Source organism: Tiliqua scincoides, chromosome 6 (assembly GCF_035046505.1).
Source record: "Tiliqua scincoides isolate rTilSci1 chromosome 6, rTilSci1.hap2, whole genome shotgun sequence".
In the NCBI taxonomy this organism is placed as follows: domain Eukaryota; kingdom Metazoa; phylum Chordata; class Lepidosauria; order Squamata; family Scincidae; genus Tiliqua; species Tiliqua scincoides.
The window spans coordinates 82,788,718-82,910,613 of NC_089826.1; the positions used below are offsets into that span (position 1 = coordinate 82,788,718).

General features: G+C 44.2%; 1 protein-coding gene across 1 annotated transcript; it reads left to right on the top strand.

The window, feature by feature from the left end:
• The first annotated feature begins 46,944 nt into the window (after positions 1-46,944).
• On the top strand, positions 46,945-121,679 carry SLC2A9 (solute carrier family 2 member 9). Its single transcript, XM_066632935.1, has 13 exons — positions 46,945-47,129; positions 64,097-64,652; positions 71,572-71,670; positions 74,409-74,569; positions 77,709-77,833; positions 80,362-80,507; positions 86,099-86,231; positions 91,197-91,384; positions 94,668-94,778; positions 100,701-100,802; positions 104,123-104,198; positions 118,785-118,912; positions 121,422-121,679. Exons 1-13 carry the CDS (start codon positions 46,945-46,947, stop codon positions 121,677-121,679), a joined length of 2,268 nt encoding a protein of 755 aa, XP_066489032.1.
• Positions 121,680-121,896: the final 217 nt, after the last annotated feature.

Genomic DNA, 121,896 nt, shown 5'->3' on the forward strand with positions numbered 1-121,896 from the left:
ACAGATCAGGAGAGAGCTCTTGGGGTGGTGGTGGACAGGTCGATGAAAGTGTCGACCCAATGTGCGGCGGCAGTGAAGAAGGCCAATTCTATGCTTGGGATCATTAGGAAGGGTATTGAGAACAAAACGGCTAATATTATAATGCCGTTGTACAAATCGATGGTAAGGCCACACCTGGAGTATTGTGTCCAGTTCTGGTCGCCGCATCTCAAAAAAGACATAGTGGAAATAGAAAAGGTGCAAAAGAGAGCGACTAAGCTGATTACGGGGCTGGGGCACCTTCCTTATGAGGAAAGGCTACGGCGTTTGGGCCTCTTCAGCCTAGAAAAGAGACGCTTGAGGGGGGACATGATTGAGACATACAAAATTATGCAGGGGATGGACAGAGTGGATAGGGAGATGCTCTTTACACTCTCACATAATACCAGAACCAGGGGACATCCACTAAAATTGAGTGTTGGGCGGGTTAGGACAGACAAAAGAAAATATTTCTTTACTCAGCGCGTGGTCAGTCTGTGGAACTCCTTGCCACAGGATGTGGTGCTGGCGTCTAGCCTAGACGCCTTTAAAAGGGGATTGGACGAGTTTCTGGAGGAAAAATCCATTATGGGGTACAAGCCATGATGTGTATGCGCAACCTCCTGATTTTAGGAATGGGTTAAGTCAGAATGCCAGATGTAGGGGAGAGCACCAGGACGAGGTCTCTTGTTATCTGGTGTGCTCCCTGGGGCATTTGGTGGGCCGCTGTGAGATACAGGAAGCTGGACTAGATGGGCCTATGGCCTGATCCAGTGGGGCTGTTCTTATGTTCTTATGTTCTTAACATTGATCTTGGGGGTTTGTGGAGGATGGTGTAAGATTGGAGGAGGGTTAAATCCTGGTTGACTTGGGAATCTCCCCTGGTCCTTCCCTACCCCAAGGGTGATGTTTGTGACAATTAACACAGTGGGACTTTGTTCCACTATGGGAGAGAGGCCCACAGGATTGGGCTGTTGAAACTATTGTAATGTCTGTCTTTAGCATAAATTTCCTTTATGCACGTGCAACATGTTTCTCATGGGTGCCAGTTACATTTTTCTGTCATTGATTTTAGCTAGGATTATCATGGAAATTTAAATGAAAGCAAAGTTCAAAGCAAATTTGAGGGTTCCTTCAATATCTGTAGTTTTATTTTTTTTTTAAGGAAGCCAAAAGAATTTTCTTGCTAGCAAAAGGTCTTGGTGTGGAATACAGAACACCCCTAATTTAGAGTAGGCAGAAGGGAGATATATACACTTTGCCCTTGGTGATGTTATTACACACCTTGTATTCTTGTACTGTATGCATTCTACACCCTAATTACATTGTACACAATATTGTATTGGGAACGCAGTTTTCTTGAAAGAGATTGGTTTATGAATGAAGAATCAAATCAATCATTGGTAATAATTATATCAACAGGAAAACTACCTAAGTAGAGGTGTTTGAAAATGGTGTAATTTATTTTACTTAGAAGTCTGTTTTCAGTAAGGCTCAAGGCCCAATCCTATCCAACTTTCCAATACTGATGCACTTGCAGTGAAGCCCTGAAGTAAGGGGACAGATGTTCCTTTACCTTGAGGAGGCTTCCATGACTACCCCCCCAGCATAGGATGTGATGCACATCCCATTGGTATGGCTGCTTGCTTCAAACACCATTTATATGGTGTTTGAAAGTTGGATAGGATTGGGCCCTTACAGCACAATCCTGGAATGAACTTAGGCCACTGAAAGTTCTTTGCCCCAAACCAAGTGTAGCACCTCTGGTTAGAGCTGGCTGGGCCAGTGCAAGGATGCAAGCTGGCTCATGGAGGCCACATCCAGCCTCAGTGCCAGCCTGAGCAGGTATGCTTGCGCCAGCCTGGGAAGGGTGGAAGAGGGAGTTTTAGGGGCATTCCGGAGCAGGGAAGAGGGTGGGCAGCAGATGGGCCAGTGGGTGGACCAGGCCCAGGCTGGGAGGGGCCAGATCCTAACCCCCCTCCATTACACTGCGCTGCTCCGATCTATGCCAGCAATTTTGCTGGTGCAGATCCAAGTAGCCCCATTGCAGTGGCTGGGGCATTACTTGGGGTAAGGGGACATAAATCCCCTTACTCTGAGTTGCACTCCTTCTGCCTCCTAACCTGCACTGACCGGCTGGCCTGCCTATTCCAATGCAGGTTAGGATTGGGCTGCCCAACTGTAATACTATCTTACTCGCTGGAGACACACTTCTAGCCAAAGCGTACAAATTACACAAGTTTTATTTGACTTTCAAAATGAAGGAAATAGGTAATAAAATAATTGGTCCTAAGAATGAATCTTGACTAAGTCAGATCCAATTCCCACTTCCTTATACATGCAAGCTAAAAATCCCCAGAGACCAAAGAAAAGTGGTTTTCAGACTAGGAGATCTGTTTCCAGGAAAAAATGAAGGTGAGAGTAGATGTCATTGCTGTTTAGAACTGGTTGTCTTAGGTCACTAGCACATGGACAGATCGAGCTAATAGCCTGCATTGGCTTTGGAGAAAGAGAATGTGGTTGTGTTGCATTGCCCAACCAGCCAAGTCACCTGGAATGACTGTCATCTAACACCCCTACTAGAGTAGTATAAAAGAGCATGAGACATCTTGGGAAGAGTAGCAAAAGGATTTGAGGCAGAGGAATAAGGGGAGCCGAGGAATAAGAAGCCATTAAGGAAACGGTAAATATTGGCCAGCATTTGTTCTTTCACACTCTTTGTTATTACTTTGTACTTGTTACTGAAAAAATTTCATCATTACGATGGGTGAGATTTGTGTAAATCTATGTACTTTATTGTTCCTTGAGGGGAGAGATCAACATTGGACCCTCCTGCGGAATGCCACTGAGGGCATTCAGTGTCAGGGATAGAGGGCAGGTTTGATTTTTGCCACAACAGCACTTTCTCCCATGTGGGAGAAAATAAAGGGATGCACTTGGCAAGCCTATTTGCATGTGGGGAAACTAAACATACTCCTTACCCCCTGCCAATTCCTTGAGAAGCAAGTCTGCTCTTTTCTTCCTTGCCCCATCTCTTTATTTGCAAGGAGTCCATGTTGTCTTCTTACAGAGTGTGTGTGTCCTTCTAGTGCAAACTCATTCTCTCTCATGTGCGTGCGCACACACACACACAGTGTATGAGAGGCGATGTATCTGAAGTTTCCCTAGTCTATATTCCCTAGTCAGTGGGACAGACACAAGACACATCAGTTGGGTCATGTGGCCTGAATTCCACTGTCCAATTAATCAAATGAGCTGATGTAGATTTGGACAAGTTATTTACTTCCTCATTACTTCATGTGCCTCATGGGGAATAAGTTAAATAGTATGTGAAGTCATTTTAGAGCTATGGTGTGAAAATGCTACCTAACCCTTTTTGTGACTGTTTATATCCAGTAATTTTGAATGCAGCAGGGTATCTGTACCTACTAACTTTTATCTTGGTTTCCCATTTTGGCAAACTTTCATGCTGTATTTACCAAGCTTTCAATCTGTATGTTTTTGCTCTTGTTGCTATTTTTTTTCAAATGAATGTTAAATTTGGATTTTTCAAGTCTATCTACCAACTTGATGACAGCCATAGATCAGTTCAAAGAACAAGAAGGCAATGCATGTATAGTTCTTTCTTCATCTTTTGTTAAAAGAGGTGATTTTCAAAGCTCATGAGAACTGTGGATAAAATGCATTTTCAGGTCAATGTTACCTTTTTTGATAAAGTCCTCGAGGTGAAGTTGTCATCCTCAACCTTTAGGTGGCCTCCATCAAAATCAGAATATCAGAGTATAAATTCTCAAAATTCCACTATGAAAAACAAGCTATATAAATCTTCCCCATAAAAATGTAAGCCTTTTTTTCACAGCCATAAACCATAAGAATTGCATATATCCAGTTTAAAAAATCATTATGTGCATACATGCAAGTGCCTCAGGACTGTGTTTGGCTCAAAGGCATCCCAGACCTTGGCTCTGTCATGAATTGCAACTGACAGCCTTATAACCTATCTCAGTTCCATGGAACCCACACCAACTTGCAATAGGCATGGTCGTTCTGCAGTAGGGCTGCAGGATAATGAATGTGGAACATCATTCCACAGGATAGACATGAACACTGCAATTATCACAAAACTGTATTCACCAAAATGAACAAGATGGCACATACAAAACCATATCCTGTGCAAGGTAGAAGCACGTTCACCATAAAATATGTACAATGTGAACATGAAGATCAATTCTAGTCCAAAACATGCATTTCTAAAAAATTCATTTGTGGGTTCTCAGGTCACATTCAAGAAGTCTAAAATGTTTCCTGATGATTCACCCCAACTATGTGGGGCTTTCTCAAGGGAATTAAACTATACTGACACCCAAAAAACTCAGAATAAAGCTGTACTACTGCTGCATTATCTCATAAACCAAAGAAAAACTACAGCAAGTGTTCCAGCTAAAAACTTAGGGCATTCTAAATGCACCCACCTCCAGCAGAGCTTACTACCATCTAAATGTAAGGACAAAAAAATCAGGATTTATATAGTCAGGCTTCTTCAATCAAATAACTGCTGGGCTACTCCCAGCCCTAATTACCACATCACCACATTCAACACATGGTTGTTTCTTCCTGATTTTCTTAAAGGCACCTATTTCTTCATTCTGTTCCTTATTAAATCTTAAGATCTTAGTTTTTGCTAAGAACAGGTGTCCATACGCTGCTGGAGGTGGGTGCCTTTACCTATGCTTAGTGCTCCTTGAACTTTTGGCTGGGATGCTGTCGTTTTTTTGGTTTATGAGGCAGTAGAGTGGGATACTTTGTTTTGCATTTTTTGGGTGTCAGTATAATTCTTTTTATTTCATTGAGAAAGCCCCACAGAGTTGGGGCGAAACTTCGGGAAATGTTTTAGACTTCTTGAAAGCAGCCTGAGAACCCACAAATGAATCTCTCTTTCAGTGACAATTCTGGCCACAGAAGCCTTAGTTTGTACATGCTTTTCTGTTTCTACCACTTTTACTACAACTGATTTTCATTAAAACAACCACCAATGAACTAACCAGGGACGTGAGATGGGTGGGGAGGCTGTCATGTGAGGTGCCCAAGCACCCACAACCCATGCATGGAGCTTGGGCACCTCACACAATGGTAGCACTTTTCAAAGGACTCCGGCGGGAAGGCACTGCCTCCCCTGCCTCCCCACCCACTACTTGTCCCTGGAACTAACTAAGCCATAAATGTCCCCAAAGATACTTTGGTCACCTTACCCCCATACATTCTTACCTTTTCCTTTTCAAAACAGCACACATACCTAGTAGGTATGGAGCTGGAGCAGCTCACTGTGAAGAAAGGGGACAGAAGGAAAGTGATGACACCTGATCCTATTCCTATAACCCATAACCTGATGCAAGCTCCTTTCCATGTCTTATAATGAGGCCAGCCCTGATTCTGTAGCATGGGCCTTAATGGACTTCCTTCAGGCAACTGCTTGACCTTGTTGGACTTCCCTGAGGTAACTGCTTGGCCATCATGGAAATGAGATGCTGGACTACAGTGACCTCTGATCTGATCCAGCAGGGCTTGTCTTATGATCATCTCCTGGCTCCGTTCTTGTCAGTGATGGGAACAAGGGAGACACTGAGAGGACAATAATGTTCTTTGTCCTTAGCACAGGTCTCCTGATGTTCCAGCTGGTATCCAAGAACAATAAAGTTCATGGTACAAATAGATTCTTTGTATGCCATCAGTATATACACTTTGACATGATTACCTCAAGTGACACTGTCTGGATTTGTCCATAAACCAGTCCACATGAACTTTATAGAACCAATTAAGGCTGGCATTACTGTCCTTTATTTGATCATCTTTCATCAAATCTCGTTTAGCCCTTCCCTGCCTTGGCATCTCAAGGAGCCCCTCCCTAGACAATTGTGCTGCCAAAACACTTTCCTTCTCCCCTCCCAACCTTGTCAATCTCCCCACTTCTCTGAGGGGCAAGCTAGATGTTTTGGATGGACTGGATGCTAGACAAAAACCTGGGTAATGGAGCCTTGACAGCTCTTTGAAATGAAACAGTTTCAAGAGGCTGAAATGTTGAGCAGAGAAACGACTAGGCTCTTTCACTTTTCTCCTGCTGACCATTTCATTTCCTTAAAGCACATGTTGTGTATTTAACTTGTTATATGCCTCTTGAATCAAGAAGCAGCTTATACTGTGTAAGATACAATGTCCCTTTTCCTTTGTGATTTAGTGGTACACTAAAATCCTGGAGAACATTATGACTCACCCTGTACATAAGCCGGAATCATACATGGAACTCCTTGCCACAGGATGTGGTGATGGCGTCTGGCCTGGACGCCTTTTGGACAAGTTTCTGGAGGAAAAATCCATTACGGGTTACAAGCCATGATGTGTACATGCAACCTCTTTATTTTAGAAATGGGCTATGTCAGTTGCAGGGAAGGGCACCAGGATGCAGGTCTCTTGTTTGGTGTGCTCCCTTGGGCATTTGGTGAGCCACTGTGAGATGGGCCTATGGGCTGCTCCAGTGGGGCTGTTCTTTTGTTCTTATCCATGTCCTCCTCCAACCAAAGTCAAAGAAATGATGGAGCAATTCCCATATACATGCACAGCCAAGTAACAGGGGCCCTCTCTCCACCCTTTCTCTGCCCCAGAATGCCTTTCCCCCATGCCCTCCCCTCCATCTTCCCCAAGCCACTGCACCTCTCAGGGCACAATCCTAACCAGGTCTACTGAGAAGTAAGTCCTAGTTTGTTCAATGGGACTTACTCTCAGGAAAGTGTGGTTAGGATTGTGTTTACCTCCTCACTGTTGGTGCCTGGGGCTCCTGCAGCAGCCTTGATGGGACAGCATGTGCTGGGGGACTGCAGCCCCAGTGATAAGGCAGCACAGGATCAGGCTGCCCACAAAACTATCATCACTCCACTTACCCAGCTGGTTTCAAAGATGAAGAATTTTATGACAAATGTTTGCCCCTAATCACCTATCTTTGTTCTTTTTCAATTTTATTATCCTTTCTGATGTCAGCTGGGCACCTTATCCAGGGACTAGGAAAAACTATGAATTTGCCTACTTTGACATTCTCAATTTTCTGGGGTGAATCCAACCACAGTTCTTGGTTTTGCTCGTGATTTTACTGGCAGGTACTAAAGTATTCCTCTGCCATGCTTATGGATTCTGGTATCACTTCTGGGGGAAAAAAAATACAATAACCTCCAGCACAATGCCAAGAATAATATGGAACTGCAGAAGGTCACATTTTGATCTGCCAGAGAAAATTGTTCCTGCTGTGGAGCAGTCTCCTGAAATGGGACTAAAACAATGTCTAGAGCAGGTCCTTAGATAAGTAACACGTATAGGTGTTTGCAAATGGTCTTTACTCAGATGTAAAATTGTGTTCTGAAAGACTTGGGCTCTAATCCTATCTTACTCACCAGAAACAAAACACCTCTAGTAACACATTAGCAAATCATGCACAAAATTAAGATTTTTAAGATGTACTCTTGTTCTTACAGCCCAACCCTAGCCTGTGCTGGAATAGGCAAGCCGGCTGGCCTGGGCTGTATTCAGTGCAGAGTTGGGGTTGAACCTGGCGCAGCTTGGACTAAGGGGACTTCTGTCCCCTTACCCTGTGTAATGCCCCATCCACCTCAATGGGGCTACTGCACCAGTTAAATGTAAGCTAAAAGTAAAGCCAGATGGCTCGGGAAGGGGGTTAGGATCTTGCCAAGTGCTGGAGGCTGGTCCCGCCCCCCTCCTCGTTCCGGTCTGCCCACTGGCCCTCTGGCCCTCCCCTGAAATGCCACTGAAAGGCCCCCCCATCCTCCCCAAACACAGTCCCCCCCCGCCGGCTGACCGCTGGTAGCGTGAAGTTAGCAGCACAGGTTCGGATCTGGCATGGGAAGGCCATCATGTGTCCTTGAGCTGGCTTCCTGACTCCCACAGTGGTGTGAATGTGTTTTAAAGCATGTTCACAACACCTGGATACCAGTGCTGGTTTAAGCGCAACTCTGTGCTCTTACATTCTAAATTCACAGAGCAGATAAAAGCTCTCCAAAGCAGTACCGGCAGAATCTTGTTCTAAGGACTATGATGGAATGACTGCGCTAGTACTGAAAAATATTCCTCTGTATTTTGTTGAAGTCTACTGAACAAGAGATTCAGATTCAGATCTGAGTGGAGTAGGATTCTTATGAACTTTTATGTGACCTTTCGTGCAGTGATGTAGTGGTAAAATTTGAAGTGCAAAAGCTTGTCATGACACTTCCCAGAGCCACACCCAACAACTACATGGAGTGTTTTCCTCTACCATTTATCTACATCTACTTTGAAACTCCTTATGTCACATTTACAGTGCAGTCCTATCCTAGCCACGCTAAAATGGGTGCACTGTGTCTAGCAGGGACAGAACGAGAAACGTCAGCAGGGAAAAGGGATTTAAATCCCCTTACCCCTCCATAAGCTGCCTCCTCTGCAATGGGTCTCCTTGGACATGCACCAACAATTTTTATGGATCAAATCCAAAGAGAGAAATGGGGCTGGGAATCTTCAAGAAAGGGGGTAGGATCTGGCATGCACAGTCACCACCAGATCCATTCCTCCCGAAGCCTCCTTGTCCCCACATTCCACCCAGTTTTGCCCCCCCCCCCCACTCCTCCAGCCTGTTGGAGCACCTTTTCATAACTGCTTTGCAGCAGTCACCTCCAACAGAATGCTGTTCTGCTGATGGCTGGGCCCAATAGGATTAGGCTGTTAAAAATGTAGCTTATTTAATCCCAAACTCTTAAAATAGCTTGCAGTGGTAGAAAACAAATGTATAAATAGTGGAAAATGATGGGGCATCATTAGAGTGCAAGCTTATACATGTTATTAAGAAATAGGTCCCAGGGCTCCTGAAAAATTTGCATAGGATTTGCCTTAATGTATCATGAACTACATACACTCTCTCAAATAGCCTTGGTGAAAGATAATGGCCTAGGCCAGAATTTCCCAACTTGGGGATCACGACCTCCCAAATACTGCATTTGATAAATCCTTTCCTCTTAAGGGGGTGGAAAACTGACAGAGTCCACAGGTGACCGCACATGTCACTTCCAGGTTCTCCCTGCTTCTGACACTGCCAACTATAGGGAGGTAGGAAAGGGGTTTTAATGGGGCTTCTTATTTACCTGGTTTGTCTAGGAATTTAAGAGCAATAGCGGCAGTGGTGGAAAGAACCCAGAAGTGATAGGCACCATCGCCTGTCCTTCATCAGGTCCCAACCTTGTCTTAAAGAGACAGGAGGTTTGGAACCACTGGCCTAGACCCCTAGGCACATTGTTCAGATTGCCTGCTGTTGAGCCAGATGCTTCTCCACTAAGGTCCACTGAAAAAAAGAGTCCCAAAGGCAGCCCCTGAGAGTTCCTGCCGGATGACATCTCTATTTCCTATGCAAGAGTCTTGTTGTTCTACTCCATCTACACCCCCTCCCACAATATGCCTGCCTCTGTGGAGTTTTAGGATTGTGCCTTGCAGTTAATTTATTGTCATTGTTAACACACCATGGATGCAGCTGCACGGTGAGTGGAAGCTGTAAACAAAACCATTTTCAGGTGCATGGACTCAGTTACATTGAATGCTAAGTGGAGGTGACCCATAGAACTGAGATTTTTCACCAAATGTTTCAGAATGCTAGTTCTGAGATTTGAGAACTTAAGGTTTTCTCTGCTCAATCAGTGCATTGATGTTTAGGTTTAAGGGTGTTTTCTATTTGACAAGTACTTTGGGAACTGCTTGAATGTAGTTGAGATTTTTCCTCTGTTATGATCGTTCCATTTGTCTTTATTACCTTTGTGTGTACACCTTGAAAAGATGCCCATGATATTCTCAGGAGCTGTGTCTCCCCCCCCCTTCCTAAGTCCAAATATGGTCAGAGAGAGATTGCGGAATTGTTTGTTTGTTCTTTCCAAACCATAAAAGGTCAGAATGAGTTTTGAGAATGATGGTTTTCAGAAGCCACGTGTTGACTGTCAAACCACGCATTAAGCAGAGTTCTGGGGCTGCCTACCTGTCGTCTTAAGAAAGGAGGGTGAACAAAGCAAAAACTGGTAGAATGCCCATGCTGTCTATCTGTTTGTACATGTGCAAGTTCATGGGTCCACATGTGTAATCCTTTCCTTGCTGGTTAGTATTTTACCATTTCAAAATATCTTCCCAAAGCTGCTTTCCTTTCAGTGAGGAAAAGATAAGGGATGGATTACACAGGCCTGCAAAATTGAGGGTCAGAAAAACTTTTTTTCCAGAACTTATGACAGTTTAATATGAATTTGGGGTGCTGATTCAAAAAATGGCAACAGTTCTGCCCTACCACATCCAGTTTCAGAGATACTGCATAGCCACTTTTGCGAACGGCACAAGCAGCTTCCTCGTGAGGAAGCCATGGTGTTGGCAAAATATGGACCAATGCCATCCACTAATAGATTTTCTCCCATGGAGTTTCCAGAGTATGAACAGTCCATAGTAGCGATGAACAAGTGGTTTTCTGCTGATATGACACTTGCACTTTCCTTGTCCATCATGATTGTTTGGAACACTTGTAGAAAGTCTTTAGGGCCTGGTAAAATGTAGCATTCATCTTCACTACTTCATGCAGTGACGATGACAGGGGAAAATTAAGCCTACAATCTGTACAGTAGCAATTTCCTGAGAGTACCCATTGAAAAGTCTGGGATGAGTGCCAATGTTACTGTCAAATGTTCAGACCGGATCATTCCAGCCAGATGGTGTTCTATCTAAAACAGTAGATATGTATATTTTTACAGTGATGTAAAACTGTAACCTGGGGGGGGGGCAGAGAGAAGAACTAAGATACTGGAATTTCTGAGGGCCTAACAACACCTGATGCCAAGAGCAGAGCCCTTCTATAAGAAGCAATGTCACATCAACTCCACAGAGCTACCTTGCATCCCAAGGTGATTCAGTTCTTACCTTATTATCTCCCAGCTTCTCCATTTATGCCTGTCTCTCTGCCTCACTCCAGATCTGTTTCAAGGTGCTTTTGCAGTTCTTCTATTACACATCAATCCCTTCCATCAAGTTTGAAGTGAGTACGTGCCATCTTCTCAATTCTGATGGCTTCCCCCACCTTCGAGTGCAGTGGTCTCCAGTCTTGTTCATGTCATGACCCCAAATAAATAAAGTGTGAGACGAGGGACATACTGTTCATTCCACTCCCACCCCCTCCTGGAATCCAATCCACCCACTCTCAACCCAGATTGTTTACTAGCCTGCCCACCCGCCCTCCCTCCCTCCTTTTCCACAGGTGTGCACATACAAGTGAGTACAGTGGTGGCAACATTCCAAGGATTCGGGTAGCGCAGGGGGAACGGGACAGGCCACTACCGGATAAAGAGGACATGTGGAAGTCACATGTCCTCTGACTATAGGAGATCCTCTGAGTGCAACCCCCTAATTCCTTGCACATTATGCTGCATTCAGCAGATCTCCGACCCAATCCTACCTAAGTTCCCCTGCAATGATATAGCAGTGCCAGTGTGGCTTCTGTTGCATTCCACAGGGGAACTTCAGCTGTTGGAGGTCTTCTCCTTGCCCTAGAGCAGGGGTGTCCAAAGTTTTTGGCAGGAGGGCCACATCGTCTCTCTGACACTGCGTCGGGGGCCGGGGGGGGGAAAAAGAATTAATTTACATTTAAAATGTGAATAAATTTACATAAGTTTACACAAATGAATATATTAAAGACGAACTTATGTGAATGAATGAAAGTCTTGCAATAGCTCAAGGCCTATAAAAGGCCTACCACAAAGCACGGCTGGCCTTTCCTTTGCTGCTGCTACTGCATCACAGACGTGAAACAGCAAGCAGTGGAGGAAGCCCTCATCCCACAGCTCATGCGAGAGGTCAAACAGTCACCCTCACTCTGATGCATCAGGCCAGTGTAGGCTCTAGTGTAAGCTCCAGTGTAGGCTCCAAATCTCTGGAGGGCCAGAGGCTCATTGGAGACTGCGGGCTCCCTGAGGGCTGCATTGAGAGGCCTTGAGGGCCGCAAGTGGCCCCAGGGCTGGGGTTTGGGCACCCCTGCCCTAGAGTAAGCTCCAGCAGCCAGAATGGGTCAATTTGAACCTGCACCAGCTATATACCACAAATCTATGGTAATCCATGTAAGTGGGTTAAGCCTGGAAACGGGGATAGGATACATGTGCTAGTGCTGCAAATCTCAGGCCTGATGCACCCACTCCCCACCTGCAAAACCACCCTCCTCCTTCTCCATCACCCCCCTCCCAGCCCTCTCCCCACACTTCCTCCACCCTTGCCCCAGACTGATCTACTCCAGAGGGCATAGCTCTGTACAGCACCACTAGCAGGAAGGCTTTGGGCTTCCCACTGGTGCTCCTAGAAGGCATGCTGTTGCAAAGTGTTTTATGGCACTTCTGCAAAAACACATGACAGTGGCCCATGCGCAGCACAAGAAGACCATAGGATTGGGCCATGCGTGTAAACATAAGTTCAGTGGTGGCAATGGACAGGCCCAAGAGGTCTGGCTGGCGCACCACATGAGTCTACTTTCTAGAATCTGTGGGATTCTACAGGATATTGGCAGGGGTACCTCAGAAGACACGTTGATGTGGAATGCCTGAGGGTTTCCTGAAAGTAATGTGAACAATTGCTAGTATAAAATGCCTTCTGATTGACAAGGGGAACAAAGCCTTTAGGTAAATAGCATAGGAAGGTGGAATATGAGAGTACTGGCTGTTATCCAGGGGGAAAAACAATAAATATGCCAAAAGCCTTTCGAAAGTCAGAAAAAAAGGGACCAGCCAGGATATATCTATTTCCCTGCCTCATATTCTATTAGCAATCCCCATGTGATCAGAATTAGAAGCATCTGAGCTTCTTGAGCTGTATTTTCTCCAGAAGAATGACTTGGTTTATGTTTGAGCTCCAGGCCTCATAAGGTAAGTAGGTGATCTTTTTTTTAAACACGAATGTAGAAAAAAAACTTTGTCATGACCAGTCGATTTATTGTATTGACGTCTGAATTAATCTGATCGTTTTAAATTAAATTGTGTAAGCCATCCAGAAAATGTTTATATTGAAGGACAGCATATAAGTTCAATGAATACATATAACCAAAATAGAGGAAGACTGATACTCTGTCAGAAACATTTCTGTAGATCATTGAAGCGGTGGGACGTGTGCACTTAGACTGGAGGGTCTTTAAGTCATTTTTCAGAGAAGTATTTTGGAAAAAAACCTCTTCAGCTTGAATGGAGAACGTCACCAATAGGATTAAATATTTCTTTCCCAGCAAATGTTCTCAGGATTGTTACACTTCATAGCTTCCTACGTGTAAAAGTCTTTTCAGACTGTATTGTCTCTGTTATAACTGACAAGTATTTCTAAATTTTTGCTTTAAAAAAAAAACAGACATCGAGAGAATAAATGATAAATTTGCTGCAAGAAAAAGTGAACGGTATTTTACAGTCCTCTTCAATCTGTGGGTCACAACCCCCAGGTTGGGGGGGGGGGTCGCTGGAGCACTATGCAAGTGGTTGGTCCATGTCAGCTGGTCCAGGTCAGCTGGTTTGGAGATGCCATGGCAGGTGGCTGGTCCAGAAGTGCCATGGTGAATGGCTAGTCTGTAAAGCTGGTCCCATTCTTGTCTCAAGACTCATGGAAGGGAGGGGAGGGGTTGGGATGTGCGTACATTGGTTTCTGGAGGGATGCTCTGGTGGCACAAGGACATCGCTGCCAGGATAACACCACCAAGCAGCTGCCCTGAAGGTGTATTTTTGCACTCATCCTATTGGTGTTCCCCCATTGTATTTCTAATTTATTTCCTATTGTAATTTTGTATTTTCTATTTTTTATTCTGTTGTATATTGTATTTTTTAATTTTTTATTTTTTTAAATCTATAAATTGTAAACCACCTTGGGCATCTGCTTTTAGCAAAGGAAAGGCAGGGTAGAAATCTTTTAAATAATACATAACCTTTATTGCCTGAGGCCAACTGAGCGCAAAGGGTACAGTCCAAATCAACTCTGTTAAGTTTTGATTAACAGGGCAAATAGCAGGTTCAGTAGAATGATTTTCATTGGGGATAGGGTTAACCCTTCTCAGCCCATTGTCATGGTCCCTGTCTGGATCAGGCCTTTCTCCACAGCTGCTATTTGCAAGAACTCTGTAGAGAGGGATATTCTTCGGAGAGGCTCTTCTGGTATTTCCAACTGGGCCTCTCCGTGGATTTAATGATCCACAGATTTTGGTATCCATGGCAGGTCCAGTGAAAGATCCCATTTGGATACTGGGGCTTCAGTGTATTATACTATGCTCGACAATCAGAGTTAGAATGAACCCGCCAAACACAGGCATCCTGCCTGCTTAGCTCAGAATCCACACAATATTCTATGCAGAAGTCAGTAAAACCCAGTCATTTACTTTGCTTTTTGTTCTCAAAATGCTTAGCATAAAACTATTTCCAGCAGCAAGCATTTCTCTTCCCTTGAACCAGTAACAGGATGGAATGCAATAAATATGCTTTTTTATCTATATGCTTGCGGGAGGGGAGGTTGGGGGAATGACATACTCAGTAATAGAATTAGATATAATAAAGTTAGCATCATGCAGGGCTCGTGCAGCCTGCAATAATTTATTTAACAAGATTAAAAGCAATTTATAATCTGGACTGGCTTCTTCCATAATTTAAGCAAGGAGACTCGGGGTAACAGAAAAACATGTTCTAAGTTCTGTGTTCTCTTTCACTGTGATTGTAAGATGGACATCGTCCCTATTTTAATGCGTTGCTCCCTTTGCACCATAGGGTCAAGTTTATGTTGAGTGGCAGATGTACTCCTTCTATTAAGGACTGCAGATTGCTACCCATATAGCAAATTCTTAGGCAAATTCTATTGCGCTGGGCAAAGGACTGAGGAGACCCATGTAGGGTTCCATGGTCTGGCAGGGGGGATAGGATACAACTAGCCGGCATTGGATTGGGCTGTTAATTAGGGTTGCATTTAATGCAGGGGGGGGGAGCTAGATTCAGGACAGGAGGAGCCACTGGTGCCTTTTCTCCTGTGAGAAACAGGAGTGTTTAACAAGCAGGAGCCTGGTTGCCTTATTTGGCAATCCTGCCCTTCAGAAACCATGAAATCAAACTAGGAGTTTAATAAGTGGGGTGCAGGTCTGTCCTTGACAGAATGACAGTTCCCAGGAGGGAATGACCGCATTTAAAATCTATGCAAGGAATATTCCCACAGTTTGTCTGAGCTTCTCATGCAGAGTAAACCCCCGTCACATGGTTGGTCTTCACCCTGCTGCCAAATGTTCTTTCTGACGGATCGGGACGGCATGAAGACAGGCAGGGCCAAGCCAAATGTGGAGCATGGAATGGTTTGCGTGGAAGGGTAGCCTCCGCCGTCTGAGGTGCAGCTTCGAACTGTATCTTTGGCCCCTGATCACGAGACTCAGCTCTACTTCCTTGCATGTTTTCATATTAAAAAATGACTCGTGTTTGGATTCAGATGGAGCCTGTTTGAGCCGTCAAAGCCTTGTTAACATCTTACGTCTGATAAGCAGCCAGCCACTTATTTCGGCAACTCATGCCAAGACCCTCCCTTCCGCGCAATGAACGTGAAAACAGTAAGTGAAAACTTTTTTCAGATCATGGAAGAGAAGCCAGAGCCTTACATTTTATATGAGTCTGCCACAGTGACATTTCACTGTTCATGCAAGGAGGCAGTTTGTATGAGCAGGTTTTTGTTTGGTTGTTTGTTTGTTGGGGGGGATGGGGTTTGCTGGTGAGCAACTGGCACATCAGATGTCAGAAGGACAAAGTTATAACTTATGGGCAAGTCCATGAGTCTTTCCAATTTGTTTATTTAGTGGAAAGGAGCTGTGAAAGGCTAAAATGAGTGGAAACCCAGCCCAGCATGTGTTTGGGGGCAGGAAGGGGGTGGAGATTGCTTGATCCTACCTATGCAAAATACTCTTTCCCAGAGGAATAACTAGGGCGGAGCCTGAAGGACACCCGCCCCGGGCACTAGATCAAGCGGGTGGGCGCATGACTGGCCCTCAGACTCCATCCTAATTTCGGAGTAGATGCTGGCAGCTTTGCGCCCCCCCCCATTTGTTCTCCTTAAAAGGGGAGCCTCCACAGGATAAGGAATGGGGGAGCGGGCATTGGGCAAGGGGAGCACAAATCCACCAGCACCTCCACCTTTGGGGAGAACCCAGAAGTGACATCATGTGACGTGTCATGTGACAACATGACAATGTGATGTCATTGCCCCAGGTGCTGGGGCTTCTAGTTATGCCTCTGCAATGGTGCTCCAGAACGGATTGCCATTATTAAGTGAGGGTCCATTGTATTCACATTAATAATTCATCCTAAACCTAAATGGAACATAAGAACATAAGAACAGCCCCACTGGATCAGGCCATAGGCCCATCTAGTCCAGCTTCCTGTATCTCACAGCGGCCCACCAAATGCCCCAGGGAGCACACCAGATAACAAGAGACCTCATCCTGGTGCCCTCCCTTGCATCTGGCATTCTGACATAACCCATTCTGACATAACCCATTTCTAAAATCAGGAGGTAGCGCATACACATCATGGCTTGTACCCAATAATGGATTTTTCCTCCAGAAACTTGTCCAATCCCCTTTTAAAGGCGTCCAGGCTAGACGCCATCACCACATCCTGTGGCAAGGAGTTCCACAGACCGACCACACGCTGAGTAAAGAAATATTTTCTTTTGTCTAGTATAATATTGATTGTACACATGCATGTACACACTCTGAATTTGTGAATGGTGCCTTTCCTCCAAGCGTTCAGGAATCGCAGTGGGGGTGATCTACTTCTCTGGGGGTGGGCGCACACACACACACCATCATTATTTACAATCATGCTACTGTAGCACTGACTATATTTTTATCAACACAACTTGAGGATCAGAAATATGAAGGAGCTATAAAGGCTTTAATATTTACCAAGGACACAGCAAATTGTTTTATTAGGATAATATTCTTATAACTACTCCTTCTACAGCTTCTATAACTTCTCTTCTTTAATGGCTAATGCCTCATTTTTATTGAATAGGCAAAGAAAATGCAGACATTCCCAATGGTATTTGGCCCATGTGGTGGTGTGAAGGTGGGATGAAATTTTGCTAAAAAGGCACTCGTGTAAATGTTGGAGCTGAGCTTGTATAAGCAGGACCAGATCCGGACAAGCTTTAAGGATAGGAACACTCTTTAATGCAGAGGGGAAAATAAGGAGATGACCTTCAGATCCTATCTAGTATATGATTCTGTAATTAGCCCGTATCCATTGGAGCTATATAATTTGGGCTCTGCCTATAGGCTTGCTTTGAATTGTTATCCCTGGAGTGACCCTTAACTTTAAATCTTTCAAGTTTACTTAAAAGTAAGTACTTTCAAGTAAGGTACTTTAAATCTCCGTCTTTGTCTTGTGATCCATGGAAAATGAGTGCTGAAAAAGGCACCAGGCTGCAACCCAGTTTGCGCAAGAGGTTCTGTTTGTAAACAGTATTAATTTGCCTGGGAAAATATTTGTAATTGTGTAATTATCAGTTACTATTACCCTGTAACTGCTGAATAATTTCTCTGGTACCAATTATGGCTCATTCTCTCACACACATACATGCTTGCTTGATGGGTCACTGCATGTTGCCTTGCTGGGCTGCCATGATGACTATTTGAGCTGCCTTTCTTGAACAGCGTCATATTTTGTTTTCTATGATATCAGGTGATCTGCCTCTGGTTGTGGTGTCCCCCCCCCCACAAAGATGCTGAGCTTTGTTCTAGCCATTACATGATGTGCCGGACATCAAGTAATGAACCTGAAGGTTCATTTTCCCTAAATAGTGCTAAAACAGGTATACATACGCATTGTCAGACCTTGCCTTGGCTCCAAGGCAGGCTGCGGGAGAGGGGCAGGGGTAGTTGGGTAGACAGATATGGGTCAAAGGATTGAGAAGTAGCAGACCAATTGGAATCAAATGGAAGGCAAAGTGGAGCATTTGGTGGGCCACTGTGAGATACGGGAAGCTGGACTAGATGGGCCTATGGCCTGATCCAGCAGGGGTGTTCATATGTTCTTATGATAAAGTGCAAAAGGGTAAGAAGCAGAAGTTGCGCACAGGCTGGAAACAAACTCCAGATCAGGTAGACAAAGAACAGAAAATTCAGGGGCAGCCATTGTGGTGGTGCTGCACTGCAGCAGAGAAGAGGACAACTCCCTCTACTTGGGAACTTCTATGGTGCTGCAAAGAGTATGGCATCTGAGCTCTGCTGCCTTAGTCCTGAGTTCAAGGTTCCTGGAACCTTCCATGTGCACACATTTGGGTGCATGGAATTGCTTACATGCGCAAGGTGATCACTGATGGTTTTAAACACCAATCGGTAACTCCCACTTGAAGCTTGGTAGTGGTCAGGCTGAGTTGTCCCAGAGTCACCCTCATTCCATTTTTCACATTCTGGATTTGGCAAATCCAGAAGGCAAAGCGCAAAACTTATGACACATTCCATGTGGCAATCCTGTCTCTTACTGGCAAGCCAATTATACTTTGTCACAGCCTGAGTTCTGAGAAGGAAGGCAGAAGGATGGAACAATTTATGCAAATTCTTCTGGAGGAGATGCTTTGCCTCCACAAGCTCCTCTTCCACAAGCACTCCAAGACCCAGAGGCAGGAGACTTGGGGGAGCGCATTGCCAACATGTTGGAGACTTAGAGTAAGCAAGGCTACTACCAAGTGGGGAAACAAGTGCCACACCTAGCATGGATCATTCGCTACCTTACAGGAGGTGCTTTTGCTGCAATGATCTGGGACACCCAAAAGGCAAGGTCCCTGGAACAACCAGGAGACTGGATTATGCAGACAGGAGCTGAGTCAGTGGGTGAAACCCAGTGGGTCTCTCTCTATATTAATTTAGAGAAACACTTTTTTTTCTAGATTGCTGAAGATACCAAAGGCTTGCCAGGAGATACATAGTAAGCAGAAATCTACTTATCTAAGCTTCTCTTTAGCAGATAATTGTACAGAGTGGGAGAAGAGGGAGACCATTAACTGCCAAAGGAGATAAGTAGCAATTTGGCTATAATCCCCTTGAACTTCTTCTACTTTTCTCTGGGTAATGCCTTCAGAATGCTAAGTAGTCAGTGATGAATGTAACATGTAGCTAGGCTCTGAGAGAGGGCACAACCAACCTGCAATTCTTTTAGATGCTAAACATGAACATTTTGAAGCTTCCATATATTGAGTCGGCAGACCATTCGTCATCCATCCCACTGCTCTCTGGGTAGTAGTGGTCCTCCCCGTTCCTGTTACACCCCCAGCACTGCTCACTGTAATCAATTATTATTAGAGTGAGTAGAAAAAGTTACCATGAAGCCTGGCACTAGTGAGAGCTATTTGAGCACAATTTGCTAAGAACCTGAGCAGGTCTGGGACACAATCTCCTGGTACCTGAATGGGCACACCAGATGCTTCCCCCTTTTACCTAGTGGTGCTCTAGTCCAGTGAACTTCAACTTTTATCATTCCTCTAAGTTGCTGTGACTCCACAACTGAGGTTTTGCAACCCCATTGAGGTCCCAATTTCAAGGTTGAAGAACATTGCTGTAGAACATCAAGTGTTCCCGATATCATATCGGGGGGGGGGGGGAGTCAAAACCCCACTTTTCAAAATAAACTGTGGGTCTACTTTAGCTGTGGGATTGTATACTGAGGGACATCTAAGCCACTGAAATTTCCTGCTCCTGGAAAACAGGTGGGCTTCATGTCCAAGGACCTGATTGAAAGCCCAGTGCTTTGTTTACCTGTCTTTTGGGGAAGAAGATGTCAAAAGGTCAATGCTATAGGGCAAACATGGCTACTATGTTCATCTGACTCAGTAGCCTCTTTAGGATCCACAGGAATTATAGCACTGAAGAAGGCCCATAACAATGAAAATTCTGCAAAAAATGCAGAATATCAGGGATTTTCACTGAACTTGAAAGAATTTATGTGTTCTTTCATATGTGGATCCTTGGAATCTGAAGGAGATCTGTTCCAGGACTCCCCACCCCAAGAGATACTGAAATCCATGGAAAATTAAATCTGCAGGAAGTCTGCTGCAGCACCACAATAGCTTACCTGGGGGGCAACCTCTGGAGGTTGTGCGTGGCCTCCTGGCTTCCTCAGAAGGCCTCCTGTCGCATCCTGCAGGTCCTCTGAGGCCTTCCAGCCACGGGCTCAGCCTCCACGGATGCTCAAATCCATGAATGTTGCACATTCAGGGTCCACTGGACAAACTATGTATGCATAGATTTTTGTGTATGCAGCTGGGGCCCTGTCTATTCCAAAATTATGTTTGAATACCTCACTCTGCCCAACACAAATCCCAGAAATGTGGTTATGAGAGAAGTATAAGTCGACAGTGATCACTCAAAGCACTTCAGAGAAGAAAAAATAAGAGGCACAGCTGTTGCAGACCTATTCATTATCAAGGCTCTACGTACCTGAAACTATTGTGTGTAGTTGCTTCACATATTTCCTGTTGACTATACACCTTCTCAAAACCGAGCACAATGTATGCTCTAATAATCTTTAGATAATGCAGTGCAGTTAAGTCAATTGGTGAAAAGAGGTAGTAATTATTTTATTAAGCTCCATTCCTGAAACTGACTGGCCAGTGTAAACCATCAGCCTCTGGCTGAGAAGTGCAGCATTGGGTATGATTGTTACACGACAAAAGTCAATCATGACAGGCATGATCTAGAGAGGTATTTGCATCCTGAAGTGCAAGAACCACTACCACTTCGTACTGCAGAGAAGGAAATCATTTTGAATGCTCCTCTACACAAAGCTTCCTTGCAAGTAACTAAGTAGCACCACAGTTCTATCTGCATGCTAGTTTTCTCACTGCAGGGAGCTTTTCAGGTAAGAGAGGTATCAAGCGTACATTCCTCCAACCTGAAGCCTAAAGTAGTACAGTCCATTCTACAACTCTGCCCCCTCATTCTGCTGTGTGTGTAGATCAGACCCACAGAGTGTGTATGATAGTTAGTATAAAGGCATTAAAAGGAGTGGCTGATAAATGTACTCGTGTTTTCAATGGTTTTGAATGCAGATCTACCAGAACTATGGAGGAGGATGTTATTCTTGTGTGACAAAAGAATGTCCTTACATCTATGCAGTTCATACATACGCAGTGGTGGTTAGCTAAAAATAGCTAGAAATTTAGTAGTGGTACCAAGCATTCCAAAAGAACTTCCTGTGGACAGCCCCGAAGTGGCTACCCTGGATGTTGCTTGTACGCATATTTGAAGGTGTTCTTGGGTTGAGTAGATATATGGGCAGAAGGTCTCAAGAGCTTAGCAGGCAGGATATGGGAAAGTGGCAGTCCGTGGTTGCATTGGTTAACTGCCTCTGTGAGTTTCTCATATTCTGATAAGTTGTCCAGGAAGAGGACCAAAGGGAGAGCATCATGTAACAGATTCTCCCCTGATGCTGTATAGCCAATATGACTGTGGGTCCTCAAACTGTATGATCTCAATTTTTGGTGGGACATGAAATGGACAAGCTGGTAGATGACAAGAAAAATGTAGTGAGCCCTACAGCGACTGAAATGGAGCAGCACATGCATGTTTACTTACGAGTAGGCAACTATGCCTACATCCACTTTGAGGGGTAGGCCAAAGGGAATGCAGTGCTGCCGGAATGGTCCTGATCCAATGAATGCAGTCCTCAACAAACTCTCGAGAAGGAAGCCCCTCCCCTCAACGAGCTGACGAGGAAAACATATTAAGCCCCATGGAAAGCGAACTTGAAGCACATGTACATGTTTACCTGTGAGTAGGCAACTGTGCTTCAGTTCTTATCGAAAACCAGGTAAAGGGGAATGCAATAGCATCAGTATGGTCCCAAACTGAGGAATATGGAGCTCAACAAACACTGTAGAAGGTAGGTCCCCCCACCTTCTGTTTTAAAAGGATAAAAACAGAAGCTTGAACAGCTGGTAAAGTAAAACTTTTTTTTTAGTCTCATAAAAATAGGTGGTGTGTCAGAACCACCTTTCAGAGCGCGATACCATAGTCTTTCGAGACTGAAGGTTGCCAATAATAAATAATAATAAAAATAGGTGGGTTCTGATAAAATGTTTTAAAAAGTGGCTCCTTTTAAAAAGTGTTTTAAAAAGTGCTAAAAGGTCTGGGAACCACTAATGCAAATTGCTGACCCGCTTGAATTCCAGCATGTGAGAGCCGTTGATCTAATACTGAACTTATAACTCATGTCCTAAACCTGTAACTATATCTATAGGCTTTGCCTGTGAAATTGACATCATGGCGTGATCTGCTTTACCATAGGGGACAGGGATGAAAAACAAAGGCCCGCCAACTGGAGCACAACATGCCACTTTCCCTATAGGCAGTGTTTCTCAAACTGTGGGTCCGGACCTACCAGGTGGGTTGCAAGCCAATTTCAGGTGGACCCCCATTCATTTCAATATTTTATTTTTAATATATTAGATTTGATGCTACCATGGTATGTGACTGCATTTGGGGAAGTTACAGATCTGTACTTTTAACAGGCTACTATGTATATGATTTTAACAATGATAGTAAATGGGACTTACTCCTGAGTAAGTGTGGGTAGGATTGCAGCCTAGGATTGCTAAAAAAATTTCCTGCTTGATGATCTCACTTCTGGTTATGACATAAGTTCTGGTGGGTCCTGACAGACTCTCATTCTAAAAAGTGGGTCCTGGTGCTAAAAGTTTGAGAACCAATGCGCTATAGAAAAACAAAGGTTAAGGGTCTGAGAGAAGTAGTAGTGAATCAATAGCCAGTACATTTTCCCCTTAGGAAGAAAGTAAAGACTGCTGGTGAAACAAAGTCAGATACTTTTTATATCAGATAAAATGTAACCTATTACAACCCAAACTCTCCATGATTTGTCCCACTTCCTGTTTCCCCTACACAGGTATGGGGGGATTAATAGACATGTCAGTAATACAAAAGTGTAGAACCCTGTTAAGTCTGTATTCTGAGATCAGACATGGAGAGAGCCATTACCTAAGCTTGCAATATTTTGAAGCATCTGTGTTACTCAGAAAATGGAATTAATGACATCAGCCTCTGCACTCGTGTGGGAACTGTAATAATTAACTGCTTCTCACAACACTTTTATGAAATAAGTGACATTCCTCAGGTTTTATTGTTATTACATTCCTGGAGAAAAATAAGGAAGCATTTCCTTTTCCCCCCGACCTTTCCAGAGAATTGGATGGAAGTAAATAAAATGTCCATCACCATGAATTACACAAGGGATGGATAGATGGATAAAGGGATGCTCTTTTCCCTCTCACACAACACCAGAACCAGGGGACATCCCCTAAAATTGAGTGTTGGGTTAGTTAGGACAGACAAAAGAAAATATTTATTTACCCAGCATGTAATTAATCTGTGGAAGTCCTTGCCACAGGCTGTGATGACAGCACCTGGCTGAGATGCCATTAAAAGGGGATTGGACAAATTGATGTAGGAAAAGTCCATCACAGGCTAAAATCATGAGAAGTAGGCTACCTCAGAATGCCAGATGCAAGGGAGGGCACCAGGATGCAGGTCTCCTGTTGCCTTGTGTACTCCATGAGGCATCTGATGGGCCACTGTGAGATACAGGAAGCTGGATGGGCCCTTGGCCTCATCCAGCAGGGTGGTTCTTATGTTTTATATTCAAAAAAAGTCAAAACTTTAAAACTAAAAAGCTTTTTGGAAGTACTTCAAATGTAAGAAAAGCTTGGAAAACTGAGAGGAAACTTAATCCACCCCCTTCTTTAGTGTTTTGTCACATCTTCCAAACCTGGGAGTGAGGAAGACACTTTCTGTCCAGATTGGACCTGCAACTGTCTTTTTATTGGTCAGCAATACAGCTTAACTTCCTCAGTCCATGAGAGAGATCTGCACATGGAAGTTGTCTTTTGTGTACATAGCCAAAGTGTATTACATCCAGTTGTTTATATCCCTGTCCCACAGTGATGTTTACATGGGGTCCTGTTGGACCTGCTGGATATGTTTCTTTGTTTAAATTGAGGTTGCATACTTCCACTTGGCATATCCAGTAGTTAAGTGCAGCTCTCAGCTAGAGCTGGTTAGGGACCAGCATTTGGAAAGATTGTTACTCCTGTCATGGACCTGAGCTGCTCATGTGTTTGCCGGGAACAAATGGTTAAGGAATCTTCTGCATAGATACACCAACATTGCTCTGTTGTGAAGCTTAACTTTTTCTCTGAAGTTTATCTCTGTGTAAGGTGCTCTGGTCTCCATTCAAGTGCAGACGGAGCTGAGTATAAGATGTAACTTACAGACAATTCACAAACCAGTTCGACAGCTTCTCTTTCCATCCATGCTAGCCCTTCACCCACTATACAGTGGGTGAATTGAATATGCATGTGCTGAAGCAATAATAGGCTACCACAAGCTCTCAGGTACCCAGCTCTGTTCCAGTGCAACCATTCCTTGAAGGTACATTATGTGCAAAAAATGGCATTCTCTGCCCCATAAGACCTTTCATGGTAAATGGAGATGGCAACTTAGTAAAGGGAATGGAATGAGAATCGAGGAAGCATGTACCATGGAAGTAAATAACAAACTAGTCACACTTTATGGAGTGCGCTGGAGTGTTCAGTCTTGGGGAATGGAGTGCCAGTTTATGCTCATAATTCATAAAATACGGACATAGTCACCATGTCCATATTTTGTCCATGCCAGAAAAAAAGGGAAAACTCAGATGATTGGATTGTAAAAACCAAAAACATAATGGTCATGAGATCATTAGATGGACTTCGGCTAGACCCCGCCCTACATATGATGACTACCAAGTTGATAGCAGCCTACCAGTTGGAGATAGCAGAATAAACTGGACCATATTTAATGATAAAGTACTATTTTCAAGCACCCTTCTCTTGCTCTCGCTCTTTCAGATTGAGACAGTAAGTACTTCTAAGAGCAAAACTAGATGATTTATTGGTTTTTTAGTGGTATAACTAAGCAATCTGGCACCACGGGACACAAAAACTTTTAACACCCCCCTGGGTGTTAACATCCCCAGGGGGCAAATGTCTAGGAACTCCCCCACCAGAGCATCTGGGAGGTGGTCCAAGGTGTGAGGAGGGCACATTTTTTCACTTCAGAGCCAGAGCGCAGTGGTGGAACAAAAAGGCCTCCCCATAATGACTGAACCCTACAGTATACATACAGTATATCCTGTCCCAAGCAACTTGCACCAGGATGCTATTCTCTCTGGAGCCTCCCAACATGCCCCCCTTGTCTCTTAGGACTTGTGCCAGCTATAGAGCTGCCATGAGTCCAACAAGACCCATACAGAAGGGTAAAATAGCCTCCTGTTCCCTTCACCATAGTATGCAATGCAGCCTGTTTTGGAGCGGCCTCATGTTATGGCATGAAAAAGGATAGGATTGGGCTGTGAACCTCTTTGTGTGACTTGCACGTGTGAATGGGTCATTACAGATACCACAGCGTCAATGTCATTTTCATATTGCTACAAACAGAATGCTTACTAACAAAGGCCTGGTCAACACCTAGAGCAGTGTTCTTCAACCTTGGGCTCGTGACCCCACTGGGGTCACAAACCCTCAGCTGTGGGGTCGTGGAATGGAATAGGTTGAAGACCACTGGACTAGAGCACCACCAGCTAAAGGGAGAGGCATCTGGTGTACCCCTTCAGGTACCAGGAGTTTGTGTCCCGTTCCTGTTTGGGTTCTTAGCAGGTGTGCTAAAATAGCTTTCACCAGTGCTAGGCTTCATGGTAAGTTTTCTGTTCTCTCTATTAAGAATATTTTGGTTACAGTGAACAGTATTGGTGTAAGGAGTGGGGACAGGGAGTGGGTGGATAAAGTCCTGGGAGGGGGGATGGATCAATAGTGGCTCATCTGTCTGTCTGTCTGTCTGTCTGTCTGTCTGTCTATTTATTTGGGTCACTGCCCAAAAAGACCAATAACATTGAGAAAAATGAGGTGGGGAACAGACATGTATTGGGGCACAAGTGTCCGGGGCTCAAAAAGAGCAGATGCAAATGTCGTATACCAGGACACATTTGACCGGGACACAGTTGTCTAGGATGCAGTGGTCCTGTATCTAGGTTTATCGCCCTCAGTTTCTCCTTATGAGCTCTTAGCTTAAACAACTGGAACAGAAAGTACATGGAAAAAGTTCCATAAAGATATTAAGGGTGTTACCCTTGAATGAACCTCAGCCTAAGGTCTCCCTAGGCCTTCAGTCCTTATGGTAAAAGCTTATGGTGAAAGTCCTGACATTTACAGGTCTTACAGGTCAGTTTTCTTTAGTGAATTCCCAACTAGCTATTTTATTTCTTGCATTTGCACAACGAACAGCACACGCAGACTGACCACTAAGTGAAAACGTGGAAAGCAAATTGAAAAGCAGTTCAGCGTCCTTTTCTTTCTGCTTTCCCTTTAAACTGCATTCTTAACTTTATTGTGGTCAGAAGAACGCATCGCATGCCAGACTTCTCAAAGCAATACCACGTACAGGACCATGCATGACTCATATGCTTTCATCAGCCTAGTAAACCTAAATATATCCATAAAAACCAAATAAAACAAAGAACCCCATTCTTGTCTACAAAAACAACTTCCCCCTTCTTGCTTCACCCCTGATTTAATCTTTTGCAGTATCACTGTTTGCCTAATTGAGGCCGTTACCTCTTGCAATGCAATTAAATGCCACGTATGTTTCCTTGATCAAAAATGCTTTTGTCGCCATCTTTGATCAGCTTCCTTTAAACGCATGCCCACATTTACCTTGTTTACTTGAATGTTCTATGTGCTCCCTTGGTTTTTGGAGAGGGGCCCATAGGGTCCCCTTCTTCCCCATAGGGGCCAGGCACTGGGTGGGTCCTTCCATTGTAAGACTGCATGTGCGTTCGATACGCATTCACAGACCTCCCAATAAGGCCAAAGACCTAAGAAAAAAAGAGATGGGCACAGTGTGGAGAAGCACATGCCCAGACAGTCCGTTTACTCTGTAAACCTTACAGAGACAGAATTGCAAACTTGAATTCTTTTTTAGGGCCACTGTGGGCTGGGTGGATATATCTTTTTGGAACTATGGGCCAGATGATTTTAAGTCACAGGCCATAGGTTGCTTACCTTTGGTGTATAGGAACCGGTAGCATAGCTGGGGGGTGTTCCTGAGGACGGATGACGCAATGACGCCCCTGTGTCATTGTCACCTCCTCCTTTGCACATGTGTGGCCCTGGCCCTGGAAACGGCTCAATTTGGAGCCATACAGGACCAAGGGCGGGTGAGAGGGCTGATTTTGTATTGTTTACCATGTGCCTCTGGTAAGTAGTGGTAGTTGGCAACCTTCAGTCTCGAAAGACTATGGTATCACACTCTGAATGGTGGTTCTGGCACAGCGTCTAGTGTGGCTGAAAAGGCCAATTCAGGAGTGACAATCCCTTCCACACTGGGAGTCTGTCCCTGGTCTGTCTCCCTGGCTATGGGCCTTCCTTCTTTGGCTATGGGACGGCCTCTGGTAAATGCCATCACTTACAGCCACTGGTGACACCCCCAGTGGAGACAGCAGAAATCTGCCACTGCTATGAAGGAGCAATGTACCACCCCAGCCCCGGCTTAGCTGCACCACGGAGGAGATGCCAAGGGAGCTACCAGGGTTGGCCCAAGACCACCAGAGATCTGGGGATGCATACCAAATGCTGCCCACCTTACGTGGCAGCACACTGGCTGCTTCTACCACTCCCCTATTCCTCCTACACCCCAGATCTGCAAAGGAAAAGGGGAACAGAGTGGAAGAGGAAGGCAGCTCTCACCCATGATTCTCCTCTCTTATCTGCATTTCTTCTTCTGCCTAGGTCCTTATTTCATCCAGGGAGCAGGAAGACTAGGACAGGCAGGTGGAAAGAAGGGAGCAGCCACTAAAACTGAGTGTTGGGAGACTTAGAAGAGACAAAAGAAAATATTTGTTTACCCAGCATGTAATTAATATGTGGAATTCCTTGCCACAGGATGTGGTGATGGCATATGGCCTAGATGCCTTTAAAAGAGGATTGGACAAATTTCTGGAGGAGAAATCCATCACGGGTTACAAGCCATGATGGGGAAATGCAACCCCCTGGTTCTAGAAGTAAGCTATCTCTGAATGTCATATGCAGAGGATGCAGATATTCAGTTGTGTGCTCCATGAGGCATCTGGTGGGCCACTGTGAGATTCAGGAAGCTGGACTCAACGGTCTGATCCAGTTGGGCTTATGTTCATATGGAAGTGGTTTGTGGGTGCCTAATACAACTGCTTTAGTTGGTCTCATGGTTAGGCCAGCCCTGGAAGTTGCATTTCAGCATCTATGCTATCATTATCCCCTTCCCCCCCCAAAAAATACACCCCAACCAGAAAGACGTTTTAATTTCATCATATTCTTGGGCTTGGATTCTATTCCTGTCTTCTAGTGTAAGCTTGATGTAATTCCTGTAGATCTGTCTGTCGTCAAGGTGAATTCAACTGAGGAGACCTTAAAGAGCTTTCACAACTATTGCATCACAGACCAGCAGGTGTTTCAGTGCTCACCTGCACGTAGATCCCTTCATTCCTCTGCCACACAGCTGATGACTGCCAGATAATGTGTCCTGATTTACACCTGCAGCCCAAGGAGTTGGTGAAGTGCTGAGGCAATAAGAAGCACTGTAGCTCTCCATCCCAACTCCTGGCACTTTTTTGAATCTTCCTCCAGGTTAAAAACTCCTTGTAAATATAAGAAAATAAACACAGCCATCTAAGGGCTGCGACAGAAACTTGCTCCCTGCAGCAATGGGTTGTTTTTTATTTTTAAATGATGAGTAGTGACTCTGACTGAAGCTATTCCTAGATATTTTTCCCCCCTAGTATGACGTGATGTCATTTTGCCAAGGAGGCTCTGTTTAAAATCTTCAGGATTGCTTGAAGTCACCTGGAGACTGATGCCGATTCCTGGAGATTGGCGGGCCCAGCGTGGACAGCATTCCAATCGCCCTCCTGGCACACGGTGTCTGCTGTATCTTGTGGAACCTCCAGAGGCCTCTTTGGGGAAAGAGAGCATTAGTTTCCTTGCTCCAGGATAAACCCATGGAAGCCCACAGGGTTTACCCAGTCCTGTGCCAGCCATATCACTGGAGCAAGTCCACATGGAACCATAAAGGTAGATCAAGTCCAGGAAGGGAATGAGGATTTGGCAGTTGCTGCTGTCGCCAACTGGCCCTCTTTCCAGACTCAATTCACACTCCTCCCCGTCCCTGTTGCCTCTCCTTCCTGCCTACCCCATTCCACCCCTTCCCTGCCTCCTTCCTACCCCCTAGCATGGCCTTACTTAGGGCAGTGGGCCTCCCCAGTCTGTGGGCCCTTCGAACATGCCACTTCTGACAGCAGCCCGGTCACACTCTCTGGTATGTCACACAGCTGGAAAGATATTATACCACTGGGATATGTGTTCTAGCGGCATAACTAGAGCTGTGGATGTAAATCTTACTGACTTAAATGGATTTTACATTCATATATAGACTACTACAGTGATTCCCAAAAACCTGAGCTGTGACCCCCCAGGGAGCTGTGGAAACCAACCAGGGGAGCCGTGGAATCCTCATGAAAAACCCGACACCCTATACAATGCATAGGATTGTAGCCCTAATGGGGAGCCACAGCCAATGGGCTAGCGGGTCACAGGAGCCATCAGTCCAAAAAGTCTGGGAACTACTAGACTAGCCCAATACTGAGCAATAGAGGCCCAATGCAGACAGATGTGGTGTGATTTCTTTTTTTTCTTCCACACATTCTAATGGGTGCTAAATACTGTAAGCCTTATCAAGTATTAAGGTTTACCCACATTTACCCATGAGTGCAATTTAAACAAGATGTAATTGTGGACACTGCCAACAGTTACAAAGCATGGTTTGGGAGCATGCCAGAAAGCTCTGGCACAGCTGCTTACAAACTGTCTTCCTCCCATAGACCCTGGGAACAGTAAGGATCAGGTTGGGTAATACTTTAAACAGAAAATAGAACCAGGATAGAAGATAACAAATGGGTACAAACTACAAGAGAGGAGATGCCGGTCAGACATTAGGAAGAAATTCTTGATAAGGGCGGTGGAACAGATTGCCAAGGGAGATGGTGGATTAATAATAATAATAATAATAATAATAATAATAATAATAATAATAATAATAATAATAATACAGGTATTTATATACGGCCTTTCTTGGTCATCAGTTTTCTCTTCCGACTTTAATTCAAGGCGGTTTACATAGGCAGGCTGTTTAAATCCCCGTAGGGATTTTTACAATTGGACGAAGGTTCTGTCTTTCAAGAACCACAACATTTCAGATGGATCTTTTATGATCTGGTATCACATTCTGGCCTCCAGTTTCCTCCCACGCAGGCTGACAAGCAGCTCCTTCATATCTCACTTGAAGGGCGGCCAAGGAGCAGGTGGAATAACTCGGCTCGGCTTGTCAGCTGCTTCAAGGTCTCACCATTCACGGTGCCAGTGGCCTCGAACTGGCGACCTTCAGATGTTATCTTCAGGCAAACTGAGGCTCTACCCTCTAGACCAGACCTCCTGCCCTCCTGCCCAGATTCTCCCTCACTGGAGATTGTCAAGCAGAAGCTCGACAGGAACCTGCTGGAAATGTTGTAGGGGGATTTCCTGCTACAGGCAGGGGTTCAACTAGATGACCTTCGGGGTCCCTTTCACCTCCTATGATGCACTCATGGCATCCTGACCCCTCTCCTTGCATTTAGGTAAATTCAGCCAAGTTTCCTTTAGTAGTTCATGGAGGAGAAGCCCAAGTTGCACCTCTACACGCATTGATAAAGTTACAGGTCCAACCTTGTTATACACAGATTTTTTATACATGGACTTGACTCAACACGAATGGCCCCTACAAATGAGAAGGAATGTGCTGATCCCTGGAGAAGGGGAAAAAATGCATCCCTTTAAAATCACAGTTTTAAAAACTGCTTTTTACTGTTGTAGGGAGACAGTCATGTAAGGGATTACAGGTATAACCTAATTAGCCACAGATTTTTCAAAAGGGGGGGGGCAATCCACAGATTTTTCTGTCTCAACACTGATGAGAAGGTCCCTTTAAATTAAAGGAAAACAGTCATTTAACAATAGCCTTGTTGATGTGAGAGAGGGCAGCCATCATTCTCTCTCCAGGCTACACTCCTCCCTTTCCCCTGAGCATGGGAAAGAAGGCTAAATGGCCGTGATTATCACCTCCTCCATTCTCTCCCCCTCACTGCAGCTCCTGGTAAAGGGAAGGATTGCTTCCTCCTAGTGAAGCCTAAGCACCTGGATTGAGACCGATTGCCTCTGTGTGCATTTCAAAAGGTCAGCAAGGCTGTTTTTAAATCACTGGAGCAAAGGGGCTTTGTTTTTGAAATGGATTTGCTTTAGTGCGTTTTTTGCCATTCACTTGAGTTCTGGGAACGAATGATGAGACTCAGCCTGTACTTCAAAAGTAGGTCTAGCAGTGCCTGTAAGGGGAACATTTGTACAAACCTCCACACACACACACACACACACACACACAAAATTAGGAAGTAGGGGGTGCAAGGGGAAAGGCCCGGACATGCACACGCTATGAGAATGGCCATCTTTTATTAGATGATGTCATTTTGGAGTATAAAGTACAAACACAAAGTTACTTTTAGATCTCAATTTTTTGCCATTGTTGTGTTACCTGGCAATCTGTTCCATATGTACACTGGGAAGCCAAGAGTGTCCTGCAAACAGGTTGATCTTTTGAATAGAAAATTGTTATCTTTTTATTTGAGATCACCCCTGCATGTTTTACGTATGTTCAGGGTGTTCCTGATCTTGGAGCCACAGTACACTGTATGCCTCAAATTCTCAGTGGTCAAGTCTCCTTGAGATTATTTCCTGTTCCCATGATGCTTGAGGTATCTCACAGATACAGTATGCCAGTTTCTCTCTGCAGAAACTCAGCACAATTTATGAACTTGGCCTATCTCAGGATGAACAGGAACATTCACTGTAATAAAACCATAAAAAAATTAGCAGAAGAGTAATGCAGATATTGAAAAGAAAGTGATCCTACCTGAAGGCAAAGCCAAGCATTTCGCCAGTCGGCTCCAAGTTCTCAGTAAACCGTTCCATGGACTTCACAAAATTCCATCTCATCCAGAAATGATGTCAGTGAAAGGCAATGAAGAGAGATTAAACTCATGTGATTCAGATATATTAGGAAACATTGGTCATTTCCTCATCTGACCTTCTCTCCTACAGGGCAATCCTAGGCAGGTTTACTCAGAAGTAAGGTCCATTTCATTCAATAGAACTTGCTCCCATGGAGAACTGTGGCCTTAGGTATTGAACACAGTGGAACTTACTTCAAGTAAACATATACAGGTATGTGTCGCTTAACGATGGGGCAACATTCTCCCAACCGCATTGTTAAGCAGTTGTGTCATCATTGATCCTTACCTTTGTGTTGTGTTGCTGTTGTCATTAGGAGGCCCCAAAGGCCTCATCTGGGTCTTGCTGGACCTCCATGGGCTTGAGAATGGCTCACAGAAGCATCCTGAAGCTACTTCGGAAGAAAACAGGGAGTAACTTTCCAAAAACCAGAAGCTTCTGTGGGTCATTTGGAGGCCCAAGGAGGCCTGGAGTGACCCAGAGGAGGCCTCTAGAGCCTCCTAATGATAACACCAACACAAAGGTAAGGAGTTTAAACTACTGTACAGTAAACCAATGATGGACCATTGTACTTGTGGTCCGTCATTGGTTGGAACATTGCGAAGCTTTTATAGGATTATTCTGCTGGTATTTGTGTTACTGAAGACACTTTTTCTCTTGATGGACTTTGGATAACATGGAAATGAGATTATGCGTTGGGGCAAAGCATGAACTGTAATATAGTTTATCGTATAGACTTCTCTTTCATAGAAATGTTCTTGGGTTTTGATTGAAGGCCAAAGTACAAGTTATAAGGGAGATTCATGATTACATTGCTCAAACTTTTTAAAAAAAACAACAAAATTTGGTTTTAATTGGGCAGTGAATTTTGCGCGCTCTGTGTGTGTGTGTGTGTGTGTGTGTGTGTGTGTATAAGTATATTTAACTTATATTAAAACTCAATTTATTGAGTTTCAGTGAAGAGGAAATGTGTTTTGGTTTGATGCAATCAACACATTTGGCTTAGATGCCAGTGTTAATGCAACTGCCCAAGATCCATGAGTAAATTACTACCTACTACTGCACTGATTTATAGCTTCATACATATCCCACTGACAGAATGCCTCTGTTTAAAAATTCTTCAGGAAGCCAATTTAGATGAAGCATGAGATACAGAAGAACACTCCTCCAAAGGTCCTGTTTTGTTTTTTATTAAAAAGCAGTCATGGGAGTCTTCCAGCTTTAGTGGAGGAATAATCTTCTGTGGAGGTGAAGGCTTTTTAACCCTCTACCTTCCTGCCATTTTCCCTTTTTAAAGTCATCCTCTTTCCCCAGCTTCTTTCCAATTTGTGTGCTTCTATTCTGAATCACAACCTCTGATGATACATTTCAGTTACACTACAATTCAGAACTTTGCACATCTCCACGTATAATCTAGTTTGTGCCTAAGTAAAATCAGACTCATGGAATGCCTGTCTTGTTGTGGTGTTCATATAATCTAAAATCATTGATTTTGGGCAACAGAACTGATATGCTCTGAACTAAGATGGAATCTCAACACCATCATTTCTTTTGTATTTCTCTCACAGACAGACAGACGGGGGGGGGGGCGAGAGAGGGCGAGAGAGAGAGAGAGAGAGAATAAATAATTGGGATTAAAGGTGGACCTTTAGTTGGGAAAAGTTGAAAATCAAATGCATTTTTGATGTGATCTCTACAGCTCCCTAGTGGAAGCAGCGATTCACTGCTCTTTCCTGGTTGCACAGTTAATTGCTGCTACAGTGGTTTGCAGACTAGGACAGAATCAGATAAGGGGAGTTTAATTTCAAAATTGCCACATCGTTTTGTATCAAATTATCAGTAAACAGTCCATGTAGAGTCCTGATCCTCACACAATTTGGCAATTAAAAATGTCACATTTGATTTGTAACGCTCACTAGTTCCAGAAATCCTCTGCGTGCAAGGGAAAGGTTTGATCAATTGATCCAGCTCTCCCATTTTTCAGCCAAAGCAGTTAACCATGAAAATGCACACAATGATAGAATCATAATAGGGCTGTGGAGGTATGTGTGGCAGAACTGATGATAAAGTCCAAATGAAAGAGCCTTCCTGAAAGAGAAGAGGCAAGAGAAGCTACATAGGAACTACGCTGTACTTCAAATTAAATTACTCCATTATCAGAAGAACCATTACAGAAAACAACTGAACCAATCAGCTGAACAGAATAGCTGATATCAATAGCACTCTAGATAAGAGATGAGAAAACAGGCTTCCAGCATTTAGAGTACAGCACATAGTTCAAGGACAGAGCTGCCGGAGTTATAAGACCTTGTTAGATACCTGACTTAACGGCATTCAAATTTCACCTTCAGGCAGTTGCTAGGTCCTCCAAGAGGAATTTGATCAGGGGGTACAAAGTTTCTTTTGGGCCCCTTCCCAAAAAGGGAAGAGCAACAGAGAGCAGGAGGAGAATGACAGCAGTGGGCATGATAGGGAAGGGAAGGGAGCGAAACAGGTCTACCAGGCTACCAGGTCTACCAGGCTTCCTGATGACTGGCACAGGTCTTCGTGCCTGCATGGCACTGATAAGTCTCTGAAAAATCTTTTAAATATAGAAAATCATTGCAGAAAATTAGCATCATCACATTTAGGCTCACTTTAGAATGGAAAGTGTACTTTGTTGGCATCCTTCAGTCTCGGAAGACTATGGTGTCACGCTCTGAATGGTGGTTCTGGAACAGAGTGTCCTCTCCAGTGCGCAAAGCCTGGGTAAAGTAGGTATGGAGGATAGGCTGTTACCCATGCAGCAAATCCCCCCTCTCCACGTCGCTGAAATGGTCCAATGGAAAGGCAGAGGCCAATACGGTTGGTTCCAGCGGCGTCGCAGGAGTTGCCAGAACGTGACTGTGTTCAGCCATGAACTGCCTCAGGGACTCCTGCTCCGGATTTTGCCTCGAGGTTGACTCCTGAAGCCTTTTCCATAACTGGATGTAGCCACAAAGCAGTGGAGGTTTGGGATCAGAGTTTTCCTTCTCTCAGATGAGCTGCCTTCCCAGGCTGACGAGTCCCATCTACCCGGTGGCTGTTTAGTCGCCTCTTACAACAAGTACAGCCAAACCGAGGGCCTATTCTTATCCCCAGCCCCCAGGGGAGTGTACTATTTGCGCCAAAACTTACTTCTGCAGTGGTTGTAGCTCTGCAGCGATGTCCTTTGCTCCTATATAACCCTTCATGATTAGCAGATCCACAAGCCAAAGCAGGCCAGTTTATAGATCTAACCCATTTTTGTCCAGCCCACAGTTGTACACATTTGATTCCTGTTGCATATTTGCAACGTTGGGCAGAAATGGGGAGTGTCATGTATGCATTCCTTGGCCCAGCAAATACGGCTGGTGGTAGCAGCAGCTGTTGCATGCCTGCAGTAGCATCCTGCATGAATCGCAAGTCTGGGTGAGATAGGAAAATATAAGAGCCCAGGAAATTTTCGTGTCTCCTCCTTTGGCTTCTGGGCCCCCTTTTTTGACCCTGGGCCTCGTACAGATTAGTTCCTGCACCCACCCCGGACCCCCGGCATCTGCTTTTCTCAGACATTTTGTCTTCAACTTTAATCTGATTCAGGACTCCCCCCAGAGTGAGGCTTCAGGAATGTTTTCCACACTTAAGTGCAAATCTGTGAAGTCAATGTTATTCCAGGTGGCATACAATAAAAGAATAAAAGCTGCAATCAAATGAGAATAATAGATAAGCAAGACAAATAGATAAATGTTTAGACCAAGGAGAACATTTTCCCAGTAACATCATGCCTTATTGCTTTCCAGTTTTCTCTGTATGTGCTTCAGAGATTACATAAAATGCTTCAGAGAAGTAGAATTAAAATTAACACAACATTCATTTTTAAGCATTAAAAACATTCCTTGTCCAATAGGAGGTCCTCAGATATAAGAAAAATAAAACTGAGAACATTTAGAGAAACACAAGAAGTCCAACATCAATACAAGTTGGATGATCTAATTGAAAAATTCATCCGAGATCACTTTCTAATCCCTGTCCCATCTTTTTTGGTGTCACTCCACACTATGTAGCAAGAAACCTGGGGTTGCCACTCAGTGTGCACTTGCTGTAGCTGAATCTGGCAATCCAGAAGTGGAACTGAGTGATATAATTTTCAAAAGAAATGTTCAACTAATTCACACATTACATTTTTATGTATACTTTAAAAATATCAGATTTATGCCTTAAAAAAATATTGGAACATATGGGGACCCACCTACAATTGGCTTGTGACTCACCTAGGGGGTCTTGACCCACAGTTTGAGAAACAATGTAGAGCATTTGAAATAATTGCAGGTAATCTTTCACTTTGCACCACTTCAAAACAAACTTAACATTCAGAAAAATCCCTCCATGAACCTTTAGCCACACCCTCTCCAAATCCAAGGTCATAAATTCAGAAGTCAAACACATCCACACAAAGGATACCAAAAAAACTACATCCATCATTGACATGATTACAGATTCATTAATTATAAAGTATTAAAAAAGGGGTTAATAAGCCAAACCAGTAGGGGTCAAGGGTACAAGCCTATGTATGTCTACTCAGAAAGAGGTCGCATTGTGTTCAATGGGGCTTACTCCCAGGAAAGTGTGCATAGGACTGCAGCCTAAGTCCGTATGTGCCCCAGAGGAGCCACCCACTCCAGCATTGGTCCAAATGTGGTCCTCAGAATGCCACAACTATATCCCATTATTAACAATCATAGAACCATGGAGTTGGAAGGAGTCTAAAAGGTCATCTAGTCCAACCCCCCTGCCTTTAGCAGGAAATCCTCCTAAAGCATCTGATGCTGATGTGCCTCTGTTTGAAGATCTGTAGTGAGGAAGAATCAACCATCTCCCTCAGCAATCTGTTCCACTGCTGAACTTCTTCCTGATGTCCAACCAGAATCTTCTCCCTTGCGGTTTGTACTCATGGGATCTAGTTCTACTCTCGAGGCAGGTGAGAACAAACGTGTTCCCTCTTCTACACAACTATATAGCTTTGCTATCCTCTCACCAAAATGTGTTTGTTTTTCATCATTTATGCAAGATAGAAATATCTTCCAACCTTTCATAATTACAATTTGAATTCCATTGCAAGGAGGTAATTTCCCCCTAAATCTGCTGAAATGAACAAAGTATCCCCCTTCCCAATGAACATGAGCAACCAGTGAATCCACTTTGATGAATCATGACCTTAAACATTTTGGAATGGTTGATACTGAGATTGCTTTCTAACAGAACTTAAGCAACTTTAGCTGCAACCGAAAATCTGTTAATGGTCATGTAATAGACATGATTACCAGATCCAAAGGGGGCTGAGTGCCTATAACTTTAACCATTGTATAGAAGAGGGAATTTTAGCAGCTGCAGCTCAACATGGAAGGGTTTAAAACTGCAGCTGCCAAAATTTCCTCTTCTATACAATGGATAAAGCAGTGGTTCTCACATTTAGCACCCGGACCCACTGTTTTGGAATGAGAACCTGTCAGGATCCACCAGAAGTGATGTCATGACCTGAAGTGACATCATCAAGCAGGAAAAATTTTAACTATCCTAGGCTGCAATCCTACCCACACTTACCCTGGAGTAAATCCCATTTACTATCATTGTTCAAAGAATATACAGAGTAGCTTTTTAAAAGCTGTCACATTTCCCCATATGCAGTCACATATCATGGCTGCATCAAGTCTAATATATTAAAAATAAATTATTGAAATGAATGGGGACCCACCTGAAATTGGCTTGCAACCCACCTAGTGGGTCCTGACTCACAGTTTGAGAAACACTGGGTATAGGCACTCTGTCCCCCTTTGTATCAGGTAACCCTAGTAATAGACCCTTTTGAAAATTAGCTTCTGAAATTGACAGGATGTAACTTCACCCCCATTATTTAAGAATAAACCTCTACCTTCTCCTACTATGTAATGCCAAGAAACATAAACATAAGACCTGCCCAATCCATAAAAGAGATGTACGTGATCACCATGAAATTTCCAGCATTTAAAAGTGTTTGCCTTTAGAATTTTATTTAACTTGCAGAGTTCCTGTTCTGCTGAAACTTTCTCTTAAAGACAATGGGAAAACAAGTGAAATCTAATGAGATTTCACATACCTCTTGCCCATAAATGTTTTTAAAGTTATGATCCTTACATGGGAGTAAGTCTCATTGAAATCAGCTATACTTACTTCTGAGTAGATGTGCCTAGTTGTGCACTGCTGGCTTTCTAAGTTATAATGGTTTTGTTTTTTTTAAATAACTCAGTGTTGTTCTTTTTTCTCATCCTATAAATCCTTCCCATTGCATAAGAGTTCTTAACTGGCCTTTGCTTTTTGTAAAACAAAAACATTCACACCTTTCCCTATTTCCCTAATGTCCGCTGCATTTTCTCAATATTTATTCACTTCTCACCTGGAAAAACCACACTTTGTCCAAGGCAGCATGGTGGCCCTCCTCTTTCTAGTTGGGGCAGGTCCTTCAAACACTTGAATGAGAAATCAATGATTGCTTTGAACCACCATAAACTTTCATCATGGGCAAGTATAGCCCAAACTGATCTGGAGCACCAGGTGGCCCCAAATTCCATTGTTCATCCCTCCAAATTTCACTGCCTATCCCTTTCTTGCCAGTACCTATGCCAGCACAGACACCAGAACACAGACCCTACACAGCATGTTCACCTTTGTTCACTAGCACTCATCCCAAGTGAGCACACAACATCCTAATTGCCATCCCTCTACTCTACCACCTACTGTTGCTAGATCTTCTGGGAGTGAAACATCCTCTCTGTCAGTATCCTCCCCTCCTGGCTGTTGCTGAAGTGGTAGGGAAGGAAAAGATGTAAGAAACCCCCCCCCCCCATTCATTCTCCAAGAAGAGAGCATGAGAAGTGAGCAGAGTAGCCAGGCATAAGGGGACGTGACAGGTGGGAATGGAGTGCAGAATCAGCCCCTGGTTTAGGGTAGCATATACTAGGTGGTATCACCTGATTTTTAGCATCACATAATCTGCTTTCCAGGTTGGCAGAAGAAAGGTGGAAAGAGACAGATTTCTTTATTTTTCTACTGCAGGGACTACATCTACTTGATGAAGGTAATTTTGGTTGAGCAAATGGTCAGCAGGAAATTAGTTACGTACCTGTACTGAGGTCTTGGTCCCCAAGAGGACATTAGCTGACCTCCAAAGTATCTATGAGCTTCCTCTATTCAAATTAGGTGCCATTATATTTTTTATGGAAGCTGAGAAGCCTCATGTAAAACCCCCCAAAATAATTAAACAACTCCATTTGGATTAGGGCACCTCCTCCAAAACCTTTTGTAGCCCAAGCCCAGCAGGGGTAAGAAGGGCAGACATAAAACCAACTTTCAAGCACAAGCACAATTAGATTTTTTAAAAAAGGAAATTTAAGGTACAATAGGAGATTGGGCCAAAATAAACACGTGTAATCCTGCAAAACATCTCTACAGAATTTATGACCTATAGGAAGCATTTTCTGTGTGTGGGGATTTCCTCATTTATTGATGATGCTGATTCACAAAATATTGGCTGATCTCAGTTAGAGAATGAGTTGAGGTTAATGATTCACCTTTCATGAAAGCCTATATAAGAGAAAAGTTGCAAGTGGGAATAAGTGGGTTTAATGATTGGTCATTTTTTAATCACTTCAACTTCTCCTTCCGTCTCTGTGTGTGCTTTATATGAGTGCTCTTTAGACTGTGACAATTGCAAATATTCACTAAAGGCAGAGACCTCAGAGGGGTGTAAGTATCATGCAAGTTTCAGATCTCTCTTTAGGGGCTTTGTGCTCTTGCTTAATGCAAATCAGTGATCTATTAGGATGAAAATATCTTTTGTCAATAATTTTCTTTCCAATTCCTTTCTGTGCTTATTAATGGAGATCACGTGTAGTTATCATACCTTTTCTTGTCACTACCTCTTTTTTCAGTATAATCACACTAAATTATGTACAGTGAATCTTATAGAACATGCAAGTCTGTGAGTCTTAGCATGCAAACCTGTTTAGTAACTGGAAGCTAACTATATGGCTATATAGTTTATACTTTTATAACTACTGCTATCCGTAATGTTAAGGAACGGAGTTTGCCATTCTTCTACCACAGACACTGAACCTTTGTTTTGCTCAGCATAAAAGCTGAAGGCTACAGCTGCAATCCTGCACGTATGCTTTCCTGAGAGTAAGCCCTACTGAACACAATGGGACTCGCTTCTGAGGAGGCACACATATGTTTGCAATGTAAATTACAGTCCTAGATGGCAAATTTTTTTTTGGCTGCACCTGTCTCTTATAAAATATGTTCACTTCTGTTAGAATAAATAGCATTACTTGTGCCAGCTGTTTCCAAGGAAATGTACATTCTGAAACTGCATGTTAGCTTTATGTAGCTGAAAAAGTACTTATTATGCTTACTAAAGGAATTCTGATGCCTGGAAATTTAAATCAGATATAGAGCACTGCTCATATATTAATTTCAGCATACTGCCAAGACCAAGTTGTTTCTGCTACAAACTTGGAAGTTTAAGAACCATCATTCTTTCTTCATTTGAAACTATCTTTGGAAAGGGAAAAAAAAATGTGTGGACAATACTCCTTTAATTGTCCAGTAATTGCAAATATAATAAAATAAAAAATTGAGTGCAGTCCAGCCAAAGGTCAGCTGTTGCAAGTCATATAGCTTTCTGTTGCATAGAGCTAAGTACATACCTAAGGATGGATAGCAACAGTTTAAGTTTAGTGAAATGTGCCTTTTCTGGCATTTGGTCAGCAAATGTGTGTTCAAACACATTTCCACCACATTTAACCCATTTGTGCCGGCCCACAGGTGTACACATTTGGTCCCTGTTGCGTATATGCAAAGTTGGGCAGAAATGGCTTAAAGTGGCATCTCTGACATCCTAACTCTCCCAGTGGAATCAATGAATTTGACTGTGGCTGGATTGCAATTGGGATTTGCGCGTACAACACTCTTGCAAAGACTTTTAAAGACCCAGGATTTTTCCTAGAGTCAACCATTGCTAGGCAGAAATGTAGCAAGAATAAGATGCAAGAAAAGAGATGGTCAAAGTCAAGTACTTTTAAGGCTGCAATACTATACACATTTACCTGGGAGTAAGTTCCATTAAACTTGATGGGACTTGCTTCTGAGTAGGCATGCTTAGGATTGAACTGTAAGTATCTTTTGTAGAGCAGGAGAGATTTAAACATGTGCTTTACTGTGGTGTTACTGCACTGGGTGACACCAGCCCTAGTGATGCCACAGCCTCAAATTGACAAGCAAAAATGTGCCTACTTAAGCATTGCAGGTAGTCTGAGTAATAGGCAAGGCTGAGTAAGAAATGTAGAAGGCATTGACTTATGGTTTGGGACAACATATTCATATATCTCAGTGTTTCTGGTAAAGCCCTGCTTCAGGACTTAAACAGATGTTAGGGGGCAGCCCCAGATCTGAGACAAACAGTTAAAAAGGTGTAGGACAAGACAGTGATTAGGAGAAGAGGTGTGGTAGTTGGCTGAAAAGGTGCATAAGAGTACAATCCAGAGTTGGTGCTGGGCTGGTGCAAGTCCCCATGCTGCCCCAAAAGTCCTGTGAACATGCCATAAAGCACATTCATGACTACCCTGGAGCTGGTTGGGCTGACATAGAGGCCCGCACTGGCTTCTGGATGCTGAATCCATGTGCAGAGTGGGTAAGTTTGTGCCAGCCGAGGAAGGCCAGCGTGGGGGGTGGGACAGGTAGTGAGAGAGCGGAAGAGGGGGGCAGAACGGGCATTTTTGGGAAGGGAAAGGCGGGATGCTGGGTGGATCTGGCCTGGGAAGGGATTGGGATCGGCCGTGGCACTGCAGGCTGAATTCTCACCCCCTTCCCAGCCAGCCTGGCATTACACCGGGCTGTTCAGGTTTGCACTAGTGATCTGCTGGTGCAGATCTGAGTAGCCCCATAAGGGTGACTGGGGCATGACACTGGCTAAGGGGGAAAATAACCCCTTATTCTAAGTTGCACTCCAGCCTGCACCTACCTTGTGCTGGATACAGTGCAGGCCACTCAGCTTGCCTGTTCAGCACAAGTTAGGATTGGGCTGCCCATCTTTCTGCTATGCCAGCTTGCTCCCTGCATCCTTTTCCCAGTTATTTTCCTTTATCAGCAACAACCATGTTTCCGAGAACTCAGGCTGCAGAAAGGAGGCAAGGGGAAGGAAAATGCGGCAGGAAAATAATGGACAGGGAAAGGGTTACACATCCTCTTTTTGGCTGCTTCTTCCCTCGGTATTGTGCCTCCCGCAACACTCATTGTTGAGCAGCAACCTGGATTCCAATGCCATGTCTGTTGCCCAACATCTATTATGGTAGCCAGCTGTGAGCTTTTTATTTGCTGCCCAAGGCACTGGGATCAATACATTCCTTGATGACATAAGATTTCTGATGCTGACTAAGGGCACAATCCTATCCCACTTTTCAGCACCATTGTAAGGGCAGTGCAGCTCCGTGGTAAGGGAACAAACATCCCTTACTTTAAGGGGGCCTCCGTGAGTGCCACCCGACTGCAGGATGCAGCACATGTCCCATTGGCACAGCTGTGCTAGTGCTGAAAAGTTGGTTAGGATTTGGGCCTAAAGTAACCAACATTTTAGGGCACAGTCCTAACCAGGTCTACTCAGAAGTAAGTCCTATTTTGTTCAATGGGGCTTACCTTTAGGAAAGTGTGGTTAGGATTGCAGCCTTAGACACCTAAGGCACAACAGAGTGAGAGTTGTATAGCAATACTTTGCACATTTGTCCGGTTAGAGAACAGAACATGGACGAAAGTCAGAAATGGATGAATGTCAAAGCAGAACCTTATTTAGTGTGCAAATTTATTTTGGCTAGAAAAAAATGTAAATAGCGAACTATATAACACATGCAAATGTGTGCAAAACCTAAATAAAAAAAGAATAAACATACAAGCATTGTGAAAGGTTGGATGAAATCAGATGAAAGAGGAAAGCACATAAATGAAATCTGAAATGTGGTTATGATTTAAAAACGGCTGAAAGAGCAAAGCGGTGAATGGTGAAATTCAAGGGATTGCTTTATGTACTTCCATCGCAATGATTTCACAACTAGCTAAAACCCATTAACAGCCAACATTGCTTAAAAGTTGTAATACTTCAATTTAACTGAACTGTGTGAGAAGCTGGTGCTCCAGGAACATCCTGTGTTCCTGGATTCAACCTGGATTCCAGACTGAAGTAGTTGAGATTGAGTTGATCCAAATGATTCTGACCAAACAGAATCTGACACAACCAAGGATCTACACGATCACCTTTTCTGGATTCCAATGCAGGAGCCTCCCAGCACCTGGAAGAAGAGTTGTGGACAACATTGAGCAGATACAGGCTGCAGTCCTAACCACACTTTTCTTAGAGTTAGCCCCATTGAACTAAACAGGACTTACTTCTGAATAGACCTTGTTAGGATTCCCCACAGTCTTTCTTTGCCATCATCACCACCACACAGTTGGCCTCCAAATGATTGGATTTTTTCCCCTATTATTATTTCCTAATTTTTTCCCCATTTTTTTTTTCCTTTTTGTCTCCTTTTGTCATCCGCATTCAATCCATCATTCCCACTGCTTCTTCACTACAGCTCCTCAAAATGTTGGAGACAGTCTGGTTTTAGAGAGGATTTATTTATTTTTAATTAAAAGATTTGTATCCTGCCTTTCCAAAGTCCAAGACAGCTTACAAAAATTCATAACACACCAATAATAATAATAGCATAGTTGGCAACCTTCAGTCTCGAAAGACTATGGTATCGCACTCTGAAAGGTGGTTCTGGAACAGCGTCTAGTGTGACTGAAAAGGCCGATTCGGGAGTGACAATCCCTTCCACACCGGGAGCAAGTGCAGTCTGTCCCTGGTCTGTCTCCCTGGCTATGGGCCTTCCTTCTTTGCCTCTTAGCCTCAGACTGTTGGCCAAGTGTCTCTTCAAACTGGGAAAGGCCATGTTGCACAGCCTGCCTCTGAGCGGGCCGCTCAGAGGCCAGGGTTTCCCACTTGTTGAGGTCCACTCCTAAGGCCTTCAGATCCCTCTTGCAGATGACCTTGTATTGCAGCTGTGGTCTACCTGTAGGGTAGGTGCTTTCCTGGTGCAAGGTGCTTTCCTTGCACCAGTTCTCCATAGAGGAGATCCTTTGGGATCCGGCCATCATCCATTCTCACAACATGACCGAGCCAACGCAGGCGTCTCTGTTTCAGTAGTGCATACATGCTAGGGATTCCAGCACGTTCCAGGACTGTGTTGTTTGGAACTTTGTCCTGCCAGGTGATGCCGAGAATACGTCGGAGGCAGCGCATGTGGAAAGCATTCAGTTTCCTCTCCTGTTGTGAGTGAAGAGTCCATGACTCGCTGCAGTACAGAAGTGTACTCAGGACGAAAGCTCTGTAGACCTGGATCTTGGTATGTTCCGTCAGCTTCTTGTTGGACCAGACTCTCTTTGTGAGTCTGGAAAATGTGGTAGCTGCTTTACCGATGCGTTTGTTTAGCTCAGTATCGAGAGAAAGAGTGTCGGAGTTGAGCCAAGGTACACAAAGTCATGGACAACCTCCAGTTCATGTGCAGAGATTGTAATGCAGGGAGGTGAGTCCGCATCCTGAACCATGACCTGTGTTTTCTTCACAGGTCAATAATAATAATAATAACCATGACCTGTTTTCTTCACAGGTCAATAATAATAATAATAACCATGACCTGTGTTTTCTTCACAGGTCAATAATAATAATAATAATAACCATGACCTGTGTTTTCTTCGCAGGTCAATAATAATAATAATAACCATGACCTGTGTTTTCTTCGCAGGTCAATAATAATAATAATAACCATGACCTGTGTTTTCTTCACAGGTCAATAATAATAATAATAACCATGACCTGTGTTTTCTTCACAGGTCAATAATAATAATAATAACCATGACCTGTGTTTTCTTCACAGGTCAATAATAATAATAATAACCATGACCTGTGTTTTCTTCACAGGTCAATAATAATAATAATAACCATGACCTGTGTTTTCTTCACAGGTCAATAATAATAATAATAATAATAATAATAATAATAATAATAATAATCTGGTGCCATACCCTGGGGCATTTGGTGGGCCGCTGTGAGATACAGGAAGCTGGACTAGATGGGCCTTGGGCCTGATCCAGTGGGGTGGTTCTTATTTTCTTCTCCCATAGTAGCATAGAGCAGATTATAATTAAAGCAGCAATACAAACTACTAAAAAAAAAAGCACCCAAAATAAAACAGAACAGCAGCATTTAAAACTGCAATAAAACCATACAAAATCTTTAAAATATAGAAAAACATGCATAAAATTAGCATCATCATATTTAGGCTCACACTAGAATGGAGAGTGCACCAAAACATCCTTCTGTAGTCTTGCAGCTGTGTCCTGAGCTCCTATACGTTTCTTCATGCTAAGTAGATCCAGAAGCCAAAGAGCTACTGTAGCAGGCCAGTTGCTTTCCAGAATTGACACTGTGTTCAGGAGTGTCATGTACACATTCCTCAGCCCAGCATGTATGGTTTGCCAGTAGCTGCAGCCAGATGTCCCATAGTAGTGCCTCCAGCATCCCGTGTGGGCTTTGAGTCCAGGTGAGATTGGAAAATGTAAGATCCCAGGAAATTTCTGGGCCCTCTTTTTGACCCTGGGCCTGGGTACAAATTACCCCCTTTACCCCCCTCTCCTAGGCCCTGGTTGGGGGCTGCTGTGGTTGGTTGCCTTGCCATGGATAGTCCATTATCTTGTAGCATTAAGGTTTACTGTGGCTCCCAGCCTCTGCAAGATGGGAGCAGGTTAGGATGGTTGCACCCGGAGAATGTTGGAACTGAATGGATTCTGTGGGTTTTCCCGCCTCCTTGTTTGATGAGCCTGGTCAACTTCAGGAAAGGGGATATGACCCAGGCACCTGATATTCTCACTCCCAAGTGCTCTCTCCCGGTGACTGAAGCTCAAGCTCCCCAGTCTCTTGGAGAGCAGTGGCTGATGACGCAGGTAGGGAAGTGGTTCCCAAACTTTTTTGACTGGTGGCTACCTTCACCTCCTGGGGCACTGACTGTGGCTCCCTGTTAGGGCTACAATCTGATACCTTATACAGGGCCGCAGGTTTTTCACAAGGATTCTGCAGCTCCTCTGGCTGGTTTCTGTGGCTCACTGTTTGGGAACCACTGAGTGGGGGAGATGCTAGAATGACACTAGAAGCTCTGACTAAATCCAGGCTAGATTCCATTTTAAGACCTACTCATCATGGTGGTGGACAGACATCTTTTTCCTTTTCCATACGATGAGGGGCCTGTTGTATCTTGACCTCCATACTGATGGGAAAGATGCATCAGTAGCCTATAGTGACCAATTTGCTGGACATTTTGCTGATAAACAGCCCAATCCTGAGCTGCCCAGCAAGCAGGGCTGCTGCAGCGCTGACAATGGCTGCTGCCGCATCCAGTGCGCAACCCAGGCAATGCTGCTGGCTTCTCAGTAGAAAGGGACTAGTCCCCTTTCCCAGGTAAGGTGGTTAGCCCGCAAAGGGTCACCACAGAATCAAGAGCAAAGCTCCACCAGTTCCACCTCACTCCCACCCCATACCTTCCCCCCAGCATGCCTCCTCTCTGTCCACCCTCCACCCCAGAACTTCTCCTGCCCATCTCCCCCCACACCCCCACCTACCTCTCCACTGCCTGGCAGTCCGCAGGACCTCAGAGCAGCAGTGGTCCACCAGCACTGAGGGCCACAGATGTGCCTTACGGCATGTTTGTGAAGGTGCACACCAGCAGTAAGCCAGGGTGCGTACTGTATAGGATTGGGCCCAAAGTCTCTTCCACCTGCTCTGACTTGATCTTCACTTAAGCTGCTTGCACATTTTTTAATGGGTATCCCTTAGTTTAGCCATTTTCAGTTTTTTCCATCTCATGGCACACTGATAAGGTGCTACAATTGTCAAAGTACATCATCAGTTTTTAAGGATATATTTTATCATTTTAAAAAGCCTTAAGATATTGAAATGACAAACAAAATGCATCGGTGCAAGCGAACGCACAATAATATCCAAAAAAACAATTGACTGAAGAATGACACTGGTTCTCTCTCCCCTCGATCTCCCGAAATGGCCCTACTACTCAATGACCCTTCCCCCAAACTCCTGCAGCGCACTTGTGAACCATTCACGGCATACTAATGTGCCATGTCACAGTGGTTGAAAATAGCTATTCTAGCTTATTCACCCTTAGGATGTGGATAGGGAATTTGGAGCTCTCAGGCCAAACATATGCCTGATTAAGAGTCCAAATCTATGGTAAGGCCACACCTGGAGTATTGTGTCCAGTTCTGTTCGCCGCATCTCAAAAAAGACATAGTGGAAATAGAAAAGGTGCAAAAGAGAGCGACTAAGATGTTTACTGGGCTGGGGCACCTTCCTTATGAGGAAAGGCTGTAGCGTTTGGGCCTCATCAGCCTGGTAAAGAGACACCTGAGGGGGGGACATGATTGAGACATACAAAATTATGCAGGGGATGGACAGAGTGGATAGGAAGATGCTCTTTACACTCTCACATAATACCAGAACCAGGGGACATCCACTAAAATTGAGTGTTGGGCGGGTTAGGACAGACAAAAGAAAATATTTCTTTACTCAGCGTGTGGTCGGTCTGTGGAACTCCTTGCCACAGGATGTGGTGCTGGCGTCTAGCCTAGACGCCTTTAAAAGGGGATTGGACAAGTTTCTGGAGGAAAAATCCATTACGGGGTACAAGCCATGATGTGTATGTGCAACCTCCTGATTTTAGAAATGGGTTATGTCAGAATGCCAGATGTAAGGGAGGGCACCAGGATGAGGTCTCTTGTTATCTGGTGTGCTCCCTGGGGCGTTTGGTGGGCCGCTGTGAGATACAGGAAGCTGGACTAGATGGGCCTCTGGCCTGATCCAGTGGGGCTGTTCTTATGTTCTTAACTACAATTCCCAGGAAGCCTTGCAGGTCTCTTGTTATCTGGTGTGCTCCCTGGGGCCTTTGGTGGGCCGCTGTGAGATACAGGGAGCTGGACTAGATGGGCCTATGGCCTGATCCAGTGGGGCTGTTCTTATGTTCTTATGAGTCCAATCCTGAGTTCTGCACACCGGCTTAGCCCCAGTGCACACTGTCGGAAAGGTACTATATGGCACATTTGTGGAGCTTAGTGCTGGCTCAGCGCCAGAGCTAGCCCCACTGGGCTAGCGCTGGTGGAAAGCAGGTGCTCCACTGCTCAGCAGTCACCTGAACTGCCAGGTAGCAGAGAGATAAATGGGGGCATGGAGGGAGGTGAAGAGGAAGCGTTCCGGTGTGGGGGGAGGTGGGGGGGAGAGTGAGGAGAGGGCAGGGAAGAGGCATGCTGGGGCTGGGAGCAGGGCGGGAGGAGGGGAGGATTGGTGGAGCTCACCTTTGGCTGAACCCAAGTTATCTAACAGAGACTGATGAATCTGTACAGATGCATAGAACCGGATAATTTAAAAAAAAAAACAACACACAGCAGCCAAATGTAATCAAGGAAGAGTGACAGAGCAATATTTGGCACTCCCTGAGGCAGCTGAGAACAGATCTGTTCCTTCTTCCATATGGCAGCCCTTCGGAACAGCACTCTTCCAAATACCTTCAGGGCTGTCATATGGAAGAAGGAACCATTTTCTTCTCAACTTCCTCCAAGAGCAGAGCTAGATCAAATGGATACAAACTGCAAGAGGGAAGATTCTGGTTGGACTTCGGGAAGAAATTCTTGATGGTAAGGGCAATTCGGCTGTGGAACAGATTGCCAAGGGAGGTGATGGGTTCTGTCTCACTGGAGATCTTCAAAGAGAGACTCAACACCTGCTGGAGATGCTCAAGGAGGATTTTCTGCTACAGCAGGACTACAGGATCTTGTGGGTCCCTTCCAACTCTATGATTCTATGATGGGCCGGGGCCCATCATACCTTAGGGACCACCTTCTTTTTTTAAAGATCAGGTGGAGAGGTTTGCTTTGGGTGCCTCCTCCCCAAGAGGTCTCAGCAATGGTGGCCTGGATCAGGGCCTTATTTCTCGAGGTGTTGCCTTTCTCCACTGATGTTCATCATTCTGTGCCTTTACTTGCTTTTGGATGTCATGAGGTACTAGTACTGTACTGTCAAGTTTTTGATTTGTGAGGATTTAAACTGGAGAGTTTTAACTGCACATTTTAAACCCTGGTTGTTTTACAGGTGTGATTTTATTTAAAAAATGTTTTCATGAAGTTGGTTCTGTTTATTGTGTACTGCCTTGTGCACTGATAGCAAAAGAGAGACAGTAGAGAACATTTAAAAATTAATAGTAGTTTATAGCAACAAGAATACTATACTATAGTATATATAGGATGGCCCTCAACATCAGTTGAGGATCTGTTCCTGGTCCCCCCCCTCACAGAGTCTAGGAGAGGGGGGTAAAGGGGGTAATTTGTACCTGGGCCCAGGGTCAGAAAGGGGGCCCAGAAGCCAAAGGAGGGGGCCCAGAAATTTCCTGGGATCTTCCATTTTCCAATCTCACCCAGGCTCACTGCCCATGCGGGATGCTGGGGGCATAACCATGGGCACTTGGTGGCAGTGCTTTTTTTGTTTAAAAAAAAAAAGTGCAGGAACTCACAACTTGTTAATCTTTTATTTATTTATTTATTTATTTATTTATTTATTTATTTATTTATTTATTTATTTATTTTTAAACCTTTTTTTACTGGAGAAATAAAATATTTTTTATGTGCTTCCCCCCCTAAAGATGAACTTACTTCTGAGTAGACATGCATAGGATTGGGCTGTCAATCTCCACATCCCCTTCCCCCTAGCTATTTTTTCTACACATGTGGAAAAATACTGTACAGGTGCACTTGTAGCGTGTAGTATGTAGTGTGGCACTACTTCGAGGAGAGGAAGCAGTGAATGGATTCTGAAAAATGGCTTACATGAGTTCCATGTAGTAAAATTACTCTAAGCAACTTCGGGAGTAAGAACAAAAAAGGAATTCTTACACGAGAGGGGTCCTGAGGTGCACATAGAAACAGCTACGTTTGCAAACAAGCGATTAAATATGGTTTAATTCAGGTATCAGAATACTCTGTGTCTTTGGGAAGGCGCTTGGCATGCAATTGTATGTTCTCTGCTGCCCTGAGCAGCTGCTGTGCATTGCTGGAGAGGAGCTGCAAACGCTGGCTGGTGGAGGGCATGCTTGTGGGGGAAGGATGAGGAGGATCTCCGGCAAGGCTGGACAGCACGTTGTACACACGTAGAATTCCTTTTCACCTGCCCTTAGCATGTGAAAACGGGTGCAGATATATATCTCTGCCAGGATTAAGAGCCCAATCCTAGGTATGTCTACTCTGAAGTAAGTCTTGTTCTAGTCAATGGAGCTTACTCCCAGGAAAGTGCCTAGGATTGCAGCCTAAGAGCCCAATGCTATGCATGTCTACTCAGAAGTCCACTTTAGTGAATGGGGCTTACTGTGGATAGGATGGCAGCCTCAGGGCCCAATCCTGTGCCTGTCTACTCAGAAGTCAGTCCCATTAGAATCAATGGGGCTTTCTCCCAGGAAAGTGTGGAGAGGACTGCAGCCTCAGAGCCAAAGCCTATGGCTGTCTCCTCAGAAGTCAGTCCCACTAGAGGCAGTGGGGCTTCCTCCCAGGAAGGTGTGGAGAGGACTGCAGCCTCAGAGCCCTTCCTCTGCCTGTCTACTCAGGCTGCAAGGCTATGCAACCTTTCCCAGGAGCAAGCCCCATTGAGCACAATGAGACTTACTTCTGAGTAGACATGCCTAGGCTCGTGCTGCAGATTGGCATGGGGCTGCACCAGCCAGCTTCCTTCCCCTCCGCCAAGCCAGTACCTGGGCGTTCTGTGGGTGCCGCAGCCCGTCTCCCTGGCTGGCTGGCTGGCTGGCTGTCCATCCTCCTCATCGGCGTCAGTGCGTGTCCCCCCGCGCCCTCCACCGGCTTGGAAGCTGCGCGGGGAAGCAGACTGCGGGTGGAGGGGAGGTGGGCTGGGCTTAGGCGAGAGCTTGGGGATGGGGGCAGGAGGGGGTCATTGTGCGGTCAGGCAGGGGCCAGGCGCCCGCCCACCCTGCACCCCCCAGCACCCACCCAGAGAATGCCTCTGTTTTGCTCCCCCCCCAATGCCTCCAAAGGGGAGGAGCCCCTGCCAAAAGGTGCCGGAACTGCGTCCCCCCGCGTTCCATTAGAAAAAAAGCCCTGCTTTGTGGTGACTACTGCCACAAGCCATACACACCAGGCCCAAGAATGCATACATTCCTTAACAGTGTCACATCTGGGAGGACCTGCTACACATCTGTGTAGTGTCACATCTGACCTGCTACAGTCACTCTCTGGCTTGTGGATTCACTTCCCATGAAGGAGTGCGGAGAATTACAGGAGTGTACAGGAGCTCAGGGACACAGCTATGGGACTGCAGCTGCTGCAGAATTTAGTTTTGGTGTACACAGGACACTCTCCATTCTAGTGTGAACAATGCTACTAATCTCCTGCAATGATTTTCTATATTTGACAATTTTTTTAGAGAGACTTAGGATTGTGTTTGGTTTTCTGTTTTACTGTATCTAGCTGCCAGCGCCAGTCAGGCAGGTAGATCTGAGCTCTGCATTGGAAAGACTGGTAGACCTGGGCTCCAAAGACTATTCTGGCTGTTGCTACTTTCCTCCTGCCTGTTTTGCCCCCATTCTGCCCATCCCCAATGCCACCCCCATCCAGTCTGTTTCATGCCCTCCCTCTTTGGGAAGGGGCCCAAAAGAAACTTTGTACCCTCTGATAAAATTCCGCTCAGAGGCCCTGCCCCCACGGACACCGAGATCCAAAGGGGGCCCTCAGAATGCCTCCAGATATGGCTGAAAGTGCCTTCTGGTTGTGTCTGGAGATGTTCTGAGGTGCAGAGAGGTTGCATGCAACATTCCGGGCGTAACCAGAAGGCACCTAAGTCATGTGCAGGAGGTTTGATGAGGCCCTCCAGATGCGGGTCAGGACTGCAAAGTCAAACCTGCAGGTCCTGAATCTGCAGATAAAGAGGACCAGCCTGTACTATGAATATTTATGCACTGTTGCTGTCAGTGGTTTTTCATTGCTTTTTAATTTGATGCAGTGCAATTATTTATTTATTGTACTTTAAAAAAAAAATTATAAGCCACCTTCAGCAGCTCCCACTGGGATGGGAAAATATAGTGTAGCTTTTTTTCTTTTTTTTTTTTAAAGTAAAACAAAATATTAGAACATTGTTTCTGACATACTAACAGCACACACCTAGGCATACCTGCTCAGAAGTATGTTCCATTGAGTTTAACCAAACGTACTCCCAGATAGGTACAAGATTGCAACCTAAATTTACCACTTAAAGAGGTGTCATGCAGAGTTAATTGCTCAGGTTCCTCCCAGCACAAACTAAGATGCCTCATGGCCACATTGGCATGCAGTAAGGCTTCTTATCAATACATTCAAGAACTCCCCTTGCAAAGGTCAAGGGAGATGGGAAAGAGGAATCCTCCTTGCTGCCAAGAGGAGGGATATCTAGGGCTTCTCCTTTGGAATGAGGTTGGTTTTATATGCTGATTAGTACAGTGTTTGTAATTTTGGGTAGCTTGAATTGGTTTTTCCGTGGAGACACCATACCTGTACCCAAGTCTTGCTCTTTGATCTGTGGAATATATTTCAGATGTTAATTATTAGTGTAAGAAGAAACTATAATTAATGTCTGCTCGCTCTCAATAGATATGTAAAGACAAGGCTGGATATCTCAAGTGTGTGGGAAAAGTGGCCCTCCCTTTCTTTGGGATGACAATGAGTCCTAAGCAGCATGTTATAAGGCATCCTCATTCACTGTGATGGCTTTTGGAGACAAGGATGGAACAGATCTGAGGACCTCTATTGGGTAACAATGTTAACATCTGGGCTTTACCCTAACTGCAGCACTGTAATTAAGTCCAGCAACCTAAATTCTTCTTCTGGTTCAGCTGTATGAAGGGTTCCTCACTTCCAGGAATAGGGCAAAAGGATCATCTTTGCAATGGCTGGACAGCCATTGTGCTTAATTAAAGACAACACAGGTGGAGTTATTCTTGTGCACAATTTAAATGCAATACCTCTTTGCTAACTTTGTCCTTTGTATGCAGGTACTCACACACGTACAAGTGCAATTGTCCTTATTTGGGGGCCTTGTGTAAACTTTCCATTCACCCTTCCTGTCTTCAAGGTTCTGTCTGCCCTTATTTTCCTCAGCCCTTCCTTCTTCCTTCCCTCCACCTACTGTATCCATCTGCCCACCACATGGATTTTAATCTTCCTTCTGCCTAGTTTCTCTGTCTCTTGAACCTTCTTCTAAGTCTAGTTCTCCTGCTTGATTTCAAAAATGCATGATCCTTGATGCATCTTTTTCCCATCCAAACCAACTTTTGAAATCTTTTTCCCAGCCAAACCAAGCAGCTCACAGAAACTGCACAGCTTGTCAAAACTCTAATCGTTACCAATAACATACAAATATTTTAAATAAAATCAGGTTTCAAAAGTTGATCACAAGCAATTAGAACGTTACTGAGCATGCTATGACATCACCGCGACTCAGCCAATGGGGAGAGTGCGTCTCACAGACAAGCAATAGGCATCTGTCACAGGGCAGTGTTAGCCCATTAGTTGTATACATTCCAACAAAATAAATGTGATTTATTATTGCATGATATGTTAACAGCTTGGGGTCTAAATAGCATTGGTACCCCATATCTTTCCTATACTTTGGATACATTTTAGAAAAGCAGTGCAATGAGATTCTAAGCAACAATATCCTCATATTTGGATGTTCTTTAGTGGACAAGGACAGGATTTGCAAGATTTGTTGGACAATAGGAACAGATGGGAATCTATGGGGAAGGACAAGGAGACCTGCCAGACACTTTAATCAGAAAGCATCTGCTTTTCTGCGTTAGTCGAACAGGAAGAGAGATTGAGATAAAGAACTCATTTTTTGCACCCCTATAGTTTATTTAAAATCTATATTATACTTTTCTTCTTAAAAACTAAGATGCTCGAGGAGGCTCATAAACAAGAACATAAGATACAGCTCCAGGTTCAGTCTCCAACTATAGAATTTAGTTAGTTTCCCAAAGTTGTGGAAGATCCTGCAGAGTCACTGTGAGTCAGAGCTGGCTGTACAGTTTGGATGGTCCAATGGTCTGATATCAGCAAATTTACATGGTAACTTTACAAATGTGTTAATTTTGAGACAATTCATTGCAAATCACTCTTTCTATCCTCAACAGATCAGAAAATGGATAATACTAAAGTGGAAACAGATCCGAAAATGGGCAATACTAAAGTGGAGACAGAAGCGAAAAGTAACGGAGAGGTTCAAAATAACCCTGCTGCAAAGAAGAAAGTGGTACGTGATGTGTTTTTTTTTCATTTTAAAAACTTCAAACAAACAGTACATTTGGGGGCAAAGGGTTGCGCTTTTGATAATGGTCATTCGTTTTTAAGGTCACAGCCATCAAATATTTTGCAATAGATCAATGATTTTTGGGGAGGGGGGGTCGTTCTCATTTTATCAAAGGACTTCCACACTTTCACTGCTGTGGGCTAGACTGCTTGTGTCTGCAGATTGGGAGTGTGGTCCATAACTACTGCATGGATGTCTGACCCACTCACAAATGCAGCTGAGTTCTGAGAAACACAAGAGCAGGGATACCAAATCTCCTAGGGGGTCATGCAACAGCACCCGGGGCTGCTATGAATGGCAGTCCAACAGCTCCCAGCCAGGGACTATAAATCAGCCATGCCCCATTCATTCCACACTTAAATAAAACTGGCTAGGAATTTTTTTGAAAAGATTCATTTTCCTGGGCTGAGAGTTGAAAAGTGTAATATCAGCATAGTACAAAGGAGTTGGAAGACTGTGCCCTTTGACAAATCTTACCGCTGGACATCACGGCACTACTTAACTCATCACAATTGCAATAATCGCTGTGTAACATACCTGAAGCCTCAAAGCAAGGGTTCCCGCAGCGGAAACCAGTCAGTTTGTGCTATTGCAGTGGCTGAACAAAAGAGGGAGCTGCTGCCCTGCTTTGTGGTGCATGAGGGCACCAACAGGGCTGGTGAACGGAGGTTGGCATTGCAGCCACAGATTCGAAAAGCTTTTGTGACACAGGCTGGTAAGGTCCTATTGAGCTGCTTACTTGGTCCAGGACTGGGGGCGGGGGTAAAGGAGGTCATTTGTACCCGGGCCCAGGGTCAGAAAGGGGGCCCAGGAGCCAAAGGAGGGGGCCCAGAAAGTTCCTGGGCTCTTGCATTTCCCCATCTCACCTGAACTTGCAGCCTGCGCGAAGGGCACAACCACTTGCATGCTTTGGCAACTACTACTGCAAGCCGTGCACACCGGGCCCAGGAATGCATCCATGACCCTCCTTAACACTGGGTCAAATCTGGGAGGAAACTGGCCTGCTACAGGAGCTCTTTGGCTTGTGGATCCGATAACCATGAAGGAGTGTACAGGAGCTCAGGGACCCACCTGCGGGGCTACAGCTGCTGCAGAAGTTCATTCTGGTGCACACAGCACACTGTCCATTCTACTGTGAACTCAAATATGAAGATGCTAATTTTCTGCAATGGATTTTCTATATTTTAAAGATTTTAGAGAGACTCAGGAGTGTGTTTGGTTTTCCATGTGGTTGGTTGGTAACCTTCAGTCTCGAAAGACTATGGTATAAGCCTACAGCACCCAGTATTCCCAGGCGGTCTCGCATCCAAGTACTAACCAGGCCTGACCCTGCTTAGCTTCCGAGATCAGATGAGATCAGGCATCTTTCCATACTACTTTATCTAGCTGCCAATGGCACGTGGTTGGGTAGACCTGGGCTCCGCATCAAAAAGCCTGGTAGACCTGGGCTCCAAAGTCTATTCTGGCTGTCAGCATCCTCCCCCTGACCTATTTTGCCCCCCACACACACACATTTTGCCTGCCACCATTGCCCCCCTCCCCCTTTGGGAAGGGGCCCAAAAGAAACTTTGCACCCCCTCATAAAATTCCTCTCAGAGGCCCTGGCCAGGCTGCTTGGTCTGAGAACTTGTTGCTCAGGCGCCAGGCACAGGCCAAATTGCTCTTGGGCTACCCCATCCCCACTGACCTGATTAACTGCTTACTTGCCTCCAGTCCTGGGAGGCTGCAATGGTCAATTGCTATAAGGCAGTCCTGTGCATGTTTACTCAGAAGTAAGTCCCATTATGGTCAGTGGGGCTTATTCCCAGGAAAGTGTGCAGAGGATTGCAGTCCCAGTCTTATATGGGAAACATGGAAGTGGTGTCTCAAACACCAGATTTCCCACTAATAAAATCTTGGAAATTTAGAAACAGTATACTGTGACAGAAACCTGTTTTCCCAGGGTTCCTCCCCCTAAGTCTCCTTAAGTGTTATTTTTTTCTTTTCTTTTTTTAACTGAATTTCTCACAATATAATTTTAAACTACAAGGCATATCAAGAAAATGTACACACTCTTTATAGGTGTCAAATTTATTATGCTATAATTCAGACATATATTATTTCACGCATACACTGCATATGTACACAGAAGCAGTTGCTTGACCCAGTGAATTGATTATTTAGTTGACCAAGTGCTCAAAATGTTTACACCACTGACATTGTAGACCAGGGGTGCCCAAACCCCGGCCCTGGGGCCACATGCGGCCCTCAAGGCTTCCCAATGCCCTCAGGGAGCCCCCAGTCTCCAGTGAGCCTCTGGCCCTCCAGAGATTTGCTGGAGCCCGCACTGGCCCGATGCAACTGCTCTCAGCGTGAGGGCAACTGTTTGACCTCTTGTTTGAGCTGTGGGATGAGGGCTCCCTCCACTGCTTGCTGTTTCATGTCTGTGATGCAGTAGCGGCAGCAAAGGAAAGGCCAGCCTTGCTTTGTGCAAGGCCTTTTATAGGCCTTGACCTATTGCAAGACCTTCATTCATTCATATAAATTCATCTTTAATATATTCATTTATGTAAACTTATGCAAATTTATTCAAGTTTAAAATGTAAATTAATTCTTTTTTTTCCCTGGCCCCCAACACAGTGTCAGAGAGATGATGTGGCCCTCCAGCCAAAAACTTTGGACACCCCTGTCGTAGATTAAGGGATGAGCAGACATCCACCAACATATGCGCTGGGATGGTTCCATCCATCTCTTCAATTGCTTCCCTTAGATGTTCTCAGGCTTTCTGTTTGAATTAGAGCCCATTAAAATACGTATACATTAAAATACTTGTACGGCCCCCTGTATATAGGCTTGGCGTGAGATCTGTAACTCATCATACTAAAAGCAATGCTTGATCCTGAAATTGCATACAAACAGTTCTTTCAAATATGGTATGCTCAATGAGATAATTTGCAAGTAAGCATTTTCAGAAAATACTGAACCAATTGTTTCTACAGTCTATTCTGCAGATAAATGTAAGGTAAGCTCTGCCCCACCAATCAAGAACACATGCCTTATTCTGAAAGCAGTCTTTCTATTTCTCAATGTGGCCAGATATTTATTTATTATACGTATACCCCATTTTTAAACTCAAGACTCTCGTTGTAAGCTGCTTTTGGAGCCAATCTACTCTAAGGTACAGTACAGCAGAGAAACATTGAGGCATTTATAGCAGTCCTTTCTGGTATGTGGCAACTGATAACGTAGTCCAAGTTCCAGGCTCTACCTTTCAGAGACAGGCACAGAAAAAGCTTAGATGGACATAGGGATTGACTGATAATAAAGATGCCAGTACACATTTGCTCTGATGAGCACGTGAGATAGCCATATGAAGGCATGCACCATGCAGGAATGCAAAGTAATGCAATGCAAATTCCAATTAATGGATACAATTGCCAAAATAATTTATGGTCTCATAAATAAGATTACATCTCAGTGTGCCAAAAATAAAATCAAGCTGATTTGATGAAAAAAAAAAAAAATATGAAGGAGAAGACATGGGATTCAAAACTTTTCAGAGCAAGGGTTCAAGCCAGGTCTTGCCGCACAGAATGGGCACCTGGCATCCATGGGAATTCCATTCCTGGACCCCTTGAAGATGCCAAAATCCATGGATAATCAAATCCACTTCTAAAAGGTTTAAAAAGCATTTCCTACCTTTAGTGCCGCAAAATGTACCAGCTTCAGGGCAGTCTCTGGTGCTCCTGGAAGCTGGTTCTGGGTTCTGCTGAGGCCCCCTCCCTTGGCCCTGGAGCACTCTAGGATGAATCGTGGAAGTGTTCCCGAATGCTTCTGCAATGCATTCTGGGGCGATCCTAGGCCAAGGGAGGGGGTCATGGACTGGCATGGCCCAGAACCAGCTTACAGGAGCACCAGAGACTGCTCTGCGGCCGGGTCCCTTAGCATTCACAGATACCGGTACCACGGATGCCAAGGAACCATGGTATTAAAAAAACATAACTTGGAAAGAAATGCAAAACTCCCTAGAATTAAAAAAAAAAAAGTAGTACCTTTTTTTCCCCAAAAAACATTCTCCACTTTCCTTGTAGTTGCCAGTCCCAATCAAACTGAAACTGTGGGTGTTCCCCCAGCACCATTCAAAAAGAAATCCAAAAAAAATCTTTTGGAACCACTTAGGCTCTCAATATGAAATGTCTGGGCAAGAAGAGTAGTAGTGTAACTGAGAGGGAACATATGCAGGATACAAGCAATGGCTGCCAAGAGACAGGATGGTTTCTTAGATTGTTCTAGAATCAAAACATGTAAAAAAAAGGACAGTCTCCAGCATCAAATTCATAACATAAATGCTATTGCTGTTGGCATTTTCTACATTCTAATGTTTCATTTTGCTGGAAATGGTAACTAAGGAAATGAATGCAGTACCTTACTACAGGTATATGGAAGCGGTTAAGAAAGTATCTACTGCAGATGTACCCTATGAGTATATCTGTGCGCACCACATCATTTCATTAGCGTTTCTTATGTAAACCGTTCATCATTGCAATTGGCTAATTTAGAACAGAGAACTAAAAAGGCAAGAATCTCTTCTCTTTGCACATCACATGCCTCAACACCATCAGTTATGTAACTCTCCAGGGCGTGTCGAAAGGGTTTGTCCCGAGGGCAGGAAAGCTTTTGATGAAGTTAACAAGTCCAACTTTTTTTCATGCACTCTCTGAAGTGGTAAATCAGATTTTTAATAGGCTTCTATTAAGGGGGGAAAAAAGTGAGGGGGGAAAAAAGTTTCCAATCTTCACCAGGGTGAAATTAATAATGAGATGAAACTTGGTGATTAACAGCCTAGTCCTATCCTTCCCCCACTCTGCTGGTGCAGCTGTACCAAAAATGGGTATATTGTATCCAGCAGGGCGGGGGGAGGGATCAGGACAGAGGTGAAAGAGGTTTAAATCCCCTTACACCTTTCTAAGCTTCCCACTCCCCAAAGTGGATTTTCTCAGACCTGCACTAGTGATTTCACTAGAGCACTTTGAGGAAAGGGGGATAGGATCTGGTATACACCACTGCTGCCAAATCCACCCCCTCCCACAGCCTCCCTGCCCCCATTCCTCCCCTCTCCTTGCCCCAGTTCCATCCTCCCCTACCCCTTCTGCCTCTCCTGCTGAGTTATCTGTTTTGGCAGGCAGCTCAGGAGAGCTGATGGTGCATGCAGGAAGGCTCCAATCTCCTTGCCAGCATCTTGAGAGCTGTACTGCTGGAAAGTGCTTTACAGTTCTTTTTCAGCAATAGCGGTCACTGTTAACAGCCAGCTCTGATTGGAGTGAGCCTTCTGAGAAGTCTTATTTTGGAGGCTTTCCCTCAAATTCTTGATGGATGTGGCCAAGGTTGAGAAAATGTTGGTGGTGCCCTCTAAGGATCAGAAGAAGATAGAAGTGGTCTGATCAACTGAAAGTGTTACGTTTTCTATTGTTTGACTTTCACAAAATGAACCTGGGATGGTCAGCATCTACACGGGGATGACAACATAAACCACATTTTGGACAATCACTGGAACATAAACTACCCCATGCTTCAATAATCCTGATTGGTGAATGCCAGGTCCAATAGGAAAGGCTTGCATTGCCAGGGCGGATTCTACTGGCATAGGTTGCGCCATGATTCTGCACCAAGGATGGTTCTCTCTGTCTCTTGGCACTGACTAGGAGCGTGGGTAGCGGTCGAGAGGGACAGTACAATTGACTGACTGCAACAATTGTGATCTTGTAGAGGAGAGAAGATGTTGTCTGCAGTATGGAGAATCCAAGCTTTTCAGAAAAATCCTCAATCCAAAGTAATGTCCTCATTAGAACCAGTCAAAAAGTAACATGGCATCAAACTGCAAGCTTTTAAATCTTACAGCCTCCTTCATCTGGCTAGATGGTAAACAAAAGAAGAGGGGGGGATAGTTGGGATATAGGTTATAACTGTGGGTAACCCAAACATCTGCAATTCATAAAATCAGGATCCTTCTTTTGCTTATTATTTAGCCTATCGATTTTCAGTGTTTTTCTTCCCATGGCATACTGACCTCTATGGTCTTTGCCTCTTGGGATGTCACATCTGGCTTCTGGGAGACTCTTCTGGGTTCTGCAACTCTGTTTCTAGGACATCCATCCATAGTTAACAGCTCTGCTGGTGGAGGAAGAGGCACAGACACTTCATTCTTACAGACAATTGCCCTAGAAACCTGGGTCCTAGAGCCACAGGACCCAGAAGAGTTTGTCCAGTGATTACCAAACACTGTGCTTCAAATTGCACAGGTGTGGACCTTTTGCTGCACACCAGTTGACAATCTCTGATCTAGTCTGATGAAGGAGCCTCTAGTCTCTGGCTTTTTCATGACAGCTGGTGATATTGGGTGAGACGACTCTGGGGACGATGTGAAAACCATCCTGATCCATCAGCTTAAATTAAATAGGTCTGCAACCCCTGCAGCAACAACTACCTTCCTCAGACAGTGATCTTCCCGTGCCATTGTTGTAACAAGGTCCCACACCCACAAAACACCATCTTCCCTGCTCATAAAGATAATCAGATCTAACACAGGACCTGCGCCACATACTGGATCAGTTTGACATTGAGACCAGTTGTGCCTGGTGGGTTCTGGACCTGAGACCAATTGAGGCAGTCACTTTGGGCAGCAGATGGGTGAGGGGCACCCAGCCCTATCGGCCCTTCAGCCTCCACTCATATCACTCTCTCAGATCTTTTGCTTCTATAGTTATTCTCCTTCTAACATACTTTCCAGTCCCATCAACAGAAAACAGCTTCTTGGTATTTTATTTTTCAAAGTGGCCACAAACATGCAGTTGGACAATTGAATTACATAATGTGAAGATGGTGTAAAAGCTGGAATGGAAAAAGATGGAATGGATGCTTAATGAATGAAAGGGATGTCAGAAAACAACAGAATGTGCTGCAGGCACATGTTTTAAATCTGAAACCATTCCAGAATTACTTTTATGGTTCCAATATGACTTTTTATTAACCCCTTCACCGCCAGAACCCATTCAGAACTGGTCAGAACAGACTTTTTTTTTTTTTTTAAATAAAGAGACACATAAAACACAGAAAAACATGAAAGCAATATTTTGGAAATGGCCTCCTGCAACACTACAATTTTACAACCCTTTGCTTGCCTGAATGTGCTTTTAATAAATAGCAACCCAAACCTATTGAAATTCCTAGTGCCAGTGCAACAGGGCCAGTGTGGCTTGCGCTGTATTCGGTGGGGGGGGGGATTTTGTAGTCTGGAGGTCTCCTCAAGGTAAGGGGATGGTTGTTCCCTTGGCCCCAGGAAAGCCCCAGCTGCAACAATGGGTCTACTCAGACCTGCGCCTTCTAAATCCCCAGCGGAAGTCTGGGATGATCCATGATGGCGGATCTGGCCTGGGAAGAAGAATAGGATACAGCATGCATTGCTGCCCCCCCAGCCCTATCTTAAAGCAGCTGCTTTGAGAGGGAGAGTCATCATTCCTTGATTTGTTTTGCCACCACTGTAAAGACTTTTCTGTGTTGAAAGATTTTTTTTTCCTTTTTGGGGGGCAAACTAGGGTTGGGAAATATACCTGGAAAGTTGGCATTCTAGGCTCTTTCTCAGAATCTGTGTATGACTTTATGGAATCATTGTGGCTTGCTCCCTTGTTCTTGTAGTACGTCGTAGAATGGGGAGCAACCTACACTACAAATAGGTGGGAAATCAGGAATTTTCACCACAATTCCCATCCAGTCCAATTGAACTTAAAATGATGAACCTGAAATGAACCTGAAATGGTTGGCATTCTTCATTCAGAAGTTGACTTTTCAAGATGTTTTTTTCTGGACTAATTTTTTTTTTTTTTTGCTTGAACTGAAACAGGGATGTGGAATTTGGAACATTTTTGTGACTTCCTGCATCACTCCCACTTAATCTGATGGGACTTACAATTTTGGCTGGGAAATAACTGAAAAGCTGACATTCTCAGTCTTTTTTTTTCTGGAATTCCGTTGATTACCTGGAATGGGTACCAGAACTTAAAAAGAGGGGAAATTTTGTGGCTTACTACATATCACCTAATGAATGAAACAGCACTTGTGAATTTGGTTGGCCCACCAAAACACAGAAGAAGCAGGTATTTCACCCCCTCTTTTTTTCTGGACTCTTGCTTACTGCCCAGGACAAGCACCAGAATGTGAAATTTGGGGACATTTTGTAAGTTGCTGTGTATTGCATTCCCATCTTACCCAATGGGACTTATGATTTGGGGTAGTCTGTCTTGCTGAAAAGTTGGCACTCTGGCATCCCCCCCCCCCCTGAAAATCATTTCTAGCCTGAAAGAGGGAACTAGAGAAGGCTTTTAAACTATTTCCATCACTTGTGTGTTTGATCACTCATTCCCATTTATTTCTCCACTTTTTGGCTGGGAAAGGGTTAACCTCATGCTACTGCGCAGATACCATTTCCCAAATATTGTTCTCATGTGTTTCTAATACTGTCCCCCTCACTGTTTCTTCTACAATCATGAGTTGCAAAATGTCAGTGCCGACCTCATAAGTTTTAGCTAAGAAAGGGGTTGATGAAAAAGCCTCACATTGGAATGGTTTCAGGTTCCAGGCAGCTGTTCTCATGTGTCTGAAGCTTCATTTATCCATAAGAACATAAGAGGAGCCCTGCTGGATCAGGCCAAAGGCCCATCAAGTCCAGCTTCCTGTATCTCACAGTGGCCCACAAGGGAGCACACAAGAGACCTGCATCCTGGTGCCACCCTTGCATTTGGCATTCAGATAGAGCCCACTTTTAGGACTAGAAGGTTGCATTTACCATCACGGCTTGTAATCAGTGATGGACTTTTCCTCCAAAAATTTGTCCAATCCCTTTTTAAAGGGCAACTAGGCCAGATGCCTTCACCACATGCTGTGGCAGGGAGTTCCACAGACCAGTTACACACTGGGTAAACTAGAAATCTGTGTCCTAACTCTCCCAACACTCCATTCCAGTGGGTGCCTGCTGGTGCTGTGTGAGAGGCAAGAGTATCCCCCTCATCCATCACCACATCCTGTGGCAAGGAGTTCCACGGGCTGATGATACGCTGGGGCAAGAAATCTTTTCTTTTGTCCGTCCTGACTAGCCCAACACTCAGTCCAGGGTCCATTCCATGCGGTGCCGGTCCGGCTTTTCCCCCTGGCCCCGTATACTATGTACACAAACTGGCGATGGGACCGCGTGGAAGAACAATGAGGCTCTTTCAGCCACTCGCGAGCGCTCCCATCGGCTCTGGCTCCGGGATCCTTGCCTGGGGGCAGGAGCCGTGTGGCTCTGCAGCCCGAGGGCGAGTCAGCGCGCCTCCCAGGCTCCCCCCAGCAGCGCTCCGGAGCGACACAGACCTGGCCGAGCCACAGCCTGCCCCCCCACCGCTGGCAAGAGGTGTGCCGGGCGCCCACGCTCTCCGGGGGGCGAGCCCCGTCCTGCCTGGCTCCTAGGCGCAAGCAGGTAGATTCTGGAGTGACTCCGAATTGGCTGATCCGCTTCCACTCCGGAGGGAGGGCAGGAGCCAGCATCTCAACCCTTCCCTCCCCCAAGCCTGGGCTTTGGCTCCCTGCCCCGGGGCTCTCCCCGGGGCGGTGCACTTTGCAACCGCGCTTGATCCACCTTTACAACGCCCCGCCTGCCTGCCTTGCCTGCTGGAGAGAGCAGAGCCGCGGACGCGCCAGCCACTCCAGCGCCCCAGCCCATGTGCGCAGGAGGCAGAGCCCGGCTAGCCCCAGGCAGAGGAGAAGGAGGAGGAAGAGGCCCCAAACTCCTCCCAGCATGGCCAATCTGGTGCCCCTGATTCAAATTGACCGCAAAAAAGGAAGACGCGTGAGTACTGCGCGTTCCCACGACTGGCACAGACACGTGAGGGGGGGGTCGATCTCCTCGTGGTTTCTCGCAGCGCTTTCTGGGGTGCAGATCTGGCCCTGGGGAGGAAGTCGTACAGGCAGGCTGGGGCTGCTGGCCCAGGAGTAAGCCTGCAGGAGGAGTAAGGGAGAGAGGGCAGAAAGCTCCAGAGGGGGTGAGGGTGGAAAGAAGACCTCTACCTTCTGATCTGTTGACACAGCTTGGGTTAAACAGGTGGCCGCGCAGGTCACAGGTAGGGGGAGAATGTCTACTCGGAAGCCAATCAAAGTAGAGTCAATGGGGCTCACTCCCAGAAAAGTGCACATAGGATTGTAGCCTAAGTACTTGCCAGAGTTCTAGAAACATTCCCTGATCGTTGATGATGGAGGAAATGCTCTCTGCACCTGCTCAGAAACAGTGTCATCAAGCCCTAATTCAGATCTCTCAGGGTTCAGCCCTGGCCCTGCAGTGCCAGAGGTGTGATCCTACCTGCTTGGTACACATGAGGCCCTGGAGACTGAAAGTTCCCATTCAGGACCCCATTCAGAGGGGGAAGATGATTCACAAAAGCCCAGTGGGGCTGGCACAGGAGAAAGTTCTGCTGGATGATGGCCCAAGCATATAGGAATTCTTCCCTTGAATTTTCCATTTAAACAATACAGTTTGCAGTGTGATAAGTTGCCTGGGACTCCGTCCCACTTCAGGAAGCTTTTGCAGAACAGCTGTTCAACTGCCAAGCTAAAAATACTGCCCGGCACAGAGTATTACCCAAGGATAAGAACTGAAAAAAGACCAGGGTTATTATTAGCCGGACTGGAGCAGAGGCGAAGGGGAGAAAAAGTGTAAACAGTGCTCTGAGAAAGTTGGCTGCTCTATTTTTCCCCCTGAGTTATAACCTCTATTATCTGCATCATCCGCAAACTCTTTGACCTTGTTCAACCCCCTTAGGAATGGTTACACGTAAACCCCACAGTTACACAACTTAGTCCTGTGCGTGGCCACACAAAAGTCAATTCAACAAGACATATTCCCAAGTGGGTGTGCATAGGCTTGGAGCCTTAAATCATATTAAGCCCTTGTTTACATTGTCTTTCCCCTCCACCTGCCAGCTTCAATTGTAAATTCTTCAGGATGGAGAACAGAGCTACATCTTCTGCTTGGTGACTCTAAAGTGGCCTGAATGATGATGGCTCTCTTATAAACTAATTATAAAATCATCATCATCATCACCCTCGTCGTGATCAAGAGCAGTATCATCAAGGCTTTCCCAATCCTAAGCACACTTACGTACTGGGAGCTCTTTAGGGGCAGGGAACTATTTGATTTATTTTACCATGTAAACAGCTTTGTGAACCACTCTGGTTGAAAAGCAGTATGCACAGGTCCTCACTTAAAAGAGTTTCCTTATAAGTCCTTTTGTTTTAATGTTGCTGAGGAAAAATATCAGTTCCCGCTTGTCTATGTGTAGTGACATGTTCTCTCCATGTCTGCATGGGTTTTCTTTGTCCCAGAAAGCTCACGTTTATTTCAGTGGTCAACATTAGAAGTATTTGGTGTCTTTATTTAGAAGTTTGGTGATTTTTAGTGACCAGAAATATGCTGTTGGAACTTAACTCTTGTTAAGCATATCAGTGAGCCTACAGCAACGGTTTTAAATAATAATAAATAAATAAAACTTTATTTTTATCCCGCCCTTCTCCCTAACGGGACCCAGGGCGGCTAACAACATATTTAAAAAAAACAGATTTTAAAAACATTAATACATAGCAGATAAAAACATTTAAAAACACACTACAGAGGCCATAAAAACAGTAGTCAGATTAAAAGACAGAGTAAAAGAGCAGATCACTGAGGAATCAAGCCTGTAAAACTAAAAGATGTATAAAAAAGTTAAGGCGGCCAGAAATCAGAAGGCTTGTTTAAACAACAGTGTTTTCAGGCCTCGCCGAAAACTCTCAAGAGAGGGAGCGAATGATGAAATGGCAGGGCAGGCGTCTAGAGCGACGGTGGCAGAAAACTCATGATGAATCTGATCGGACACGGAGTAGAGCTCATTATAGAGCCTACTCCGTGGCGGTGGTAGCAGCGAAGAGATCGTTCTTCTCTGCTACCATTGCGTCTGCTGATAGCCGTCCGGCAGAGCTATTCCGTGTGGTGCGGGGCCTCCTTCATCAGGCCCCTTCGGTAGTCCAGGAGGAATACACGGTCAGCCGCTGTGACGTGTTTGCCCAACTCTTTGCAGATAAAATCGATCGTATTCGTCGCGACTTGGATGCCACATTGACAATGTCTGATGATGTCCCCTTGGCAACTGCTTGTCCAGTATTGTGGGATTCTTTTCAGCTTGTGCAGCCTGAGGATTTTTAACCTTTTTTCTGCCACAACCCCCAAAAAACAAATAAATAATGAGACTGGCGGCTCTCTGCCAATCTTGCCGCTATCCCTACATGGAATCAACCAATCCCCCGTCCCTACCTACCCCATTTCTCCCACCTCTTGTCTCTTCACAACAACCCAGGCCTGAGCAGAGCTGGCCTTACGGGATGTGGGGCAAAACGGTGAGAAGAGGCTATGCAGGGTTTTCTCAAGAACTCAGTTTTGGTAGGGCAGTACCATTACTGAATTTGATCCAAGCTCTTTCTTGCACAGGCTTGGAAAGGTTGCCGCAAGCCTCCACGTGAGGTCATGACTCACAAGCTGAAGAACCCTGGCCTGCAGCAAAATTGGTTTCTCTATAAGTAAAAGTATTTCCCATGAATGTTTGTGGCAATGAATGCAAAGAAATACTCCCACTTACGCCCAGGTAAAGGTGGATAGGATTGAAGCTGGGCAGCCCAATCCTATGGTCCGGTGCCACTGAGAGGTAAAGCGGTGCTGAAATGGTTGCCTCTATATGCTGTGAGGCCGAACCAGCTGCCAGAGCTTCCTCAGGGTGAAGGAACATTGGTTCCCTTACTCTATGTTGCTGGCAGCAATGAGTCTCCTTGGACGAAGGAGGCCCATGTCGGGCAGAGCAGTTTGAGAGGGGGATATAGGATTTGGCGGCAGTCTCTGCTGCTGTCCCCACTCCCCTCCCATCTCTGATTCCCCCCAGGGGCCCACCCTCCCTCCACCCAGAGGCACCTGGTACACCACTATGAGGTTCAGGAAGCTGGGATAGGTGGGCTCTCGGCCTGATCTAGTGGGGCTTGTATGTTCGTAACACAGCGATTTTCAACTGGTGTACCATGGCACATTGATGTGCCATGAAAAGTCTACAGGTGTGTTGCAGGAGTTAGGAGCACAAAGGTTGAGAATGGCTAAGAAACGTTCCTGGTTTCTAGGGGAGCTGTCTGTAGTAATGACTTGTCTGTCCCTCTTCCTCTGCTGGCAGAGCGAAGGAGTATTCCACCGGCAGAGCTGAATACTACAAACAGGTACTACTGTCTGTAGTATTTATTACTACATACAGTCACCCTGGAAACAGAACCGCAGAACCCAGAAGAGTCTCCTGGGAAGCGACATCACAAGAGGTGAAGACCATAGAAGTCAGTGTGCCACGAGATGAAAAACATTAAAAATCGCTGCTCTAGCCACATTGGGGTCTGATTTCACCACGTTTACCGTGGTGAATTTCAGAAAGGATGTCTCAGATAATGAGTTTCTGCAGAGTAAGGGGCTTTGGATTATTTTGACCCTGATACACTCTGTCGTGAATGTGCAAATCTAGATGGATCTGAAGCAAAGATGGATTCATTGGTTATCGAAAGCGTGCCAGAGAAAAGGTCAAGACAGCTATGCACAGAGAGCTAATGTAGCACAGTTGCTAAGAAACTAAGCTGGGAACTAGGAAGTCCCAGACACAGCTCTTGTTCATGCCACAGAAACACTTGTAGCCTGATCCAGGTTCTCACAGGTGCTCCTAGCTCTTCTGCAATATGGAGAGGATAGCAGTCTGCCTTCTAGGTTGCTGCCATGTGGATATGCCGGCGAAGTGCTTTGAACATGCCAGGTCACTGCATTCAGGCTATTAGCACAATTAAAGTTTGGACTTTAGGCTTCGTAGATGTACGTTACCTTGAATTTGTGGTGACTTGCAGTCAGATAAGATATCCGTGGACTTTTTAGAACTCTTTGCCCTGCATTGACTGTTGTCGTTTTCATGAGAGCCATCGCTGTGACCGGTGGCGTAGCTAGAGGGGGTGCAAAGTACTTTTTGCAGGGAGCCTCACTGTGGCATGCAAGCGGCCCCTCCCCTTCGAAGCCATTCCGTGTGGTGGGAGCAAAACAAGGTGTTGGCCTCCATTTTGATGCCACTGCCCAGAATGGCTCTGAAGGGGAGGGGCCACATGCACACTGCAGTGAGACTCCCTGCAGAACTTAGTGCTTTGCACCCCACTCTAGCTATGCCACAAGCTGTGACAATAGGCTTTCCCTACGTACTTGAAATCTACAACCACAGTCATGTACTGGGGAACAGTGAAGGTTAATGTTTCCCAGCCAACGTTAAAATAACTCTAAGTACAATTAGAGAAAGAAATTATCATAGCTTGAGAGGTTTGTTGGAAGTGTGTGTGCAGGGCCGGCCCATGCATGAAGCCAACTTAAGCATGTGCCTTAGGCAACAGATTAGTGGGGGAATTCATCTCTGTCCATCTACTTGCCTTTACTGGCCTTTCTTCTTCTCCCACTCTCTGGATTGGAAAAGGAGGAGGTGGATGAAGAGGAAGAGAAAATGTGACTGGGAGGAGAGTGCCAAGCTAGAACCTCTGGAGAATAGGAGGAGGAGAGGCTAGCATAGCACACCTGCATAGCTAAGGGGGGGACTGAGTGATGCTGTGCTCCTGGGTGTCACAGTTTTGGGGTCTAGCAATGCTGCCCCCATGGCAATCTGTATACATCTGAATGAGTTCATAGGGTGCTGTGAGGCCCAGGCAGGCTGTGCATCTGGGCCTCAGAAAGCCTTCTAATACCTCCAGAAGTCCTTAGAAGGTCCCAGTTTTTCTTCCCGCTTTAGAACACCCTCTGGACGCAATCAGAGCAGAGCTCTAGCCACGAATTGAGGGTTACAGGTCAGGGGGTGACCCAGATCAGGGGACAGTCCTGGAAGATGTGCCCCGAGGTGGCCCTCCTTCCAGCTATGTCACTAGCATAGCATCAGGTAAGGGGGACCGCATGTGGCATGCTGCCTCTGGTGTCAGGAGGTCAAATGCCAGCTCTGTAAGTGTGTGTCAGTAGACAGACAGACAGACAGACAGACAGACAGACAGACAGACAGACAAAATTAAAAAATGATATTCAGTACCAAAAGTTGAAGCCCTCTTTCTTCTCCCTCTGAACACAAAACAGGAGAAGGAAGGGGGGGGTGGAAGCCCATATCTCAGCATGACTTGTTCATTAACATCTAATCTATAGTTGGATGATTGCCTAACCCAGGCAATAGACTGAATTGCACATAGTTAACATTATAAAGAATTTAATGTACCTACATGTACCTGGAATATCTCCAAGGCTTGGAATACCCAGCACGACCTGCTCTTTCCAGTAAGAGTTTTGGCAGTTACCTTCAGGGTAGAACCTGTCTTTTCCAAAGCCCATTATTCAACTTAAAGACACATCACCATGCCTGAAATGAAGCAGGTTCCAAATTCCTGGCTTTAGGTTACATTAGTTATGCAATGTGATTTTGTGTATTTCACTCCCTGATCTGTTTCTCTCTTAGCACTGTGCATTGTCTGAAGAAGTTTCTTAGAGGTGTTTTGAAAGTGTTATAGAGATAAAAATAATCAGTGAACATAAGAACATAACATAAGAACATAAGATCAGCCCCACTGGATCAGGCCATAGGCCCATCTAGTCCAGCTTCCTGTATCTCACAGCGGCCCACCAAATGCCCCAGGGAGCACACCAGATAACAAGAGACCTCATCCTGGTGCCCTCCCTTGCATCTGACATAGCCCATTTCTAAAATCAGGAGGTTGCACATACACACCATGGCTTGTACCCCATAATGGATTTTTCCTCCAGAAACTTGTCCAATCCCCTTTTAAAGGCGTCCAGGCCAGTCGCCATCACCACATCCTGTGGCAAGGAGTTCCACAGACCAACCACAAGCTGAGTAAAGAAATATTTTATTTTGTCTGTCCTAACCCTCCCAACACTCAATTTTAGTGGATGTTCTGGTGTTGTGTGAGAGTGTAAAGAGCATCTCCCTATCCACTCTGTCCATCCCCTGCATAATTTTGTACGTCTCAATCATGTCCCCCCTCAGGCGCCTCTTTTCTAGGCTGAAGAGGCCCAAACGCCGTAGCCTTTCCTCATAAGGAAGGTGCCCCAACCCCGTAATCATCTTAGTCGCTCTCTTTTGCACCTTTTCCATTTAATTCCTGCTGTCTTAACATTAGATTTATATTCAGGATGACACTTTCCCACACCTCATCAAAATAACCTATGTCAAGGGCCCTATTTCAGGTCACCACTCCTCAAATCTGACCGAGTCAAACCGTCAAGCTTCAGCAAATACACATGCCGCTGCATTCTGCACTAGCTGCAACCAGTGGCATAGCTGGGGGGGTGCAAAGCATTAAGTTGGGCAGGTGCCTGAGTGCACTGTGCCTCCTACTCCCCTTCAGAGACATTCTGGGAGGTGGGAGCAAAATGGAGGCATTTGCCAAAGGGGAGGGGGAGGTGCCTGCAAAACTTAGTGCTTTGTACCCCCTCTATCGACACCTCTGTTTGCAACTTCCAGTCTGTTTTCAAGGGCAGCCCCACACAGAGCGTGTTACAACAGCCTAATCTCGATGTCATCAGGGTCACAGCCCTCACCTGGGTATCCAAAAGCAGCTGTGAATTGCAGCCCTTAGTCTGCTTTTCTCCCTTTTGATTGAAAGTATCTCCATTTCTTTCTCTTTTTTCATCACAGGACTGGTCTGCTAGTCTGATTGTTGCTTCTTTAGCTGGAGCTTTCGGGTCTTCCTTCCTGTACGGTTACAACCTCTCCGTAGTGAACGCTCCTAGCTTGGTAAGTAGTGAACAGTTTGAAATCCAAGTCGAGCTTGGCTCAAACCAGTGGAAGCTCTCTTGTTGTGTTAATGATCATTATTAATTGCTTACTTTGTCAGTGTGATATGGTACACAAAGTCTTCTTTTGGAAGTTGTCGATGTTTCCATAATTGTTAGGCACGTCCGGACAGGGTGTTTAGTCTGGAACTCTGAGCATGCACTCTTTACACCGAAGCAGCCCAAGACCTGAAGCCGCAAATCAAATGTTATGTCTGTTTACATGGCAGTGTGCCTGCTTCTGTTCCTCACATTTCCGGGATTGGACAAGAATTATTCTGACTTGAATCACTCCTCCCCCCAGCGCCTGTTGAAGCATGTAATAGATTTATGAGCATAGGATTATACTGTTATTTGCACTAGAGATGTATTTATCTCATACCCCCCCCTCACACACACACACAAAGGGGTATGAGATAAATACATCTCTAGTGCAACTAATCCTATACTCGCTTTCCTGAGAGTAAATCCCATTGGACACAGTGGAACTTGCTTCTAAGTAAATCCTCGTAGGCTTACGCTATGATTTCATTGCTTCGCAACTTCTTTATGTGTAATATCAACCAGCTATGTGCTGGGGCAGGAGGATTCTATTTGAGTAATCACTGCGGGGGCATAGACCTAAAGCCCCCTCTCTATACACTGCAATGTGCCTGGTCCAGACAGGGAAACTCCTTGGTTTTTTAGATGAAAATTAATCAGTATATATCATTGCATGGTAGCAGTTGAAGCTCATGACAGACTTTTTGCAGAATCAGTGCACTAGGTCAGGCACACAGAGCTGTTTCTGAACTCACACATAATGTAACTGTGGAATGCTGGAATTAGTCACGGTGGAGCAGTGTTTATCACACACCTTTGACCCCCATTACTTGCACTTTGCTCGCTAGTGAAATCCATTACATGCTTCAACAGATGATGCAATAAACGATGCCTGTATATGTGATTGGAAGAAGGTAGCAAGAGAAGAACTCTCCTTTCATTCAAGTTTTCTCTCTGTTTGCTCTTGCAAATTAACCATACATTGGTTGTCTTTAGTATACGCACATGTGGTGAGAAGACGTTTCCCACAAATCCCATTTGCTCAGATTTCCAGTTTCTTTTTTTTTCATTTATTTGGTACATTCGTAACTCAGCTTTCCAATCAATTATCGAAAAGAAAATATTCCTTTACCCAGTGTGTACTTAGTCTGTGGAACTCCTTGCCACAGGATGTGATGATGGCATCTGGCCTGGATGTCTTTAAAAGGGGATTGGTCAAATTTCAGGAGGAAAAATCCATCACAGGTTACAAGCCATGATGGGTATGTGCAAACTCTTAGTTTAAAAGTAGACTGCCTCAGAATGCCAGGTGCAAGGGAGGACACCAGGAAGCACGTTTCTTGTTGTCTTGTGTGGTCCCTGAGGCATATGGTGAGCCACTGTGAGATACAGGAAGCTGGACAAGATAGACCTTTGGCCTGATCCAGCAGGGCTCTTCCTCTGTTCTATGAAAGCAGCTCACATTAAAAAATCTAAAACCATAAAACCCATAAACGGCAAACCACAGTGACACACTGATATTCTGCTACTTGACAAAGAAATGTTAAACGTGGTCTGATCATCAAATTAATGAAATAAGATGTCAGCAATATTCAGGAATGCGTTGGTGTGTTACATAAAAAACCTGGCAATAGAAAACGGCTGTATGGTTTACAACCTTGGTTTATTGCCAGTGTGGTTCATTATTAAACGTAACTCACTGTACTGTTTTGAACATCCTGTCAATTATGTTAGATAACTTTAAGCTTCACAAAGAGCAGCTGCTGATTGAAGGATTGAAGAGCTTAGTCTCAGGCCTCGTTCAGATGTAATTTAAAACCAGAGTATAATACTTTGTATGAATACGTCTCGGGGCGTGTGTGTGAGTTCATATACTTCTCCCTCTCTCCTCTTTCTTATCAGTGAGAGAAGAAGAGGGAAAGCTTCATATTTAAGAACAAATTGCAATTTCTTGTTATGCATGTCCTGGAGGAACTGAGGTTTGTTAGCTAACAACAGTCAGAACAAACCAGGATATCACACCATATTTTGATAGCCTGGTTTGTTCTGAAAAGTCATTGCTGTTTGGTTGGTAGAATCATAAATATTCATAATATGCAATAATAATAATCACAATACATTACCTGTGTGATATTGATAATGCTTGAAGTTCAATATATTTGCCCCATGGCTCTTACTAACGTACATGTGTTGGATAGAGAGTAATGGATTGTGTGACGCATACAAATTAACCTGCTCAAATATCATAACTGGAGCTGTGTGCCAAGACCCTCAATGATCAGCTGCTCAGAAGGAGGACTGGATTCATTTTCCCAGCTTTTGTTTTCTTGCCTAAATGCTGATTTGTGAAAATTTAGCTTTTAAAAAAGGGGATTTGCTTGTACAGTTTCTCCACGAGTCCTTCATTGAGCCAGAATGTACATGCGTCAACTTTAATGCAATTGTTTTTATTAAATTCAGATTTCATTTTAAGCTAGAGTAGTTTTCTGAAAGGGTCATTAATATATAATGGAAACATAATGGAAATTTTGAAAAAAGTAAGGTGATATCTCATTTAATATAAAAAATTGAAACATTAATTTTTAGGTGGATATAATTAATATTTATCCATATTGATCTGTATGTTTTTATGACTTTAAAATGTTCTGCTATTTGTAGTTTATCAAGTCATTCTTCAATGAAACTTGGACAAGAAGATACAACCAGTCAATTGCAGAAGAATCTGCCACCTTGCTCTGGACTATATCAGTTTCTATTTTTGCCATTGGTGGGCTTGTGGGCGCTTTAATTGTTACTCCAGCTGTGAAGTATTTTGGCCGGTAAGCTTCATATAAAGATCTCTATTACTTCTGTTTGTCAGCCTCCTTCTGATTTATCATATGGTAATCACTTCCGTATTACAAACTTGACTAAAATGAATGTCATTGGAATCATTCATTTATTTATTTAGCTGTGTAAACTACTTTATGAACTACTCTTTGTTGAAAAGTGGTATATAAATATTCTTATAATTCTATGGGCCTTCCATAGCTGCAGATTTGGAGCCCATGGGTTTCATCATCTGCAGGATCCGAGCCCACACCAGGACCCCACTGAGATCCTCCCAGACACGACCGGAACCTCGTTCTTGAACCTTGTTCTTGTTCTTGAACCGCGTGTAACCACTTGCGACCTCAGTTGGCCTCAGAATGCCACCCAGAGGCTTTTAAAGTGAACATTCTGTTTTTGGTGGAAACCAGAAGATTGCTTTAAAAGCCTCCAGGAGTATTGCGAGGCCCACAGAGGATAGAACTTTGTTCCAGCCATGTTCAGAGGGTCCAGGTGGCCAAATCAAACATCCACAGATTTTGGTATCCATGAGGGTTCTGAGAACAGAACCCCCATGGATAAAGAGGGTCACCCTACAATAATATAATACAGCAAGTCTTCACTTAAAGCCATTTCATTTTAAGTTGTTTCATTATAAAGCTGATGAGGAAAAAAGTCAATATCTGGCCGGGGTCACTGTCTGTGTGGAGTTTGTGCATTCTTCCCATGTCTGCATGGGTTTCTCTGACCCGGAAAGCTCACATTTATTTTAATGTTTAAATTAGAAGTGTTTGGGGTCTTTATTTAGAGGTTTAGTGATGCTTTTGTGACCAGAAATATGCTGTAGGAACTTAACTCTTGTTTAGGTATATCAATGAGCCCACGGTAAAACAGGTTTCGTTATAAGTTGTTTAACTTAAAGTTGCCCGCCAAACCTTCACCATAGCTAGGTACAATATATTTCCATCTAATCTCCTATGGGGTAGATTTTCGGGGATGGAGATAAGCAGAAGATCATGTGATAAATGTACTGTTGAGACTTTAGTGCAGGGGTGCCCAAACCCCGGCTCTGGGGCCACTTGCTGCCCTCGAGGCCTCTCAATGCGGCCCTCAGGAAGCCCCCAGTCTCCAATGAGCCTCTGGCCCTCTGGAGATTTGTTGGAGCCCACACTGGCCCGACGCAACCGCTCTCAGCTTGAGGGAGACTGTTTGACCTCTCGCGTGAGCTGTGGGATGAGGGCTCCCTTTACTGCTTGTTGTTTCACGTCTGTGATGCAGTAGCAGCAGCAAAGGAAAGGCCAGCCTTGCTTTGTGCAAAGTCTTCTATAGGCATTGAGCGATTGCAAGACCTTCATTCAGTCATATAAGTTCATCTTTAATATATTCATTTATGTAAACTTATGTAAATTTATTCAAATTTTAAATATAAATTAATTCTTTTTTCCCCCCGGTCCCAACACAGTGTCTGAGAGACGATGTGGCCCTCCTGCCAAAAACTTTGGACACCCCTGCTCTAGCGCATATGATGTTTACTTGCTGCTTATATAATGATTTGCAACTATAATACTTGGATCAGATAGTTACCCAGTCAGGGTGGGAGGGGCAGAACATGGTGTGTTTCTTGTTAGCAGAAAGAGATCAAGAATGCATTTGTATGACTGCCAAGTATCTTTGTCTGATTTTTAGTAGGCGCAAACATCTCCATGATTTGTATAATATATGAGCTATGATCATTGAGAAGCTATGTAGGAGGAGCTGTGTGTGTCTTGGGCAGCTCTATGTGAATTAGAAGATGTGTGATTTTTTTTGGCTATTTTATTTGCTGTTTCTTTTCTGCTTGTTTTTAGTTGTTGTCTGTGATGCCAATAAAGGTTTCTGATCTGATCTTAAAGTTGCCATTTCCAAGATCCTTTTGTCTACTTTGACGACTTGCTGTATAATGTATTATAAGACTGCCTTATACTGAACATGAAGAAACCACTTACCTGGATTGATTGGGTCCTTTATTTTGTTTTGTTCTGCTGGCTGAGGGAGTTTCCTGCTCCCTGCTGTTTTGACTATGCTTCAAAGATCAATCGTCAGAAAAAGAAAATGGTTAGGACCTAAGCAACCATGCAATTAGTTATGCCTGCCTATGTGGCCTTTGAAAGTGTGTTTCTCCAATTGCAGTTTCTCGTGTTGAATGGCTGATTTTTTTAATGATCTTTGCATGGATGCATGGAGGATCCACAGTTCAAAGGAGGATGATTAAACATTGACACTGGGAATGCCTAAACTAGTTCTTTAGATCTCAGCACATGCCTAGGGGGACACCGGGAAAGAACAAGAGATCAGCCATTATGCATCACAAATATAGAGCCAAGCTTACAAAATAAAATGTGCCACTGAGCCTCTGGAAAAATGGGTCCTCGGGAACCTTTCCTGCTATGCTTTTACATCAGCTTGACTATGGATTTCTTTCATAGATCAACCCCAGTGTTAACAAGTAATTGAAATGTTCATGTATTAGATTAATTAAGGGCACATTTGTCCTGGCTTGCCTGTTCCAGCGCAGGATTGTGGCCATAAGTGGCTTAGCCAGAGGCAAGGGGAAACTTTTCCCCTTACCCCTGGGTAAGAACCACTGGCCCCTATGAGTTTCCTCGGACTTGCGCCACCATGTTAATAAGAAGCAGGAAACAGGAAGCGGGTTGGAGGGCTGAAAACAATGTGACACTAAACATTGTGTTGTTCTCAGCCTTCCAACTCGTTTCCTCTTAGCTCTTCCTGCTTCCTGTTACCGTTTATAGGCAGCACAGAAACTGTGATAGGAGGGCTGCAATACAGACTATAGGATACAGCACCCACAGTTAAGGGGGGGCAGTGGCATAGCTGGAGGGGGGCGGAGTACTCAGCCTGGCAGGAAGGTGGGCGAGTGGCCACTCCCTTTGAAGACATTCCCAGCAGGGGGGGGGCAAAACAGAGCCGTACGGATCCCCCCTCCAGCTACACCACGGGGGGGGGGAATGCCTGTATGTATAAACTATAACTTATTCTATCTCATTGTATGTGCTACAGAGTCAATGTAACTGTAACCATACGATTCTCAACAGCATTTAACTGGCGCTATATACATGCAGTGTATCCATCGCTCTGTTTCTCCTCTTTCAGCAAACGTACACTGCTGCTAAACAATGTGTTTGCCATTGCGGCAGCCTTGTTGATGGCGTTGTCTCGGCTGGCAGGAACCTTCGAAATTTTTATTCTGGGCCGATTCATTATGGGCATCGATGGAGGTATGGTTAGTCTGTGCTGCGTATACATGCAAAATTTACCCTGACCAATATCTGCCGTCTGAGGCCCTGAGATTTCAGTTGAGCTAGTTAGGAATAGCTGGAGATCCCAAGTTCTCAGAAGTGAACGGTATTTATTTATTTTAGAAATTTCTATCCAATGAAGGGCACTGAAGGCGGCTCACAATTAAAAACATATTAAAAACATAAAATATACATACATACATACACATACACATATATATACACATATATATACATACATACATACATACATATATATACATATATACATATATACATATATATATAAATAAGACATTAAAATACACACACACACACACACACATAAGTGTCTTTTATTTAGCAGGGGGAGAGTAACTGGCCCACCTCACCCCAGCAGTGTCTTTTCTAGTGGCTGTCTGCTGGTGTTCTTTCGCATCTTTTTAATGAGCCCTTTTGGGACAGGGAGACATTAGTTGTTTGATTTTTCTCTGTAAACCGCTTTGTGAACTTCCTGTTGAAAAGCGGTATATAAATAATAATAATAATAATAATAATAATAATAATAATAATAATAATAATAATAACAACAGTATTTATATACCGCTTTTCAACTAAGAGTTCACAAAGCGGTTTACAGAGAAAAATCAAACAACTAATGTCTGTTAAACAATTAAATACTGTTAATAATAATAATAAAAACAATAAAACACAATAAAAACCTGAATCCCAAATTAAAATACCTTCAAAAGCGCCATGCCCCCTGGTGTCAGCATAAAAGGCCTTTCATCAAGCAGGCTTGCATTTTCTTGGTACAGGAATCATTCCTGTATCCTCAATCATTCCAAGGTTGAAATAACTCACAAAATAGGGTTGGGGTGATTTGTTCTGCTTATTATTTACATTGGGGTAGAAGGCCTCATCGTCAGGAAGAATTCCAAAAGATTACGTACAGGATGTTGTGATCAGTTTGTGGAAATTCTACAAAGACTTAAAAGTGCACCTATGGGTGAGTGTTTCTGCTAGATCTAACATGTGTCTTCTGCAAGTCACGGCACCATTCAAAATACACAAGGAGTAACTGGGTGTATGCACAAGTATTCCTCTCTTTCTCTCTCTCTCAAAAAGAATATCTGGGATGCAATCCTATATGCACATACGTGAGTGTAAGCGCCTTTGAACACAGTGGGATTAACCGTGCAGTCCTATGCATGTCTGATGAGTAGTGAGTCCCACTGAATTCAATAGGACTCCCAGCTAAGTGTGTGTATGATTGCAGCCTGGATTCATGAACTGCTGATTGGCGGGACATGAGTATTTGAAAATGGAGTACAGGCATGCTATCCGGGCTTCTGCATCAGGCTGGTGAATCATTTGTGTAACAACCATTTGTGCACTCATTCTGCTAAGGATGTGCATGCTTCCGGGTTCTGTGGCTCTATTTCTAGGCTGGCGAAGCCAGAGGGCCAGACTATTTGTTACTACAGCGAGTTGCCCTGAAAACAGAGCTTCAGAACATGAAAATTTTCAGCTATTTTCAGCCAAATTCCTGCAGCACACCTATTATTATTATTATTATTATTATTATTATTATTATTATTATTATTATTATTAACAGTATTTATATACTGCTTTTCAATGAAAAGTTCACAAAGCGGTTTACAGAGAAAAATCAAATAACTAAATGGCTCCCTGTCCCAAAAGGGCTCACAATCTAAAAAGATGCAAAGGAATACCAGCAGGCAGCCACTAGAACAGACAGTGCTGGGGTGAGGTGGGCCAGTTACTCTCCCCCTGCTAAAAAAAGGAGCACCCACTTGAAAAAGTGCCTCTTACCCAATTAGCAGGGGTACCTATGGAACTTCTGCAGCACACCAGTGTGTGCTGTGGCACACTGGTTGAAAATCCCTGGGTTAGCACGTCTGTAGCTGAAGCTTGTGTTGCTGCAACTAATAATAATAATAATAATAATAAATACAGGTATTTATATACCACCTTTCTTGGTCTTTATTCAAGACTTTATTCAAGGCGGTTTACCTAGGCAGGCTTATTTAAATCTCTGTAGGGATTTTTACAAATGAAAGAAGGTTCTTTCTTTCAAGAACCACAACATTCAGGTGTTTCTCTCTGATCTGGTTTCACATTCTGGCCTCCATCCTCCCACACTCAGAGCAGATGGAATAGCTCGGCTTCAGCTTGTCAGCTGCTTCAAGGTCTCGCCATTCACGGTGCCGGTGGCCTCGAACTGGCGACCTTGTGGATGTTATCTTCAGGCAAATGGAGGCTCTACCCTCTAGACCAGACCTCCTGCCCCTTAACTACATCTTAGCAGCTCACAAATTAATATTATCTCCTGAACAGTTGGAAAATATCTTAAGTGGATAGTCTTCTAATCTGTTAGTGTACAGATTACTCTGATGCCAGCAGTCCTATTCAGTTAGATGATTCTAAAGCGTACTTGTTAGTTTTTAGACACCTAACTTTCACTTACTAAAAAGCTGGTCTTTTTTCTCCATCCATTTTCACAGGTATATCTCTGAGTGCCCTTCCAATGTATTTGAGTGAAATTTCACCCAAGCAGATCCGCGGTTCATTGGGGCAAATTACAGCCATCCTCATCTGTGTCGGTGTCTTCACTGGACAGGTTTTGGGACTACCGGAGATATTTGGGAAGGTTGGTTCTACTCCAGTTTGTCCTTCTACATTTTAAAAAGATGATCTATCAGTTCTGTTGAGTAAGATAATTACAAAGACAGTCGGTGCTAGATTAGCATACACATCTCCTTGCTGTACTGGTAAATTGAAGACACAATCCACCAAGAATATCTTCTATTTGAACTCTGCTGATCTGAATGGAAGTTGTGCAATTCCCATGTCTCATGGGCTGTATCCATGGTAGGTATGAAACTGTATACCGGGGTGGCCAGACTTGCTTAATGTAAGAACCACATACAGTAAACTTCAGATGTATGAGAGCCGCAAGGGAGATGTTTGAGAGCCGCAATATGTAAGAAGCATTTAAATTCTTAAATATATTTACTCACCATGAACATTAAACTTATATTTTAATCCAGTGACTCTCAGGTTATACCCAGTAAATAATTATGATTGGCAACCTTCAGTCTCGAAAGACTATGGTATAAGCCTACAGCACCCGGTATTCCCAAGTGGTCTCCCATCCAAGTACTAACCAGGTCTGACCCTGCTTAGCTTCCGAGATCAGAAATTTCTTATTTACCTTTTTATAATAATTGTGATGCATAAAGGAGCTCAGCCAACATCTTTCTGTGAGCCACACTTTATTGGTCAAAGAGCTGCATGTGGCCCGCAAGCTGTGGTTTGGACACCTCTGCTATATATTTTGCCCTTTTTAACACAAAGTTTCTGTTTCAATGTAGCATGTGATTGAAGGTATAGATGTTATTCATGACCCAAAGCACTTCACTGTCATGAAAGAAATAGGTACAGCAGTTCCGGAGGAAACACTGGCTTCTTAAAAATAAAAACAAAACCATACTACATTTGCTTTACCATTGATACATTCCTGATGCTGGAAGACTTCCAGTCTTTGCAGTCCCACTGCAAACAGTTGAGTTCCTATTGGGAGCTAATTGGCATGCCAAATTGCATGCCACTGGCCCAGACGAGAAAACTGGCTGAATATCGTATTGTTAAGGTTATCTGAGTCATATCCTCTAGCGTGCAGGCTTTCTGCCTGCCAGTCTGTGTATAAGGTTCATGCTTATAGCAACCAGTAAAAGCAAGACACTTTCAACCTTTGCACTAGCAGTAAGACTAAAAACAAAGTTAACCAGACGCGTGGGATGTGCAGGCACAGAAATAGGATTCCACCATACCTATGATTTCTGTATCTGCAAGGGGAGGCCTGGAATGCGTCCCCCATAGATATAGGAGGGAGCCTGTACCTGTATCCTGTATTCTCTTGCATCTGGCATTCAGAGAGCTTACTTCTAGAACCAGAAAGTTGCATTTACCCATGATGGTTTGTGCCTGTGATGGACTTTTCTTCCATAGATCTGTCCAATCCTCTTTCAAAGGCATCTAGTCCAGGTGCCATCACCACATCCTGTGGCAAAGAGTTCCACAGATTAATTGCATGCTGGGCAAAGAAATTTCTTTTCTTTTATAGTTCATAGTCCACTTCTTAATGGAATTCCTCAGAACAAGCTATAATTAAAAATTAGAAGTTCAGATCAAAGCCAGCGATGAACTTTGCATGCACCTGACTGGATTGGGTTGATTGTGTTCCCAGCAATTTATTACTGAGATAAGAGACTCTGTAATTGAGTAATTAGTAGTTCAAAGCTTATTCACATGGAATGAAAGATAAGATGACAAATTTTACCTTGGGGCCGAAGTGGTCTTTCCCTGCTATTTTGATTTTACAGATCATGATGAAAGTGTCACACATTGATGGCCCATGGGATATGTAAATGAGTGTAGTAAATGTTTAAAAAAGCATGAAAAGAAATGTCCTAATGCGAACTTGAAGCTTCTTTGTGAGTGTGTGGAGCTACATGCATTGAAGAAGGAAGAAAAAGAGTGGCCACTACTGACTGGAAAATGGAATGAGAATATTGGCCAGCGATTCCCAAAGTTCTCATAGGGACACAGTGGGATGGAAACTCCTGCCTGCCCCCGGTTACCCCTTTTACCTGTTCTCTCGAGTGCTGCTATCTTGGATCTCACAAAATCTCATGAGATTTGGGCACTACTATCTTGGATCTCATTTGAGGTATGAGATTTGGGTGCTGCCATCTTGAATCTCACAAGATTTCACAAGATCCAAGATTGCGACGCCTGACTGATCCGGGAGTAAGAGGCTGTGGTGGTGTTGTTACCCAGGTCAGTGTGGAAACCACAGATACAGATGCTGTGGATAGTACAAGTGACCCCAGGCTACCATTTATTTTAGAACACAAAACTTCTGAATGAAGTTGGCATAGTAGAGAACGTGAGACTCATTTTTAAATGGAATATGTCTTTTGATTAGTGTGATTTTATAAGTTATTTTATGAAAGTGGTTGCCTTTAAGAGAGCTGAGGATGATGCACAGAAGCCTTGTCACCCTTGGTGGGTGTACACATTTTTTCTGCCCACTGTCATCTCTGGTCAATCCTCTTTTGCACTGTAGTAGTCTTTGAACCCCTGGATAATAAGTGAACCAGGCTGCCTAGTAGTGCTGCCTCTCTCATCTCAGCTCCCACATTCTGGGAGATAAACCTCCATTATCATCTGTCTCCTGTTAACAAAACCAGGTGCTTGATATAAAAAAAATGTAGTCTCACATTGCTCTGATAACTTTATGACCACTTGGTGTCACTGTGACTCTAAGCGAATGCATCCGATACCTTGAGCGCTTACTCATTTGTTTGTAGAATTATTTTATTCAGCTGTTGGTCTTCTCTGTTCATATAATTGGAAGGAGTAAAGTGTGTGGCTGTAGCAACTGTAGGTTTAAGTTGTCCTGGGGAAATGTTTAAAGTATGTCATAGAATCATGGTGCCAAAAATCACCTTAGGAAGCCAGCTTCCTGTTGGAGGGCAGGATGATCACTCCACCGGCATCAGTGACATATTAATAAATGGAACTGCCCAGGATCGGTCAAACGTCAAATACCAGGACTTTATTGTGCAGCTCCCAGAATCCCTTCCATGCATCTCTCAAATTACCTAGTCATCTTCAGAGCTTGGATACTATGCCTCAGTTGAGAAAGAGGACTGCAGTCTCAGAATTAGGATAAACATATCCTAACAGTAGTTTATTGTTGTTTTTTTAATGATGCCCCTTGATCCTTCTTTCTCTTCCCTTCTAGCACCATATAATTGGGATCCTACAGATAACACAGGCCTACAAAATTGAGGGTCAGAAAAGTTTTTCCCACACTTTATGGTGGTTTGATATGAATTTGGGGTGCCGATTCCAAAAATGGCATCCATTTTGCCCTATCACATCTAGTTTTGGAGATATAGTATAGCCTCATTAGTGAATGGTTCAAGCCGCTTCCTCATGAGGAAGCCATGGTGTAGGCTTCCTCCTGAGGAAGCAGCTTGAACCATTCACTAAAGAGGCTATGCTGTGTCTCCAAAACTAGACATGATAGGGCAAAACGGATGCCATTTTTTGAACAGGCACCCCAAATATACCCAGGAATTGGTGTAACGTTTACGGAAGCAAAATGTGTGTTGGCCTGTGTTATAGACTGCAGTATTGAATTTCAAAGTCCTGGTTTTAAATTACAGCTTTCACAAGCAAGTGGATCCAAATCATCTGAGTCCACCAAGGTTTTCAAGGGGCATATATTCAATTTGAATATTTCTTGGAGGAATGAAACCTTGGCTCTAATATCTAGAAGAACATATTGCTTGTTCTTAATGCCATTTATTATACTTCACTTTTATGCCTTTGGAGTGTGTGAAATTATACTAATGGAGGGACAGAATTGCAGGAAAGTTTATCCTGCCTCTGTCACACATAAATAATACTGCTTAAATACAAGCATATAAATAGGTTAAAATTATAGTGTATTACTGATTTTGGTCTTGTCAGTGATTAGACTGGTAAATGTGTTGGAGATTTGGGGCTTTAATGCTTTTCAGTAGGAAAATTGGAGGGGCGGAAGGAGACTTCCTGATGCATTTTGCTAATAAGTGAAGCTTCTAATCCAAACATCAAAATAGGCTATAGAGAATTTAAACATTTGTGAAGGGAGTTTATCCTTGCACAAAAAGGCAAGCAATCCATATTTTCTCCCAAATGTTCAGTATCAATATAGCTGCAGTTCTCCTCACATCTGGGTGTAGATTTCATTAAAATTGTCAGGACACATGGACATAAAGCTGTGTTTGGAATTTCAATCTCAGCTTCTGGGTACATTTAATTCACAAAGAACATGGACATGGTTATTGACAACACAGCTTTCCTCTGCAGTAGATTGGAGAATACACAGGTAACGTGACCATCGGCAAAAGAAGATAAGGCTTTTCCCTTTAGTATTTGTGAATAAGATGAATTTTTAGCAGGTGTAGCTTCTTTCACCTCCATATAATAAATTGCATCTCCCCAAACTGATGGATCTTTTAAACCCTAATTTAAAGGATTAGAAGTCCTTTTTCTCCTTTGCATCTGGCCTTCCTAGATTTGCCTCCTCTTTAATTAGGGTGCTTTCTAGTCCAGAGGGGGTGATAACTACCTATGAATTCTTCACAATGCCTTCAGGAACACTGTTACCCACACCCCAACCCCCTGTCCTTTAATATTGGTGCATGAGTTTCAACCATCCAAAATGTCAAATTAGTGAAAGCAGCCAGCACAGCAGGGCACCACATCTTTGGAATTTCATCGGAGAAAGATAGGCCTATTAAAATGGGTGGATAAATCTGGCTTGTATTCAGAGCATTGGTCTATCACAACCAGTGGTACGGGCACCACCAGTGGTACTTGAGGTTGTGTCTAGTGGTACTTATGGAACCCCTGGGCCCCTGCCACCTAGCAGTAAGATCAGGAACGCAGCAAAACAAATAGCGATAGGAGGCTTGGCTCAGCTGGCAGAGTTCTAAAGCATGCTTTTCCACACTTGAAAAAACCCTTCCATCCACCCTAGGCCTCTTACTGGTGTTTGTCACATCACATCTGGCCTCCCAGCCCCAAAATAACTGGCAGTTATGTAATCGCCAGTTACTTCCAGTGATACTTCAAATTGGTTGACCACGTAAAGTGGTACAGCGAAGGACAAACATTGAGAAGCCCTGGTCTAGTGAATCTAGTAACAGCAACACCGTCTGACTGTGACTCTCCCAAGGTGACCTCAAGCAAAAGCTTGTCCTAGTCCTAAAATCTCAAATCTTCATTTTTATTTTTTTTTAGCTTGGAGAAGCCAGAGATGGAAAATGGAACTTTCTCCGTAGAAGGATGTAGAGTCATAGAAAGATGACCGCTAGGATGGTTTAGTCATTGGTTCAGACTTGGAAGACCCAGGTTCAAATCCCCACTAAGCCATGAAGCTACCTGGGTGACCTTGGGCCAGTCATCACTCTCAGCCTCCCCTACCTCGCAGGGTTATTTTGACTATAAAAGGAGGGAAGGAACGATATGCACCACACTTAGCTCTTTGGAGGAAGGGCAGTATAAAAATGTGAAAAAAACATTACCACTATCCTATGGTTACTCCTTGTTTATTTGTGTGTGACAATTTGCTGCATTTTTATAAAGTTTTACTAAGATGGCCTCTACTTTTGATTGCAGGAATCCCTATGGCCTTACTTGTTTGGAATTATCATTGCTCCATCAGTCCTTCAAGTCCTGGTCTTGCCTTTTCTCCCGGAGAGTCCTCGCTACCTTCTGCTTGAAAAGCATGACACAAAAGCAGCAGAAAAAGGTACAGTCATGATGAAAAATGACACTACAATGCTGCCTTTGTCTTATCCATGTGACTTCAAAACAGAACTCTGCTCAAAATGCAAATATCCCTCTACTTTGCCATCTGGATAAGAAAAACACATAATATTGAAAGTGGTGCAGTCAGTTTTTTGTGGCTTTAGTTCCCACACGGCTCCATCTCTGTCTTTTTGATTGCTGAGCTGTGGGGACAGCTTCAAGGTTCTTTGTCCCAGGGTGCCCCCAAAAGCTGAACCTTGTCTGCCAATGAAGCTACAGGTGTCCATAGATCTGGTTATCTGCAGTTCCCCGCAGATAAGCTTATGGAAAGAAAAAAAGGCAAGCATCCTGCAGCCTAGAAGGGAGACTAAGAGTGGACAGGAAGCAGGAAGTTAACATTCACTCTGAGTCTCCCTTCTAGGCTGCAGGCTGCTTGTCTTGCTATAAGCTTTCTGCTTATAGTGTTTGTTCAAGCAAGACACGTTATCGCTTTGCACAAATGTAATAGAGCTAAACAAAAGTAGTGGGACACAGGGAGGCGCATGGGTGACTGCAGAGATAGGGATCCCCTTACCTGCTGTTTCCAGTATCCACAGGGGACAGGAACGTATTCCTGCAGATAGCCGGGGACACCTGAATATCACCACTAACGATAACGCTAATAGTAAATAATATCTATCCATTGATTTTGCAAAATCTCCACCCTCGTACTGATAGGACTGTAGCCAAAATGAGATAATCCCAAAGCAGATGGAGGTCTTTGGGTATATGCTGGGCTGCAAGAAATCTCCCATGTGCTTTGCTTCCTGGCAGGGGAATAACCCCAGGTGGGACCAGGTGGGGTTTGGGCTCTACTCAAGGGCACACACCCAGGTCTGATCATGCCCACTGCTGTCGCTGCTTCCCACTCCTCCCCCCCCCCAGTAATCCAGGGTCCGTGGGGATGCTTGCTGGCTATGAGGTCTCTCTGATTTTATAGTTCCCAGGTGGTCCTATCTCTGATAGGTACTTCAGATGTTGAAGCATCCCAAAGTTATTAAATAATGACAGGGAAAAGAAGCTGTGAGATAGAGGAAGCTGGACTAGATGGGCCTATGGCATATGTTCTTATACTTAAGCGCTACCCACTGCCTCTCAGTAAGTCTTCTCATTGCACCCTGGACAGTGTGCGGTGTGCTGGCAAGAATAGATGTGAGTTCTCTATGCCGCCACCTGCAGTTAGGAAGGAGAACTGTTGCCTTTCCACTGCCTGGCTTTCCTGCTTGGGCACCCAGCTGGGAAAGCTAACCAGGAACTGGGAAATAGACACACTTTTCTTGGAATTAGCCTTACTGGGCACAATGGAACTTACTTCTGAGTAGGCATGTAGAAGATTGGGCTGTTAGATATATCCACATGGCTCAGATGAGCTGGTGCATCAATCCATAGAGAATCATAGGATGAGCTGGGGCAGTCAGTGCCATGGAGAAGCGACAACTCCATCAGGAAATGGGCACCTGGGCTCTGCAGTGGCCAGACTCTCTTGCTGACAGTGATTTAAAACGAGAAATGAAATTAGTTTTGAGCAGCCGACTTAGAGCAATTGACTTGCGAGTCATAATGTATGATGGACTGCTTTGAAAGCAGAACATAGCAGCCGTGAAATAAATCGTTTTGATAGCTTGTTACTAGACAAGTTGGACATTGGGGTTTCTGGCTGTATGATCTTTTGGAAAAAATCCTTTCACTTGTAAGCGGCAAAGGTTTGTCAAAATCTATTTCTAGGATGGAGTCCAGTCTCAGTCTAAAGATAGAAGGATCTTTTTTTTTCCTGCTGCCCTGAAGGTTTCACCACATGCCTCAACCACCTTCTACGTACTTTCAACCTTGAGCAAACTACCTTTAGAAAGACAAAAGAAACCTAAGGTCAAACTACACATTGCATTCAATGTGGCCTGATGGTTTTTTCTTTCAGCTGTAAATAGCATGTGTGGGGGCTGTGAAACATGGTGGGAATGGGGGGGGGGGCTCGATTATATTTTGCACATGTTTATACTGTCCTTCCTCCAAGGGGCTCAAGGTGATGTGTTCAGTTCCTCCCCTCCTTTTGTCCTCACAACAATCAGCTCAGTGGGAGAAAGGCAGAACTAAACCTCATAACCTTAGAAGGGTTGGATACTGCACTAAGGATAACTTCAACAGAGTAACACTGCAGACTGTGAGGGCAAGAGAGAGATGCTAAATTCAGTGAGTCTTTAGATTGGCCTGGTTCTCACCGGCATGATAAATCTGCGTCTGGGATGTACTACATAACATGGCAGGAGTGCAAATCATATCACTGAAAGTCCCTCTGTACGTACAAATTTTCTTCTGCATAGAAGAGTAGATAACTAGGAGAAAGGCTATAGCAGTGATTTTCAACCAGTGTGCCTAGAAACGTCTACAGGTGTGTAACAGGAGTGGGGCTGTTCTTATGTTCTTATGGAGCACAGTGGTTGAAAATCGCTGAAAAACTCTTCTGGGTTCTGTGGCTCTCTTTCTAGGGTAACTCTCTGTAGTGATGAATCGTCTGTCTGTCTGTCTTCCTCCACTGGCTCTGCTGGTGGAGGAAGATTGTAGACAATTAGTTACTACAGGCAATTCTGCTAAAAACAGATCCACAGAACCTGGAAGAGACTCCTGGAAGCAGGAAGTGACACCATAAAAGGTGCAGACCATAGAGAAGACCATAGAGAAAAGTTGTGCAACCCAGGCACAGGTTGCCACTTCAGTGAGAACTAAACTTAAGACGCGTTAGAAGGTATGGAGTTCTAGGTGATTGTAATGTACATATTCCATTGATTTCACTGGAACTTAAGCATGACTGACTTTTAGCTGGATCAGGCGAATCATTTTTGACTACAGGTTGGCCCACGGTATCCGTGGGGGATCCGTTCCTGGATTCCCCACGGGTACCGAAACCTGTGGATGATTGAATCCATAGGTGGAAGCCATCACCCATATCCAGAAAGTGGTCTGAGTCCCAGGCAGGCTGCGCGCTGCCTCCCTGAGCAGCAGAAGTCCTGTTTTTGCCAAAACAGGAAATGTGATCCTAAGGCCTCCAAGAGGCCTTCTGAGGCATGGGAAGACCACATACGACCTCCCCAGGCCTCAGACGACCTACTGTACACGACCGGAAGCCTCTTTCAGTTGTATCTGAGAAGTACAGGTCAGCCCTCCTGATGTGGGTCAGGACCTGCATTGGATCAGATTTGCAGGTCCTGAACCCACAGATAAGGGAGGGCTGACCTGTACTCAGTTAAAAAAGACATGCTAAATTTTAGACCTTTAGATAAATGCCTGCCTAAGAAGTCATAATAATCTAATGAAAATTGTGGGCTGCCTGCCACATCTAGAAATGGCAGAAGCTGACCTTGACTGTCATGGTATTTTATGATACCAGTGGCAAAAAATGTAGACTCTTGGACACTTTGTGGCCCTGATTAAGGATGGAAATACTTTTTCTATGCTTAAAAATGCTGTTTCTTTGCTTTGAATAAGACGCACACACAAAAAAGCCCTCCACCTTCAACACTCCTTTTTTCAGAATAAAGGCTGTTTAATGCTCCCCTGTCTAATAAGATAACAAGGGCTGCTAATTTCATAAAGGAAGTGATTCTTAGGTAGCCTGCTGAGCTAAGAATGGCTTTTGAAGTAAGCTGCCTGCGATTTTGAGAAAGGTCTCGGTATGGGAGCCTCTGCTGTAATAATATTTTTTTCTCCCGTGGCAGGGTTAATGCTGCTGAATGTTTAAAGATGTGTTCTGCAATCAAGCTGTGGGGCGCACTGTTGGAAGATTTTAATGGGGATGTTAGTGATCTGCTTTGGGTGTCCTTTCTTTGACTAATTGCACATTTAAAATATAATTTGAAATGTTGCTCGAGTCTTTAAGCCATGGATTAAAATACATTGTAGGATCTAGTCCCAATGTTTCACTTTCAGCTGTGGGAAGCATCTTCGGGGGGGTTACAGATTGTTTCTTCGCAGATTGAAGTGTTCTAAGCAGAGGCTTAGCTAATGCATTTAGTGCCCTATACATTGTTTTCCTGGGAGTAAACTTAATTGAATACAGTGGGACTTACCTCTGAGTAAACATGAATAGGCTTGCATAGTCTCATAGGAAGCTGATGTCTCCTGAGGTCTAATCTAGCTCGATATTGTCAAGACTGACAGTTGATGATCTTAAAGAGTGATAATAAATGGGACTTACTCCTGGGTAAGTATGGGCAGGATTGCAACATAGGGTTGCTAAAAATTTTCCTGCTGGATGATGTCACTTCCGGTCATGACATCACTTTGGGTGGGTCCTGACTGATTCTCATTCTGAAAAGTGGGTCCCAGTGCTAAATGTGTGAAAACCACTGATCTAAGGTTTTGGATAGGAATTTTTGTTCTGCCCTACTTGGACACACCAGAGATTGAACTTGTGATCTTCTACATGCAGGTACCTTACCACCGAGCTATCTCCAGTGTTTGGATCTTAAACTGAGACATTTCCATGTTGAAAATACATGGGCATGTTCAGACACTGGTCAGTGGGAGTGAACATGGGATGTGTAATATAGGAAGAGCGTTTATGGTTTAAGCACCGACTTATTAGCTCTGTAAATCTAAGTCTGGTTTTTCCCAAGTCTTTGCTGTAAGTTAAATGGATGCAAAACTCTTCCACCCTTCATGTTATCCAGAAAGGGAGAAATATTCATTGTTCATATTAAATATTTGATTTATTTTAGGGTGATGCACACAAGGAATCATTGGCGTTCGGGGTGACCTTGGGCCAGTCACTTTCTCTCAGCCTCACCTACCTCACAGGGTTGTTGTGAGGACAAAAGGAGGGGAGCAGCTTTGTACACCACCCTGAGCTCCTTGGAGGAAGGGCGGTGTAAAAATGTGATAAATAAATAAACAAACAAACAAATAAACAAATGTGTGAATTTTGGATTTACAGCATTCCAGACCTTCCTTGGTAAATCAGACGTCTCATATGAAGTGGAAGAAGTTATGGAAGAGAGTCGAGTGCAGAGGAACATCAAAGTAGCTTCCATCTTCCAGCTTTTGCGCGATAGCAGTAAGCGATGGCAGGTCCTGACAGTGGTTGTCACCATGGCCTGCTACCAACTCTGTGGCCTTAATGCTGTAAGTATTCATACCCAGTGTGTTGCCGGGCTGTCATGGAAAACACGTCTTAGCAGTGGCATCGCTAGGGGGGTGTGGGCCACACCAGGTGAATAGATAAATAGATTATCTACCCTCCAAGTCTGTCTACCCCCTAGGCTCACTCTCCACCTCAGAAGTTATGCCCTGGCCAGCTTGGGGCAGCATCCACATTTTGTCAGCTGGCCGGAGCCGAACGCTTTACTGTCCCCAGCACCGCTGGCAGCCCTAACAAACTCTAAGGAAAGGCTCTTCAGTCAGCGGATGCTTGTCCCAATAAATAGAAATCCACAAGAGCAGCAAGAGGTGAAGCTTACTGAAACTTGTGTTCTGACCCCAAAGGCAACTGTAGCCACTTTGAAACGGAGCTGGATATGTATGCTGAAGCTTGTAGTATAGCGAGACTTTCTTGTACAGAGCACTTGACTTGTCCGTCTCTTTGCCCAACACTCCAAATCCTTACTCAATGCCCTGTACTAGAGGCTCCCAAAGGGTGCGGGTGCAGTGGCGCACACACAGGAACTCCATGGGATGTCTCCTACCGGCTCTCTGGGGCACCACCATCTTGAATCTTATGAGATTTGGGTGCCAACATCTTGGATCACACACTATCTCATTAGATTTGAGTGCTGCCCTCCTTCTTCTCTGGCCTGCAGTTAATCTCTTACTATATGGGGTCAGTTTCACTGCAGGGAGCATGTATTATTTCCTGAAGTACAGGGTAAAGCAGGGGTGCTCAATAGGTGGATTGCGATCTACCGGTAGATCGCGAGGCAAAATGAGTAGATCGCGGAGCCCTGTCTCTCCAAACTGTTAATATGTCAGTTTCGTCTAGTGACTAGAAGAAACCGACATATTTAGCTGACACTAAACTGACACTGAAACTGACACTTTAGCTGCTCTTCAGGCATGCAGCAACAAAACTGACGAAACTGACTAGACTCCAGCAGGGGCTCCATACATTAAAGGGGGTGTCTGTCAGACGCTTCCTTCCCCCCTGGTAGATCTCCGGGCCTTGCTGGGTTTCAAAGTAGCTCTCGAGCCAAAAAAGTGTGAGCAGTAGTCCCTGTGAAGTTAATTTACCCAGTGCATGTACCGTCTTCTGTTCAAAGAAATTAGTGTAGGAAATTATAATCACTGAAATGTCCCTGAAAGAACCTAGTTGCCTTCTAAACAAACAATCTGGGCTGCTGGTGTGACCACATCTGCGGGAGGCATTATTTGAAAATTACTTGATCTGTGTCAGATGTTGGATGTAGTTGTTTCCAAAGAGAAAACCTTCAGCCTCCCCCAAATCAGTTTGTTATTGCTTGTCAGGAATGAATCCTTTATATCCTGAACTTTTTGCAATATTACTCTAAGGGTTAATTATGTGTTACTGAAAAGCCTTTCACCGCCTGCTGCGAATACAATGAAAGATACGTTTCGCCGTGTTTTAGCTAAACCCAGAAAAGACATCCCACAAAAAGTATAACTTTCTGCTTAACTGCAGGATTTCGGTGTTAATGACAGGCTTGTTCTGTTCTCAGTTGTTGATACTTTGTGAAGAAAAGACATGGAATTATCTTGTCATCTACTCGTTTCGCAGCCTTGCTTATAATTACACTTGCAAGTGATAGGAAAATGACATCTGCAGCAAAATAGCCCAGACTGTTCAAGTTCTGTGCTTGAAGAACTAGAAAATAACATAGGCAGAAAAATCTGGGACTATGGCAGTAATGTGTTTTGTTTTGTTTTTTGCTATTTTTGGAATTACAGGCGAGCCCCTTTTTGTCTGCAGGTTTGGAACAGGTGGTGGAGGACCCCACCTGTCCTCTCCGATGCAATCAGAAGCTTCTTCATGTTGTGCCCAGAGGTCAGGGAGGGCCCAGACCCTGATTCATTTATCCATGGGATTCAGCATCTACGGAGGTTCCGGAAATGGAACCCCTGTGGATGCAGAGGGCCAACTGTCAGGGATTTGAGCAGTTTTTCAGGAGATAGTCACTGGTTTGAATGATGAAGATAGTAAGGATTTATGGGATGGGAGGTGGGGAGTCATTCCAGAAAGCACTTCATTATTAAGTTTTTAATGTACCTCACTATTCTTTCTAATTTACAGGCAGCCCAAGCTTATAGTGCCCTTACACCACCAAAACTCATATTTTTACCGTTATTGCAAATGTGGCTTGCTGTCAGGAGAAGCTGGGCCACTGCCACAGTCAGGAGCAGCGGCTGGCCAACAGAGGCATTGTGCCCCCCAGCGCTGGTATGTCAGCGCAGGGGATGGGAGGGAGGCAAGGATGGGCACAACGGTGTGAGGAGTGGGTGACAAGGTCTGGAAAGAGGTGATATCAGTGGCAGTGGCGCCAGTGATATTCTATCCCACTTCCAGACATTGATCTATCTTCCTGGGTTCATGAGGACATACACCAGTAAAATCACACATGTTCCCATACCCAGAGAAGACCTCTATGGAATGTAATATCTTCTATGGAATGTAATATCCTGTTTATGATAATTTATATAATACTGTTGTGTTCAATACAACCATTTGTTCAAAATGGACAATTTAGATTTCACTCAGAATCTTTACTTATTACAGCAGCCATTTGTTTCTAACAGTACAGTCTTAAGTATGGTTAGTCCAAAGGAGGCCCTGTAGAGCTCAATGCAGCATGTGAGGGCCCAATCCTAGCCAATTTTCCAGCACTAATGCAGCCGCAATGCAGTCCCCGAGAACAAATATTTCTTTACCCCAGTGGTTCTTGAACTTTTTCAACTGGCAGCTCCTTTGACCTACCGGGCTGTTGGCCATGGCTTCCTATTAGGTCTACAATCCTATACATTGTATAGCGCGGCAGGTTTTTTGCGAGGGTTCCGCAGTTCCCTTGGCTGGTTTCTTATGCTCACCAGGGAGCCATACCTCATAGTTTTGTAACCACTGCCTTATCTGGAGGCCTCCGTGACTGCCCTCCCAGTGTAGGATGCAGCACATGCCCCACTGTCACTGCTGCTTTGGCTCTGGAAAGTTGGCTAGAATTGGGCCCTACACCTCCCTTGTAAGTCTGCTTCGGATTGTATTGCAATACAATCAGTGGGTCTTTAAATGTCTCTGTGTGTGGTCTAATTTGTGCCCCAAGAGCCAGCTACTCAATAAAATATTTTACATCCCTTTGCTAGCTCATCGCTATCACGGCACCAAGTGTACTCAGACTTAGATTGTAAGCAGATGCTGAAAAATCATTTTTTCAATATTACAACTAAAAATGATTTCTTGTTACAGATTTGGTTCTACACAAACGACATTTTCAAGGGTGCTGGTTTAAGTCCAGAAATGATCCCGTATGTTACCTTAAGCACAGGAGGTATTGAGATCTTGGCTGCTATTTCCTCTGTAAGTACTATAAGCTTTGCACACATTGTAAGACTACCGCAGATATTCGCCTATAAGTCGATCCCACAGATAAGTCGAGGGCAGGTTTTGAGCCAACAATCATGGAATTTTCTATGGCCCTCGGATAAGTCAGGGGTTAAACTTAGGGGAGTGTCTGACTATAGTTTTGTCTGATTTTACTCGAGGCCAGATCCTGAAAAATAACCCACCACTAATTGTTACCTAAGAACTGTATTCTCTAATTTATTAATAACATAGTAAAAGATCATAAGATACATTTTTATTCTTTTTAAATTCTGGTCTTCATCACCTTTTTGTAAGCACTATCAGAGTAAGTGCACTGTAAACAACATACCAGTAAAACAGTGGTTCCCAACCTGGTATTCATGTACTCCCAGGGACATTCAACATGACCTTTAGGGGTACTCGAAAAAGAATGGAATAATGGTAGAAAAAGGCAGGTCATGCTCCAAAATGCCTTGCAAGACAGGAATGCCTTGCAGGGACCAGCAAGGCAGGAAGGGAGGTAGCTAGTTGGCTGTGAAAGTCCTACCAATAGCTAGTTGTTGGTCATCAATTCATCTATGAACCAATGATTGAAAACCAGCACAGTAAAAAAGCTGGAACATAATATGGAAAGTGATCAACCACCCAGAATTTCTCAGCACACTTCTGGTGCAAAACAGTGCAAAGGCAGAGTCTTCTTCTTCAAATAGATAAAAAGAGAAAACGCTGTGATAAATACATGAAGTCTGGGCTTTCATATAGAGGAGATGAGGGCTTGTATTATTAATTACAAACATTTTGCTAATATGAAGGGTACAATTTATAGAAATGGGCTGCCAAGGGATATGCAAGTGAAAAGGGTTGGGAACCACTGCAGGAGAACCATGAATCAAATCCACCTTTAAGGTGTCTGGTGTGTTAAGCCAGAAGCTCTACGTAAAACATACAACCCATAACACATAACTAGGAGTGTGCAATTCAGTTCACAGCAGAGAGATGCAGCTGCATATATTGGCAACCCTTTTTACTCAGAAGTAGACCCACTGCTTTCCATGGGTGTTATTCTTAAGTAAGGGTGCATTGAATTGTAGCCTGCTTCAGATGGAAAGGAGGATTCCCATCCTGGTGTTTCAAAAAACAGACCTGCTTTGCAAGCATTTGCAAAGCAGAACCAGGCTGCAGCAGAAGGAAGGAGAATAAAAGGTTAACCAATTGCTTCTAAGGAGCTGTGCCTGCCTGCTGCTTGAGAAACTTGGCACCTACCTGTCTGCCCTTGAGAAAGGAAACTGTTCAGAGTTTAAAGGCTTTGCCTTCTGATGGACATGGAGATAAGGCGAAGTGAGAATTGGAGCTGGATTACTTGGCAGAAATTTCACATACTATAGGCGAGTATCTACGGTATATAAGAAGTCCAAAATCTAGGATAGAAATGTTTGGCCACTATGGAGCCCGGGGGCATGTGTGGAGAAACTGCCCCCTTCTAAGCCCTCTAGAGGACCTTAAATCGTCACTTCCATTTTTACGTGTGGATGCCTCAAAAATTCTTCTGAGGGTTGGGAAGGCCACACATGGCCTCTCTGGCCCTCAGAATGCCTCCAAGGGGAGGCACTGTTTGTGGGCAACCCTCAGGGCAGCACAGCTGGGATGATGGTGGAAAAAGCCTGCCACCCCCCCCCAGCTGTGCTGCCCAAGGTTTCTTGCATCCATGGACCCCCCTAGGTACGTCACTGAGTGTTTGGTTTTTTGTGTTTTTTTTAAATCTCTCTTCCCTTTGGGGGATATAATCTCAAGTAATAATCAGAGTAAAGGTCTATATTTTATAAACTGTACTTACTATTAGATGAGTTTTAGAATGCAATACATTCCAAATAACATCCCAAGGCTAGAATGAACTTTTTCCTGCTAGGAAAAAAGTTCACTCAAAATCACTCCCCAGGTGCTTTTCTCCCATCTGGGCAAGGGGAAAGATGGGAATCCACATTTTTTTGCATACAGGAGGGAAATCAGCTGGGGGCAGCAGGGAAAATGTTAACCCTCCACCATCCCTATCCTCCAACATGTGCTTATGTATTAAAAAAAAAACAACTCACAGTCCAAACCTAACCTGCACTGGAACAGGCAGGCCAAGAGGCCTATGCTGTATACAGCACAGGTTAGGAGATGGCTGGAGGGCAACTTGGGTAAGGGGATATTTTTCTCTTTACCTGGAGTAACATCGCAGGCTACTTTCTGGGTAGGTGGGAGGAGCCACTTTAATTGCCAGCACACTATGTTGATGAGCAAAGCTGAGCTATACCCCCTAATTATTCCCCCAAACTCCACCTCCATGGCCCTCCCCCAGTGGGTTAGCCTAGTGGTTCCCAAACTTACCTGAGTCTTAATGCCCCTACAGTCTCTTCCTCCTAGTTAAGAACATAAGAACAGCCCCACTGGATCAGGCCATAGGCCCATCTAGTCCAGCTTCCTGTATCTCACAGCGGCCCACCAAATGCCCCAGGGAGCACACCAGATAACAAGAAACCTCATCCTGGTGCCCTCCCTTGCATCTGGCATTCTGACATAGCCCATTTCTAAAATCAGGAGGTTGCACATACACATCATGGCTTGTAACCTGTAATGGATTTTTCCTCTGGAAACTTGTCCAATCCCCTTTTAAAGGCGTCCAGGCCATATGCCGTCACCACATCCTGTGGCAAGGAGTTCCACAGACCAACCACACGCTGAGTAAAGAAATATTATCTTTTGTCTGTCCTAACCATCCCAACACTCAATTTTAGTTTGTGTTCCCTGGTTCTGGTGTTATGTGAGCCAAGTTGAGCCAAGTGCTGCTATCTTGTGAGATTTGGGCACCCCCATCTTGGATCGTGCATGATTTTGCCAGATTCAAGATGGCAGTACCAGGGGGAACAGGTAGGAGGTGTGACTGGGGACATCCTATGGCAACCTTGTGAGTATGCCGCAACACGCTATGGCACTTTTTGGGAACCCCTGGGTTAGCCTCGTTTTCCTGCCTTGCCTCATACAAGGGGGAGGGGCAACAGGGACCCTCCTTGGGGAATGGGCCCTGTTGCTACCAATCAGTGATGATGTTGGTAAAACCAGACTAGATGATACAAAGCAGACATCCAAATGTTTCATTGATTGTATTCATTAGTTAGTCTTTTCCTTGCAGAAATTTCTGCTTCTTTGTTACAATCAAAGAAACATTTGGATGTCTGCTTTGTTTCATCTAGTCTGGTTTTACCAACATCATCACTGATATATGGCTCTGATAAAAGGCAAGTTCCCATAGCAGCCAAGCTGAAAATGGAATCTGAGGTCAGGAACATAATAGCAAGAAGAAATCCAAATCCCACACCAATTAACTCCCATTTTTAATACAATGAATACTTGAACACATGCTTGTGTGTTGAGAGAGAGACACATGAGAGAGAGAGAGAGAGAGAGAGACACTAGTGTCGCTTTGTGACACAAAAGCATGAGCTGTTAAATCACTGGTTCAGACTGCACCTCTGCTACAAAACTCATTGGGTAGCCATAGCAGTGGCCTTTGGGAGGACTCCAAACCCTATGGGTCACCTTGCCTTTGCCATTTAGGGAAGAACTTTGGAGCCTAAAAAGGCTTGTCCCTTTTTAAGGGGGAAATTTTTTCAAGCCCTAAAGTTATTTTTTGAGCCAGAGCTCAGAGAAGCTTAGAGCAGTTCACATCGCTAGCTGTAAAGCTGAATATGATAAAGTACACAGCACGTTTAGAATAGTTGATATGCACTATACAAATGCTTTATTTTGTGAGTAGATTTGCACAGACTTGCGCTGTTTCTCTCTGTGAAGAGCACAACTGCACAACAAGACACCGTAATAATTAATGTATTACCATTATAACAAAATAACAGCACAAGCGTGTTGTATAATGGGCAGGAAGTCTGGCTCAGTTGGTAGAGCTGCCGCCTTGTATGCCTGAAGATCTGAGGCTGCCAGTTCAAAACAACTGGAAGTACCTGAGAACTGACAACACGCTGATATACTGATGAGCTGACCCTCAGTGGCTGACCCTCAGTGGCAGAGAGGAGTTGCCGTCAAGTGGAGCGTGGGAGGCGAAGGGCCAGAGAGAGGCCAGACCAGGAAGGAATCCAGCTGGAACGAGGAGTTCTATGAAAGACTAGAACTATTCGATTGTAAAAATTCCTATGGAGGTTTAGAACAGCCTGCCTGTGTTTAAACCGCCTTGGATTAAAGTCTGAGGAGAAATCTGACAATCAAAGAAAGGCGGTATATAAACACCTGTATAAATAAATAAATAAAAGTATAACGGGGCCTTTTGGCTGATCACGGCTTAGGTTTGAAGCCTTAATTGTCGATTCTGGCCATGTCATTTTCGCCCATGATGTCATTTACAGCCATGATGTTGCTTCCAGGTTAATGACATCATCACTTCTGGTGGGTCCAAATAGATTGCCATTCTAAAAAGTGGACCAGAAAGTTTGAGAACTACTGGTGTAGATAATATATAACTGTGGGCGCAATCCTAACCCCTTACGTCAGTGCTTTCCAGCACTGACTTAAGGGCAATGCAGCTCTGAGGTAAGGGAACAAACATTCCCTTGCTTTGAGGAGGCAGGATGCAGCACATCTCCCATTGGCACCGCTATACCAGTGCTGGAAAATACTGACATAAGGGGTTAGGATTGCGCCCTGTGACTGTCTTCTGCTGAGGGTATAATACATAACTAGATATCCCCTCAGTAGAAAACAGTTCCATATGCTATATTCCTAGAAGACTATTTTTATGCTCATAGAGTGGATGGAGGACTGAGACAGAGAGAGAGAGAGAGAGAGGCTGCATAAAAAGTTCATACCAGAGAGGAAGGGAATTTGAACAGGGGACTGTCTAGCTCTTCCTTTGGTCTCTTAGGCTGCAACCCTATTTACGTTTTCCTGGGAGCAAGCCCCATCATACACAGTAGGGGTCACTTCTGAGTAGACATGCATAGCATTGCGCTGTCAGCCAAATCTATGCAACATGAGCTCTTATAACAAGTTCCTCTGATTAAATAAAAGACATGCCAAGGTTTTCTGCTCTCTGTTTAATACGACGGAGTGAAATATTTATGTGGAACGTCGTCTATTATTTTGGGCAGCTGTAAATAATTATGATGTACGGCCCCACATTTGTTTTCCCTAAAGTGACTGCCATGTTCATTTAGTTCAAATGAATACACTTCAAATGACTTCAGCTCCTGATGATTAAATGCTTGCTTAATTGGCTGAGATCAAGTGTGTAGAGCTAGTGCCAACCACAAACAAATCCGTAGTCATTTATTCAACATGTGAAGCTCTATATTCTTTTGGTTGCAAGGATGAAGATGGCAGATAATCTTTGGGTGTAATCTAGCACTGTTGGGTCCTTCTGATTCCCACAGGAGAGTTAAGCATGACTCTTTCCTATCCAGAAAGAGTGTCTGCCAGTGTACTTCTTGCATGGCAACGGGGAATTTCATTTAGAATTTTTGCACTGCTGCTAGTGTGGATTTGCATATCATTGTACTTGTCCTTAGTGTGACAGATTCCTGTTGTTAATTTGTCTCTAAATGATAGATGTGATCCCCTTTGTATGATCCCTTCAGATTGGATTATACTATTTACGACCTTGTGCTCTACTAAATGCATTACGCCTGTAGCGTATTAAAAATTCACAAGATGTTTGTTCTTTTCTATGTGCCACTTTGGAGAGTCTGATAAGAAGTATCACACTGTGGGTTGAGTAATTAATCTGTTGCATTTAGAAATCCCGGAGGATTAAGTATTCCTATTCCCTTGAATTAATCTGTTAGGATTTACAAACATTGCCAACATCAGTCCAATATGCTAGTTTTATGTGAAAATAAGCCAACATGTGTTTCCCCCCCCCCCTTTCAGGGCTTAGTGATAGAACGCGTTGGACGCAGACCGCTTCTCATCGGGGGATTCGGCTTGATGGTTCTCTTCTTCGTAATCCTTACCATTTGTATGACTTTACAGGTGTGTGACGGTTCATTTCCCTGCTTTCTTTTTTTGCATGCCAGTCTCTTCTTTTTTATCTCATTCTTGAAAGACTTTAGTGAACAAATTAGTTTTCACCCTTCGAGAATCTTTGAACTTAAAATTTCAGACTGTTTTCTTTCATTTTCCAGTTGAAATCTGTGGGGCATAAAAGGTCTTTAACTTCCACACACATTCTCACAGACCCCAAGGGCGATGCAGGCATTTCAGAAGTCACACTTTTTTGTGTCACTGGCAAAATTCAAATAAGGCGTTCGGTTTGTTTGTTTTTGTCCTTGTGATCATTACGTCTTATCGTAGGAAACTTGGCAGTGTGAAACAGCTGCCGCAGATTACTACACAGAGCAAATTGGGAAAGGACATTATGTCACTGTGTAATCTGTCCCTTTGTGATTATCACCTCAACTGATTGGTCCTTCACCAAATCTGCTGCGGTCTGTACTTTTGGAACCAAATCTATAGCCAAGATAAGCTAAAGGCACCTGTTTAGTTCTGTTGACTTCAGGGTTCCAAAGGGCCTGATGCTATCATGCTCTTCAGTGGTGTGGCAGCAAAATGTAGACCAGACTCAGGGCTTTAAAAGCCAATAGGAGTGGGACAGCTTCTTCTTGGACCAAGAGCTGGCTTTGCCCCTGGCACTTGAAGAGCAGTGGAGTAGCTAGTCGCATATAAAGCGAGTGGCTGGGGGGGGCAGCCCCAGTTTCCAGGCTGCAGGGGAGTTTTGGAGGGGCTGTTGGCATGTGGGAGAGGGTGAATGGGGCAACACACTCCCCCTCTGTGACACTGCAGGTGTTCTCTGGCATTGTTGCAGTGGCACAGCACTCACTGCTGAAAACAGTGACTGCTGCGAATTGGGCCTGAATGCAATACCAGGACCTCTGAGAGGAAATTTCTCAGGGGGTATAAAGTTTCTTTTGGACCCATTTTGGGCTACAAAGTTTATTTTGGGCCCCTTCCTTTCTCCATTGGATCACAATTTCATAGGATCACCGGACCATAATTTCTGTACATAAAATGATACAAGCTTACACAAAATGTGAGTGCCAATCTTCACACAATTTATGCAAACATTTTCTGAGATCTCAGGAAATTTTGGGGCCCCTTCCTTGGGCTCCTGGGCCCCCTTTTTGACCCTGGGCCTGGGTACAATTTATCCCCTGCATCCTCCTATCGTGGGCCTTGTGCAGTACCATCACCACCACTCAGGTCCCTAAACCATGGGTTCTCTGTTACATTTTCAACGGCCCTGATTCTGGGCTTTAGTCTGGAATCTTACCTGGGAGTCAGCCCCACTGAACACTGTGGAATTGTCTTCTGAGTAAGATTGCATTGTTAGTGGGTTTGTAAACTCTGTGTGTGTGTGAAGACCCTTTTCTTTTCTTGCTTTCTTTTTCTTTTTTCTTTCTTTGTGGTAAGACCAAAGGTACAAACATCTAAATGCCTTTGTGGTTTTGTTAATATTTGGGTTTTAAAAGTGAAGAGTCATTACTGGTGGCATAGCAGGAGAATTTCCTCTGCAACTGTTTTCAAATTGTCAAAAGAAGGTTATGATCACAGATCACAGAACCAAGCGGGCATCCTTTAGTCCCGATCTTGTTTATCTCCCGTGGGCATACGTTGTGGTTCTGTTCCTTTTGTTCTGGGGAGAGAAGCTGATGAAAGCTACAATTCTGACAGGTCAGAACAGGCTGTTTAAGGTGAACTTTCAGAGCATTTCATTACCGCTGGCAAAGTCGTGATCTCCATTCTTCACCCAAAGGTTACAGCATGCTTTCCCAGGCCCATCAGAGTGAGGGCAAGAGTTGATTTGAGCAGTGAGCAAACATGATGAATCTCAGCTCACAGTAGGAGAATTCCTAAAGGCTTTGGAAGACATAAGCTAACTTGTACTGAATCTGGGTAGCCCTTTCTACACCGAGTGGTCACCCTTGCTGTCTGAGATCCTTTGCAACTAGAGATGCTAAGCTCAAAACATGTCATTGTATGCTACTTTGAATGCCCTTTAGGGAGATAGAGTGGGGTATAAACTTGTCAATAAATACATGTGCCATACTGCTGAGCTGTGACCCTTTCCCAAATGTGGCTATTGAATTCTTCCCAAGACCCACCCCACAACTGATGGCTATTTTGCTATGCCGTATTCTTCTCATGGACCTTGCACCTTGTTAAGCAGATTTGTGCCAGGATCAATCAGTTGAAGTGTTGGCATACATGTAAATAGCAGAAGCAAAGATGTGGCTAACTTTCAATAAATAAATAAATAAATAAATAAAATAAAAAATGGGAGAGATTTCCTAAAATGTTGTATCTGAAATGATTTTTTTTTCTCCTTCACCTCGCGAGCATTTTAGAAAAATGCAGCATTCTGAGCATATATTTACTGGCACAGAAAGTCTGAATATGCTGAAAGGCTCTCAAAGCTTTATACAGTTGTGCCTCAGTATCCATGGGGGATCCTTTCCCAAACCATCCATCCACCCCCTGGGGATACTGAAACCATGGATAAGTTAGTCCACAGGTTGGTCCATAGGACCTCTGGATGCAACCAGAAATGTTCGCTGTTTCTGTCTGAAGATGTTCTGTGCACTGCCTCTGTGGGCCTCAGAAAGGCCTCTGGAGGTGCCAATAAGGTATTTCTGGTTTTCATAAAACCCAAAGTGCCTTTCTGGCACCTCTGGAGGCTTTTCTGAGGCCCACAGAGGTCATGTGTGGCCTCTCCAGGCCTCAGAAAGCTTCCCAAATTTGACCAGAAAACACCTCTAGTCACTTCTGGAAGCTAAGGTCTGGCCCTCCACTGTGGGTTTGAAACCCACAGTGAGTTAAATCTGCGGGTCCTGAATCCACGGTTAACTGACCTGTATTATCACAGTGAACAAGTTGCTGTGCAAATGATGGGGGTCATCTCTTTGTTTAAATCTGCGCATCATTTTTATGAAAATGTCATAAAAATAACTCTTCATAATCCCAGATAACAGATTATGTGTAATTGTTTGCATGTCTGTTACTCACTATCTACTATACCAGGGGTGCTCAAACTTTCAACTTTAGGGATGCTGGACCTTTAACAAGTGTATAGAAGAGAGAATTGCAGCAGGTGCAACTTGTCATCCCACAGATGACAAGCTGCACCTGCTGAAATTCTCTCTTCTATACACTTGTTAAAGGGCCAGCATCCCTAAAGTTGAAAGTTTGAGCACCCCTGTACTATACTGCTACTCACAGTATAGCTACTATACTGTTACTCACTATGTATTTACTGTCTTACTCAGCCGTAACACCACTCTGATGTATTTTTTCAGAATCAAGCAGTCTGGCTACGATACCTCAGTATAGTCTGCATTCTTGCAATAATTGCATCATTTTGCATTGGACCAGGTAATGATTTTATTTTTTCCCCCAAAGTGCCTTTCAGTTAAATGAACTGTCAATCACATACACTGCTGTGTGGTCACATCCGTTTTTCTTTCATAACTAATTGCTCTGCATGTTTCCTTATATTCCTGGTACGTGTTCATCAGGGTGGGAGGGGGAGAATTGGAAAGGAGATTTTCTATCCTTCAGAGGTAATTACTTAAAATGGGGAAAATTTTCTTCTATGCAAAGTTCTAATACAGATTTTGTGTATGTTTTTAACCAATTAAGTAGCTCCATGAGTTGTCTCCTTTGAGTGTACAGTTAAATGTCGTCAAAATTCTGTTTCAGATTTCATTGTTCATAACATTAACTTGATGTCTGTTTCATACTGAAAATGTTATACTAATCCTGTTGCCCCTGTGGCTAAATGGGTACTGGAAGGCCGTCACTGAACATTCATGAATGCTGTGAGCCTACAGTGTTCCAAAATGTTTTGCTGTAGTAGTATAACTCTTTTATGACCGTTAACAGGGACATGCTCATATTGAAACATCCAGATTTTCTTAAAAGTGCCATGTACACCCTGGTTGAAATCTAGCCCAGAGCTAGGTGCAGCTAAGTCCTTTTGACATGATTTTGAACTTGAGCATGAGAAGTTCCCCAGTGAACCATGCCCTTTAGCTGTCACCTCCTGGTTTGACTACTGCACTGAGCTCCAAGTGAAAAGTGTTGTAGTTGTACCAGCTTTCACTGGTACAAAATATTCAATCAATGGGGGTTGTTTGATGGGATCACATCAGCCCAAAACTTCACCCCGATACTTCATGAATTCCATTATTTCCAGGCTCAATTCAAGATGCTGATTATGATCTTTAAAGCTCAAACTGTCTAGGGCCTGGGTATTTTAATGTCCATCACTTCCCATATGCTCTGATCATCAGTTGAGGACTTGGTTTGGAGTGCCCTTTCCCTTAGAGGTGTGACAAAGGAGCAGGGCCTTGTTGGTTCTGTGGCATTTGTACCCTATTCAGGTCCAGTTGGCCCTAACCTTACAGGAGACTGGTTAAAACCTAGCTTCTCTGTTCAGTTTTGGTTAAAGGTGAGGGTTATAGATTTGGGATTACTAGAATGGCCTTCAGGATTTTTGTTGTAGTATTTCATGTGTTATTTTTCCCCTTCATTTAATTTATTGCCATTTTATTTTTTGTGTTAAACCGCCTTAGGTTATCTATGACAAGATAGGTGTGCTATAAAAGTTTAGCATAAATAATTTAAATGTTGATTTCCCGCTTTCTAAAAGACCATTTAGAAATACATTTGGCACTACAAGTAGATCTGGTGAAATATATTTTGCCTTTTCTTTTAAAGTAAGCCATTTCTGCCCAATGTTACATATATGCAACAGGGATCAAATGTGTACACCTGTGGGCTGGGCAGAAATGGATTAATGATCATTGGAAACTTTCGTAAGGAAATGCACCATTTTCTCTTTCTTTTGTACCCAAAAGATAGAATCTATTTTTGTTCACTTTGCTTTTTAGCCCATTACGACTCTGCCAATCAGAATTTTCTAATGCCTTTTTGCATCGATTAGTGGAGCAATCTGAGCAGAAATATGCCTGTTTTGTTTGTACGTGTGTTTATCTGACTCAAGAGACCTGGGTCAGACACCTTACTTAGAAAAGGATGACTAAGAGCACATCCTTTCTCTCCACTACAAGTCTAGATGCACATGTACACACAGAGGCCCAGGGCTCATTATCTTTCTTCCCTTTTTTTGAAGGGAAAGAATTATTTACTTACTCAATGGTTTGTTTAATTGAATTCAGCATGAAATCACACATTGATTGATATATATAATGATGGCATTATTCAAAAACAACAAGATTTAAAAAATTTTGGCCAGTAATGGTGTCACCCCCTCCTCCCCATGCACTTCACCTGGTGCAGCTTGCACCTCCCTACTCCTACAAGCCAATAGGGAGAGTGTAGAAGGAAAACTGGAATGCACCAAATGAGTGCTGCTGCAGAGTGAGAGAGAGACCACACCGCACTGATAAAATGCAGGGACATGTTTTTTTTCCAAACATTTTGAACATAGTCAAATCCACTGACGTCAAGTCCACAGATCCGAAGGACCCCCGGTACAGCGAACAGAATGTTATGTTTGGAAACAGGCATCTAGTTCCTTTTACAGCAACTGTTACCCTGCACATGCCAGACTTCTTGGTTGCCAGGCTCCAAGCTGAATGGAGCTCAGCTTGGAAGTGCAATTTGCAGCTGTGGGTTGGAAACTACTGTGTTCAGCAGGTAGGAGGAGAATTGAACTAGATAAATGCAAGACATACTATTTCAACATTGTCAGGGTGCTTGTACTGTGTATTCAAGTGTCCCACAACAAACTTCAGAACAAACAAAAGCATCAGTGATAAAACACAGTCTTAGCAAAACATTTAAGCACAATCTCCATTCTAAATGTGAAGAACGTCCAAGGGAAATCAGTATTTCACATAAACATCAGATTAAATGTATACAGGGGGCCCCATATCCACTGATCCTGTATCCAGGTTTCACTTATGCGTGGATGTGGAATCCCATTAGCTTGTTTAAAGACTTGCCCCAGGTGAAAATTCTTCCTTTAACCAGGTTGCTAAAAGCTTAGAAGCTCATAGCAACCTTCAAGCTGCTTCCGGGCAGCCTGGTTGCTCGAAAATAACTAGACTGATCTCAATAGGAAGTGCTTAACTTCTGTTTGCTGTTGATATAGGTCTCCTTATTTTCAAGCAACCAGGCTGCCAGGAGGCAGCCTGCTATGAGCTTCTAAGCTTATAGTGACCTGCTTACAGGAAGAATTTTTGCCTGGGGCAAGTCTTTAAACAAGCTAATCAGAGCAGGTTGGGGGGGGGGAAGAAGAGGATCCCCCCATGTGTCCATTTACAAGTTTAAACACCAGCAAAATTCTTCTTCCTTAAATGAGCACTATAAGCCTATACTATAGGCCTTACAGTATAAGCCTATAGGCCCTATAGGTTTATAGCACTTTGAAGGCTGGTTACCAGCAGCAAGAATGCTTAAAAAAACTCAAAGGAGTTTAAGAGGAAGCAGTAATGTTGCTTTCTGTTGACCTCCTTCAAATTTTTTGTAAGTATGCTGGTTGTTGGGAGGCAGCCTTCAAAGTGCTATAAGCCTATAAGCCAGTGTTCTCAAACTGTGGGTCAAACAGTTACAGACCTGTACTTTTCACAAGCTACTACGTATATTCTTCTAATAATGATTGTCAATGTGACTTATTTCTGGGTAAGTGTGGGTAGGATTGCAGCCTGGGTTTGTTAAAAAATTTCCTGCCCGATGTCACTTCCAGTCATGACATCACTTCCTTTCTATCAGGTGGGTCCTGATAGATTCTCATTCTAAAAAGTGGGTCCCGGTGCTAAATGTGTGAGAACCACTGTTCTAGGCTTACAGTGCTCAGTTTAAGGAAGAAGAATTTCACCCTAGTAAGTGTTTAAACTTGTAAATGGGTGCCAGGGAGGCAGTTTTTGGTGGCCATAGGGGGCCAAGAACATATCCCCTGCAGATGCTGGGGCACACCTGTATTTAGACATGTAAATTGTGATCTCTAAATATCACATTTTTAAGAAATCAGAAGATATCTATTTTCCAAGGCTAACCAAAGCACACTAACACATGACTGTATCATGAAAAGACCAGCATTGTCTTTTTAAACATTTGACCCACAGATCCCATAAGCATAAGCCTTCCTTACCATGTGGATAGGCTATAGATGTGGCACAGGTTTTTGAAGTAGCCGCAGCCATCATCATGCCCACGAAGTCAGATGCTTCTTTTACAGATTCATCCTCCTCATCCATAGCAGAAGATGATTTGTATTCCAATAGTCTTCGCTTAATACTCTCATAAATAACGAAGTGAACAACAGGATGCAGACATTCCTCTGTAAAAACCTTTAATCCCATCTGATTGATAGACTCTGCGCACGCATTCAAAAGCGCTCATCCGCTTTTCCCCACGATTCCTGGAAGAAAGGAGAAACAGACTAAACTAATTGATATTTTCTTGCCAGGCACCACAGTCTATGTTAGCTGACACAAAAGACTTTGAGAGGCAGCTGGTTAACTTAAAGCTTCCAGAAGGGCTGCATTTTGAAATATGTCCAGGGGTTATTCATAAGGATACAATGGTCACAGAAAATGCATGGAACTTTAACATGAAACCAACCCACAGAAATAATAGTTACACTGAACTAAAGTGCAGATCTGAAGCTACTATATAAATTGCTGTTGATAACAATGTCGGGCTTGCATTTGCAGACCCAAATATCTCCAAAATGCAAGATTGGGATAGCTGTTCCTATAGAGTCGCCATCCTGCCTGAATTCTTCTGTTGAACTCTTAATCATTATGGACTGGTTAAGCATAGAAAGATGAACCTGTCTTACATTACTCCTTTACACATGCTTGAAAATCACATTCTCATGTTCACAGGACCCATGAAACATCAATGTCAAGGAACACAAGACAGGCATGACCCCACTGGGCTTTGATGTGGGTTTCAAACATATGAAAAGGACTACTTAGTCTAGCTCAATACTATTTAGCCCAATTCATGGCATTCCTAAGATTTTAAATAAAAAGTGCATTTCTGTTTCTGATATCTTCAGTTCTTCTATTAGAAAGTAAGATGTATCCCATCACATTGGTCTAAAGTCTGCATTTTATATATACAGACTTTTGATAGGTCATTCTGATGAGATCGTGTTTTGCCCTAGCCATCTAGCCAAGTTATAAGTAGATGCAAATAAAGGCAACTTGAAACACTTATATTTCTGGAAAAACCAAATCTAATTATAATAATTTTACATCTTTCTCTCTCTCACTATCTCAATGAAACAATGCCTTCAGTAGCTTGGCAACTCATACATATTGTACCGAGAGATCTCATCTGATCTCTGAAGCTAAGCAGGGTCAGGCCTGGTTAGTACTTGGATGGGAGACCGCCTGGGAATTCTGGGTGCTGTAGGCTTATACCATAGTCTTTCAAGACTGAAGGTTGCCAACCACCATCTAGTTCCTGCTCAGCCATGATGCTACTGGGAGCCTCTGTGCAAGTGATTATCTCCCTACTATAAACTGCCTCAAAGGGGTATTATGAGAAGGAATTGGACCTTCTACACAGTTCCACTGGTATGGACAACAGTCTCAAAATTATTTGCAGTGCTAGGGTCTTTGCAGTCTATAGCCAACACACTGTGCTTATGCTGTGACTGTCACAGTGATGGGCACTCTGCTAGTTAATAACAGTTGTTAATAATTTTCACATCTCTTCACAGTTCTGTTCTAAAAATAAGGTGAGAAACAGAGAATGAGCCATGTTTTTTTTATATCCTCTTTGAAATGTCCAACATATATTAACTCTGGTTGCAATTTCAATATATGGAACTGTTTCTCATTAGTAAAGAGAGAGAGATATTTGAAAATGGTATCTTAATCTCTTGATCACTTTGATCTCATGATATGAGCAGGACTTTTGAATTTACTGGATGGGTAATCCTGGAAGTGATTGGTTTGGCATCTTCAAAAAGACCGAAGAACCAAGGCACAAAAGCCTGGAGAGGGAGCCTATTGGCCTATTTTGCATCAACAAAGGAGTCTTTGAGGATAAGAGTTAGGCCAGAATCTGTTCATATTTAGGGGGAACTATTCCTGCCTTTCAGCCCAGTCCAAACTGGCATGGGCTACATCACATGAAGGATTTTTGGCTGCTAGAAGTCTCCTTGGCATGTGTAGGGCAACAGTTGCTATTGCTGGCACAATTCTATGGTGGTCCATGCAGGTGGACCAGGCCCAGGAAGGGAGTCAGAATTCTCGAACCCAACACCCCTTCTGGGCCTAAACCACCTGACCTACCCTAACTCCTCCTTATTCCACCTCCATTCTCCCCATCCAGCCCCCATCCCACCCCATTCCACCCCCTGTGCCACGTTTACCTGCTCTGATAGGCCTCTGTTGCTCCACCAGCATGCATGGGAGGTGCCTTCCCACCAACACACCATCTCCTTGCACTGCCACAAAGTTCTATGTGGCACTTTTGTGGCAGCCTACACCAGTGGAACATGTGTTCTGCCAGCACAGGCCTTGGATAGGATTGGGCCATTTGTCATTGACATCTTGCTCTAACAATTCTGTTATCTGTTATTTGTTATCAGGTGTGCTCCCTGGGGCATTTGGTGGGCCGCTGTGAGATACAGGAAGCTGGACTAGATGGGCCTATGCCTGATCCAGTGGGGCTGTTCTTATGTTCTTAACAACAAGATGAAGCTCTGTGGTTCTGAGATGTTTTTTGCACTATATAAGAACTGTCATTGTTTAATGGTGCAGATGCTCACACACAGTTATTTATAAAGCACTTTGAACAAATAAAGGGCATATACAACAGTATATGAAAACCTTATATTAAGCAACACTTCACTCCTAATTCTAAAATATAAATAATAATTCATAAGAAGTTCTTTCAGTGTTTCTCAACATTTCCCATTTTTCCACTGGGAAAATTGCATCAAAAAAAATGATGCCTCAGGGGAAATAAATAGAAAGTAGTGATTTTTCCCTCTGTTTTTAAATGGGGCTTCACATTTCTAAGTAGGAGGAATGTGGGCTTAATTATATACCATTGCTAAGAAATGCCTGTTACAAACTCAAAACCCAAGAGACTAAAAAGTATGAAGTGAATGTTTGATTAGAGTAAGACAAGTGTAAAATTGTGATTTACTGGGGGAAAGGAATAGAAATTTTATTGGTATATGAAGAATATTGTTCCCCTCGTGTTAGCTTTTACTAGATAATTATTTATTTTAATATACAGGGGGCCCTCATTATCCGCAGTTATTCCTGGACTACCCCACCCCGCCCTGCAGATACCAAAATCCATGGATGTTCAAATCCACAGATTTGGGTACCCCAAACCCTCCTTTCCCAACTGGAGCTGTGCTCCGGTTGGGTCCGAAGGGTGATCTGAGGGTCAAGGAGGCCACGTGAGTTCCAAAGGTCTCAGAATGGCATAAAACATCGCTTGCAGTTTTCCCAAGAAACCGGAGATTGCGGGGTTTTTGCCCTAAATGGCCCTCAGATCACCCTCCGGACCCAAAGCACATCTCTTGTTCGGTTTGGAGGGTCCAGGTGGGCCCAAATCCCCAGGTTTGGAACCTGTGGATGATCAAAGCCATGGGTTCTGAATTTGCAGAAATCGAGGGCCCATTAACGTTTTAATGGACAAGGAAAAGGAAAAGAGAATTGAAATAATGCTAGAGTGTAACCCTAATGTCTAAGGGCACAGTCCTATCCAAATTTCCAGCATTGGTGCAGTCGCAGTGCAGACCCGAGTTAAGGGAACAATGTTCCCTTACCTTTAGAAGGCCTCTGTGACTTCTTCCCCGCCACAGAATGAAGCGCACGCCCCTTTGGCACGGCTGCCCCGGCACTGGAAAATTGCATAGGATTGGGCCCTAAGGCTGCAGTCCTATGCATACTTTTTTGAGAGTAAGCCCCACTGAAGACAATGAAACTTACTTCTGAGTAGGCAAGCATAGGATTGTGCTCATAAGACATTTTTTTAATGGTGCATGGAATAAGAATCTACTACCTAAATCAGTGCAGAAGGTTTTTGTAATACGATAGTCTTTTTTGCATCAGAAAAATAGAGTCGCTTACCCTAGCGCAGGCCACCCTTAGGTGTGGGGGCAGTTGGAAGCAGTTGGTCCAATTGATTTAAAGCTGGCCCTGTGTGCAACTTTGGTCATTTCAACACAAATTTATATGGAGTAGTATGGCAGAAAAATAGTAATTTTTGTCTTCCGTGTATATTTTTTTTTCCTTTTTCTGGTTTACATCTTAGCTTTAAAAACCTAAAATCAGAGATGTGGGGTTTTTTTGGTTGTTGTTGCTGGCTGATAAATGTGATTGCCAGGATTGCAAGCATCTTCCATTATGCTCAGCGCAATACAGAAAGATGGAATGTAATTGAAGTGAATCACTGCAGTAATTAAGTGTGGCACATAAACTTTGTGAATTCGTTTTCAAGCTGCCTAGCTAAAAGTCTCTTACAAAAGAGCTTCCCAGTGCAATTTTGAAGATCTGTGCCAAAACTTAGGTGCTTCTATTTTAAAAACATGATCCACACAGACATCTAGATAGAATGATCTTTTGTTGCTCATCTTTCAGATTATCATTTAGATGTGTAGAGAATCAGTGTCACTCACCTTTATAATCTGTACTACGGAGACTTCAATATATTGCAAATAGACTTATGCATGAATTGTGGCAATGCTCATAGCTTGCTTTGCTAATAAAAAAAATATCTACCAAAGAATGTGTTCCTTTTCAAGCTGCTGAAGGAGTGGCAATGAGAGGACAGAGCTGATTGAGGTCAGTGGTATGGTAATAAAGATCAGACTTCGGATGGGTATAAACAAAAAATATACACAATTCCTGCAATGGTTGTTGGTTGGTTGGCAACCTTCAGTCTCGAAAGACTATATGGTATAAGCCTACAGCACCCGGTATTCCCAGGCGGTCTCCCATCCAAGTATTAACCAGGTCTGACAGCTTCCAAGAGCAATGGATGTGTGATGAAATGCTCATTCCAACTTTGCAAGGCATAATCCATATAGATGGCACACTCAGTCACGCTCTGCCACACATTCTTTCATCGATGTTACCATCCTGTTGACAATTGATGCATGGTAGCGGCATCGCTAGGGGGTGCAGGGGTTGCAAGCTGCAGAGCTAGGGGGTGCAGGAGTTGCAGGCTGTACCAGGTAACGTGCATGGGGGGGTGCCAAAAAATTTTAAATTTTGGTATTTTCGAATAATACCATCATGTTATATATCAATCGATGCGTAATTTCATGCAGAATGCAATGAAACAAACTGCGTTGAAATATTTCTATTCTATCAAACTTTATAGCCAAAAAAAACCCAGTGGGTGGGGCGATGGTATACCATCACACCCATCTCCTGGGGAGTTGCCCTGTATGCTGCATTGGAGGAGATCATCATAGGGATGGCCCCCCCTAACCGGGTAATGTAAATTCTCATGTCATCACTGACGCGTGATACAGTTCTCTTTATCTCTTGGTAAGATGATGCTGATGGCAAAGCTATCACAGGGTAAGAGAGTTACACAGGCAACAACTTACTCAACTTACTCAACAACTTACTCGTTAAATGTTATAAGGAGAGAAGGAAGAGTTTAAGAACATAAGAACATAAGAACAGCCCCACTGGATCAGGCCATAGGCCCATCTAGTCCAGCTTCCTGTATCTCACAGTGGCCCACCAAATGCCCCAGGGAGCACACCAGATAACAAGAGACCTCATCCTGGTGCTCTCCCCTACATCTGGCATTCTGACTTAACCCATTCCTCAAATCAGGAGGTTGCGCATACACATCATGGCTTGTACCCCATAATGGATTTTTCCTCCAGAAACTCGTCCAATCCCCTTTTAAAGGCGTCTAGGCTAGACGCCAGCACCACATCCTGTGGCAAGGAGTTCCACAGACCAACCACACGCTGAGTAAAGAAATATTTTCTTTTGTCTGTCCTAACCCGCCCAACACTCAATTTTAGTGGATGTCCCCTGGTTCTGGTATTATGTGAGAGTGTAAAGAGCATCTCCCTATCCACTCTGTCCATCCCCTGCATAATTTTGTATGTCTCAATCATGTCCCCCCTCAAGCGTCTCTTTTCTAGGCTGAAGAGGCCCAAACGCCGTAGCCTTTCCTCATAAGGAAGGTGCCCCAGCCCCGTAATCATCTTAGTCGCTCTCTTTTGCACCTTTTCCATTTCCACTATGTCTTTTTTGAGATGCGGCGACCAGAACTGGACACAATACTCCAGGTGTGGCCTTACCATCGATTTGTACAACGGCATTATAATACTAGCCGTTTTGTTCTCAATACCCTTCCTAATGATCCCAAGCATAGAATTGGCCTTCTTCACTGCCACCGCACATTGGGTCGACACTTTCATCGACCTGTCCACCACCACCCCAAGATCTCTCTCCTGATCTGTCACAGACAGCTCAGAACCCATCAGCCTATATCTAAAGTTTTGATTTTTTGCCCCAATGTGCATGACTTTACACTTACTGACATTGAAGCGCATCTGCCATTTTGCTGCCCATTCTGCCAGTCTGGAGAGATCCTTCTGGAGCTCCTCACAATCACTTCTGGTCTTTACCACTCGGAAAAGTTTGGTGTCGTCTGCAAACTTTGCCACTTCACTGCTCAACCCTGTCTCCAGGTCATTTATGAAGAGGTTGAAAAGCACCGGTCCCAGGACAGATCCTTGGGGCACACCGCTTTTCACCTCTCTCCATTGTGAAAATTGCCCATTGACACCCACTCTCTGCTTCCTGGCCTCCAACCAGTTCTCAATCCACGAGTGGACCTGTCCTCTAATTCCCTGACTGTGGAGTTTTTTCAGTAGCCTTTGGTGAGGGACCGTGTCAAACGCCTTCTGAAAGTCCAGATATATAATGTCCACGGGTTCTCCCGCATCCACATGCCTGTTGACCTTTTCAAAGAATTCTATAAGGTTTTTGAGGCAAGACTTACCCTTACAGAAGCCGTGCTGACTCTCCCTCAGCAAGGCCTGTTCGTCTATGTGTTTTGAGATCCTATCTTTGATGAGGCATTCCATCATCTTACCCGGTATGGATGTTAGGCTGACCGGCCTATAGTTTCCCGGGTCCCCCCTCTTTCCCTTTTTAAAAATAGGCGTGACATTTGCTATCCTCCAATCTTCTGGCACTGTGGCCGTTTTGAGGGACAAGTTGCATACCTTAGTCAAGAGATCTGCAACTTCATTCTTCAATTCCTTAATAACCCTTGGGTGTATGCCATCAGGGCCCGGTGACTTATTGATCTTTAATTTATCAATGAGGTCTGAAACATCTTCTCTTTTAACCTCTATCTGACTTAACTCCTTGGTCAGGAGGGGCCGTTCGGGCAGCGGTATCTGCCCGAGGTCTTCTGCCGTGAAGACAGATGCAAAGAACTCATTTAATTTCTCTGCCATCTCTAAGTCTCCTTTTATCTCCCCTTTCCCTCCCTCACCATCCAGAGGGCCAACCGCTTCTCTGGCGGGTTTCCTGCTTCTAACATATTTGAAGAAGCTTTTATTATTCCCCTTAATGTTGCTGGCCATGCGTTCCTCATAGTCTCGCTTGGCCTCCCCTATCACCTTCTTACATTTCTTTTGCCACAGTTTATGTTCCTTTTTATTCTCTTCATTAGGGCAAGACTTCCATTTACGGAAGGAAGCTTCCTTGCCCTTCACAGCCTCTCTAACTTGGCTGGTTAGCCATGCGGGCACTCTCCTGGATTTAGTGGAACCCTTCTTTCTTTGCGGTATACACCTCTGCTGGGCCTCTATTACTGTTGTTTTAAGCAGCCTCCATGCATTCTGGAGAGACTGGACTCTTTTTACCCTCCCTTTCAACCTCCTTCTAACCAGCCTCCTCATTTGAGCGAAGTCCGCCCGTCGGAAGTCAAGGGTTTTTGTGAGAGATTTGCCTGGTATTCTTCCCCCAACGTGCACGTCAAAACGGATCGCAGCATGATCACTGTTCCCCAATGGCTCAGTAACGTTTACATCTCTAACCAGGTCCTGCGTACCGCACAAAATTAAATCCAGAGTCACCTGTCCTCTGGTGGGCTCCGTGACTAGCTGATCTAAGCCACAGTCATTCAGCACGTCAAGAAATCCGGTTTCCTTATCGTGACCAGAACACAAATTGACCCAGTCAATATGAGGATAATTGAAGTCCCCCATGATTACAACCCTGTCCCTCCTTGTCACCTCCCTGATCTGTTTCCTCATTTCAAGGTCCCCATCAGATTTCTGGTCTGGAGGACGATAGCACGCCCCCAGTATTACATCGCTGCACAAGCCTGGTAATTTAACCCACAAAGATTCTACGGTGGAGTCGGACCCACCTTCAATCTCTACTTTGCTGGATTCTATCCCTTCCTTAACATAAAGGGCCACCCCACCTCCAACACGCCCCTGCCTGTCCCTCCTGTAGAGTTTATAGCCCGGGATTGCGGTATCCCACTGATTCTCCGCATTCCACCAGGTTTCCGTTATGCCCACTATGTCAATATTTTCCCTTGTCACCAGACATTCCAGTTCTCCCACCTTTGCTCGTAGACTTCGGGCATTCGCATAAAAGCATTTATACACGGAATGCCCCAGGATGGGCTGCTTATTCGCTCCTTTGTCCCCGCATCCTCTCATTGTGCCAAACCATCTATCACATCCCATCTCCCTAACTTTCCCAATTTCTTCTCCTACCCTGCCTTTGTCTTGTTGTTCTATAACCTCCCCATCCTCATCCCATAGGGACGAGGAGTCCCGAACCGGATGCCCCTCAGCTCCTGTCGGCCTTCCCCCAGGGATCAGTTTAAAAGCTGCTCTGCCACCTTTTTAATGTTATGCGCCAGCAGTCTGGTTCCATTCTGGTTCAAATGGAGCCCGTCCCTCTTGTACAGGCCCCGCTTGTCCCAAAACGTTCCTCAGTGCCTAACGAATCTAAACCCCTCCTCCCTACACCACCGTCTCATCTCAGTTTGACACAGAGCTGCCATTTTCAGCGACTGCCCTGCACTGAGTATAATGTCTAGTTGTGTCTGAAGTGTAGGAAGTCTGTAAAGCATAAATGTTCTGAGGTGGATTATGTGTCATGAAAAGCAGTGCCATTTTTACGAGCCCAATTTTCAACGTACTGCACATTCATTATCACTTAAATGCCACTCGTTCATTGTAAAAATGAACGTCCCTCTTTTTTTTATATAAATCCAAGCCATTTCCATCCCAGGCTATTTATGTGTCATGTTATGTGCGGTTCCCTGATCCTGCTTCTTTCACCTTTGCTTTTTTTATCTGCTGTACAGTACGTGCTTTCTCAAACTGATCTGTTTTTACAGTGCTGCCAAGAAGACCATCTTGGTTTCTGTTGATTGTCCTACAGCAAAGACATGACATGGCAAATTATTATTTTATGTGTGCAGTGGCTCTGTCTCCAGACTTTCCATTTCTCTTTGCAAGGGGCAAAAGGAACTCTTTGGCGATATTCACATGGACGTACTGGAATGTAAATATGAAACAGATGCCAGCTTAACTGGTGCAGACATTGCCAACACTTTCACTTCTGAATCTATCCCTGTGGTCTTGGTACTGGCTGCATACCAGCTGGTAAAGGAAGCAGGCTTTAATCCCATAGTGTAATGGCTGAGAATGAGCCAAGAATTAGAGAAAGTCCAGGCTGAAGCATGATGGTGTCATGAACACACAGCTTCAGGCAAGCTATTCTCTTCACCTGTAATTTGCAGGCAACAACACTAGCCCAATTTACAGGGTTGGTGTCAGGATGACTAAATGTATGTGAAGTACTTAGATTCTCTATAAAGTATTATATATATGCTAACTGTTTTTATTATAGAAATCATTGAGCATCAGCCTCCTTAACTCCACATTTGATTGTAGCAAGTGAGTGGGGATGTACAGCTTAGGCTTCAAAATGTACAATTGTTGCATGACATTTTATATTTGAACCTGGTCAAATGACCTGTAAAGGGATCAATCCATGATCATCCTTCCCATAAATATTAAGAATTCTCTTAAGAGTGTCATTCAGGAGAGATTCTGGATGGTTGGGCCCTTATAAAAAAAAAGGATGAAAACTTTTTATTCTGCCAAAAAGGAAATATCAAATACATTCGCATCCTTCAGTCTTGGAGGACTCTGGTATCGCGCTCTGAAAAGTGGTTCTGGAACAGAGTGTCCTCTCCAGTGCGCAAAGCCTGGGTAAAGTAGATATGGAGGATAGACTGTTTCCCATGCAGCAAATCCCCCCTCTCCACGTCGCTGGAATGGTCCAATGGAAAGGCAGAAGCCAATATGGTTGGTTCCAGCGGCATTGCAGGAGTTGCCAGAACGTGACTGTGTTCAGCCATGAACTGCCTCAGGGACTCCGGCTCCGGATTTTGCCTCGAGGTTGACTCCTGAAGCCTTTTCCGTAACTGGATGTAGCCACAAGGCAGTGGAGGTTTGGGATCAGAGTTTTCCTTCTCTCAGATGAGCTGCCTTCCCAGGCTAACGAGTCCCATCTACCCGGTGGGTAGATCTACCCGGTCAAATATCATTATAGAAAATATTGGGCTCTGATATTTTAATTAAAGAAACTAGATGACTAGTTGTAAACCTGTAGGCAGATGAAGGTAGGCAACCCATGCCAACCTATTGCATGGAACAACCACCTCAGCTTGTCTCATGGATGAACTGACAGTGGTGTAGCCATGTGGCATTGCCTCGGCAGTGCTAAACATCTCTAGTGTGTAAAAGACCTCAACGTGCCCCTTTTACAGTACTGGAAGGAGAATGCCAGGTCCAATTTCTGCATAACCACAACTCCAGATATCTCTAGTGTAGTACCAAAAATTAGAGATGGCAAGATAAACAAAAAAAACTTGTTCTTCCTGATTAGGTATAGTGCTTCCTAAAGAGACTTGTGCCTTTCTTTGCAGGTGGAATCCCATTTGTCCTAACAGGAGAGTTCTTTCCCCAGGCTCAAAGGCCAGCTGCATTCATGATTGCTGGAATAATCAACTGGCTCTCCAACTTTGCAGTTGGACTCCTTTTCCCTTTCATTCAGGTAGGAGCTCTGAATTGTATCAGCTAAATAATCAGCATTGAATGGTGAAATTGGAAAATGATAAAAATGGGGTTTGTGATTAAATTGAATTAAAACTCTTCCTTGATATCTGCACTGCAGTAAGCCTTTTCTTTCAGTTTTCCACACAGTTTGGCCACAAAATGGTGCTTTTAAAAAAGGATTTAAAATCAGACCCCAGTATCCATGAATTCCATATCCCGGAGGGGGGGGGTGTTCTGGAATGGAACCCCCCACAGATACTGGGGTCCCACTGTATTTTTCAGTCAAAAAATATTCACTTTCCACAGAAGAATAAAAGTAAACTCATTAAAGATTTGTGCACTTTAGGAGTCACTTTGGTGTATTAATGGACTCCTGCTTTGCACTGTTAAGGACCATTTTTTCCCCCAAGAACTATCTGTTCTGCAGTAATGTGAAGCTTTTAGCAAACAATATACCCCCTCAATCTTGCAGAGAACCCAGCTGATGTAATGGAGCCTGACAGTACGTTCCAGGGATTCTCATAGGTCCCACGAACTGGCAGACATTTGCATTTCTTCAGTACACTGCCTGGAGGTATATATGCCCAAGGCATAAAAAAAAGGTTACCCTTCTGAGAACAGTTGCATGGCCTAAAGAAGAAAGGTTGGTTTGATACTGATCCATGTGGGCAGTAAAGAGGCTAGCTGATCTTGTATGCAAACTTGAGGATCAGATACTTACATGACTTCTCAGGAAAAAAAAAAAGTACTTTACTGGTACGAAAAAAATGTCATGTCACTGGTACGTTAGCCAAGTCTTTTGAAAATGTGCTTTCTGCTAAGTTGCAAACCCACAAACATGATATCTGCCAAAGCGTACTTTTACTGATCAGATAAATAAATGGGCTGATGACATCTTTGCTCCCCTGATAGATGTTAAAAGAAATATCACCATGTGCTGAGCTTTGGAAATGTTTAATATATTCCAACAAAGGGAATGGGATAGTGGCATAGCTTAATGGCATAGCTAAAAGGGATGCAAAGCACTAAGTTTTGGAGGCACTGAACATGCCATACAAGCTGCCCCTCGCCCTCCCCTCCGGAGCCATTCCAGGTGGAGGGAGCAAAACAGAAGCATTTGCCTCTGTTTGGGTCCCACTGCCTGGAATGGCTCCACAAGGGAGGGGGAGAGGCTGCTCGCACAGCGCATTCAGGCCCCTCCAAAACTTAGTGCTTTGCACCCCCTCTAGCTACACCACCGGGATAGACCCAGTCTCTTATAATTGCACTGCAGCAAAAACCCACCTTTGGGTGGCCCTCTAGTCTACTGAGTGCCAGCCAGGTGTGACGGCTATTATAGTGATTCACATGGTTTGTAATTGCACGGTTAGGTCAGAAAGTGCCCAAATGCTTTTTGCAGGAATCAGTCCTAAATTAGGGCTACAATCCTATACATTGTACAGGGCGGCAGGTTTTTTGCAAGGATTCCACGGCTCCCCTGGCTGGTTCCCATGGTAACCTGGGGAGCCACGGCTCACCGTTTGGGAACCACTGAGTTAAGCCGCCAACTGAGCTACACTTTTTAACTATACTAGTTCAACTCAAAGCAGGAAGAACAAAGAAGAGCTTAGAAAAATACCTCTCAGAGAGGTATGACCTTGCCACCTACTTCCCCAGCTTTTAAGGCAACATCATCAGTATGTACCAATCATGGGGCAGCATGTTGACAATGGGCAGGGCATGGAAGGAGCCAATCAATGCACAGCAATGGGAAGATGGCCCCCATCATCTCAGTGCCCCACATCCATTCACACAGGCTGCCTGACACGAGGGTGCCACAGCGCCACCTTCTATGGTGTGCATAAGCAGCAAAAACAGGGCAAAAACAGTCAGGAATTCCCAGCACTTTTGAGTTCAAACTTTTGGCTGCAGCAGAATGCGGAAAGGAAAATAGTTCCCTGGGTGCAGGCACATAGAAGGCAAGCCACACATGCCTTTCCACAGCTGCTGAGCCATGCTGAACATACACCCAGTGGCAAACCCCAGCTTCTCCTTTTGGAATAGGCCACAGGTCGCTCCTGTTTTTTCTCATAAAATCAAAGCCCTGCTCAATCAGTTGCTGCATAATTTCATCATGCGGTTTTAATAGAATATGGCTTGTGCCATTGGCTAGCAATTGACCCAGCTAGCTAAAAATAGCTCTGGTTCATGCATTCATGTTCACCCTTGGATGGCCATCTATAGGTTGTGTTCCCCATGAAACAAAACAGCTGCAAAAATGTTCCAGAAATTCACATGCATTTTTGAGAGTTTCTAAAATAAGAGGATTCTGAGCGTATGTCTCTCTTTAGGTCATGCCCTTTCCTCTAGAGACCATAATCCCAGACTGCTCAGTGTCTGCTCATCTACTCTGCGCATAGTCTTGGGAACTGTTTTCTTCCATCTTTGTTCACGTGTTCTCAGGGTCCTGGTCTTGCTTCGGTAGTATTTGTAATGCTGGCTGGGGGAATGTTCTTTTGTATTTTCAGAAAGGCTTGCAGACGTATTGCTTCCTGGTCTTTGCCGTCATCTGTCTCGCCGGAGCCACTTACCTCTTTTTTGTTCTGCCTGAAACCAAGAACAAGACTCTTGCTGAAATCAACCAGGCATTTGCCAAGAAGAAGAAGGCACCTTCCGAAACCCGCGAAATGGACATCTTTGCCAATGACAGACAGTCCAGTGGCGGCCAAGAATGCAATTTTGCTTCTACGACGGACAATGGAGAAACCAAAAACAGAATTGTCTAGAACCCCATTCATTTTTCTGGGTTCGCATCATACATTTGGATACCAAAATCACTCCTTCAGCCTGGTCATTTTTTTGTTTTTTCATCTCACTGGTTGTAGGAAAAATGACTGTAATTGTTCTGTGGTACCAGAGATGGAAGGATCTGATGCAAAATGAACAGAGGCAAACGGCGGAGAGAAGGGTTGCTGGCGGAACTGAAACTGCTCATTGATTCAT

Coding starts and splice junctions, on each gene's coding strand:
- SLC2A9 (XM_066632935.1), top strand. CDS start 46,945: ATGCCTCCTCTCTGTCCACCCTCCACCCCAGAACTTCTCCTGCCCATC. Junction 47,130..64,096: donor CACACCAGCAGTAAGCCAGG/GTGCGTACTGTA, acceptor GCCTGGGGGCAG/GAGCCGTGTGGCTCTGCAGC. Junction 86,232..91,196: donor CACAAAAGCAGCAGAAAAAG/GTACAGTCATGA, acceptor TTGGATTTACAG/CATTCCAGACCTTCCTTGGT.